Source organism: Oncorhynchus masou, chromosome 11 (genome assembly GCF_036934945.1).
Source record: "Oncorhynchus masou masou isolate Uvic2021 chromosome 11, UVic_Omas_1.1, whole genome shotgun sequence".
NCBI lineage: Eukaryota > Metazoa > Chordata > Actinopteri > Salmoniformes > Salmonidae > Oncorhynchus > Oncorhynchus masou.
This window is the reverse complement of record NC_088222.1, coordinates 33190604-33292997: the sequence shown is the minus strand read 5'-3', so window position 1 is coordinate 33292997 and position 102394 is coordinate 33190604. Positions and strand designations below refer to the sequence as shown.

The 102394-nt window shown below is 41.9% G+C and overlaps 3 protein-coding genes across 5 annotated transcripts; all 3 read right to left on the bottom strand.

Moving 5' to 3' along the window:
- Positions 1 to 24223: 24223 nt before the first annotated feature.
- On the bottom strand, positions 24224 to 44263 carry LOC135548563 (dolichyl-diphosphooligosaccharide--protein glycosyltransferase subunit STT3A-like). Of its 2 annotated transcripts, XM_064978307.1 has the most exons (17): positions 44174 to 44263; positions 41467 to 41586; positions 41263 to 41323; positions 41019 to 41140; positions 40587 to 40732; positions 40344 to 40434; positions 40144 to 40250; positions 35813 to 35977; positions 35374 to 35554; positions 34860 to 35015; positions 34602 to 34693; positions 30964 to 31119; positions 30249 to 30554; positions 25788 to 25890; positions 25351 to 25539; positions 24980 to 25095; positions 24224 to 24542 (listed from the first exon to the last, which is right to left on the bottom strand). In XM_064978307.1, the coding sequence occupies exons 2-17, from the start codon at positions 41552 to 41554 to the stop codon at positions 24504 to 24506; spliced, it is 2118 nt and encodes a 705-aa protein (XP_064834379.1). In that variant the 5' UTR covers positions 41555 to 41586; positions 44174 to 44263; the 3' UTR covers positions 24224 to 24503. The 2 variants fall into 2 exon arrangements, with proteins under 2 accessions (XP_064834379.1, XP_064834378.1); XM_064978306.1 differs by lacking the exon at positions 24224 to 24542 and having other exon boundaries at positions 24551 to 25095.
- Positions 44264 to 45188: 925 nt separating this feature from the next.
- On the bottom strand, positions 45189 to 55330 carry LOC135548562 (etoposide-induced protein 2.4 homolog). 2 transcript variants are annotated; one of them, XM_064978304.1, is made up of 11 exons: positions 55261 to 55330; positions 51625 to 51754; positions 50981 to 51126; positions 50508 to 50568; positions 50302 to 50368; positions 50067 to 50191; positions 48093 to 48212; positions 47792 to 47903; positions 47573 to 47684; positions 47372 to 47446; positions 45189 to 47243 (listed from the first exon to the last, which is right to left on the bottom strand). In XM_064978304.1, exons 2-11 carry the CDS (start codon positions 51664 to 51666, stop codon positions 47078 to 47080), a joined length of 1026 nt encoding a protein of 341 aa, XP_064834376.1. In that variant the 5' UTR covers positions 51667 to 51754; positions 55261 to 55330; the 3' UTR covers positions 45189 to 47077. The 2 variants fall into 2 exon arrangements, with proteins under 2 accessions (XP_064834376.1, XP_064834377.1); XM_064978305.1 differs by lacking the exon at positions 55261 to 55330 and adding an exon at positions 55121 to 55250.
- Positions 55331 to 65344: 10014 nt separating this feature from the next.
- LOC135548561 (spectrin beta chain, non-erythrocytic 4-like) lies at positions 65345 to 96398 on the bottom strand. Its single transcript, XM_064978303.1, has 19 exons — positions 96095 to 96398; positions 83702 to 83965; positions 82850 to 83080; positions 82479 to 82568; positions 81938 to 82216; positions 81588 to 81718; positions 81155 to 81359; positions 80637 to 80882; positions 80142 to 80276; positions 79575 to 79816; positions 78707 to 78845; positions 77789 to 77873; positions 76772 to 77001; positions 73252 to 74873; positions 72987 to 73050; positions 72598 to 72845; positions 72155 to 72325; positions 71947 to 71989; positions 65345 to 71585 (listed from the first exon to the last, which is right to left on the bottom strand). The coding sequence occupies exons 1-19, from the start codon at positions 96221 to 96223 to the stop codon at positions 71229 to 71231; spliced, it is 4911 nt and encodes a 1636-aa protein (XP_064834375.1). The 5' UTR covers positions 96224 to 96398; the 3' UTR covers positions 65345 to 71228.
- Between the last annotated feature and the right edge of the window lie 5996 nt (positions 96399 to 102394).

Genomic DNA, 102394 nt, shown 5'->3' with positions numbered 1-102394 from the left:
TCACTAGAAAGGCCAGAACCTAGAGAGGAACCAGGCTATGAAGGGTGGCCAGTCCTCTTCTGGCTGTGCGGGGTGAAGATTATAACAGAACATGGCCAAGATGTTCAAATATACACTACTGGTCAAAACTTAAACACCTCATTCAAGGATTCATTTATTGTTACTATTTTCTACCTTGTATAATAGTGAAGAACAATTATGAAATAACACACGGAATCATGTAGTAACCAAAAGTGTTAAACAAATCAAAATATATTTGAAATTATTCAAATAGCCACCCCTTGCCTTGACAGTTTTGCACACTCTTGGCATTCATTCAAACAGCTTCATGAGGTAGTCACAAGGAATGTATTTCAATTAACAGGTGTGTCTTGTTAATTTGTGGAATTTCTTTCCTCAATGCGTTTGAGCCAATCTGTTGTGACAAGGTTTGGGTGGAATACAGAAGATAGCCCTATTTGGTAAAAGACCAAGTCCATATTATGGCAAGAACAGCTTGAATAAGCAAAGAGAAACGACAGTCCATCATTACTTTCAGACATGAAGGTCAGTCAATCCAGAAAATTTCAACTACTTTAAAATGTTTCCTCAAGTGCAGTCGCAAAAACCAAGCGCTGTGATGAAACTGGCTCTCATGAGGACCGCCACAGGAATGGAAGACCCAGAGTTACCTTTGCTGCAAAGGAGAAGTTCATTAGAGTTACCAGCCTCAGAAATTGCAGCCCAAATAAATGCTTCACAGAGTTCAAGTAACATACACATTTCAACGTCAACTGTGAATTGCTGCAAAGAAACCACTACTAAAGAACGTTAATAAGGAGAGACTTGCTTGGGCCAAGAAACACGAGAGATGGACATTAGACCGGTGGAAATTTGTCTTTTGGTCTGTAGTCTAAAGTGCCAATTTTCTGTTCCAACCAATGTGTCTTTCTGAGAGGCAGTGTGGGTGAACGGATGATCTCCACATGTGTATTTCCCACCGTGAAGCATGGGGGAAGAGGTTTTAAGTTTGGGGGTGCTTTGCTAGTGACATTGTCTGTGATTCATTTAGAATTCAAGGCACACATAACCAGCATGGATACCACAGCATTCTGCAGCGATATGCAATCCCATTTGGTTTGGGCTTAGTGGAAATATCAATTGTTTTTTGACAGGACAATGACCCAACACACCTCCAGGCTGTGTAAGGGCTATTTTACCAACAAGGAGAGTGATGGAGTGCTGCATCAGATGAACTGGCCTCCACAACCCCCCGATCTCAACCAAATTGAGATGGTTTTGGATGAGTCAAACCACAGAGTGAAGGAAAAGCAGCCAACAAGTGCTCAGCATATGTGTGAACTCATCCAAGACTGTTGGAAAAGCATTCCAGGTGAAGTTGGTTGAGAGAATACCAAGAGTGTGCAAAGCTGTCATCAAGGCAATGGGTGGCTATTTGAATAATCTCACATATAAAATGTATTTTTATTTGTTTAACACTTTTTGCCTACTACATGATTCCATATGTGCATAAATTAGTCATCAAATGTAATCTTATCTTCATTGAAGTCACAACAATAGACAAACATAGTGTGCTTAAACTAATAACACAAACGTTATAGTATTTTTCTTGTCTATATTGAATACATAATTTAAACATTCTGGGGCGGCAGGGTAGCCTAGTGGTTTGAGTGTTGGACTAGTAACCGAAAACAAATCTGTTGTTCTGCCCCTGAACAGGCAGTTACCCACTGTTCCTAGGCCGTCATTGAAAATAAGAATTTGTTCTTAACTGACTTTCCTAGTTAAATAAAGGTTAAAAAAAAAGAAAAATCACAGTGTTGGTTGGAAAAAGTATGTGAACACCTAGGCGAATGACTTCTCCAAAAGCTAATTGGAGTCAGCTAACCTGGAGTCCAATCAATGAGACAAGATTGGAGATGTTGGTTCGAGCTGCCTTGCCCTATAAAAAAATCCTCACAAAATTTGAGTTTGCAATTCACAAGAAGCAGTGCCTGATGTGAACCACAAGAAGCATGCCTAGAACAAAAGAGATCTCAGATTTGGTCATTTTCTGCAAACAAATGCTCTAAATGACAATATCTTTATTTGGGATAAATGTTGTCAGTAGATTATAGAATAAAACAAAAGTTCATTTTTCCCAAATACATACCTATTAATAGTAAAACCAGAGAAACTGATAATTTTGCAGTGGTCTCTTAATTTTTTACAGAGCTATGTGTGTGTGTGTGTGTGTGTTTCCTTATGTTATATCTCTCAGATATAGGACAGACACTTTAGAACAAATTTCCCTTAGATTTTTTTTGTGGACTATGTTGTTCCATGTAGGAAATCTTTTTTTCAATGCGTTTGTAAGCATTAAGGCCAAATTAAAATTTTCATCAAATCAATTTGAAATATTTTTTGATACTTCATTGGGTCTTAAAATTCAAAATTATCCTTGGTATGACCTTAAAACAAGTCCATGTACTATAGCTTAGTAGAACCCAAATTTTAACTACTAAGATGGATAATAATTTTGACTGCATGAATTCATGTATTTTTCAGTGAAATACGGAACCGTTCTAACGGTTATCTAACGGGTGGCATCCATAAGTCTAAATATTCCTGTCACATTGCACAACCTTCAATGTTATGTCGTAATAACGTAAAATTCGGGCAAATTAGTTTGCAACGAGCCAGGCGTCCCGTACTGCTGCATATACCCTGACTCTATTGCAAGAGAAGTGACACAATTTCCCTAGTTAAAATAAATTCATGTTAGCAGGCAATATTAACAAAACATGCAGGTTTAATAATATATACTTGTGTACTGATTTTAAAGGTATTGATGTTTATGGTTAGGTACACGTTGGAGCAACGACAGTCCTTTTTCGCGAATGCGCACCGCATCGATTATATGCAACGCAAGACATGCTAGATAAACTAGTAATATCATCAACCATGTGTAGTTAACTAGGGATTATGATTGATTGATTGTTTTTTATAAGATAAGTTTCATGCTAGCTAGCAACTTACCTTGGCTTCTTACTGCATTCGCGTAACAGGCAGGCTCCTCGTGGAGTGCAATGTAAGGCAGGTGGTTAGAGTGTTGGACTAGTTAACCGTAAGGTTGCAAGATTAAATCCCCGAGCTGACAAGGTAAAAATCTGTCGTTCTGCCCCTGAACAAGGCAGTTAACCCACCGTTCCTAGGCTGTGATTGAAAATAAGCATGTGTTCTTAACTGACTTGCCCAGTTAAATAAAGGTATAACAAAATCGGCCCCAATTAATCGGCCATTCCGATTAATCGGTGGACCTCTAGTATGGAGTCCCATTATCAGCAACCATCACTCCTGTGTTCCAATGGCACGTTGTGTTAGCTAATCCAAGTTGATCATTTTAAAAGGCTAACTGATCATTAGAAAACCCTTTTGCTATTATGTTAGCACAGCTGAAAACTGTTGTCCTGATTTAAAGAAGCAATAAAATGGCGTTTAGACTAGTTGAGTATCTGGAGCATGTTGGGGAAAAATCAGAATTAGTTGGTAACATAGGTAAGATGTTTTATATTCATCATATGTTTATAAGTTACTTCTCATCAGAATGTTTATTTTTGTATAATACTGTGGCGGGGTTGCAGCATCTGTTCTCTGTCAAGACTAAGTTGCTTGGGCCGGAGAGAGGGGAGAGGTCAAGCGTGTATCTCTTGGCTCCACAATGTCTGTGTGCCAGTCAATGTGTCTCTGTGATCTTGTCAAAATAGGATGGATTTGATATATGCCTGTTGATGTGAGGATTTGTTTAGGTTCTGAGTTTGAGAAAAGAGCATAGTTTAGGAGACGAAGCTGAATGATAAATTATGCCAATGCTGTCTGGCTATGTGTGTCTTTGCTATAAAGGATCTCAGTTGCAATGTGTAATGGACTCTCAGAGAATTAATTTATAGATACTGAATTGATCTGAGAGTCACCGGGTTGTGATGGAGCTCATATAATTAAAGATGGACTTTGTGATAACTAACTCTGACTTGTGTGTGGTTTGCTCTCATGATTTGGTAAATACAGGAAATTTCCACGACAAGCATCAGCATTTGTGGGTTCGATTGCAGGCTCAAAATGGCCGGAAACAAAGAACTTTCGAGCCAGTTTGCGCTGTTCTGTGAAGGGAGTAGTACACAGCGTTGTGCGAGATCTTCAGCTTCTTGGCAATTTCTCACATGGAATAGCCTTAATTTCTCAGAACAAGAATAGACTGACGAGTTTCAGAAGAAAGTTCTTTGTTTCAGGCCATTTTAAACTGTAATCGAACCCACAAATTCTGATGCTCCAGATACTCAACTTGTCGAAAGAAGGACAGTTTTATTGTTTCTTTAATCAGAACAATATTTTGCAGCTGTGCTAACAATTGCAAAAGGGTTTTCTAATGATCAATTAGTCTTTTAAAATGATAAACTTGGATTAGCTAACACAATGTGCCATTGGAACACAGGAGTGATGGTTGCTGATAATGGGCCTCTGTACGCCTATGTATATATTCCATTAAAAATCAGCGGTTTGCAGCTACAATAGTCATTTACAACATTAATAATGTCTACACTGTATTTCTGATCAATTTGATGTTATTTTAACTGACAATATTCTTTTGCTTTTCTTTCAAAAACAAGGACATTTCTAAGTAACCCAAACTTTTGAATGGTAGTGTATGTGAGAGTGGATTCTCGGCACCTAGCTAGCATGAAAACCAAATACAGGCATAGTCTGTGTTTGTAAAATTATTTAAGACTGAGACAATACAACCCAACACTGCAGAGTTATGTGTATCCTTTCAAGCACACCGTTCTCATTAACCTTAGGTGAGATATTCACAATTTTCGATGAACAAATAAGGTTTTATATGTAAGATGGTTAAATAAAGAGGCAAAATTATTGATTATTATTATTTGTACACTGGTCCTATAAGAGCTCTTTGTCACTTCCCACGAGCCGGGTTGTGACAACAACTCACTCATTCTTATGTTTAATAAATGTATCGTATAGTGTGTGTGTGTGTGTGGCAGGCTTACAATGATGGCAAAAAAACAACATTTGAGAGTGCGTTGACCCTGGTGCTAGAGGGAGCAGCTGGAGGTTGAATGTTTGAAGGGGTAGGGACTATAAAAAGTTTGGGAACCACTTGGTTAAGTAATTATTAAACCAGTTACAGTACATGCAGCCTGATCTCGGCCAATTGAGGAAAGCCTCCGAATTAGCAGTGAGCGATCAACAGTATCAAAAGCCTTTGACAGGTCGATGAAGGGGGCAGTACAATGTTGATTTTTATCCATACAGTTAACCACATCCTTTATAACTAGGAATTCAGCAGAGATAGTGCTGTGATCTGGTCTACAACCCGACTGACGTAGATTTCAAATACATTTCAAAGATAAGAAAGCTGAGAATGAATCAAGGATTCTAATATTTTAGCTAGGCAAGAAAGTTTAGACATAGGGCAATAATTATTTAGGCCACAAGGGTCACCACCGTTATGAAGGGGGTGTACATGGGCCACCTTCCATATCTTGGGAATAGTACCAGATTCAATAGTCAGGTGGTAAACTATGGAGCGGGTTGTGTGTTCAACGTGACCCCAGTCATATGCATCTTGTCATGCATCGGTGTGTCTCAGGTCCTCACCCCCTAGACTGAGATAAGAGAGGAATGATAATTCAGGGCATGACGATGAGGCAAACCTGGCCCCCAGATGGCACGGTACAATACATGTTTGTTCATAACACCGAAATGAGGCACTGAGAATGTATCTAATGATACTGGATGTCATTCTAACTGATGAAGGTGGGACACATTTGATAAGGGTGAAGCGATCTAGTGAGATCTCCGCCTGGTCCAGTAACAACCCATAGGCACTTGTGTAGGTCTTTTAGTCCACTGATATCCTGTACCATTTTGTCCAACAGGTGGCCAGTGGGATTTTACTGGTTATGACCTTCTTCTTCATCACTTACACCTTTCACTTACACCTTTCACTCCACCTGGGTGACCAGCGAGGCCTACTCCTCCCCCTCCATCGTCCTGTCAGATCGTGGCAGAGACGGCAGCCACGTCATCTTTGACGACTTCATAGAGGCCTACTACTGGCTCAGGCACAACATCCCAGTGGATGCTAAAGTGATGCCATGATGGGATAATGGCTATCAGATAACAGCCATGGCCAATCAAACAATTCTAGTGGACAACAACATGTGGAACAACACGCACATCTCCAGAGTGGGCCAGGTGAAGTGTTATTATTTTTTGTATTGATGACTTAATTAAGTGGGATAACTGGGAAAATCATATCATCTGAACATGTTAAGGAGGCTGCGAATTTTCGCAGCTTTTTGTTAAAAATCGCGCAAAATTTCTACGTCCTACTAGTCATGCCAGGAATATAGTATATGCATATGATTAGTATGTGTGGATAGAAAACACTCTGAAGTTTCTAAAACTGGTTAAATCATGTCTGTGACTATAACAGATCGTGTGTAGGAGGCAAAATCCCAAGGAAAACTGTTCACAAAAAACAAAAACAAATATCAATCCGCCAGTCTCTGTATTGTCTATGGCAAGGGAAAATAGATAGCGTCCAGGTTTACAGTTCCTACAGCTTCCGCACAATGTCCCCAGTGTTGGGAATTGTGTTGAAGTTAATCCTTGGTCAAATGAGAAATAGGCACTTCCTGTCGTCGAGTACACAGGAGGAAGTTATGGAAGGGAGAATATGGACGATGATTTCAAGACTTGCTGCAATTGAATACAGATCGCCCCGTGATCAATTTGATCGATTATTAATGTTTACTAATACCTAAAGTTGGATTACAAAAGTAGTTTGAAGTGTTTTGTCAAAGTTTATAGGCAACGTTTTTAATTTTTAAAAATGACGTTGCGTTTTGAAACTGAGTTTTTTCCTGGATCTGACGGTGTTCATAAATGGACATTTTGGGTATACATGGACCGATTTAATCGAAAAAAAGACCCTAGGAGTGCCAACAAAGAAGCTCGTCAAAGGTAATGAATGTTTTATATTTTATTTCTGCGTTTTGTGTAGCGCCGGCTACGCTAATTATTTTGTTTACGTCCCCTTCGTGTATTTCGGGGGGTTGAATGCTATCAGATAATAGCTTCTCATGCTTTCGCCGAAAAGCATTTTAAAAATCTGACATGTTGGCTAGATTCACAACGAGTTTAGCTTTAATTGAGTACCCTGCATGTGTGTTTTAATGAAAGTTTGAGTTGTATCGAGTACTATTAGTTGGCGCTCTGGAATTTCCGCTGATTTTGATCCCTGTACAGGGACCGCAACCATATAGGAGGGGCTGCTTGGTACCTGTGACTGCTGAGTTTCAATTAAACTGTGTTTCTGTTGACCGGTAGGCCATGGCGTCCACCGAGGAAAAGGCCTATGAGATCATGCGGGAGCTGGATGTCAGCTACGTCCTGGTGATCTTTGGTGGACTAACGGGGTACTCCTCAGACGGTATGTCTACAAAGCCAGTGTAAACTATCAATGCCCATCAACCTATGGATAATCACTTTGTTGAATTATTGCAGCTTCTTATTATTACAGCATTTTAACATATGTATTTCAGATTAAGTTATTGAATTAATGATCATTAGAGTTGTCAATGTCTAATACATAGATTAGATGGAGCACTTTGTGCATGTCCATTAATACATTTCAACTTGAGAATGTTACTAATGCTTTAGATCTGCTAACAATTCCAAGTTCCTGTGGATGGTGCATATCAGGGGCCATATTACAACCTATGTATTGTGATAATTACTTTGTTTGCTCTATAACCTGTTAATTCATATGCCTTGCGACCGTGATATATAGGCCTGAAGGCCGAGACAATAAGAAGTCACAGTGGCAGAATAAATTCAATCATCCTTTTTTATTTAAATCACAACACTGGATAACAACCTCTGTCCAGTGAAGTCCATAAAGCATATTGCATGTACAGTAACAGAGGGTTACATGACCTACAACAAGTAAGTAAGTAAGTTAATGTTTCCAACATTTTCAGACCACAAAACAACTATTGATTTAGAACCACAGAGAGTTAACGCTAGTCGCAAAGATAACAGGAGCTGCCTCCACCATTCCAGCACCATTTCAATTTCAACATCATCAAGCCACCTCTGCTTAGTCTAATACAGTGACAACTAAAAGATACCAAAAACAATTTAGTCCAATCAAAGTAATCTAAATATGATGTGACTGGCCATAGTTCTGATTTGTGTATGTGTGTGTGCGTTCCTGCAAGTAGAAAAACATGTTGACTCACCCTACTTGTAGAGAAACACCAATACCATCCTTCTCTCTTTCATGTTGACGAAACGGTCTATCACTCTGTTAAATAGTACACACTATTATTTTTTGCTGTCCTAGGCTACCTGGCTAAAATGCTTGCTCGCTAGCCTAACTTCCATTCATTGGCAACGTTAGCTAGTTAACGTTAGCCTTCTAGGCCTACATCTAGTTAAATACTGGACTTACATTCTCTCAGGCCAGGGGCAAAACAATGCATGAATTATTGGTTGGATCAGAATTGCCGTTGCAACCATTGGCCTGTACGGAGAATTAAGTATAACCACAAGTCCAAAGCCCTATCTCCATCCATGGCTAATTTAGGAAAAGGCTCATTTTAGCTAGCTGGCTAGCTAGCAACCGGAGGACAACAACACGAGATGTAACAATTCAAGTTTTTCTGTCAATGACGTAATACTCTGAATGGGATGTGATAGGAGTGACGCCAAAATCCAAGCTGGCTTCCCTTGACACTTTTTTTTTGCTGCACCAGGACCATTCACCGTTGAGCCAGTGGCGACCCGTCATTTGTTCTGTGCCTGTTTTGCATGTTATTTTGCCATTAATACATTTCACATATCAGTTTGCAAACAATGTGAAATATATATATATATCATTGAGTTAATTAAACCACATACAAACATGTTCTCTTTTTCACTTTCTTGAGTAAGGCATCTCCAAAATGCATTTGTTTCAGCCTAGCTCAGTGCTTTATGTGGTGGTGGGGCAGCCAGCAAACAATATAGAGCGTATGGGTTGGTAATGTTCTCTAGTTGTGTCGTGATTGGCTCAGTGTTCTTTCTCTCATGGAGACACTACGTCACCACAAAATCTATGGGGAGAGCTCGAACTTTCAAGCCCCTTGTGTGCTGCCATAGAGTTATATTAGAAGTGTCCATCCAAGAAGGCTCAAGGTCATTTGGCCACCGATAAGATGTTGTTAAATCATGTTATATCTACCATAGCTTTGATTGGACTGATCATGTCAGCGTCATCATTTCAAAATCTTAGCTAGCAAACTAGCAGTCATCATCATGAATCAAGTCGACAATCACTGGCAAATCCTTTTGAAAACGTATCGCAGCTCATCCGCTATTGGACATAAACAGTACACAACAAGTTGGAAATTGCAAATTCGACAGTGAATCAGGAATCGGTGGCTAACTGGGTGTGTGGTCCAAGTCTGGGTTTAAGGGTCTCTTTTCCAAGCTTAAAAGGATAAACATTCTACATTGGCCATGCTGTCAATGCAGCATGACTTCTGTCGCGTTCAAAACAACTGGAAACTCAGAACTGGGAAATCTCAGACTTCAGTGGTTCAAGACAACTGGAAACTCCGACTGGGAATTCCAAGTTGGGAACTCTGGCCTCTTTCTAGAGCTCCGACCTGAAGATCACTAACGTCATGATTCAAGCTTGTTTTTTCCCAGTTGTCTTGAAACCACCATAAATCCATAGAATGCCAGACTTTGATGACATAAATAGCCTACTGTTCTGACTTGGTTGTGCACATGTAGCCTATAGCCTGTTTTAGAGAAATGTCATCATCAAATATTGTGAGAGCTTTCATTGTCTGCCTACATATCCCCTTTATTTATCCTACGATTCTGACTTGGTGTACAAGGAGAATACCTTAAGAACGGCCCATGTTCTGAATTCTGTTGCTGTATATTTCAAAAGTGCTGAACAAATAGTTATATTGACTATGTCTGTCCTAGCTCGTTCATTAATGTTTTAATCGAAATTACGGATTCACTCTAATCCGCTCGTCGTTCTTTTTTGCCATAGTTAGTACATCTCAATTATCGGTAGAAACCACATTTGTTTAAGCAAGTCAGCCATACCAGCTATATTTTTTAACCTCTACAGTATTGGTGTCCTGACCTCGGGACAGCTGAGCTAACGTAGGCTAATGCGATTAGCATAAGGTTATAAGTAACAAGCACATATCCCAGGACATAGACATTTCTGATATTGTCAGAAAGTTGAAAAAAAATGAAATATTCACAATGGTATTCAGTTGGTAAGAGACAGACATTCCGTAAATACTTGGAATAGATTGTCCCCCATCTATGCGTTATCCAGACAGAAAAGAGAAATAGGCAAAAGAACATTTCGATTTAGAGCAATAAAGAAATTGAATAAATTAACTGAGCAAACTAGAAACCTTTCAATATATAAATTTAAACATTATTTTAAAACTATTTAAATATAGTATATAGAAATGTTGTGGGACTATAGTAGATGAAGAATCAATATTTTTTAGATTGAGTATTTATTGGGTCATTATGCTAGTAAATTCTGTATGTTTGTAATAGTGTGTTATATGTGAAAGTGTGTTTGTATTATAAATTGTATTTTAATGTTAAGGACTCTTGGAAGATTAGTCCAAATGGGGACTAAAAGAGATCTCAATCAAATCAAATCAAATCAATGATGTCGCTCTTGCTGCTGGTGAGTATCTGATCCACCTCTACGCAGACGACACTATTCTGTATACTTCTGGCCCTTCTTTGGACACTGTGTTAACAACCCTCCAGACGAGCTTCAATGCCATACAACTCTCCTTCCGTGGCTTCCAACTGCTCTTAAATACAAGTAAAACTAAATGCATGCTCTTTAACCAATCGCTGCCTGCACCTGCCCACCCGTCCAGCATCACTACTCTGGATGGTTCTGACTTAGAATTTGTGGACAACTACAAATACCTAGGTGTCTGGTTAGACTGTAAACTCTCCTTACAGACTCACATCAAACATCTCCAATCCAAAGTTAAATCTAGAATTGGCTTCCTATTTCGCAACAAAGCATCCTTCACTCATGCTGCCAAACATACCCTCGTAAAACTGACCATCCTAACGATCCTCGACTTCGGCGATGTCATTTACAAAATAGCCTCCAATACCCTACTCAATAAATTGGATGCAGTCTATCACAGTGCCATCCATTTTTGTCACCAAAGCCCCATATTCTACCCACCACTGCGACCTGTACGCTCTCGTTGGCTGGCCCTCGCCTCATACTCGTCGCCAAACCCACTGGCTCCAGGTCATCTACAAGACCCTGCTAGGTAAAGTCCCCCCTTATCTCAGCTCGCTGGTCACTATAGCAGCACCCACCTGTAGCACGCGCTCCAGCAGGTTTATCGCTCTGGTCACCCCCAAAGCCAATTCCTACTTTGGCCGCCTCTCCTTCCGGTTCTCTGCTGCCAATGACTGGAATGAACTACAAAAATCTCTGAAACTGGAAACACTTGTCTCACTCACTAGCTTTAAGCACCAACTGTCAGAGCAACTCACAGATTACTGCACCTGTACATAGCCCATCTATAATTTAGCTCAAACAACTACCTCTTCCCCTACTGTATTTAATTATTTTGCTCCTTTGCACCCCATTATTTCTATTTCTACTTTGCACATTCTTCCACTGCAAATCTACCATTCCAGTGTTTTACTTGCTATATTGTATTTACTTTGCCACCATGGCCTTTTTTTGCCTTACCTTCCTTATCTCACCTCATTTGCTCAGATTGTATATAGACTTATTTTTCTACTTTATTATTGACTGTATGTTTGTTTTACTCCATGTGTAACTCTGTGTTGTTGTGTGTCGAACAGCTTTGCTTTATCTTGGCCAGGTCGCAATTGTAAATGAGAACTTGTTCTCAACTTGCCTACCTGGTTAAATAAAGGTGAAATAAAATACATTTAAAAAAGGTGAAAGACCTGGATAAACGAGGGCTCTCACGGACGTAAAGCCCTCCAACCCGTCAGTGTTCATGCACCTCTTTTAGCACACAGCACTGAAAATCATTCTCCTGTGGTCTACAGAGGAGTGTGAAATGAAACTTTTTTTCATTTTGTTTGTAGATTATTTGTTTTTGTACTTACCAATGTGGCATCTCATCTGGGAATGGAAGGAGGTGGTGTTTGATCATGTCCAATCAAATGTCAGTGAGTGATTTCTGCAATCAGTGAACCAAAAGGGGGAGTACTATATAGGCAGTGGTATTTAGGGTAACATTTCATAGAAAAGGACCACAAAGGTTTTTCTAAATGGGCCATCAACATATCTGCGGTTACTCAAGATTCTAAAGCCTTGTTCACATTGGCAGTTTGAAGTGACTTAAACCCATTTTTTTTGCATATCTGATAATAATCTGTTATTTTTTCCTGCAGTCTGAACAGCCAAAAAGCACAGTGAATCAGATATTTATAGCTGCAGACGGTTATTTGTCATCTTGTTGCTTGCTAGCTACTCTGTTGACAGTTTGACATTAATATATGGTAGCTAACTAACGTTAGCTTGTTAATGTTTTACAAACAAATTAGTGATGTGCTAGAAAGCTAAACAGATAGCTAGCTAGTTGACTGCTGTGGCTAGCCTAAAAGGACTCGTTTTGAAAGTTGGATCATCTTATCCTTTGAGGCTTTAAGTGTTTTCCCGACACAATGATTTTTAACATTCAAAGCAACTGCCAAACATCCATGGCAGGCATTGTTGTCACATTCGCCTGCTATATAACTTCTGAGTGATGGAAAGCACGAGCACCACAACCAATCAACCTACATCACTGCGCACACACCCGTCGTTAATATGACAACCAGCGTAGCCATATCAGCAAATTATTGCTGTCTTGAACACACACTTATCCGATTTGGTCACTTTAGGCTCCAGGAGTGAGCGTCACATTTTATTCCTCTGCTTGCTCTTGCAAGTTGCACAAATGCAGCAAAGATTTTTATAACTAACCCAAGATGGACCACAGCCTTTAATTTCCAATGGCAGCAAATGTATCATAGTGACCAGAACAAGCAAGGAGGTGGGCAGAACAAAGCACGAGCTAACGAGATCCTATTGGCGCGTACTAGCAGGTATTTGCACATATCTGTTAGGAAACGCCTACTCTGAAGTGCGCGTAGGCAATAACTCAATTCACACCTTGCACTCCTTTAGAAACTTTGGCAAAGGGTAAAGTCTAAAAAAAACCGTAATCCACAATGATCGTAACTGATTGTAGTTTTGAGAACAGAACACTGTGTTGAGATCAAATGTTTCATCGATGAGAAAATTTGCGGAATGTCAGCCAAAATCCATCTGGCTCAATCTTCTCCCAGTGCTGGCCACTGGGCTTCCTCTCATCGCCGTATTTGGTGGTGAGTGGGAATTCCAACAGGATGCTTCAGATTTGTACATATTCTTTATCCCCTTACACTGTGTATAAGACAGTAGTTTAGGAATTGTTAGTTAGATTACTTGTTGGTTATTACTGCATTGTCGGAACTAGAAGCACAAGCATTTCGCTACACTCGCATTAACATCTGCTAACCATGTGTATGTGACAAATAAAATTTGATTTGATTTGATTTGCTTTATACATCTGGTGAAACGTCTCGTTTATTGTTCTATCTGTGTATGTGTAACAGCTGTCCAGCGAAGAACAGAAGACTGGTCACGGTAGCAGTGTAACAGATGTGATTGTACTTCGTAACTCTCTTGCGTTGTGCTTTTAACGAAAGCACTGTCCAGCCAGCAATCCCAGTTGATTTGTGTTTATGCTAACGATAGACACAAGGAAGCACATTAGATGTGCAGGACAACAATATGTTAGTGGCCCTAGATTCGTAATTCGTCGCTTGCATGTCAATATCAGACTGGGAAGAATTGTCAAGTGAAAACATAACCAACCTTGTTACATATCTCTTGATCTCTTTGTCAAACCACATGTTGACTTCATGAATCATTATAAAATGTATGGAAAAGAACTAGCAAGTATAATTGAAAGAGATATGTTTGATGACATGATATTTGAATAATGACACTTGATGTGGTATACACATCCCCCCGGGCCCCCCAAAAATAAATATATGACAACATCAGAATTTGGATATACTTGTTTTACATTTACTATCCTGTCTTTGAGGAAATATAGAAAAAGGAACACTGTATCCCATGCATACCTTGCCCTTCTCAAAATGAAAGCATGAAATCAAGCTTTGCATTTGGTTGTTCTTCTTTTGGTACCACTTTTGTTGCATCATGTAGAAACATGGTGTAACTAAGTTTAACAGGGTTTAACCACACAGTTACTATAGTTATAGAATCCACTTTTACAAGGGCATGCAATATAGTTTGAGACGTGTTCCTTTTCTTTCATAAACTATTCCTTCATAATTTACACATTAATTACTCAATGGTGGCCAGCTGCAGTGCTTTTGACATTTTCAAGGTAAAGTCTAGGAGGATGTTTTACCTATAATTTAGTTTATTCATTTGTACATTAAAAATAAAAACATTTACAAACGATCAGCAGAATATGCAGGATATTGATATATCCATATACTGTACAATGCTTGATTTCATGCTTTAACTTTGAGAGGGAAACGTTTTGCTGAAGAACATGTAAGTTGTCAAATACCATTAGCATACATGCTGCATTGGATTCCATGTCCCCTTTTCCACATTTCTTCAAAGACAGGATAGTAACTGTAAAAGAGGTATATCCAAATGCACACTCCAAAAGTCAGGGCCAACACGTTGAATCCCAAAGAAGTGCCTGATGCTCGCCTTGCACCTTCCACATCTCCTTCAGCCAATTTCTTCTTCACCTGAAATTCCAATGCAATAAAGATGTGTTCGTAACACATACTGAAAGCTCATACATTATGAAGGCTAAAAAAATAGGATTTTATAGAGACTAACATTTATGGATTGATTGCACGCAATTGATCCAAACAGCAAGCAGGAAAAGATCATATTCAGGATGGACCAGCAGTAGTAGCCTGGCACTGATGGCTCTTCAGTGTTGACATATTGGAAGGCTCCTCTTTGCCTTTGGGACTCAACACCATCTTGGGATTGCATGTCAGTTACAGGGGTGTTTGACACACCTCAACAGGCTCTAAAGATGAACGCTTAATACAGCTCATGTCTTACCAAATATACTAAGTAAAACCTTCTTAATATAAAGGTACACCTTCACCAAGGCATGCTACCCACCCGCCGACCACATTTGTGACAGAGCACAAGCCATAACTACGTAGGTAAGGATTCACTTAATTTCTCTGAAACAATCACCAACAACCTAAGTAAACAATTGAACCCTTGCAACAAAGAACCATATTCTGTATGTGCATTTTGAAAAATTCTGATATTGTCAAATATAGTGGTGGAAAAAGTACCCAATTGTCATACTTGAGTAAAAGTCAAGATCCTTAATAGAAAATGACTCAAGCAAATGTGAAAGTCACCCAGTAAAATACTACTTGAGTAAACATTTTAAAGTATTTGGTTTTAAATATACTTAAGTATCAAAAGTAAATGCAATTGCTAAAATATACTTAAGTATCAAAAGTTTGAATAATTTCAAATTCCTTAAATTAAGCAAAGCAGAAGTACAAATTGTCTTTAAAAAAATGTTAACGGATAGCCAGGGGCTCACTCCAACACTCAGACATCATTTAAAAGTGAGTTTAGTGAGTCTGCCATATCAGAGGCAGTAGGGACACCCAGAGATGTTATCTTTATAAGTGCGTGAATTGGACCATTTTCTGTCCTGCTAAGCATTACCCGAGCGCCAAGTCTAGGTCTAAAAGGCTCCTTAACAGCTTCTTCCCCCAGGCAATAAGACTGCTGAACAATTAATCAAATGGCCACCTGGATATAATAGATTTAATTCTATTTTCTTAAAACTGCATTCTTGGTTAAGGGCTTCTAAGCAAGCATTTCACGGTAAGGTCTACTACAGCTTTTGTGTTCGGCTCATATGACAAATACAATTTTATTTGATTAAAATTGTAACAAGTACTTCTGGGTGTCATAGAAATTGTGTGAAGTAAAAGTAAGTTGTTAGAAATATAAATAGTAAAGCACAGATACCCCAAAAAGCTACGTAAGTACTTTACACCACTGGTCAAATATTTATTGGGTGGGGAATGTGTATACCATATCAAGTGTCATTATTGAAAGATCATGTCATCAAACATCCCTCCTTGAATTATACTTGCTAGTTTTCTTATTTCACTCTTTTCCATACATTCCATTCGTAAAGTCACATTTTTTTTCCAAAAGGCACATCTGATTCTTCATCTGCAGGATTCAATAGTCATCATTATGATGGAATTCTAAACACAAGAAATGTGTCTAATGTCTATAAATTGTGTTTTGTGAAGAAGAGTGAAAAGTTCAGTCTGGTTTATCCAGGCTGGTGAGTGGTCAACCTGGTCTCAGAGCATTTCATATATGTATGTAAATCCGAGACAATACATTTATGTTATGTTTCATATGCTATGCATGAATTTAATCACCAATTTTGTATATGTTACGAACAACAATATGTTATGAGTTTTAAAAATGTACAATATGTTACAAATTTGCAAAACTAACTATACGTTATGAATTGGAAAACATATTACATGTTACGAATTCTAGCTAGGTGGCTAACTGTTTCAGTATGATATGTTGGATAAAGGAATAAAGACAGACACCAATGTCAGGTTCAATAGCCTTGTTAGTGCATTGTACAAATCTGTACAATTGGAGTCCGGGGAACAGTCCGACTAGTCGATTACCTATCAACTAGACTCCCCGTAACATCATCCTTTTCAATAGAAAGTGCAAACATAAAGGCATAACATTAAGTTCTTAATGGTCAGGTCATAACAATAGAAAAGGCATTACATGTTCTTTTTACTTTAGTTGTAATCTTCCTTTTTTAATTTTATTTAATTATTTAAGAAAAAATATATATTTTAATTAACTGAGGGCAAGTTAACAGTCCCTTGCTTACAGAGTAAGCCTGTCTGGTGGCTTGCACAGCTGACCCATCCGTGAGTAAGTATTGGCTCTGACAGGGGTAGGATTAGGGGCACGAGCTGGAGAGCTTGGTGGGGTAGAAGCCTCACCTTCAGTTGGCCCATTTCTCAATTCTGCGCCCTTTACCCTTAGGCCTGGACTGTGATCCAGCTCATCTAGGTGAGTGTATGGTGTGTTCTGGTTTGTCTGCTCTGCTACGCGCAGATCCACCCGATTGTGACGATAGAGGGAGCCACCAACATCCACCAGGTAAGAATGTGGTGCAACTCTCTGCAGGCATGTGCCCAGCCTCCAAAGTCCTGTGTGGTCTCCCGGCAGCGGTTTCATCCTTATCGTTTCACCCACCTCCAGCTCCGGTAGGTCTTGAGCAGTCCGGTCGTAGAAGCACTTAGCAAGCTGCTTTCTGTGACGCCGTTTGTCCGTGACGCCAACCATGACGCAGGGCTCAAGTAGCTTGTTAGCTATGGGGATGGTAGTCTTCAGACGTCTGGACAGAAGGCGTTGTGCTGGGCTGCTGTCCATGTTTTCGGTGGGGGTGTTCCTCCACTGTAAGATCACTTTCCATGGGTCGTTGCTGTCGCGCAAGGCCCTGCTTAACAGATTTTTTTGCAATCTTGACAGCTGATTCTGCCTTGCCATTTGCTTTTGGGTGTCTTGGAGAGGAGGTCACGAGGTCAAACTCCCATTCTGAGGCGAAACGCTTGAACTGTGCAGTGAATTGTGAGCCATTGTCCGTGATTACCTTGTCAGGCTGACCTTGCCTTGCAAACTGCGCCTTGCAGCGCTTTATGACCTTCTCTGCAGACAAGTCAGGGAGCAGTTCAAATTCACAAAAGTCAGAGTAGTGATCAACAATTAGAAGATAGGCCTTTTGTCTGTGGCTGAATAAGTCCATGCTGACGATTTTCCAGGCGCTTGTGGGCAGTTCGTGTGACATCATGGTTTCCTTTTGCTGTTCATGAGCGTACTCGTTGCATGTGGTACAGTTGCTGACAAAGTCTTTAATTTCTGCTTGCATGTTTGGCCAGTATAATGTTTCACGAGCCTGGCGGTAGCATGCGTCACCTCCAACGTGACTGGAGTGTATGCGGGTAAGCATCTCTGGACGTAGTGATTTGGGAATAATGACCTTCTGACCTCTGAACAAGACGCCATTTTGCACGCTGATCTCATCTCGAAAGGTCCAGTATTTTCTCACTGTGAAAGGTGTCTCCTCTTTCAGGTATGGCCAGCCTGCGAGAGCCATGGACTTCAGTGACTGTAGGTGTTCGTCCTTGTCAGTTTGTTGCCTTATCTGGGCTAGGCGGTGATCTGTGACATTTAAGTAGTCTGCCTGATTGATCTGTTGAACATCTTGTTGTTCCTGCTGTAGCGAACAGATGGCCTGCCGCTGATAGACAGTGCCTCTGCCTGTACATTGTGTTGTTGCCCTGCTCAGTGTGTCGCTGATGTACATCTCTGGTCCTGGCTTGTAGACGACCTTCAGGCTGTAGATTTGCAGAGTCAGGAGCATGCTTTGAAGCCTATTGGGCGCGTTGAGGAGAGGTTTACTGAATATGGCAATGAGTGGTTTGTGGTCAGTTTCAGCGGTGACCAGGTCTCGCCCATATAAGTAGTGATGGAATCACTGGCAGGAGAAGACGATGCTGAGGCACTCTTTCTCAATTTGTGCATAGTTTTGTTCGGTGGGGGTGAGCGCTCTCGAGGCAAACGCAATGGGCTGGCCTTCCTGCATAAGGCAGCATCCAGGTCCCCTTTGGCTGGAGTCGCTCTGGATTGTGACAGGCTTCATGACGTTGTAGTAGCGCAACACTGGCATGGATGAAGCCAGAGATTTCATCTCCTGCACTGCGGCCTCGTGCTTGGGTAGCCAGTGCCATGGTGTGTCTTTGTCCAGCAACCGGCGCAGAGGCTCACAGACTGCTGATAGGTGTGGCATGAACTTTGCAAGATAGTTTGCAAAGCCGATGAGACGCTGTACTCCTTTTGCATCAGACGGGTTTGGCATGTCGAGGATCGCTCTGACCTTGTTTGGGTCCGGCTTCAGGCCTTTTGCCGAGAGAATGTGGCCATGGAAGTGGACGTCTTTCACCTTGAACTGCAGCTTCTTCAGGCCAAGGCGAAGCTTAACTGATCGTCAGCGCTCCATCAGTGCCAGGAGCTTCACACCGTGGTCCCGTTCTGCTTCTTTGTCTGTGTCACCACAGCCTACGATCAGGACATCATTGGCGATGGGTTCAATGCCCTTAAGCCCAGCCAGTAACTCGTGCTGCTTACGTTGGTATACCTCAGGCTCCACTGAGACACCAAACGGGAGCTTGAGCCAGCTTTTCCGACCCCAGGGAGTCCAGAAGGTAGTCATGAGGCTGCTTTCTTCATCCAGCTTGCATTGAAGGAATGCATCTCGGGCATCCACCAAGGTGAAAATCCTGGCCTTGGGAAGCTTATAGAGGACATCCTGTAGTGTCGGCATGATGTTAGTGTCTAGTGTCTGACACCATGTTTCAGTATGATATGTTGGATAAAGGAATAAAGACAGACACCAATGTCAGGTTCAATAGCCTTGTTAGTGCATTGTACAAATCCGTACAATTGGAGTCCGGGGAACAGTCCGGCTAGTCGATTGCCTATCAACTAGACTCTGTAACACTAACGTTAGCTAGGTTAGGGTCAGGGTTTAGCGTTAAGGTTAAATGTAGGAGTTACGTTAAAAGGTTAGAGTCAGGGGAACTGTAAATCTTACTGCCGTTCATCCACATGGTTGGTTGTGTTACTGCAGTCAGTCATTTTCCTTGGGGTGGAGCTGTGGTTTGACATTTAGTTCAGAGACTGCATACACAGAACAATGAGTCCGATGTTTCAGCAGATGTATAAATATAAAGCAACCGGTTGGCATTCCCATTCATCACCAAATATGTTGAGAGGAAGCCCAGTGGCAGGCAGTGGGAGAAGATGGACCAATATGGATTTTGGCCAACATTCTGCACATTTTCTCATTGATGAAACATTTGCTCTCAATACAGTGTTCTGTTCTCAAAACTAGAATCTAACAAACAGAGTGGATCAAGTTTTGTAGAATAAATATTGCTCAGGTTGTAAATCACAGCTGGCCTGGTAGATTGTTTGCTGCGTCTACCCATTCGGGATGCACTGTTTCTGTTTCAATGACTCAATATTTTGAACAAAAACGGACGACTAAGGCTGGGAATGTCAATACAATCAAACTAGCAAGGGCAATGATCACAACTCAGTCATAACGTGGCGAATAGGCTATCGCACATGCGTCAAACACAAGGACCGCGGGCCGAATAGGACAAACAAGCGAGTATAAATGAGTCGGTGAATTTAACTTCAATTGCACTGCTTTCGTGTGTCCCGTTTACAGACATGCCACAGTATGGCGAGGCTACTAAAATGTTGCAGGTTGGCCTGGGTTTTAAAGTTTGACAATGAATAACCTAAAAACTAAACCTGCACCAAAACACCATGCAAAGGAGAAACATGTAATGTTAGGCCTATTACAGCAACATGTGAGCAGTAGCCTATGCTGGCTACTCAAATACAATATGTTTTAAGTGCATCATACAGCAATGCTGCATTCAACCGCACTGCTGATCCCTGCAGTGTACATAAAAAAAACCATGATGTTATTTGAAGTTGTTAAATACTTTTTGATTAGGGTCTGAAAGCATAACAGCAAAGGCTGTACAAAAAAATCTCTTATTTTGTTTTAATATGTTAAAATGCTATATAGAGCATCCTACGTACATAAGTGGACATGATAAACGAAGCATGTCCAGACACGAAATTCTGAGAACTGACCTGGGACCCGAGTGGGTCTGGGTCCTAAATTCAGACTTTTGTCTCTGATCTGGGTTGAGCCTGATGTAATCGCCACGGATCTCAGGTATGTGTAGGGCTGTGGCGGTCATGACATTTTCACGTAATGTATCCTCTATTATTTCTTACAACCGATAAGAACTCTAGAACATCAGAATGGCAGCTTCTTACCGCAATTCCATGTCCTGCTTAGACTAATCTGTGCTGGGCTCTCTCTGTAATTCCAACGCAATTTTCGGGCTACCCAAGAGGAAACACCGGCGTTACAGAGGCAGGAGAGGGGAGATCCTGGTGAGATTCTCCAATCTCCATTCACGGGCGGACAGGATAGTGGAGGGGGAGGGGGGGGTTGCCTCTTCATCAACTCCAACTGGTTTGCTAATTCCAGCTCAGTGGAGGTTTCGACACACTGTTCACCAGTCTTGGAATACCTGATGGTCAAATGCCGACCCTTCTACCTTCTGAGGGAGTTTTCAGCTGTTATTGTGACTGCTGTATACATTCCACCAAAGGACAATAAAAATGACAAGCTGGCGCTTAACGAACTATACAAAGCTATAAACAAGCAGGAAAACCTACACCCAGAGGCCGCCTTTCTGGTTGTCGGAGATTTTAATTCGGTGTCACTAAGGCACGTGATGCCCAACTTTCACTAGCACGTCTCCAACACCACCAGGGGCATTAAAGTCCTAGACCACTGCTATTCTACCCACAAGCAAACATACAAGCAAACCCTCCGCCATCGGCAAATCTGAAGCTGAAACAGGAAGTATCTGCGATTCACTCCGCTGAGAAATAGTCACCAGAATCAGAGGTTATGCTGCAGGCAGTGTTGTAGTATCTACATATTGAGTGTCTCGTTCTTGTCTCTGTGTTATACTCGGTCTTGATTCGATCTCGGACAGTGAAGACTCATAATTTCTTGCCAAGACCAGCGGAGTAAAAAAATCATAATTATCAGCTTCCATTCAGTCAGCGCATAAAACCGCTTCACCAGGCCAAATATATACACACATTTCTTGAAACAACAGCCTTTATATCTATTGTAGACATGTTTGCACAGTGGTGAACCTATAAGCCTTCAATGTGTGACAGGTTAGTACAGTGGCGAACCTATAGGCCTTCAATGTGTGACAGGTTAGTACAGTGGTGAACCTATAGGTCTTCAATGTGTGACAGGTTAGTACAGTGGCGAACCTATAGGCCTTCAATGTGTGACAGGTTAGTACAGTGACGAACCTATAGGCCTTCAGTATGACAGGTTAGTACAGTGGCGAACCTATAGGTCTTCAGTGTGTGACAGGTTAGTACAGTGGTGAACCTATAGGCCTTCAGTATGACAGGTTAGTACAGTGGCGAACCTATAGGTCTTCAGTGTGTGACAGGTTAGTACAGTGGTGAACCTATAGGCCTTCAGTATGACAGGTTAGTACAGTGGCGAACCTATAGGTCTTCAGTGTGTGACAGGTTAGTACAGTGGTGAACCTATAGGCCTTCAATGTGTGACAGGTTAGTACAGTGGTGAACCTATAGGTCTTCAGTGTGTGACAGGTTAGTACAGTGGTGAACCTATAGGCCTTCAGTGTGTGACAGGTTAGTACAGTGGTGAACCTATAGGTCTTCAGTATGACAGGTTAGTACAGTGGCGAACCTATAGGTCTTCAGTGTGTGACAGGTTAGTACAGTGGTGAACCTATAGGTCTTCAGTGTGTGACAGGTTAGTACAGTGGTGAACCTATAGGTCTTCAGTATGACAGGTTAGTACAGTGGTGAACCTATAGGCCTTCAGTATGACAGGTTAGTACAGTGGTGAACCTATAGGCCTTCAATGTGTGACAGGTTAGTACAGTGGCGAACCTATAAGCCTTCAATGTGTGACAGGTTAGTACAGTGGCGAACCTATAGGCCTTCAGTGTGTGACAGGTTGGTGATTCTGAAAGTAATCCTTCTCACCCCCCCCCCCCCCTTAAATGATTTAGATGCACTATTGTAAAGTGGCTGTTCCACTGGATGTCATAAGGTGAATTCACCAATTTTTAAGTCGCTCTGGATAAGAGCGTCTGCCAAATGACTTAAATGTAAATGATAAAAGGGACATTTTATTCTAGTCCAGCTCAAAGTGAATAATGAAAGGCCCGTGTGGCAAATGGCTTATTTGCATATAGGCTTACCGTGGTTCTGATTGGCGCACGGGTCTGCATAGACTCCAATTCCGGACAAGACAGATGTTTATTAGGTTTTATTTACTGCAGTTTCTATACGCATGGCCGGTTTCCCACTCTATACTGCTCTAGAATTTGGACAAACGTCTTACTATACGCAATTCCAATATTCTATGGATTTATTTAAACGACCATATCCAAGTGCTCACTTGTCAGGGGTACATATGAAAATATTTTAATAAGAGTTCATTTTGCTACAATGCAGTCAGTTCTAGTTTAAGCGTTGTTCACACTGCAGGCCTTATTACTCAAATCCGTTTTGGAATACTGACTGTCCAAACAGTGAGTTACAAATGACCAAATCAGATGTGTGTGTTCAGACAGCAGTATCATTTGCTGACTTGGCTACGCTAGTTGTCATAGTAACGACGTATCTGTGTGCAATGGCATACAGTATGTTGATTGGTTGTAGTGCTCCGTGCTTACCATCACTCAGAAGTTATATAGCAGGTGACAATGCCTGCCATGGACATTTCCCAGTTGCTTTGAATGTTAAAATCATAGTGTAAGAACACTATGCATCAAAAGATAAGATGAACCAACTTTCAAAAATAGTGATTTTTTTGGATAGCTAGTTGACAGCTGTGGCTGTCAGATGTCAATATCAGATGTCATGTGCTTTTGGCTGATCAGACTGCAGGAAAAAGAACAGATTAGAATTGGATATGCATTTCTTTAAAAAGTGTCACTTAAACTGCCAATGTGAACAAGGCTTTTGAACCTTGGAGAATCTGCAGCTATATACAGTGTAGGTGACCCATTTAGAAAAACCTGTGTGTTCCTTTTCTGTGAAATGTGACCACAGTTACCACGGCATATATAGTACTTTTCCCCCCACAGTTCAAATCATACCATTGTCTTGGTATTCAGTAAGCAAAATCATCAAAACAATTTGTGAGTTGAAAAGGTTGCCAAATCTTGACTCCTATAAAGCTTTTGGGGAAAACAAATCTGCCAAAGATTGCATTGTACTGTGCAAAGAAAATTCAAAACAAAAAAAATGACAGACAACATGCCATTTTGTCACATTTATGCCTCCTTTAATTGACCAAATTGTAAAAATTCAAAGCTCGTTCTTTTGGCCACTGATTGCAGAAATCACTCCTTGATATTTGATTGGACATTATGAAACACCACCTCCTTCCATTCCCAGACGAGAGAGACTCCACATTGGTAAGTACAAAAAACAAAAACATTTTTTTTTTCTACAAACAAAATGAAAAAGTTAGACCACAGGGGAAGGCTTTTCAGTGCTGTGTGCTAAAAGAGGTGCATGAACGATGACGGGTTGGAGGGCTTTACGTCCGTGAGAGCCCTCGGTTATCCAGATCTTTCACCTCAAGGGGGTAAACACAGGACAGTGTTAATAATGTATTTAAAATAAGTGTCTACATCAGGGGGTATTCAACTCTTACCCTAAGAGGTCCGTAGCCTGCTGGTTTTCTGTTCTACCTCATAATTAATTACACCCACCTGGTGTTCCTGGTCTAAATCAGTCCCTGATTAGGGGAGGAACAATGAAACAAATGCAGTGCGACTGGCTTCGAGGTCCAGAGTGGCGTTTGAGGGGTTTACATGTAATGGCAGGTAGCCTAGTAGTTAGAGTGTTGGGCCAGTAACGGAGACATCGCTGGCTCGAATACCTGAGCCGATAAGGTGAAAACAACTAGAGACATTTCATATAAATAACCCCCTGGAATGGCCTGTTACTCTACGGGCGGGACTGAATAAATACAGAGGAGAGTAAGACAGTAGTCACAGAAAGAAAGTTTACCTTGTATATCCTGACCAGCCAGTGCTCTGTAGTGTAGGCCTCCTCCAGCACATCCAGCTCAAAGTCCTTGTTGCCGATCTCAGCATTTCGTACTCTGTCATAGCCAGGGGGGCGCTCTGGAACAAGGGTTAGAAAATCAGGACTAGGGCCAAGATGATAAAGAGGAATATAATATTTTCACACACAGTCCTCTGTGGAGACATGTTATGAGGTATAATACCACTCTGATACTTCAGGAAATCATTGAAAAATCAGGAGAAATAGGATATTAGTTTGAAGGGATAGAGGATGATGTCAGACAAGCATACCTGATACTAGATAGTTTGGGAGCAGACCTGCCATATGGATTATAATCATGCAGGTTTACTCACTGGCCTCTGTGTAGACCTGCCCGAAGCGGTAGTAGCACATCTTGTACATGAGGCAGTTGAGCAGGACGGGGGAGCCCTCTCGGTCCACACGGAACTCTCCAGTGGGGGTGTAATAGTCATGCTCCTTGATGTGCTTCCCTGTGTCTGTGCTACCACCTATACGCACCATCCACAGGAACTTGTTAATGTCTGCACAGAGGATAGAGGAAGTGTTAGCAGACCTAAAGCATGACTGACATTCAAGTTTATTTATGGACATACATTAGATGGAGCATCTTTTGTATGTATTAGGCATTGACAACTAATGATCATGAGTTAAATAATGTAATCTGAAATATGTTAAAATGCTGTAATAATAAGAAGCTGTAATAATTCAACAAAGTGATTATCCATAGGGTGATGGGAATTGATAGTTTCCACTGGCTTTGTAGACATACCGTCTGAGGAGTACCCCGTTAGTCCACCAAAGATCACCAGGACGTAGCTGACATCCAGCTCCCGCATGATCTCATAGGCCTTTTCCTCGGTGGACGCCATAGCCTACCGGTCAACAAAAACAGTTTAATTGAAGTTCAGCAGTCACAGGTACCAAGCAGCCATTAACCTCTCTGCGCACCGAACCCGTTAGCGGGATTAAATTCGACAACATACGGTGATCGCTACATAAATAGTCATATTAAAACGTTCATGAAAATACAAGTGTCTCACATGATTCGAAAGCCTAGAATCTTGCTAATCCAACTGCGTTGTCAGATTTAAAAAAGGATTTACTGCGAAAGAATACAATGCGATTATCTGACAGAGCCCCATAAAAAAAAAACTATTTCAACCAGCACAGGCGTAACAAAATCACAAATTGCAATAAAATAAATTGTTTACCTTTGACGATCTTCCTCTGTTTGCAATCCCAATGCTCATTGTTACACAATGGTCTTTTGTTTGATAAAATCAATTTTTATAGCCCAACACAAAACATTCTGTGAACCGCTTGTGTCGTGAATTCCGTCTCATTCAATTTGACGACACATTCGATGTAAATACACACACTAAACGTGACTTTATCCAGTCATGTTTGGTTTCATTGCCATCAACTGGTTGTTTGTAACACAACCAAACTGATGGGTCATTTCGCGGGACATATTGACTGAAAGAGACCGATTTGAAGACAACAAGTAATGACATCATTGTGCACCAATGATATGACCTCTGTTTCGTTGATTGACTGTATTTTAACCCAATGACCACTGATCGTCTTGAACTCTAGCTTGGTCAATAGCCAATGAGCAGAGGTAAACGGCAATATGTAATGGTTGTGTTGGAAGACCAACCCATGTAGTAAACCCTGGCGTAAAGAGGGTCATTCGCCATTGAAGATTCATACTGGAAGAAGCCACGCATGTTACGCACAGCACTATTTTGGTAAAGCGCATCTTCAGCTGTTTATATATCAATCAGTATGGTGACTAAGTCAGGGAAAGCTAAATCTAAGTCGAGATATACAGATGTACACACAGTTTTTGAAGAAATTGATCGGGTAAGTGAGACAGAGATTGTTGGAGGACGATTCATTTAGCTAGCATAGCTTTGATTCCCAAATGGAGGAATATTTTTTGAACGGAGAGGACATCTTTTTGGACTGGTAAATTCTTCTCATGCTAATGCCGTTGTTTGAAATAAATATAAAATATTATTAGATTTAAAAATAAATGTAGTAGCAATATATAAAAATGTAATGAAAATGTGTAAAGTACACGTTGGCTATACATTGTGGGTGGGGGTATGTTTGTATGTATGTGTATGACCCATAGCCTATGTTTGTGTGTGTATATATACATATTTTGGATTAGAGGGAGCATGGCCGAGATGCGTGTGTCTGCCGCTCCACCTCACCTCACCCCCACAGTAGATCTAGCTGGTCTGTTATAATATAAATGAGACAGTAGATCTAGCAGGTCTATAATAATATATTCAACCTTACGTTCCCTGTACTCTATATATCTGTTTATTATACAGGGCTCATATGTGAAACTATACTAACTGAACATTTTCTTTCACAGTGACACTGACTCCGAATGGGAGCCCCCAGTGCCAAGGTGTCCATCCCCCACTGAAGCTGGTTCATCCAGCCGGACACCTGTTGTCTCAGCGCTACTGGGGCATGGACCGCAAAAAATGTCCCCATTCCAACTGCAATAAAGGACAACAACAAGAGCATGGGAGGTGTGGACCTGTCAGATGCGCTGATAGGCTATTACAATGTTCTCCATAAGATGATGAAATTGTACAAGACTTTCTATCATTTCATCGACATTGCTGTGGTGAATGCATTCATCCTACACAAGGAAATGGCTAAGAGCTGTGGAAAGCCCCCCATCTCACAGCTAGCCTTCAGAGAGCTGCTCATCAAGGAGCTTGCTGGCTACAGCACCACGTTCTGGCCCCTCTACCTCTGTCCCTTCTGCTCCCGTCACAAGTGGTGTTCATCTGCCCAAATGTATTTCTGCAGGCATGGATGTGCCTCAGGGCCAAAAGGGCACAGCATGGAGGCGTCGCTGTGTTCTTTGCAAAATTAAGTCCCCCATCACCTGCACCACATGCTTGGTGACCCTCTGCTTTACAGCAGAAAGAGACTGCTATGGCACCTGGCATCAGCAGCACAACATTGTGTAGAGGACTGAGGGTCTTCCAAATATTGAAAGTGTTATTTTGTAAATGTATATACACTGCTCAAAAAAATAAAAGGGAACACTTAAACAACACAATGTAACTCCAAGTCAATCACACTTTTGTGAAATCAAACTGTCCACTTAGGAAGCAACACTGATAGACAAATGTCACATGCTGTTGTGCAAATGGAATAGACAACGGGTGGAAATTATAGGCATTTAGCAAGACACCCCCAATAAAGGAGTGGTCCTGCAGGTGGTGACCACAGACCACTTCTCATTTCCTATGCTTCCTGGCTGATGTTTTGGTCACTTTTGAATACTGGCGGTGCTTTCACTCTAGTGGTAGCATGAGACGGAGTCTACAACCCACACAAGTGGCTCAGGTAGTGCAGCTCATCCAGGATGGCACATCAATGCGAGCTGTGGCAAGAAGGTTTGCTGTGTCTGTCAGCGTAGTGTCCAGAGCATGGAGGCACTACCAGGAGACAGGCCAGTACATCAGGAGACGTGGAGGAGGCCGTAGGAGGGCAACAACCCAGCAGCAGGACCGCTACCTCCGCCTTTGTGCAAGGAGGAGCAGGAGGAGCACTGCCAGAGCCCTGCAAAATGACCTCCAGCAGGCCACAAATGTGCATGTGTCTGCTCAAACGGTCAGAAACAGACTCCATGAGGGTGGTATGAGGGCCCGACGTCCACAGGCAGGGGTTGTGCTTACAGCCCAACACCGCGCAGGACGTTTGGCATTTGCCAGAGAACACCAAGATTGTCAAATTCGCCACTGGCGCCCTGTGCTCTTCACAGATGAAAGCAGTTTCACACTGAGCACATGTGACAGACGTGACCGAGTCTGGAGACGCTGTGGAGAACGTTCTGCTACCTGCAACATCCTCCAGCATGACCGGTTTGGCGGTGGGTCAGTCATGGTGTGGGGTGGCATTTTTTTGGGGAGGCCGCACAACCCTCCATGTGCTCGCCAGAGGTAGCCTGACTGCCATTAGGTACAGAGATGAGATACTCAGACCCCTTGTGAGACCATATGCTGGTGCGGTTGGCCCTGGGTTCCTCCTAATGCAAGACAATGCTAGACCTGGAGTGTGTCAGCAGTTCCTGCAAGAGGAAGGCATTGATGCTATGGACCGCCCGTTCCCCAGACCTGAATCCGATTGAGCACATCTGGGACATCATGTCTCGCTCCATCCACCAACGCCACACCACAGACTGTCCAGGAGTTGGCAGATGCTTTAGTCCAGGTCTGGGAGGAGATCCCTCAGGAGACCATCCGCCACTTCATCAGGAGCATGCCCAGGCGTTGTATGGAAGTCATACAGGCACGTGGAGGCCACACACACTACTGAGCCTCATTTTGACTTGTTTTAAGGACATTACATCAAAGTTGGATCAGCCTGTAGTGTGGTTTTCCACTTTAATTTTGAGTGTGACTCCAAATCCAGACCTCCATGGGTTGATAAATTTGATTTCCATTGATAATTTGTGTGATTTTGTTGTCAGCACATTCAACTATATAAAAGATAAAAAATATTTAATAAGAATATTTCATTAATTCAAATCCTAGGATGTGTTATTTTAGTGTTCCCTTTATTTTTTGAGCAGTGTATATTTTTTTCTCCATTTTTTTTGGTGTGGGGGGGGGGGGGGGGGGTTAGAATACCATTTTGGTATTTTGTATATAGTAATTTCATTCAAAATGTTTAACTTCACCAATTTGGCCACTTGGGTACATTTGAGCTACTTGTGTGGTGGGACACCTGGGTGACTTCATGATAAATGTCATGTAGCACACTCACTTTGGAAGTTATCATTCTGAAACTTTGCACAAGTACTGTAGCCCTCTTATGTTTTTCACTGAAATTGTCCCCATCATCCTATCTGAATGTTTGTTTTGTCTTGTTCATTTTAAAGATAATGATACAACAAAAATAAAACATGTTTTTTTTCATTGTATTATCGAAACCAGATATTTTGTGTTATATTCTCCTACATTCAATTCACATTTACACCAACTTCAGAGTGTTTTCTTTCAAATGAAACCAAGAATATGCATATCCTTGGTTCTGGGCCTGAGCTACAGGCAGTTAGATTTGGGTATGTCTTCAGGCGGAAATTGAAAAAAAGTGAGGGGGTAGCTGTAAGAGGATTTATTAACAGATGATAGGATTTTCCCACTTATCAGTCCCATGTTAAGTCATCAATACAAAAAAAACACCTCACCTGGCCCACTCTGGAGATGTGTGTGTTGTTCCACGTGTTGTTGTCCACTAGAATTGTTCGATTGGCCATGGCCGTTATCTGATAGCCATAATCCCACCATGACATCACTTTAGCATCTACTGGGGTGTTGTGGCGTAGCCAGTAGTAGGCCTCTCTGAAGTCGTCAAAGATGATGCGGCTGCCGTCTCCACCACGGGCTGACAGGACAATAGAGGGAGAGGAGTAGGCCTCGCTGGTCACCCAGGTGGAGTGAAAGGTGTAAGTGATGAGGAAGAAGGTCATGACCAGAATCATCCCACTGGCCACCTGGTAGACAAAATGGTACAGGATATCAGTGGAACAAATACTAGAAAGACTTTCAGATCTATACACTTGTCTAGGGTTTCACGGTTGTTACTGGACCGGGCCTAGATCTCAATAGAGATCCCTTATCAGCCCTTACCAAAAGTTGGAATGACATCCAGTAGCAATTGATACATTCTCAGTGCTGCATTTCAGTAATATAAACAAACATTCACACACACACACACACACACTGCTGCTACTCTGTTTATTATCAATGCATAGTCACTTTACCCCTACCTACATGTACATATTACCTCAGCTACCCCATACCCCTGCACATTGACTTGGTACCGGTAACCCTTGTAGATAGCATGGTTGTTATATTTGGCGCATGTGACAAATACAATTTGAAGTATCCTTCCTCTCTTACCTCGTTCTTGAAGGGGTAGGTGGCGTCCTGCTGCTTCTTGTTCTTCTTGTCTGGCCGGCTGATATCCAGGTTCTTCATGTAAGTTGTGAGGACCTGGGACACACCAATGCCTGACAGGATGCACATGACTGGGGCCAGGACCAGCATCAGACGCACCTGAGGAGAGAAGCAGCTGGATCAGTTAAACACACCTGCTCGGTTTTTCTTTCATTATTTTAGACTATCTGGCATTAGTTCATAAGCTTTAGGGCCTAACTGTACACGCACCAAATAGCCTACACACCAATCGCCAAATGCTTTTAGGAACAGGCAGAAAAAGTTAGTCAATCCATGGATGCCAAAAAGTAGGAGTTTAATTCAATAAGATATGCTGCGAAATGGAGAGTTGAAAATAAAGGGAGGGCCAGAAAAGTAATGTTTGGGAAAATATTTGTCGAAGTGGTAAAATATGATGATAGCATGCTATGTGTGATTGTGAGGCGCTATACAAATTTGAGTCACAAGACAGGGACTTCAAATAGGCCTATGTCACATCAAGGGAACTGTAGCCTATTGTTCAGATGGGTTACTTGGAAACTGATATCCGGACACTGACTATAGGTCTATAACCTCTCACATAGCCTTAATATAACTCCTGCAGAAGTAAGCATTTCTTACAGTAAATGATACACCAAATGTAGGCTACATTTTGACCCTGGAACAGGAGTTGGGAAAGAGGATTTATTTCAGCATCTTGAGATATGCGAATGCACAGTTTGATACCATCTGTAGAGGTGCTATCTTTATTAGTATCATAAAAGCACAAAATATGCATCCAAGCTGAAATTAAATCTTACCAGAAACATGTTAGGTAATTCTCACAGCTTTCTATTTCCTTTCAACCGGTCAAACTGATGTCATTTGGAAATTTTGCACAGAAAATCTTTTCAAATGTTTTTGTTATTACATTTTATACCAAGCCCCTAAATGGCTTTGCTCCGTGAAAGAAGCAGAGTTGAAAGAGAACTTTACCCATATCAACTAGATGGAAGCATTCATTCTACTAATTTATGACATTCTGGTGAGCAAGGGTTTATTTAGTCTTCTCGGGTAACATATAATGACAGAAGAGAAGCTGCATGTATCTAATTATAGACAATCTGACTAACAAATAGCCAAACCAAAATGTTGGAAATTTTAAATCCGGCAAAAATTTGGTTAAAAAAAAATTGCTTCACTAAAATAGAAGTCGGTTCTATTTGTGACGCTGAATGTGGTGCAAGTCCTGCCTCTCCCATCTCCTCATTGGTTTATAGAAGCAGATAACCACGTGCCATCCCCTCATTGGTTATACCCACATGGGTGATTGAAAGATGAACTGAGTTCGGTCGGTCGTCGTGGTAACTATGAAAGTTAGATGCCAATTTCCATATAAAGTCCAAAGAAGAAAAAGCCTGGGAGGAGGAGAGATGACTAGAAACGATTTGGTTGACCGTTTTCTGTGGATTACTTGTAAGAGTAGAGGACCTTATGCATTTCAGGTAAAATGACAATTCAACATTTATATCCCAGGACAAAATAGCTAGCAACTGCAAGCTAGCTAGTTAAATTGCCATAAATATTTAATGCTTTTCGACCTATCCCCAAAATAATACAATTGGTTCAGAGTTTGTTTTGATATTTCAACCTGCGTGTCGTGATCGCGTTTGGTGTGGGGGGACAAAATCAATTTGTAGCCGGTTTTGGTGCGGTGTAAGCATTTGTGATCTGTAAGTCCTTCAGATCAGAGGCAGTAGGGATGACCAGGGATGTTCTCTTGACAAGTGTGTGAATTGGACAATTTTCCTGTCCTGCTAAGCATTGGAAATAACTTTTTCATGTCAAGGAAAATGTATGGCATAAAAAGTACATTATTTTCTTTAGGAATGTAGTGAAGTAAAGGTAGTCAAATATAATTAGTAAAGCACAAATACAAAAAAAACTGACTGAAGTATTTTAACTTAAGTACTTTACACCACTGGGTACCAGTCTTTTTTTTAACCTAATCCACTCCCTGTACTCCATGTGACGTGGCAAAGAAATCACCACCTGCTGGAGAAGATTTTGGGCCATGTTCCCACTCAAGCATCGCCTCTTCCTCTGGTGTGACACAAATTTCAGTTAATTACTATAGCTCCTGACTTGGGCCAAACGGTGTAATTTTGTATCGGATCTCTATGGCGGGGCGGCAGGGTAGCCTAGTGGTTAGAGCGTTGGACTAGTAACCGGAAGGTTGCGAGTTCAAACCCCCGAGCTGACAAGGGACAAATCCCCCGAGCTGACAAGGTACAAATCTGTCGTTCTGCCCCTGAACAGGCAGTTAACCCACTGTTCCCAGGCCGTCATTGAAAATAAGAATTTGTTCTTAACTGACTTGCCTGGTTAAATAAAGGTTAAAAAATAAATAAATAAATAAATAAAAATGGCAAGACAATTCATTCACCCAAGTTCCATCAAAATCAGGCCAGTGCTGTCTGAGATATCGCGTTAGCCTAACGAAAGGACTGAGAACAATCCACGGTCCCCTCTCCGATGTAATCGTGGGGAACGGAAAATATTTTGCTTACAGAGCAGATGAGGGCCAGCACACAGAAACCACTATGCAAAAGGTGTTATAAAGCAGCGCAAGGGAGGTTTAGTTGCAAAATGACAAATGGTTCTACACATGACATTTTGCATTGTAATGTTATTCTACTAGCAACTAAATTCTAATTATTTTTGAGTGGCAATGACATGAACATACAGTATTTTCAGCATGACATTCATGTGAGAATTATAATACGATTACAACCCAAAAGTAATGTGAAATGCACTCATTTAGCTATGACAGCAATATATTTCAATTAAACGACTTTGTTTGTCTTGGCTTGCTAGCAGTAGTCACTAGCCAGCCAGCAAACCTGGGCGGAGCACTGCACCCTGGGAGTTGAAATGCACTCGGAATGGTAGTATGCTGTATAAAATCCATTGTGTATAAACTTAAAATGAGTTTCAAAGTGTTAGTTGTTTTGGAACTAAACTATTCAATTAATACATACAATTATTTAACTGTAATGAATCATAGGTCAAATGAATGTAATTTGATCCAATATTATGGCCATTGTAAAATTATTTTATATGTGCCGAGTCGCATAGTTTTGCATAAGGACATTTTAAGACATTCTTCTGTAATTTAATATGGTTTTATTTTTGAAAGAAATTGAATAGATATTCTATTTGTTATTTCAGTAGTTCAAAATGTAAAAAAAAGAAAAGTTTTGAAAAATAAAGGACAGTCGGTTATTCAGTGACTTTAGCCAATACGCTTTATTTTTCTTGGTGTGGTATCATTTCGACATTGAGTATCATTTTGGTTGAGTATTTTGCAACTAAACCTGGTATCAGTATTGAATTCTGGTATCATGACAATTAGGTACCACCTGCATTGCTTGCTGTTTGGGGTTTTAGCCTGGGTTTCTGTACAGCACTTTGAGATATCATCTGATGTATGAAGGGCTATATAAATACATTTGATTTGATCTGACCATGTGCAAGTACTACTCACAACAGCATAAATATTGGAATATTTTAAATGTATGGTGTCAAATATTCCTCTCATTCTAATCTGCTAGCTGACTTACCATGACAGCTGAGAAGTACATGCTGGTGACGCCATACATGATGATGAAGATCCTTGCATCAGACAGGTTATTGAAGCAGTAATACAGACCCACTGTCAGGAAGAAGCAATGCAGGTTCATTAAAGCAGCGCAATGTTTTTCTTCACAAGTGATTTTTGTACCCCTGTCCCAAAGGTATTCTGATCGATCCATTCATCTAAAAATAATTTCACCAGCAAGATTCTGACATTCGAGACTGATTGAGAATAATCGATGTACCTGGGAACATGAAGACGAGCAGCTGCAGGTCAAAGTAGTAGGAGGACCAGGTGGTGGGCTGGTGCTCAGACACAGAGGCGATGATGGGGATGTTGTTCTTGGCGTAAGATGGGTCCAGCAGTGAGTAGAAACGACCCGTCCAGGGGGAGATCTTCCCTGAGAAATACAACAATCACAACACCAAATCACTTACTGTAGTTCTGATACTTAATGGGTATACTGTTTTGCATTTTCTTAATCTTAACCATATCAGTATGTTCCTAAAAAAAGGCATTTTAAATCTGGAGAAGCTCAAATTTATAGAGGAATTGTGTTGATAGAGAAATGCAATTACAGGATCAACAACAACAAACAAACTTTGAACGACCATACAGGCCTGTAAATAGAAGCCTACATTACTGAGTAGAGTAGAGGCATTGCCCAGGCCTGTCTGAGTGGCAGACCTGAATTCAAATATTTTAACTGGACTTGAATGAGCGTATTTTACTGAGTGGATCCTTGGCGAGCCTCTTACCGGTTAGCATGAGCACAGTGCCCACAGAGAGCAGTACGAAGCCCACCAGGGAGATGACACTCTTGAAGAGGACCTCAAACTGCTGGGCGTTTAGCTTGCTGCGCAGGTAGTCCACAAAGGCATGAATCTGACATAGGCCAAACACCCCGAATGCTGCCATGTGCTCAGACGACTGCACTGGCTTCAAATGGAGATGAGAGGGAGACAAGGAGTTGAATGAACTGTGTGTGTGTGTTCCCCAAAATCTCTCCACCAGCAAAAATGGTTGATCGTACAATATATAATGGCTTAATCATTGTAAATAATCATATTGGGCCATCATATTGACCCATGTTGTCTTTACAAGATAACATGCAATGGACATGCAGTCTATCAACTGACAGGGCAGCTGCTGTGTCTATGCGAATGAAGGGAGAGAATACGCTTTTCTTTTTTTTACTTGGAAGCCGACGAAAGAGATCTGCATGGAGAGGATGGTTCCCAGGCAGTAGACGGTGCAGTAGGCCACGTAGATACGGTGGGAGAAGCGGCCGGTGAGCATGAGGACCAGCACGTGGAGGGGGATGAGGTTGATCAGGAACACATAGCCACCCCAGGAGGACACCTATAGACAAAGACATAAGGGGTGTGTTCAGTTGGTTTAACGTTTTTGCCTCACATTAAATCAAATTTTATTAGTCACTTGCGCCGAATACAACAGGTGTTGTATTACAATGAAATGCTTACTTACGAGGCCCTAACCAACAATGCAGTTAAAATAAAATATGGTTAAGAATATGAAATAAAAGTAACAAGTAATTCAAGATCACCAGTAAAATAACAATAGCGAGACTATATACGGAGGGGGGGGGGGGGGTGTACCGGTACAGAGCCAATGTGCGGGGGCACCGGTTAGTTGAGGTAATATGTACATGTAGGTAAAGTTATTAATAAAGTGACTACGCATAGATGATAACAACAGAGAGTAGCAGCGGGGTGAAAAAAAGAGGGGGGGGGGGGCAATGCAAATAGTCTGGGTAGCCATTTTATTAGGTGTTCAGGAGTCTTATGGCTTGGGGGTAGAAGCTGTTTAGAAGCCGTTTGGACCTAGACTTGGCGCTCTGGTACCTTGCCGTAGCCTGCTGTAGCAGAAAGAACAGTCCATGGCTACGGTGGCTGGAGTCTGACAATTTTTATAGCCTTCCTCTGACACCGCCTGGTATAGAGGTCCTGGATGGCAGGAAGCTTGCCCCCAGTGATGGTAGGGCGAACGGCCCAGTACCTCTGTAGTGCCTTGAGGTCGGAGGCTGAGCAGTTGCCATACCAGGCAGTGATGCAACCAGTCAGGATGCTCTTGATGGTGCAGCTGTAGAACCTTTTGAGGATCCATGCCCCCCTGAGGGGGAATAGGTTTTGTTGTGCCCTCTTCATGATGGTCTTGGTGTGCTTGGGCCATGTTAGTTTGTTGGTGATGTGGATGCCAAGGAACTTGAAGCTCTCAACCTGCTCCACTGCAGCCTGATCGATGAGAATAGGGGAGTGCTCGGTCCTCTTTTCCTTTAGTCCACAATCATATCCTTGGTCTTGATCACATTGAAGGAGAGGTTGTTGTCCTCGCACCACACGGTCAGGTCTCTGTCCTCCTCCCTATAGGCTATATTGTCATTGATCAGGCCTATTACCGTTGTGTCATCGGCAAACTTAATGATGGTGTTGGAGTTCTGCAGTCATGAGTGAACAGGGAGTACAGGTGGGGACTGAGCACGCACCCCTGAGGGGCCCCTGTGTTGAGGATCAGCGTGGCAGATGTGTTGTTATCTACCCTTACCACCTGGGGGCGCATCTGGAAGTCCAGGATCTAGTTGCAGAGGGAGGTGTTTAGTCCCAGGGTCCTTAGCTTATTGATGAGTTGAGGGCACTATGGTGTTGAACGCTGAGCTGTAGTCAATGAACAGCATTCTCACATAGGTGTTCCTTTTGTCCAGGTGGGAAAGGGCAGTGTGGAGTGCAATTGAGATTTCATAATTTGTGGATCTGTTGGGGGGTATACAAATTGGAGTGGGTCTAGGGTTTCTGGGATTATGGTGTTAATGTGAGCCATGACCAGCCTTTCGAAGCACTTCATGGCTACAGATGTGAGTGCTACGGGTCAGATGTTGTTTAGGCAGGTTACCTTCGAGTTCTTGGGCACAGGCAAAATGGTGGTCTGCTTAATACATGTTGGTATTACAGACTCGGACAGGGAGTGGTTGAAAATGTCAGTATAGACACTTGCCAGTTGGTTAGAGCATGCTCGCAGTACACGTCCTGATAATCCATCTGGCACTGCAGCTTTGTGAATGCTGACCTGTTTAACTCCATTGGGATAGGGGGCAGCATTGGGAAGTTTGGATGAAAAGCGTGCCCAGAGTAAATGGCCTGTTACTCAGGCCCAGAAGCTAGGATATGCATATAATTGGTAGACTTGGATAGAAAACACTAAAGTTTCCAAAACTGTTAAAATAATGTCTGTGAGTATAACAGAACTCATATGGCAGGTGAATCCTGAGAAAAATCCAACCAGGAAGTGGGAATTTTGAGGTTTGTCATTTATTAAGTGAATGCCTATCCAGTGTCTGGGGTCAGATTGCACTTCCTAAGGCTTCCAGTAGATGTCAAGTCTTTAGAAGTTGTTTCAGGCTTCTATTGTGAAAGGGGAGAGAATAAGACCACTCAGTAAGTGCCTCAGCTGAAAGCCATGAGTTGTTTATCGTGCGTGGCCGTGAAGCGCGCCGTTCGTTCTCTTTCCTTTCTAATGACAACGGTATTGTTCGGTTGAAATATTATTGAATATTTATGATAAAAAGATCCAAACGATTGATTATAAACATCATTTGACATGTTTCAACGAACTTTAATGAAACTTTTTTTACTTTTCATCTGGATGTTGGGAGCGCGTTTTGTGCCTTTTGATTACTGAACTAAACGCGAACAAAATTGAGGTATTTGGACATAAAGAGGGATTTTATTGAACAAAACAAACATTTGTGTAACATGGAGTCCTGGGAGTGCCACCAGATGAAGTTCATCAAAGGTAAGTGATTAATTTAATCGCTATTTCTGACTTTTGAGAGTCCTCACAAAATGTCTGTATGGTTTTCTGTGGCTAGGTGCTGTGCTAACATTTTCGCATGGTGTGCTGTAAATCGGACACTGTGGTTGGATTAACAATAAGTTTATCTTTAAAATGGTGTATAATACTTGTATGTTTGAGGAATTTTAATTATGAGATTTGTTTGAATTTGGCGCCCTGTAATTTCACTGGCTGTTGGCGAGATGGGATGCTAGCATTCCACAAATCCCAGAGAGGTTAAAAGGTCTTACATTGGCTGTGGAGAGCGTGATCACACAGTCTTCCAGAACAGCTGGGGCTCTCATGCATGTTTCAGTGTTATTTGCCTCAAAGCGAGCATGGAAGTAGTTTAGAGCATCTGGTAGGCTCAGGTCACTGGACGCTTTGCCTGTTCGATGGTTTGTCAGGGGGAATAGCGGGATTTCTCATAAGCTTCCGGGTTGGAGTCCCACTCCTTGAAAGCGGCAGCTCTAGCCTTTAGCTCAGTGCGGATGTTGCCTGTAATCCATGGCTTCTGTACGTACGGTCACTGTGGGGACGACGTCATCGATGCACTTATTGATGACACCAATGACTGATGTGGTGTACTCCTCAATGCCATTGGAAGAACCTGGTTGCACATTTAACATGCTGAAAGAAATTTGGTAAAACAGATTTAAGTTTCCCTGCATTAAAGTCCCCGGCTACTAAGAGTGCCACCTCTGGGTGAGCGTTTTCCTGTTTGCTTATGGTGGAATACAGCTCATTCAATGCTGTCTTCGTGCCAGCCTCTGACTGGGGTGGTATGTAAACAGCTACGAAAAATACAGAAACTCTAGGTAGGTAGTGTGGTCTACAGTTTATCATGAGATACTCTACCTCAGGCGAGCAATAATTTTAGACTTCCTTAGATATCGTGCACCAGCTGTTATTTACAAAAGTACATAGTCCACCGCCCCATGTCTTAACAGAAGCTGCTGTTCTATCCTGCCGGTGCAGCGTATAACCAGCCAGCTGTATGTTGATAGTGCCATCGTTCAGCCACGACGCCGTGAAGCATAAGATATTACAGTTTTGAATGTCCTGTTGGTAGTTTAATCTTCCACGTAGGTCATCTATTTTAATGTCCATAGATTGCATGTTTGCTAGCAGAATGGAAGGAAGTGGGGGTTTATTCAATCGCCTACGAATTCTCAGAAGGCAGCCCACCCTCCGGTCCATTTTTTTCCACCTCCTCTTCATGCAAATCACAGGGATCTGGGCCTGATCCCGAGAAAGCTGTATATCGTTCGTGTCGGGCTCATTAAAGGAAAAAAAGGATTCTGCTAGTCCGTGGTAAGTAATCGCAGTCCTGATGTCCAGAAGTTATTTGTCATAAGAGACTGTAGTGGCAACATGATGTACAAAATTAAAAAAAACAAGTTAAACAACGCAAATAAACAAACAAAAAAAACAAATCGGTTGGGGGCACGTAAAACGTCTGCTATCTTCTCCGGCGCCATCCTATTATAACGATGCACACCGCTTTATATTTTTTCTTCATCTTGAACGCAGTGAAAGAAAGCCTCCTTCAGATTAGCACCATGAGAGGAGTGTCACAACCTTTAGCACGGACTAAGTTACTGTACCTTTCAGTTTGTAAGTTCTCTCGATTGTTAAAGTTCCTCATAATTTCTTTATTTTAGAGGCGTTTGTCTCACCATGTAGAAGTAGGCCAGGGCACACATGGCGGACCAGTATATGGAGCCTGTATTGACTGCCTTGATCCACATGTAGTACGTCAGCAGCATGCAAAAGATGGCAATACCTGGACAGAAAAACAATCAATTATATTAAAGACCACAACATGGGACAAGTCCTTTAAACTGGAATGTTAAGGGGGATGAGGCCATTTCTGTACCTTCATTGTCATAGGAGCCTGCGACAGAACGGGAAATGTAGCCAGGTACCACTGCTATCATGGCAGCAGCCAAGAGCCCAGCACCTGCATCCTACAAGAAATAGACTGTAGATAAGAAAGCCATTGAAACAAGTACATTTCAGAGCTCTTGAGCATTTTCAGGTTGTAGGCTACCTCCCTGCCTTCCTCCATTTCTTTATGTTTTCTACCCCCTGAACAGGACCCAGGTGTGGTGCAACCTACCTTGAGCTCCTTGGTGAAGTGGTAGGTGACGATTGCAGTGAAGGAGGAGAAGAGGGGAGCCAGAAAGACACAGACGTTACGGATGTCGATGGTGATGTGGAAGAAGTTCAGGACGTGGTACAGAGCAGCAGAGGTGATCATCAGGCCTGGGGGAACAGGGCAGAACAGAAAGAGTGAATTAACTAAGGGAATGTATTTTAGCTACTAGCCGTGTCAGCTTGCTGTTGCCAAAAAAATGTGTGGGATAGGCCAAAACAAAATCACAGAAAGGATCTATATAACAGAGGGAAAAAATGGTGACACGAGGACTTTATTACCCAAAGCCACCTTAAAAGGACTTTTTTTAGCTGAACATTTTAATGTCTAGATAATAACCCTATAATGTAAAGTACTGTACAAAGTATTGTGTTGAACAGGTCATCCCATTCCTACCTGGGTAAATAGTGCCACCGATGATTCTCCCCAGAGGGTACCATGCCCGGTCATCAAACCAGTTATGAAAGTTGTAGAACCCCTCTTCTACCAAGAAGCGGGTTGTTCTGTAGTTAAAGTATCTGAGGATGAAGCAGAAAAGCATTCAAGGTCATGCTCCATTTCTGGTTTTAAACAACATTGAGAAAAAAAATTGTAAACCACCATGAATCTGAGTATTAAGAAACCAAGGCAGTGTACTTACGGATCAAACTCATGGATGACACTCTCGAACCTTAACACAGAGAAAAGCCTGGTGGAAAAGGCTAACAAGAAGGGGGAGAAAGAACAAGTCTAAACCATCTCTACACGTTGCATCATCAGAGTCCGCAACAATGGCCCTAATAATAATAGTATGGAATATAAGTGTAGAGTAACAGAAAGGGATGTAAAGTGTATGTGTTCTTACAGAGGATTGCAGCCATAGACAGGATGAGCAGCTTCAGCAACGTGTCCTGTTTTTCATAGGACAGCCGCAGGAAGCCTAACTTCGTCATCTTCACACGGGGAGTGATAACTTGGCTTATCCCTATTGGAAAGAATCTACATTAGCAGTGAAGGTGCAAGGCAGCAAGCTCCATTCTAGAGGGCGACCGATTAATCGGAATGGCCGATTAATTAGGGCCGATTTCAAGTTTTTATAACAATCGGAAATCGGTATTTTTGGACACCGATTTGGCCGTTGTTTTTTCCCCCCACCTTTATTTAACTAGGCAAGTCAGTTAAGAACACATTCTTATTTTCAATAATGGCCTAGGAACGGTGGGTTAACTGCCTTGTTCAGGGGCAGAACGACAGATTTTTCCTTGTCAGCTCGTGGATCTTATAAAAAACACAAACAATCAATCAATCATAATCACTAGTTAACTATACATGGTTGATGATATTACTAGTTTATCTAGCGTGTCCTGCGTTGCATATAATCGATGCGGTGCGCATTCGCGGAAAAAGGACTGCGTTGCTCCAACGTGTACCTAACCATAAACATCAATGCCTTTCTTAAAATCAATACACAGACGTATATATTTTAAAACCTGCATATTTAGCTAAAAGAAATCCAGGTTAGCAGGCAATATTAACTAGGTGAAATTGTCACTTCTCTTGTGTTCATTGTACGCAGAGTGAGGGCATATGAAATAATAATAAACGCTTTTTTTTTTCGAAATGATAGTTTCCGGATTTGACCATATTAATGACCAAAGGCTCGTATTTCTGTGTGTTATGTTATAATTAAGTCTATGATTTGATATTTGATAGAGCAGGCTGACTGAGCGATGGTAGGCAGCAGCAGGCTCGTAAGCATTCATTCAAACAGCACTTTCGTGCATTTTGCCAGCAGCTCTTCGCAATGCTTCAAGCATTGCACTGTTTATGACTTTAAGCCTATCAACTCCCGAGATTAGGCTGTGTAACTGATGTGCAATGGCTAGCTAGTTAGCGGGGTGCGTGCTAATAGCGTTTCAAACGTCACTCGCTCTGAGACTTGGAGTGGTTGTTCCCCTTGCTCTGCAAGGGCCGCTGCTTTTCTGGAGCGATGGGTAACGCTGCTTCGAGGGTGGCTGTTGGTTGTCCTGGTTCGAGCCCAGGTAGGGGTGAGGAGAGGGACGGAAGCTATACGGTTACACTGGCAATACTAAAGTGCCTATAAGAACATCCAATAGTCATATGGTATATGGAATACAAATGGTATAGAGAGAAATAGTCCTATAAAGACTATAAACTACAACCTCTTAACTTGGAATATTGAAGTCTCATGTTAAAAGGAACCACCAGCTTTCATATGTTCTGAGCAAGGAACTTAAACGTTAGCTTTTTTACATGGCACATATTGCACTTTTACTTTCTTCTCCAACACTTTGTTTTTGCATTATTTAAACCAAATTGAACATGTTTCATTATTTGAGGCTAAATTGATTTTTGTTTATTTATGTATTATATTAAGATAAAATATGTGTTCATTCAGTATTGTTGTAATTGTCATTATTACAAATAAGTAAAATATATATATATTTTCTTATTTAAATCGTCCGATTAATCGGTATCTGCTTTTTTTGGTCCTCCAATAAATCAGTATCGGTGTTGAAAAATCATAGTCGGTTGACCTCTACTCCATTCCAAACTTCCACACTTGCATTGCTTGTGCATGAATCAAAGCAGCACAAAAAGTACACTCCCAACAAGTCAGTTTTTACTAGCTTTGTCAGTAGATTGGCCATGAGGCAAATCTATTCCATAAATTATTTTCATAGTAATTCATGGTTTAAAAACATGGCGCTTCAGTCTACAAACTAAACCCCAATTATATTGGAAAACTCACTTGAGTAATGTTAAACACAAAACCGCAATCTATTATTAACAACTTGTCTTACACCAATATTATTTGCCAGATGAAATCACTGACTCGGTTTAAAAGACGTGATTCAGTCTGTTCCAACTAGGTGTGTTAGCATTAGTCCAAGCATTGCAACTAAAATTAAAGTTCATATTGGAAAATTCAGGTAGGTCCCTCCCCGTTTATGACACGTTTTGCAACAGAATCGGCGTAATGAATCGCCCCCGATAAGGACATGCGCACTTCCAGTTTGATGTGGCGAAGAATGAAACCAGGAAATGGTTGCAACTCCGTCGAGACTGCAAACATTAATTGTTATTCATACAGTTCTTTCTAACACATCATTGGTTATTTCTCTGCCTTCATCAACCAAATTATTAAGACATTCGTTTTGTATGCAGAAATGACCAAGAAATAGCAACATAAGAGACAAATCTGGCAGCCAGCCTTTGCTAAATAGGTAAAGTTAACTAGCTAGTTAATGTAGTTAGCAAATATGCATGTATGTATTGACCTAGCTAAACGCAATACGCAGTTATCTGATGGGTTTTCCGTTCCTGTAAATAGACCGTGCAGATTCCATTAGGCTCAAGGAGGGCTGAGCCTTCTTTTTACATGCTAACTTGCTAGCTAACTTTAGCCGTATGAATGAACAGAAAATCTGCTTTCATTTATTCTCAAAGTTACACCTCGTGATTAATTTCAGATAGTCATACAATCAGAGCCATAGAGCAGTTCAATTATATTTCTCGTTGAGGTAGCAGCTATTTTGAGCGGCACTTACCACTCCGTTGCTGTTACACATATACTCACAACTTGTGTTCCCGCCCAACCACACTATGCAACGTGTTCATTGGCCTTGCACCGGTCTTCAGTATACTCTCATTCCTGATTCGTTCATCAGCTATCATTCAAACAGGCTGCGCAGTCGCTGTTCGTTCCAGTGACGTGTCCTTACTGCTGAGAATAAAATAAGAACTTGCAATTCATGTGTAGTGATTTTTATTTCTTGTTTCTGTTTATTTTATGTTTCTTTAGAGAAAATATACGTGTAGTGATGGCCTCTTGTTTTGTTATTGTAAATTGTAATACATATTTTTATTAAGACATTTAAAAAAAGAGCTTGATAAAAATAGTCTGGAAGTATGAACAGAGAAGCTGTTCTCTCTAAATTATCACCCACATTGGGACATGTATAAAACACCAGAATATTTTTTATGAATTCTCTTACAAATGTTGAGATTTTTTTATTAAATATCCAGGTGGGAAAGCCAAAGTAAATTTCCTGCAATTGTACACATTTTGTAATGACTTATGACATGTTAATATGAAATTTGAGTGAGAATGACTTAACAAAATCAATAGGGAACCCCTGGAGGTCAGGGCCTCTTGGCATGTGCCCTGTGTGCCCGGTCGGTATTCGGCCATGATTACTACAAGTGTCGATGGCTGGCTAGACAAACTACCAATTTAAAAATTGTTAGCTGACATGTCTGAGTGACTGACATGAAAAAAACTGCTAATGTCCAACCAAATTTCTATATTGCAACTGGTGTATTCTACTACTTTTACTCTCAATAGTATGTTGATACCACAACGGAGTTCCTAAAAAATGTAAATACAACTTTTTATTTATAATTTTCCTCTTGGTTTTGGTTGGGCCCCCTAAGCAACCACTTTTTTTCAATTATGACTGGAGCTGGCCCTGGGTGGGAAACATTGAGCAACAAAGCAGCTAACCATAGAATAACAATAGAGACAAAATAAATTGGGGTCAATCAAGATTACTTCCAAGTAGATGTAGTGTATATTGACCAATTTTATTTAGGCAATACTTTTACTCCAACCTCACAAATACAATCTGCATACATAAACACTATGCACTTCTTACAATTACTACATACCGTTTAAAAAACACTTCCCCTTCCCCTGCAACCCATGAGATTAATGACTAGGTGAAAGCTAGATGATGGTAATCTCCTTGGTGAGGTTTGGTTGAACATTAGAGCCAAGTGACATCATGTAAAACAAGAAGCCCCTACAGGCTGTTTGTATTTGTCACTGCTCGTGGGGGAACATAAACAGAGAGGGTTTCTCCCCTGTCTGTTACTTCAAGAGAAAATCTGTCAGAAGTTCAGCTCAGTGACATCTTCCTAGTTCCTACACTACAGTCCTTGGTGTGCAATTGATTTGAAGCAGAAGTAAATCAAACAGAGTAGTAAAGAAGTTTGGCAGTTTCATCTGATCTGACCCAGCAGCAGATAGACAGCTTCACCTGTCTGTCTAATGCTGCATTTACACAGGCAGCCCAATTCTGATCTTTTTTCCACTAATTGGGCTTTCAACCAATCACATCAACTCTTTTTCAGAGATGGTCAAAATACCAATTAGTGAAAAAAATATCAGAATTGGGCTGCCTGTGTAAACGCAGCTTAATACACCCCTATAGAAAACCGCTTCCTTAAAACAGCTAACTTCACTTATCACCACACAACAACCAGTGATTTCATATTTGGATTTTTTAGGTAAGGATACTCTTCCTTGGTAGTGTGAGGTTTAGATCAGGGCCTGTATCCACAAAGCTTTGCAGATCTGGAGTGCTGATCTAGCATCCGTTTGGACTTTTAGATCATAATGAATATAAGATTGTATGGACAGATCCTACATCTGCGACACTTTGGCTGTGTTTACACAGGCAACCCAATTCTGATCTTTTTTCCACTAATTGGTATTTTGCAGCCTACATGGATACAGGCCCAGCTCCCATGCTGAAAGCGTAAAAATTAAGATTCCTCTAAATAAAGCCCTTATAGGAATAAATAAAGTGTCCCTTTGTTTTCACCGCACAAGCTTATTCCTGGGGCAGAGGAGTAGCAGTGTCACCCTGGCTTTATAGCGAAACAGCTATTCATGAACAAGACAGCATCCTATCAGGGTAAAAGGAATGTCACTTGCAACACAGACAAAATTACACTTGTGCTTTACTTTTGAACATCGCACACGTCACCACCTTCGATTGAAAAGCCGAACAGGCGTCTTTGGGTCACACACATTTTCTACTGCTCGAGCTCCTGTTTCTCTTATAAAATATTATCTGAGAAGTATTGTGGAGCTCCTGCACCAAAACAGTACCGTCACCCAAAATGAACACAGGCACGGCACGTATTTCAATCCAAGTCAATCATTGATAACATCAGTCCTGGCAAAAATGTAACCTTTTCCTTTTTCTCTTCCATATCCAGTGTTTTATACAAATCAGTCTGGGATCAGTCACTGGGTTATAAACAGATTAAACAAACAATAAGATAGCAAACATTGGAGTTGGAATTGAAAAGAGCAGAAAAAAACATGTATATGACAGCTTGTGCTGTATTTAAAGCTCTCAAATGGCACGTCATACATAAAAAAAACTATTAAACAAAATAAATGAGAAAAATATATAAATAACCTGTGTTTGAGTGTGAGGGATAGGGCAGTCAAATCTCATTCGTCATTCACATTAAAAACACACCTTGCAGGTGCTCCAAAAGAATATGAAGGGCTGTGGTAGAATCATTAAAATCACATAAAAAAACCCTTTAACCAAACAAACATTATTCCTCTTACTGTCCACAGAAAGAATCAACTGCTCCTCCATTTGTTTACTAAGCAGTTGCTGAGCTGATCCTTTGTCGCCCCCTGGTGGCCATCACTGGGAGGGTAGGGGTCTCTGGCGGCCAGGTGAGGCGTGGGGAGAGGGGGGCAGCTTCTCGGTGGAGGTGGACAAAGTCAAGGACGACTGTAGGTGGACCGTTTTGTGGAACAGCTTGTTGCTAATCAGCACAACCAGAGAGAAGAGGCGCAGCTGGAAGTGACTGTGTGGAAAAGTCACGGGAGGAAAGAGAGTGAGTGAGCAGGGAAGAGGATTTCACTGGTTCTTTTTACCCAAGTGAATCTGTTTGATCACTGGTCATTGTTAGGGCTTGCAGTGCACCATACTCACTATAACTTTGTTGGGGTCTTGGCCTCATTAGCGCTGATGATGAACAGAGGGAACAGGATGGAGAACAGACAGCCACTAAAGCAGAAAAATATATAATTTGAGTGGATCATTCAAATGATTTGGTATATCAGTAGAACTGAAAGTCTGCATATTGAAAGAGTCTCGTGTTTGGATTGAAAGAGGGGCTACAAGTGGCGTTACCTTATAATATATGAAGAGGGGAGGGCAGTCAATAGAGCCATGGGGAGACCAAAGCCAAAGTAGTAGGGCCAGTTCCTCTCAATGTTGGACAGCCGTTGGTGCATCTCAATGCCTTGGATGAAATGGTTACAAATGAGTTGAGATTCTGCTCAGTTCCTAGTACCTAAAATGAGCAAAATACTTTGAGATGAAAAACATCTGAGTAGAAAGGAGGCTCACCATGGTTGAACCAGCGATACTCAAAGCAGTAGAGGGAGTACAGCAAAGACATGTGAAGAAGGCTGACCATCTGTCCAATGGCATCGATGGGGAAGAGACTCACAACCATACCCTAGTGGACCACAACAAAGACAAGATGATGAGCTAATAGATTGACTATTAACTTCAACCAATGGATGTGATGAATTAGAGCTCTCAGCGTTGATCCCAAAGACCCCTGTTTGTTTTAATTTCAATATAACCTTAGTGAACCCTTCTTTGTGAACTTGAAGACACATGGGAACGTCAATTGCTGTACTACCTGAATGAGGAAGAGGGCCTGGAGGAGGAGGTTGAAGAGCATGTCAGCGATAATCTTACTGACGCTGGGGAAGGGCTGGGCTTTCCGACCAGACACCTCAAACGCCAGGTCAGCTATGTCCTACAGCAGACAACCAGAGGGCATGTTAACCTCCTGTTTCACTGTGTGACATATGTTATCATCTCAAAAGATCCTCGGGCAATAACAGTGTAAAAACACTGGAAGGGAATATAGATAGCAAAGCAATAACACCTTGGAAATCCGTTACTGCTGTGAGACAAAAAGGAAAGCATAGCCAAGCATTCATTCAACTGTATTAAAGCCACTACTCCATCGCCTTAACATTGCTGGAAAGCTATAAACATCGTCAATAGAGACCGTAATTGGTTTATGATAAAACTATGTATATACAGTGCCTTGCAAAAGTATTCATCCCCCTTGGCGTTTTTCCTATTTTGTTGCATTACAACCTATAATTTAAATTGATTTTTATTTGGATTTCATGTAATGGACATACACAAAATAGTCCAAATTGGTGAAGTGAAAAAAATAAATTGTTTTAAAAAATTATAGAAAATAAAAAACGGAAAATTGGTGCATGCATATGTATTCACCCCCTTTGCTATGAAGCCCCTAAATAAGATCTGGTGCAACCAATTACCTTTAGAAGTCACATAATCAATTATGTGCAATCTGTGTCACATTGTCTGTCACTTGATCTCAGTATATATGCACCTGTTCTGAAAGGCCCCAGAGTCTGCAACACCACTAAGCAAGGGGCACCACCAAGCAAGCGGCACCATGAAGATCAAGGAGCTCTCCAAACAGGTCAGGGACAAAGTTGTGGAGAAGTACAGATAAGCGTTGGGTTATTAAAAAATATCAGAAACTTTGAACATCCCACGGAGCACCATTAAATCCATTATTAAAAAATATAAAAAATATGGCACCACAACAAACCTGCAAAGAGAGGGCCACCCGCCAAAACTCACAGACCAGGCAAGGAGGGCATTAATCAAAAGCAACAATGAGACCAAAGATAACCCTGAAGGAGCTGCAAAGCTCCACATCGGAGATGGGAGTATCTGTCCCTCGGACCACTTTAAACCGTACACGTCACACAGCTGGGCTTTACGGAAGAGTGGCCAGAAAAAAAGCCATTGCTTTTTGGTGAACCTTTTGACTACCCAAACATATGGAAGAAGGTACTCTGGTCAGATGAGACTAAAATTGAGCTTTTTGGCCATCAAGGAAAACGCTATGTCTGGCGCAAACCGAACACCTCTCATCACCCCGAGGACACCATCCATCACTGAAGTATGGTGGTGGCAGCATCATGCTGTGGGATGTTTTTCCATCAGCAAAGACTGGGAAACTGGTCAGAGTTGAAGGAATGATGGATGGCGCTAAATACAGGGAAATTCTTGAGGGAAACCTGTTTCAGTCCTCCAGAGATTTGAGACGGACAGAGGTTCACCTTCCAGCAGGACTACGACCCTAAGCATACTGCTAAAGCAACACTTTAAGGGGAAACATTTAAATGTCAACTTGAAGGAGCTGGAGCAGTTTGCCTTGAAGAATTGGCAAAAATCCCAGTGGCAAGATGTGCCAAGCCTTTGAGACATACAGCTGCAAGTCTCTTGGGGTAATTGATATGCACGCTCAAGTTCAAGTTCTTTTTTTGTCTTATTTCTTGTTTGTTTCACAACAAATATTTTGTATCTTCAAATTTGTAGGCATGTTGTGTACATCAAATGATACAAACCCCAAAGAAATCCATTTTAATTACAGGTTGTAAGGCAACAAAATAGGAAAAATGCCAAAGGGGTGAATACTTTCGCAAGCCACTGTACGACTAGTGCTCTCCTGTGCCAACTGAGCAACAGTTGTCCTTGATCAGCTATATCCCACCCTTGTTACAACGACAACCACAAAACATCTACGTCATCACCTGTGTACTAACAGAGGCCTCACCTGGAACCAAATGGCGTTGACTATCTTGCTGAGCACAAACAGAGGGAGCACCCAGAGAGCACTGAACACGGAAGTCAATATGAACTCCAGCCAGGACCACACGTTACCATGGAGTGAGGGGTCACCTGTCAAGAAATGTCTCTTTGAGTGACAGGTTTTACCACTGTTATTAACAAATCACTATGAAGCATGTGATAATGGAGTGAACCCGCCCCATAGTTCCAGGCAGGCATACCGATAATTCTTGCTGTCAGAGTCTGCAGCAGTGGAATAAACACCCGATAGAAGAGGAACAGACTGAGCTGCAAAAATATTGAGGGATTACTAACATGAACAATGTCGTTGTAGTATTACTTCTCTGCCCCTCTCATAGAAAAATCAGTATTTGCATGATATGCATTTTTCAAACAGTTTTATAATATAGAAAAGTATGTTTCTTACCCAAAACACTCCCCCATTCCACGCACAGCACTGAAAAATCCTACTGGCTAATTTGGGTTCACTGAAAGAGAGAGTATGACTACACATTATCACTCACCATTGTCATTAATAAGCACAAAAAAGGTATAGGCCTAAGCCTACTGTTCACACTGGACAGCACACAACGATCCATGTTAAAGTTTTTTAATATGAACCCGTCACAACTAGAAAGAGCATATCAGGTTAGATAGGGAGGAATGTTAAAAATACCCTTTTATGATATGTATCAAATAGCTCCTCAGGCTGAGAGAGAAAACACGTATTCCCTTTTTGATACCCACAATATTGTGCCAAAACAGAAATGTGCCGTCTCGGATTTTCTTCTTCTACACCACCCATTCCAGCACGGTTCCAAAAAATGGGGGTTTTTGAAACCAGTCCAGCTTGGCTCGGCAGTGTGAATAGTGATTAAAGTCGTAATTGCCAGTTTCTACCTCTCCTGTTTGCGTTCCTCACTCTGGGCCCGTCTCTGAGCCAGGGCCCCGCTGGCTCTCCTCTTTCGCTGCTCCTCCCTTTTCTGCTGGATGCGGGCATCCAACTTGGAGATAGTTCCGATCCCCAAAATGGAGTCCTTAATCCCCTGTAGGACACACAGAAAATTCAAAGTGAGACTGGGGTAAATGCCTTATGAAGAAAATCAACACAGCACATTCTTCTAATGTTGAACACTACACTGTATGTTAGACTTGGTATGTGTATGCGTACAGGGGTGGAAAAGTTCCTTTTAAATCCAAAGCAGTGTTGCAAATACATTTTGTATCTTAATATCATTGAAGTCAGGTAACTTGTGCTTAAATTCACTTGCTTACCTAGTAGCACAGTTGAAATAAAAACACTTGAACTATACCAAAAAAACAAGGCTAATCTTTGTACTGCTTTTGTGGAGGAGATCTTCATCTGGAAGTAAGGTAATGAGGGTCAAGGTAAACAACACAAGGGTAAACATTTGGTTAAGCCATTAAATCTAGGCTGCTATGGTTTTGATTCAGACTCATGATAGCTGTACCCTCCTTTAACCCCATGTGTAGGCCTATCACTTGTGTGTGGACAGACGGGGTGTGTTGGGTTGCTGTCTGACCGTCGCAACATTACGGAGGAAGGCCCTGACACTGTCTGTCATCTCCAGACCAGCTGCAGATCCATCAACTGCAGGAGGGGGTGCTGGGGACCTGGTCAACTCTCATCGCAGGGAGGGCACACCTAGCAACCTGTGACATCACACCACACAGGAGAACAGTTACGGAGAGCAGCAGGTTCACTTTGCTCCAAGTCTCATGTTAAAGAGCGTGTTATTCAGCCTCTATTTAGGGAAGTTTTTATTCATGGCAAGGAGGAGCACACCAAGCAACCAGTGATATCACCAGTCACATCACACAGTTAAATATTTAGAGCAGGGCTCTCCAACCCTTATGCTGCGTTCTCGACAACTGGGAACGCGGAAATCTCGGACTTCCGACTTCAGTGCATTCAAGACAACCTAGGAACATACAAAGATGTATGTTCCTGGAAGACAACTGGGAACTCAGGAAAGAAAAATGACCTTCGACTGGGGAAAATAGTTTTGAACGGTTATTCAACTAAGAAACTCAGGCATATTTCTAGAGCTCCTACTTTCCGACTTGATGATCACCGCAGTCATGATTTGACCTACTTTTTAATTTCTTTTGTCCAGACACAGCAGGGGTTCAAACTGAAGAAACCAGTTCCTACATTTGAATATAGAAATGTATTCTATGCTACATTTTATCTCTGGGACCCTCAGGATGACAAATCAGAGCAAGATTACTGAATGTAAGTACTAGAGGTCGACCGATTAATCGGAATGGCCGACTTAATTAGGGCCGAACAATCGGAAATCGGTATTTGTGTGCGCCAATGTGCCGACTGTTTTTATTTTTTAATACCTTTATTTAACTTGGCAAGTCAGTTAAGAACACATTCTTATTTTCAATGAACAAATACCATGCTATTGTTTGAGAGTGCACAACAAGAAACTTATCATGGCAACTGGTTTGATACATTCACCTCTGAAGTTAAATAATGTACTTACTAGAGGTCGACCGATTATGATTTTTCAACGCCGATACCGATTATTGGAGGACCAAAAAAGCCGATACCGATTAATCGGCCAATTATTTTGTTGTTGTTGTAATAACGACAATTACAACAATACTGAATGAACACTTATTTTAACTTAATATAATACATCAATAAAATCATTTTAGCCTCAAATAAATAATGAAACATGTTCAATTTGGTTTAAATAATGCAAAAACAAAGGGTTGGAGAAGAAAGCAAAAGTACAATATGTGCTATGTAAGAAAGCTATTGTTTCAGTTCCTTGCTCAGAACATGAGAACATATGAAAGCTGGTGGTTCCTTTTAACATGAGTCTTCAATATTCCCAGATAAGAAGTTTTAGGTTGTAGTTATCGGAATTATAGGACTATTTCCCTCTATACCATTTGTATTTCTTTAACCTTTGACTATTGGATGTTGTTATAGGCACTTTAGTATTGCCAGTGTAACAGTATAGCTTCCGTCCCTCTCCTCGCTCCTCCCTGGGCTCGAACCAGCAACACAACAACAGCCACCATCAAAGCAGCGTTACCCAAGCAGAGCAAGGGGAACAACTACTAGAAGGCTCAGAGCGAGTGACGTTTGAAACGCTATTAGCGCGCGCTAACTAGCAAGCCATTTCACTTCGGTTACACCAGCCTCATCTTGGGAGTTGATAGGCTTGAAGTCATAAACAGCACAATGCTTGACGCACATCGAAGAGCTGCTGGCAAAATGCACGAAAGTGCTGTTTGAATGAATGTTTACGCGCCTGCTTCTGCCTACCACCGCTCAGTCAGATACTTAGATACTTGTATGCTCAGTCAGATTATATGCAACGCAGGACACGCTAGATAATATCTAGTAATATCATCAACCATGTGTAGTTAACTAGTGATTATGATTGAATATTTTTTACAAGATAAGTTTAATGCTCGCTAGCAACTTACCTTACTGCATTCGCGTAACAAGCAGTCTCCTTGTGGAGTGCAACGAGAGAGGCAGGTTGTTATTGCGTTGGACTAGTTAACTGTAATGTTGCAAGATTGGATCCCCCGAGCTGACAAGGTGAAAATCTGTCCCTCTGCCCCTGAACAAGGCAGTTAACCCACCGTTTCTAGGCCGTCATTGAAAATAAGAATGTGCTCGTAACTGACTTGCCCATTTAAATATATATATATATATATATTTTTTAAATCGGCGGCCATTCCGATGAATCGGTCGACCTCTAGTCCAAACACACCAAGACAGTCGTGAAGAGGGCACGACAACACCTTTTTCTCCTCAGGAGACTGAAAAGATTTGGCCCCAGATCCTCAAAAACATATACAGCTGCACCACTGAGAGCATCCTGACCGGTTGGCATCACCACCTGGCATAGCAACTGCTCGGTATCTGATCGTCAGGATCTACAGAGGGTAGTGTGTACGGCCCATCACTGGGGCCAAGCTTCTTGCCGTCCAGGACCTATATACCTATATACTAAGCATCACGTTAGCCTGTTACAATCTGCTAGTTATCCAACCCTGTTCCTGGAGAGCTACCCTCCAATCCAATCACAGTTGTAACTAACCTGAGTCAGTTTATCAACCAGCTAATTATTAGAATCAGGCACGCTATATAAAATAGGGTTGGAGTGAGAAACTACTGGACAGTAGCTCTCCAAGAACAGTGTTGGAGAGCATCGGGTTTGCTTTGCTCATAACATTAATGTTAGAAAGAGCATGCCATTGTATATGGCCTATACTATTATTCAAACAATTTTCTAAAATGGTTATAGCATATTTCTGAACAAGTATAGATCTTTCACTCTCACTTTGCAGCTAACAACATCTATATGCAAGCCCAAAATCCATGCCACATTTGAGCATGTGGACACCTCATGTGCAGGCCTAGATCGAGGGACTTGGTGTCTGCAAATCCCTTGTTCACTTTGGCTGTTAAAGGTTTCAGGTTAATGTAACATACACAACTACAGTGGAATGCCTTTCTTGCAAACTCAAAACCCAACAATGTAATACTAGAAAAAAAGAAATAAGAATTAAGCAAGCATACTATACACGGGGTCAGTTCCAATACCATATTTACAATGTGCAGGGATACTGGAGTGATGGAGGTAGATATGTATACGGGTAAGTTGACTAGGCAACAGGATATAAGATAAACAGGGTAGCCTGAACATGTATGTGAGTGTGTGTAGAGTCAGTATAAATGTATGTGCATGGCATTCTTATGTTGAATAGCCAGTTACATTATCAAGTGATGTTAGAGACACATCTAGCCATCTGTTGTTAGCCAGTTATGATTGAAACGTTGTTTTGTCTCAATTCTAGAAACCCCAAGGGTCCCTGTGTCTAGGGGCAGACAACACTGAAACGTTAGCTAGCTGCAAGAACATTATACAACCAACTGTTGTTAATCACATACCTAGCTACTTGCAAAAACGTTAGTACACAGACGTTCAGTAGTAACATTAGCTAGCTACATTATGTGTCAAAACAAACAATTATAGCTACCTAGGCAAATCGTCCAAATGCAAAAAGTGCAACCTAACATGACCGGCAACTGTCACGCTAGCGAACAACGACTTTAGATGATTTAGCTAATTGGATCAAAAACAAGCCAGATAATCGATTATTTAGTCAACATGGCCTACCTCATACGACAGCTTCACTTAAATAATCTCTTCACCTCTTTTTTTCTGCAACAACAAACCAAACCCTGCCCCGTAACTTGTGTAATGCGCAAACTCCAACCTAACGGATTGTGGGAGATGTAGTGTGGTGTCTGGGACGGCTAAAAGTTGTGTCATTTGCTTGCTCTTTTCGGGTTAGGCCCTACGGAAGCACCCGTGACAACTATTTGTGTAAAGGGTTTTGTAAAGACAATTTTCCAGTGAATTATCACTCATGGATTTCATACAATTAAACACTGTAGTAGACCAACATATACTAAAAAGTTGTACACAAAGTTGTTTACATCCCTGTTAGTGAGCATTTCTCATTTGCCAAGATAATCAATTCACTAAACAGATGTGGCATATTAAGAAAATGATTAAACAGCATGATCATTACACAGGTGTATCTTGTGCTGGGGACAATAAAAGGCCATTCTAAAATGTGTTGTTTTGTCACACAACAAAATGCCACAAATTTCTCAAGTTTTGAGGGAGGGGTGGGAAGTGGACATCGCAGGTCCCTGAAAGATTCAGGAAGTGGATGCTGAGTTTGAATTAAGCAGCGCATCGAGTAAATTTGGTGAAGACGAATGTTCTGAATGGACAACAGTAGTATCAAAAACTGGAACAAAAAGGAAATTGTCAAACTTTTTAGTGGAGGATACATGTGTAAATGATTATGAATCACTTCTTTTTGGGATGTGTTTGTTGAGTAAGGATGCATATTTGGGAAACTCGTTTGAGGTGTCGAAAATGGTGAAGTATGCACTTGGAAAAGTGGTCTGTCAGAGTGACCCGGAGTGGCCTTATTTTGATTCATTGTATTTCTGAAGAGCAAATACCTACACATGTGAAGCTTGGTTATATAAGATATACCGTAAGAGCTTTCGCCCCCAAACCACTGCAGTGTAAGAATTGTAAAGGATTTGACCATGTCTCATTCAAGTGTGTGCAGACGAACAGAGTATACTGAAGAACAGTATACTGAAGAACAGTATACTGAAGAAAGGGTGAAGGAAATTGAGGTGGCAAATGTTAGAGCGGTCAATCGAATCTCCTATAAGGAGGCGATTAAAATAATTGAGAAAACAAGTGATGCTCTCAAAGATATGGTAGTGGATACACCACAGCCTGTAGTGACAAAAGATAACCTGTGTGTTAAAAAGGTGGACTTTGTTGTGTTCATTGCCACAGTTATAAACTGTACAGCACAAGTCTAAAAGAAGTGGAAAAACTGGACATTATTCTGGCTGCGGCATAAACGTTTTTGGGACTCAAAAGATGTTACATCTGAAGACTTGCAAGGGGTACTGGAGCTGGAAGACCCCCCCTCCCAGGTTTTCCTTGAACCTGTGTAGGGATCAGATCGGTTTTATTTGTGTATTCTTTTTTTACAGAAACGTTGTTTGATTTATTTAATTTGTACCTTGTCTTCTAGCCATCATTGATCCATTTTTAATTTTCCATTGGTTTTGTCTTGTCTTCCCACACTTATGGAGGTGTAACTTCATTGGAGCTGTCAAATCCACAAGCTCCTCCCAGTGTTATACCTATCGCAGACATTGCCATTGGCTGCACCAAGTTGCATTTTTAGAAATCCAATGCAGCCGCATGGTGGACATTCCTGCGGTCAGCATGACAATTGCACTCTCCCTCAACACTTGAGATATCTGTGGAATTGTGTTGTGTGACAAAAGGTCACATTTTTGAGTGGCCTTATATTGTCCCCAGCACAAGGTGCACCTGTGTAATGACCATGCTGTTTAATCAGCTTCTTGATATGACACACCTGTCAGGTGGATGGATTATCTTGATTTGTTTGGATGGATTATCTTGGATTAACAGATTTGTTCCCCAAATTTGAGAAAAATAAGTTTGTGAGTTTGGAACATTTCTGGGATCTTATTTCAGCTCATGAAACATGGGACCAACACTTTACATTTATTTTTGTTCAGTGTGTATATATAGCCTACACTTTCTCGTTTTGAACTTCTAATGGGGTGGGATATTAGGATGGGTGTGGTTTCAGTGACAATGACCATAAAAGCAGATGATCACTGACTTGACAGCTCCAACTCAGTAACATCTCCAACACTGCCTAAACAAAAGCAATGATAAGCTATGTGTTTATCGGTTAACGTGGGTTACTGCTGAACCTGGCCTTAAAATGTGCAAAAGTGGTAGTACTTAAGTGCTTAACAAAAGTTGCATGCATTTTTATCATCCACATCATCAATTATTCATGTTTCCACTTACGCCATGGGATTGTGGGAGGTGGAATGTGCTATTTTTTCACATTCACGACCAAGCCCTTCTACCCCGATTGCTCAGTTTGTCCGGGCGGCTAGCTCTAGGAAGAGTCTTGGTGGTCCCATACTTCTTCCATTTAAAAATGATGTATGCCATTGTGGGACCATATATAGACAGGTGTGTGGCTTTCCAAACCATGTCCAATCAATTTAATTTACCACAGGGGGACTCAAGTGAAGTTGTAGAAACAGCTCAAAGATAATCAATGGAAGCAAGATGCACCTGAGCTCAATTTCGAGTCTAATAGCAAAGGGTCTGAATACTTATTTAAATAAGGTATTTCAGATTTTTTTATTACATTTTCCAAAAAATCTAAACCTGTTTTTGCTTTGTCATTATGGGGTATTGTGTGTAGATTGATGGTGATTTATTTTATTTATTTTAGAATAAGGCTGTAACGTAACAAAATATGAAAAAAGGGAAGGGGTCTGAATATTTTCAGAATGCACTGTATGTTTGATTATGGGTCCTCTCTAGGTTTCTTCCTTCTAGGGAGTTTCCCTTGCCACTGTGCTTCTGCTTGATATTTTGGGGTCCAGGCCAGGTTAGATCCTACTAAAGCATTTGTGACAACTATTGCTATAAAGGGTTTAATTGTGTAAATACCATCTTCCAATGAATCATCACTCATGGATTTAAAACAATATAACACTGTATTAGCCCAACAATTGTTCTATTCCTGTCTACTACTACTTTGAATGACAGGTTTTTTGACACTTATAATTATCATGCTGGGAAGCAATGGTACCAATAAAGTATAACATCAATGGAGAGGCAATCACTTTTCCAGGATATTGTCACGACTTCTGCCAAAGTTGTTGCCTCTCCTTGTTCGGGCGGTGCTCGGCGTTCGACGTCACCGGTCTTCTAGCCATCATTGATCCATTTTTAATTTTCCATTGGTTTTGTCTTGTCTTCCCACACACCTGTTTTCAATCCCATTCATTACCTGTTGTGTATTTAACCCTCTGTTTCCCCTCATGTCTTTGTCAGAGATTGTTATTTTGGTACGTGACAGGTCCTCGTACCCATGGATTTTCATGTCTGTACTTTTAGTGTTATGGAGCATGTTCTGTTGATATTTATTAAAAGACTCCATTTACACTCCATTTTGACTCTCCTGCACCTGACTTCTCTGCCACCTATACACAAAACACTGACAGATATCAACAAGGTCACTGTATCTTTTCCTCTGGTCCAAAACCACATGAAAACTTTGACAGAAGTTGAGACCTGAAAGGTAGGGCACTATATAGGAGGAAGAATAATGATAAGAAAAACATTTAAATGTTGTCCCTGATATACCAGCTTCCTGTTTTCAATTGGCTTAAATAAGTTCCTCAATCACAGAGCTTGTCCATTGTGGAGAACCACACTGTCACCACGCATACTTCATCACAAAAGATGGAAGACATTGTCAGAGCAGGAAATTCTGAAATCAATGTGAACCATGGAAACATTTCCGAGGATACAAAGGATATACACATGAAGACTGCAGCAAATGATTCAGAGGCAGAAAAAAACAGGTAAGAGAGCTTATCCAAATTGCATTGTACAGGATGTCAGGATGTTGGATTCAAACCAACATCCTAACATCCTGTCAGGCTAAATTCCTCTTCCATGGACAAACGGATGTATAACCTGTTATAATGTGTCATGATAAGGATGCGTTTTGTTTTTAGGGACCACACAAATTAGGTTACTACCTTGCTAGTTGTGCAGTCAATGTCATTGTCAAGAAGTAGACAGGTGTTATTCAGTGCCTTCCTCTGCTGTTTCCTAACCATCCCAGGAGCTGAGAATACAGGGCCAGGGAGAAGAGTCTACAGACTGGTCCATGTGAGCTTTGGTCTGCTGCGCATTGTACAATTAACACTCAATGTCAGGAAAATTATACAAACTACAATCTTAAACTGCATGTTTTTCAAAAGATAAAGGAGTTGTACATATAATGCTGAAAATAACAAACAGCTCATGAATCATTGGGTCTTTCTGCCATCTAAATCCTAGCTTCTCTTCTTAGAGCCAACTCTGCACTGATACACTGGTTACAGACCGAACTGAAGAGACTGACCAGCTACGGACCCTTTTCAATGTCACTTTAAAAGAGAGAAACCAACTAGAGACCAGTTTCACTGCCATGTCTAACGAGAGAGACCAGGCACAGACCAGTTTCAATGCCGTGACTAATGAGAGAGACCCGTATATTAACGAGAGAGACCAGTTAATTAAAGCTATAGACCAGATGAAGACGAATTATGATATCATGACTAAAGTGAGAGATCAGTTTCAACTGCTTGGTGCTAGGTGAGTTGTACTTTATCTGAAAAAGGATAGCGAAAGAGTAAAGTCATTGATTCACCATCTTGGAATCCTTAAACAACCATAATATTTATATATCTAAATGGATAATTCACTAAGAGGTTCTTGTGTCAATATGGACATGAGTGCTACTTTTCTACTGCTCTATTATGCTGCTTTTCAACAGGGATGGTATGACAGGGATGGAGGTTTTGCGGCTCCAGTTGGTATTACATCTCTACTGAAACTAAGTCCTGGGAGGAGAATAGAAAGGACTGCAAGAGGAGAGGAGCAGACCTGGTGATCATAAACAGCAAAGAGGAACAGGTGAGAGAAAGAAAGGAGGGAAACTAAGTATGGGACTGTTGATGCCAGTATGCCAATATATTTTTTTCTGCCAATATGCTAGGAATTTAACAATGGATTCCAAGATATGAGGTACTGGATTGGTCTGTCTGACATAGAAATGGACGACATGGGTGGATGGCACACCACTGACCATAAGGTAAGACAATTATTTTTGTGTCTTTTACAGAATTGGTGCAACATTGACAATCTGATTGTATTGTGTGCTTTTAGGTTTTTAGATGCTTGGAGAGCCTAATAACATGCATGGAACTGAGGACTGTATATAAGCTGATGCACCCTGCTACCTTCAATGATCCCTTACAGAGCTAGAATGATGAAACATGCAGCAATTTGTTCTTCTGGATCTGTGAGACAGTAACATGTCTGTCGGCCTAACTCAAACACCAGAACATGAAATGCATGTCAATTGCTTCGCCATAGATGAGAACTCTAGCATTATTTGCTAGGTAAATGGTAATTCATAGTATGCCTTCACAAAGTTAAATGAATGTTACTGAATGCTAACACAGTGTTACGTGTACTCCCACTCCCCCTCTCCGGCTCTTGACGTCGGCAGATTATTACGCACACCTGCCACCATCGTTACTCGCACCTGGGACTCATGAGATTCACCTGGACTCCATCACCTTCCTGATTACCTCCCCTATATCTGTCACTCCCCTTGGTTCTTTCTTCGGTCGTTATTGATTCTGTTTCTTGTCTGTGTGTTTTTCGTGTTTCTTGTTATGTTCCATGTTTTGTTTATTTATTAAATGATTCACTCTCTGTACTTGCTTCCCGACTCCCAGCGTACATGTTACACACAGCAGATTATGGCCGGATACATTTATTAACAGTACAACATGCTAATACTCCTTTCCCCTCTATCATGTAGACATTTCTTAAAATTGCCATTTAATGTTGAATTAACCATTATTACTTAATTTCATCTCTTACAGACTTTAACAAACTTTTCTGTAGTGCTCTCATGAACCATATTTACATATTTAGTTATGTATATAAACACAGTGCCTTCAGAAAGTGTTAACATCCCTTTTCCACATCCTGTTGTGTTACAGCCTGAATTTAAAACTTATTACATTTAGATTTTTTTTGTACAAATGAATAAAAAATGAAAAGCTCATGTCTTGAGTCAATAAGTATTCAACCCCTTTTATGGCTAGGCTAAAACGTTCAGGAGTAAAATTTGGCTTGGATGACAGCTTTGCACACATTCTCTCACACAGCTTCTCCTGGAATGCTTTTCCAACAGTCTAGAAGGTGTTCCCACATATGCTGAGCCCTTGTTGGCTGCTTTTCCTTCTCTCTGTGGTCCAACTCATCCCAAACCATCTCAATTGGGTTGAGGTTGGGTGATGGTGGAGGCCAGGTCATCTGATGCAGCACTCAATCACTTTCCTTCTTGGTCAAATAGCTGGAGGTGTGTTGGGTCATTGTCCTGTTGAAAAGCAAATGATAGTCCCGCTAAGTGCCACCCAGTTGGGATGGCGTATATCTGCAGAATTCTGTGGTAATTAAGTGTGCCTTGCATTCTAAATAAATCACAGACAGTGTCACCAAAAAAGCACCCCTACACCATCACACCTCCTCATCCATGCTTTATGGTGGGAACCACACATGCGGAGATCATCTTGACCTAGTCTGCGTCTCACAAAGACACGGCGGTTGGAACCAAAAATCGCAAATTTGGACTCATCAGACCAAAGGACAGATTTCCACCAGTCTAATGTCCATTGTTCGTGTTTCTTGACCTAAGCAAGTCTCTTTTATTGGTGTCCTTTAGTAGTGATTTATTTGCAACAATTCGACCATGAAGGCCTGATTCACACAGTCTTCTTTGAACAGTTAATGTTGAGATGTGTCTGTCACTTGAACTCTGTGAAATATATATTTGTGCCGCATTATCTGAGGCTGGTAACTCAAATGAACTTATCCTCTGCAGCAGAGGTAACGCTGGGTATTCCTTTCCTGTAGCGGTCCTCATGAGAGCCAGTTTCATTATAACGCTTGATGGTTTTTGAGACTGCATTTTAAGAAACTTTCAAAGTTCTTTAAATGTTCTTTATTGACTGACCTTCATGTCTTTAAGTAATGATGGACTATAATTTCTCTTTGCTTATTTAAGCTCTTTTTGCCATAATATGGACTTGGTCTTTTACCAAATAAGGCTATCTTCTGTAAACCACTCCTACTTTGTCACAACACAACTGATTGGCTCAAATACATTAAGAAGGAACGAAATTCTACAAATTAACTTTTAACAAGGCACACCTGTTAATTGAAATGCATTCCAGGTGACTACCTCATAAAGCTGGTTAAGAGAATGCCACGAGTATGCAAAGCTGTCATCAAGGCAAAGAGTGGCTACTTTGAAGAATCTCAAATATAACATATATTTTGATTTGTTTAACACTAGTAATACTACCTGATTCCATTCGTGTTATTTCCCAGTGTTGAAGTCTTCACTATTATTCTACCATGTAGAAAATAGTACAAATAAAGAAAAACCCTGGAATGAGTGGGTGTATCCAAACCTCCCACTAGTACTGTATATAATTGACATATTTACAAAAGTATTTGGGGGATTGGAAATGATGCAGACAATTACATTGATGGAAGCTGATCTACCCCCCCCCCCCCCCCACACACACACACAAAAAGCAGACATTGAATATCCCTTTGAACATGGTGAAGTTATTCATTACCCAGTTGCCGGAGAGGAAGGAAACCGCTCAGGGATTTCAACATAAGGCCAATGGTGACTTTAATACAGTTACAGAGTTTCATGGCTCTGTTGGGAGAAAACTGAGGATGGATAAACAACATGGTAGTTACCAGTGATGTAGGAGTCTTGTATCGAGACCACATTTTGAGTGCCTCGGTCTTGTGTCGGATACAGTTGTATTCGGTCTTGACTTGGTCTCGGACAGTGAGGACCTGTAATTTCTTCCAGAGACCAGCCGAGATCAGCGGAGTAAAACACTCATAATTATCAGGTATGTAGGAAAGGCGTTTCAACTTATGATATCTACAAGTAAATGCTAACTAAGGCAACAATGGGTATGCAAACCAGGTATTGAAAAAGTTTAGTCCGAAGTCTTGGTTAGTTATTCGTGATGCACAATTCAGTCATCATGCCCCATTTGCCCACCCTCTGAGGAGCCAGGCCCACCCAATTAGATTGAGCAAAAACAAAAAAAGAATACATTATTATTACAAAAAAACTCCTCAGCACCCCCCACCCCCCAAAAATATATTTTTGTAGATTTTTCCCAGGCCTCCAAAATGGTCTCCTGATGTAGTTTGAGCATTGTTGTGGACTTAGAACATGCCATTTTTATTGTTTTTCTATAAAACAAAAAGTTGAATTTTGAGAATGCAAATCTGAAAAATATATAGGAAAAATAAAAATAACAAACACATAGGAATTTTCACACATGGTGCCTTTCTTTCGTTGTGCAGGCTGTTAGGGAAAATGTTTGCCAAATCAGAGTATACACACTTCTCCAAGCACCACTAAATAGGGCTGATGGAAAGACAGCAGCCACACACAGCGTGATGTTAAAGATAAGCAGACCATTCACTCAGACATAATAAGCCAGTAGGTCCCAATCATAAGAATGCAAAAACACAACCATTAGGCTAATTATTTCCTTATCGGAATATACAATAATTACTTCCCATTGCAGAAAATATTTAATGTTTAGCACAAAGTAACCTGTGACCAAAAGTTTAAATGCATCAATGTTTCACACACAAGTTATTTTCAAAGAGATGGCTATCAGCGAGCTCCAATAAAATAAAATAAAACAGTTCCACTCACCAGATGATGATCATTTATACTTAACTTATTGTTGAAAGTTATTCTTGAAAAGGGAGAAGTTAACAGTTAGCAACAACATCCTCTTCGATAACACCTGCTGCTGCCGCTGCAAACTGTCTTTCAGCAAAAGATAGCTAGCTAGACCATGGGAAATCTTTTGCTCCTGTGACCTGTTGGCCTTTGAGAAGGCTGAAGTTTCCACATTCTTCGTAAAAACGGTCAAAAAAATGTGATTGGTTGATTCCACTGTCACTCCAAAATGTGGACCTAATACAGTTACATTTTAAATTGAATTGAACCTTAATTTAACTAAGCAAGTCAGTTAAAAACAAATTCTTATTTACAATGACGGCCTACCAAAAGGCAAAAGGCCTCCTGCGGGGATGAGGGCTGGGATTAAAATGATTAAAAAAATATATAAATATAGGAGAAAACACACATCACGACGAGACAACCCAACACTACATAAAGAGAGTAGATGGCAGATGCCTTCTATCTAGCTTCTGATGGACTAGCCAATGGCTGATTTAGCTAGTTAGATTTATCGCCGAAGAGACCACCAAACAAAACTCAGTGTTAACCCTTTCCTTTCCAACAAAATTGGCTCTATTTTCCTTCAGCATGCGTATATATGTACATTTATATACATCATTGGTCACACCTCATTGTCAAGTAGAAAGTCTTAATAAACCATTTGCCGTTTCATACCATGCCATTTGCAGATTTGAAATAGATCCATATATCCTTTTCATATCAGTTCACAGATTGGTAGTCTCCTTCACTGCCTGTGTGTCTGAAGCCTGGCATGCGGCGATAACAAACAGGTGGTGCATGGGCATCTTCTTAAACAACAGTTCCCTGTCTGCCTGTGGTTATGTCTAAAACAGCATCATTTACAGAGATGCAGTGACAACGTACAGAAAGAAATCTGCAGGTTGGTGAAGCACAAAGACCAACATAGACCTACAGTATAGCAGTAAATAATGATACAGTATCATCATATAGAAGCCATATAGAATTGGTCTGCTCATTTTACTGTAAATGGACCAATGATCAAAGCCAATAATTAGATTTGAGGTTAACACAACACAATACAGATGAAGTTCTTGCTCATTGTGTCATAAAACATATGATTTTCATGTAAATGAGTGCCATTCAAACAATAATAATAAGTCATAAAAATGACAGTGCCAAGATTAAGGGATGAACAGAGTTTATGAGACAATATGTTTCATATTTCAACAGACAGATATTGGCAGATGTTACTCCAGTCTATTTAATAAACAAATCAGAATTAAAATGTACATTCTTAAAATACTTACATTGAGTTGTGCAGACTTTGTGCAATACTGTATACATGTATATTTCTTATAGACCCTGCGTCACCACTAGCATTTTACACTGTGCAATGGGGCAGTGCTTTAGTGCAAAACAAAAGTTGCATGACATTTCCTCTTCCACATCATCAATTATTCATGTTTCCTCTTGCACATCTTGAAAACTGCGAGTAGCACTGCTGCGTTTCAGCCTTTCACTGATCTGCTATTAGAGGGCTAAAACATTTTTATTTTGTACCAAGCAAAGATTTCAAGCTTAATGATCTGAAGCGTTATTCACTCTAAACAGAAAACCTTTTTTTTTTTAAAGACCAGCCCTTCAGTTGACATCCATCACTGACTTAATCACTTAGGTTATCAGAGCTATGTGGTTCTGTTACTATCCCCAGATGGCATTATGAATACTACAAGGTGTGGAAGACACTGACAGCATTTTTCTTCTTACAAAAAAATAAATCAAATGACTTAGTTAAATACAGGGAATACTTTAGTTGAAAGTGTATGCATAACTGTGTCATTATGCCCATATAAGTGTATCATCATGACACATGACATTTTGCTACAGGGGTTAAATGCACAAAGGCATTAAGACGTGGAGATTGGAGCATGGAGCTCATACCTGGTCATATGGATTAAGTCCATGAATTCTAATAAATGTTTTCCTATGCTAATTGGTGATTATGTCATGAGGTATTATAATGACAGTATGTATACCCCCTCAAAATCATGATAATGGACCTTTATGAAAGCTTATCTCAAAAATGGTACTCTCTTTTTATTTATTTATTTATACTGAGTTTAATCCCTTACACAGGAATCTCTTAACTTTCTCTAGTCAATCAAGTAAATTGACTTTGATTTTTATACACTGTGAATGGCTGCAATGTCAGGAACTTCACTCCCACTACTATATAGAATGCATCATGTGTCTAGTGATCTGTGGAGGATGGTTGATGTTGACTTTTAGAAAGAATCTTGGCTTAACACCTCTGTGTCAAGCATACATCAATGTTCATATCAATTTTGTATCAGCAAGTAAGGAGGTTTACATAGAGAAAATGTCATAGCAGCAAAGTATAGGTATCATTAAGGTACACTGTATCTGAGACAAGAAAAACACAAAATCACAAAAACACTTCTCACCAGCAATGAGGTCAAGAGCTTTGTTTCTGTGGGTTTAGTAGGTTTTGTAGTATTTTTGTTTGTTTGGTAGGTACTGTAGTATCATTAACCTGTTTTATTCATGAAGTGACAGGATTTCTCATTGTCTAACGTCAGATCGTGTCACTCCAAACGCAACGCTCATCAGTGCAGGCGGAATCGATGTGCTAAGACAATGGGGATTTCTCTGATAAGAATGTAGATGGAGGAACCATAGAATTGGAATGAATAGAATTAAAACCATATAATTATCATTCTAATTATATTGGAAGAACTATACATCATGTGCAAAGTAGAGCCTATCTTTCCTTCCACAGAGGAGAATAAAAGAAACAGCTACTAGTGTTTAACTAACTAATATGTATTGCAATGAAAGGCTCAATTCCGGAGGAGTAGGTTACACTAAAAACAACTGGCTATAGGCCTACAAATAGATAACAATTTTAGGTACCATCAGTTTTTAAAGCCTGTAATATAGAATGGTGTGGTACCTATAATAACCACCTACAATAGACAGTTTGTTGTTATACTGTAATTGAAGTTTCTTTCCCACGTTGTGACAGAGGACATAACACATATATTGTGACATTTTCAAGTGTTACCAATAAGTTAACTGCGTCTAATCAACAAGCTGCAGTTAGAGTCCTGACTGTTGCGTGTGTCATAACACTTTAATGCCAAGGTCAATAAGTGCCAGTATTTGCATCCTGAGTCAAATGGTACAGTCTGTATTGTGTCTTTTGTTAAATTAATTCATTTTCAAAATACTGATTTCCATTGTTTTGTGGATAAGGCTTAATAAGGTTGTATTTTTTAAATATTTTTTATATATTTGGTTATAACTAAAACTACATTACACACAAACCAGTTTAAGCAGTAATGTTTGATTTGGCAGGTATGGGGCATTTGGGAATCAGATAAAACATATCTGTAAAAAGTGGCCTATTTGAAACTTGGAAGTTTAGAGTGACATAAAAAATAAACACAGTCGACCAAATGTCAAACTAGGCTGGCTGTTGAAGTTTATGAGTTGTACAGTACTAACTAACCTTACATTTTCTTTGTGTTTATGAATGTTCTTGTCAATATGTTTATAATTAATCATCCAATATGACCGAGGCTTAAGCAACAAAAAACAAAAAATAGTGGGATGTATGGTTGTATTTAGCTTTGAAGTCACAGCCCAAGAGTCACAGCTAAAACGTGTGTAGCCTGGATACCAGACTGATCAGCTCCAGAGTTAACAAATAAACTACAGTAGCATTTAGTCTACCAAGTTCTTTGTTATCATTCAAGCCATTTAACCCGTTCAAGTAAATGGTCTGTAGACCTACCCTTCGCAACAGGACTGTTCTCATAATATTTCACTTGCCTGACTGGATTCAGCTACTAATAGAAAAAACTGTCTGTATCAAGTCCGTATGATCAATTAATTGAAATACACACATTTATAAATACACAACAAATGTACCTGTCCAGCACTCTTTTCCCTTGTAAAGTGTAAAATGTAACTAGATATTGGTGTATATATCCTTTGAAAGATGACTCCTAATCTGCATATTTTCATTTAAATGGAATAAACAGTAATATCGTAATTGACTGATGAGTTTTCCCCATTTCATTTGTGTGGAGTTAAGAGAAATGTTTTAACCTTAACCCACTTCAGTACATAGAACTCTGTTAATTAGAGTATAGAATTTATTGGTTAACATTCAAAGATACACTACATGTCCAAAAGTATGTGGACACTGGACACCCCTTGATAATTAGGGGATTCAGCAACACCTGTTGCTGACAGGTGTATAAAATCCAGCACACAGCTATGCAATCTCCATAGACAAACATTGGCAGTAGAATGGCCCATGCTGAAGAGCTCAGTGACTTTCAAGGTGGCACCGTCATAGGATGCCACCTTTCCAACAAGTCAGTTTGTCTCATTTTTGCCCTGCTAGAGCTGCCCCGGTAAACTGTGAGGGCTGTTATTGTGAATTGGAAACGTCTAGGAGCAACAATGGCTCAGCCGCGAAGTGGTAGGTTACACAAGCTAACAGAATGGGACCGTTGAATGCTGAAGTGTGTAGTGCATAAAAATCGTCTGTCCGTTACCAAGTTCCAAACTGCCTCTGGATGCAGTCAGCACAAAAACTTCATTAAATTAAATAACTTCATTGAGCTTCATTAAATGGGTTTCCATGGCGGAGGAGCCGCACACAAGTCTAAGATCACCATGCGCAATACAAAGCGTCGGCTGGAGTGGTGTAAAGTTCGCCGCCATTGGACTCGCTTCACCATCTGGCAGTCCGACGTACAAATTGCGGTTTGGCGGATGCCAGGAGAACGCTACCTGCCCCAATGCATATTGCCAACTGTAAAGTTTGGTGGAGGAAGAATAACGGTCTGGGGCTGTTTTTCACGGTTCGTGCTTGGCCCTTTCGTTCTAGTGAAGGGAAAACTTAACGCTACAGCATACAATGACGTTGTAGACAAGTCTGTGCTTCCAACTTTGTGGCAATAGTAGGGGGAAGGTCCTTTCCTGTTTCAGCATGACAATGCCCCCGTGCACAAAACAAGGTCCATACAGAAATGGTTTGTTAAGATCATTGTGGAAGAACATGACTGGCCTGCACAGAGAGTGCCCTGACCTCAACCCCATCGAACACCTTTGGGATGAGTTGGAAAGCTGACTGCGAGCCAGGTCTCACAAATGCTCTTGTGGCTGAATAGATGTAAGTAACCTCCGCAATCTACTGAAAAGCCTTCTCAGAAGCGTGGAGGCTGTTATAGCAGCAAAAAGGGGACCAACTCCGTATTAATGCCCATGATTTTGGAATGAGATGTTCAACGAGCAGTTTTATTTATTTAACCTTTTATTTAACTTGGCAAGTCAGTCAAGAACAAATTCTTATTTATAATGATGGCCTACCCCACACAAACCCTAACCCGGACAACGCTGGACCAATTGTGCGCCGCTCTATGGGACTCCCAATCACTGCCAGTTGTAATACAGCCTGGAATTGAACCAGGGTCTGTAGTGACGCCTCTAGCACTGAGATGCAGTGCCTTAGACCACTGCACCACTAAGGAGCCTTTGTCCACATACCTTTGGCCATGTAGCTTATGTACAATTTCATGACTAGATAAATCCCCTCTGACTGACAATTGTTTTCTATTGGTTTCAACTCAGAGTGAAAGAAAACAGAGAGGGAGAAGTAGTTAATAATATACTCTGAGGTTCATCTAATATTGATGTTACTATTGTATTTTCACTAGTGCAACAATTACAACCCTTATGAAAAATATTGCAGTAATATAATAAAAACAGCAATGAGGTTATACTGCTTCTTGTCTCAGATCAAATAGAATTCGAAAGAAGCATGAAGGATGTCTGACTTGGGCTTCTAATGTGGGGAACTTTCTCTGCTCTGTCATTAAAACATATCTTCCTATCACCATACTTCATGTGGGGAGAGTTTAAGATCCCCGAAGAGAAGCCTTTAGAACGTTCTTCAGGATCCCAGAATTATACCATGATGTTAGCATTATACACAGTACTTTCCTTTAGATTAAATTATTGCACAGCCAAATTCATTTCAGAACTGGTCAACTTCAAGACCATGAAGAACATTACTTTTCATTAAAGTAAAAGGTGCACTATACAATGTCATGCCATGGATGGTTAGATTTAATAAGTGAGATGTAGACACAGGCCTGGCACTACAAGTGGGTTAAGTTTGGCATTGCCTCCTCAAATAGACTCTTGGGGGTGATTGAGTTTTGCTTACGTTGGCAACCCTAGTTCACCTTTATTCCTGGCATGCCATGGGCCTGTGCACGATTAATCCAAAAGTTCAGAAGAGAAACACGTGTGTTGATCAATTCCATTATTAACACACATAGGTAATACCAGCATTCCATCATGACAGCATGACTCAGATATAGAGATGAGGTGAGTTTGAAATGTCAATATGCTGAGTATACACAGATGTGTTGAAAGTGTTTAAGGTGCTGCTGACCTGCTGGAAACAAGCTGATGATGAATGTGACCAATCATATAATTAATAATAAGTAACTGTTTCTTGTCTCCTTTCCCTCTCTCTCAAACATAGAGAAGAAATAAAAAAGTATATTGCTTCAGAAAAAAAGCGTTTTCAAAATATTGTGAGACATTTCATTCACCATTGCTTGGGTTTTTCTAGAGCATTACATAGTCAGTCATAGGTATATTATATATATATATATACTGAGAGATGCTGTGAATCCAAGAGATAAATTATCAATGAGTTGTGACTGTGACGAATGCCTGTGACCACACGGTGGCGCTGGTTCATCTCCACCATCCTCCAACCTACCAGCAAGGGCCAAAATGCAATACAAGCATTGATGTATTTTGCCTGGGATAGGGGCTGAAAGATCAGTCTGTCACAGTTAACATTAGGTAGTCCAAGGACACAAGCCTCAGGATGTCACAGGGAGAGAGAGAGACAGAGAGATATAGAGAGAGAGAGAGAAAGAGAGAGAAGATATGCACAAAAATGCACACACTCTCCCTCCGTCTCGCCTGCTCACCACCGTCTGGTGTCTTAGGGTAATGTTAGGATGGAGCGGGCAGATGGTTGGATGCAGTCCACTCCTCCACTTAGCGGGGATCATTTGCTCTTCCCTGACGTGCTGGAGCCCCCTGCCCCTCCCTCTGCCATCTCACCCCTCTCCGACGTGTCTGCCTTCTCGGAGCCCTCGCCTGTCTTCTCGGAGCCCTCGCCTGTCTTCTCGGAGCCCTCGCCTGTCTTCTCGGAGCCCTCTCCCTTCTCAGACCTCTCTTCCTCCTCCACCTCTCCTCCCATCTCAGATCTCTCTGACCTGGCATCTGCGTCACCCTCTGACTTCTCTTTCCTCTCCGAGCGGTCGGGATCTGTGGACGAGGTCGTGGGTTTGTCCCACTTGGCGATCTCCTCGTGTTCAGTTATACTGGTGGTGATGTTAGTGACCCAAGCCTTCAGGTCCTCCTGCAACAGTGCACCCAGAGACATAGGAATGTTAGGGATTCTACAAAACCACGAAGCAAGACTAGTAATTGTATCAATACATTAATCAAAATCAGTTTATTTTATAAAGCCCTTTCTACATCAGCAGAGTTCACAAAGTGCTTTGTAGCTAACCGGTCTAAACCCCAAAGAGCAAGCAAAGCAGAAGCGAAAGCACAGTGGCCATGAAAAACTCCCTAGAAGGAAGGAACCTACTGTAGGAAGAAACTTAGAGAGGAGTTCTGCACAGAGAGGTGGCCTATCTAGCTCTCTCATAGGAGTAAATCATTGATGTTAAGACATTAGATGAAACATGTTCATTTTCCATCACAGGCATTCTCACCTCATCCTTTGCATGGAAAATATAGTCATTGCCATCATTTTTCCTGTTGGAGAAGAAAGGAGAGAGTCATTGTTATGGAATTACCAAGAGTCTATTCTCTAGTCAGGGATTTTAAAGACACTCAAACGTTTTGAGGTGAACAAAATAATGACATGCTATAATAAGGAGTAAGTTGGAGTAAAAAAATATCCTCTTCATCAAGCCATACTTGATAACGAAGACATTTTTCTTCTTCTTGTATCCCATGGTGCTATCACATATACAGACGCTCAGGTCGAGTGGGGTTTCTTCATTGTAAGGTGTGGTGATGCTCTTGGCGTCCTTGTAGAAAATGATCTCTCCTTTTGACAACACGCAATACAAGTTCACCCAGGACTTACTGCAAAACAAGAACAGCTTATTGTGCAACATATACGTGTTTCTCCTTTTTCCCAAAGTTCATTCATAGAGTATGGCAATAGAGTACTGTATATATTCTTTAGTGATCTACAGTAACCGTTTAATTCTGTGCGGTGTGTGGTGGGGTGTGTTGTGTGGTGTTTGGTGGGGTGTGTGGTGGGGTGTGCATTATGGTGTGTGGTGTGTAGTAGGGTGGGTGTGGTAAAGTGTGTGGTGTGGTATGTGGTGTGTGTGAGCCAGTGGATAGCCCACCTGCTGGGACTCTTTTGCTGGCCCTCAAAGTCGTGTTTGCGGTACAGGAAGCCTTCGTTATGGGCAGTGTGTGAGGGCGGCAAGAGTTGAGCCGGACTCTGGGCTGGAGCCGAGCGAGAGCGCCGCTTCTCCTCAAGCTCTTTGGGGCGGGGTCTCCTGCGGGGTTTGGGGCGGTCTCGGGCGCGCGGGCGCTCGTAGGTCACGGGTGCTGAGAGGCTGCTGGTGGGGCGGTACGTCTCCCCTCTGGCCTGGAACAGACAGGAGAGAGGTGTGTCATTCAGAAATCCGGCCTGTGTGGCTTAACAAACTGTATCTTCACTATACAAAAACTAAATATAAAATGTGCACCAAAATAGGAAATATTGTTAAATCCATGTGAAATAACTTACTTGTGCTGCCTCTCTCTCCTGGGCCTGCTCCACAATCTCAGCCATTGTGGTGGCTCTCTTCTCTCTGCAATGAGACAGTTTCTGCCATGAGTCACCCAAACAGGGAATATAATCAAAACCTTCCAAATCAAAGCATTTGGTTCACAGTGGACATTGCTGACAAGACACAACTGTTTTTGTAATGAGCATGTGAAATGAGTTGCCACAAAAACAGACAGCACAGGGAATCACTGCTAAGGCTATGACCAGGCAGTCCTGGACTCACGTTGAGCGTTTGTCAGAGCCTTCCTTGGCTGACTCCATGTCGCTGGAGTCGTCCTGCCTTGGTGTCCTCGCCTTCCCACTGCCCTCCTGCTCGCTGGATGACTGCCTCTCCAGGCGTCGCCTATAGCGCTCTTGACGCACGATCATTGGCAGCTCGTTGAGCCGCGCCTGGATCTCCTGTTCGCTGGAGGTCTGGCGGCCCAGCTTGTACTCCCTCTCCCGCCGCAGGTGGTCCATCTGGGGGTCAGAGCGGCTGCCGCGGGGGTCCCTTTGAAGCCTGCCATGGAGGAGCTCCAGGCCGGACTCTGGTCCGATCATGTCTACCATGGGGATGTCCCCAAACTGTTCCCTCTGCGCCCTGCTGGCCTCCAGGAGGGGGTTGACAGCCTTGTGGATATGGTTGATCCTGGGCTGCATGCAGTCGGCTTTCAGATGCTGCCACGCATATGCCATTTTGGGGTCCATGACCCCACCACTTTGAGGCAGATAGCTAGAACTACCCATACCTCCACTACCTTGGATTTGCGCAAGGTACCCTGAACTACCCATACACCCACTACCTTGGTTTTGTGCAATGTAGCCTGAACTACCCATACCCCCACTACTTAGATTTTGTGCAAGGTAGCCTGAGCTACCCATACCACCACTATTTTGATTTTGCGCAAGGTACCCTGAACTACCCATAATTCCACTACATTGGTTTTGCACAAGGAAGCCTGAACTTCCCATAAACCCACTACCTTGGTTTTGAGCCAGGTAGCCTGAACTACCCATACCACCACTGCTTTGATGGTTTTGAGCCAGGTAGCCTGAACTACCCATACTCCCACTACTTAGATTTTGTGCAAGGTAGCCTGAGCTACCCATACCACCACTGTGTTGATTTTGCGCAAGGTAGCCTGGACTAACCATACCCCCAATACTTTGATTTTGCGGCAGGTAGCCTGAACTACCCAAACCCCCACTACTTTGATTTTGCGGTAGGTAGCCTTGACTACCGATACCCCCACTACTTTGATTTTGAGGTGGGTAGCCTGGACTAACCATACCCCCACTGCTTTGATTTTGCGGCAGGTAACCTGGACTACCCAAACCCCCACTACTTTGATTTTGCGGTAGGTAGCTTTGACTACCAATACCCCCACTACTTTGATTTTGAGGTAGGTAGCCTGGACTAACCATACCCCCACTGCTTTGATGGTTCAGTCCAAGGTAGCCAGAACTATCCACTGGCGGGGGGGCAGTCTGATGGTTCACTCCAAGGTAACTGGAGCTGCTGTCCACACCTCCACAGGCCTGATGGTTTAGCCCAGGGTAGTTAGAACTCTCCAACCCCCCGCTGCTGCTCTGATGGTCCAGTCCATGGTAACTGGAGCCATTCATGACAGGAGTGTAGCTGGCCATGGTAGAACCCAATCTCTGGGCTGCAGTGGAGGCAGAGGCAGCCATCCCCAGACTAGTCTGCTTGGGCCTGGGCTCAATATGCAGCTGCACCGTCTGCCTCAGCAGAGTTGAGGTAGCAAGGGGAAAGGTCGGAGTGAGGCAGGATGATGGGAACATCCTCCGACTGGAGAGTGGCGTTGGGGCAGGCTTGCTGCTCTGTTCTTCTCTCAGCTTCTCTGCCTGAAAGTCAAGATTGCAGTGAAGAGTAATGAAAAACATAACAGCAAAACAATTATCAGGTATAACAGATACAGCACCCGTGACCTACGAGCGCCCGCGCGCCCGAGACCGCCCCAAACCCCGCAGGACTGGACAAACTGTACTTAAAATACCTTTTTTTTGTCTTGTAAGCTATTTAATCAAACGTCTGAATTGAAACCCTTTGACTAAGAAAGAAAACAAAATCCTAACAGATACAGTACCAGTCAAAAGTTTGGACACACCTACTGATTCAAGGGTTTTTCTTTATTTTTTTCTATTTTTTTCTATATTTTAGAATAATAGTGAAGATATCAAAATTATGAAATAACACATATGGAATCATGTAGTAACCAAAAAAGTGTTAAACAAATCAAAATATATTTTATATTTGAGATTCTTCGAAGTAGCCACCCTTTGACTTGATGACAGCTTTGTACACTCTTAGTATTCTCTCAAATAGCGTCATGAGGTAGTCACCTGGAATGCATTTCAATTAACAGATGTGCCTTGTTAAAGGTTAATTTGTGGAATTTCTTTCCTTCTTAATGCGTTTGAGCCAATCAGTTGTGTTGTGACAAGGTAGGGGTTGTATACGGAAGATAGCCCTATTTGGTAAAAGACCAAGTCCATATTATGGCAAGAACATCTGAAATCAGCAGAGAAAGGTCAGTCAATCCGGAAAATATCAAGAACTTTGGAAGTGTAGTCACAAAAACCAGCGCGGTGATGAAACTGTCTCTCACGAGGACAGACACAGGAAAGGAAGACACAGAGTTACCTCTCCTGCAGAGGAGAAGTTCATTAGTTACCAGCCTCAGAAATTACAACCCAAATAAATGCTTCACAAAGTTCAAGTAACAGACACATCTCAGCATCAACTGTTCAGAGGAGACTGTGTGAATCAGGCCTTCATGGTCGAATTGCTGCAAAGAAACCACTACTAAAGGACACCAATAAGAAGAAGAGACTTGCTTGGGCCAAGAAATACAATCAATGGACATTAGACCGGTGGAAATCTGTCCTTTGGTCTGATGACTCCAAATGTGAGATTTTTTTGGTTCCAACCACCCTGTCTTTGTGAGACGCAGAATAGGTGAACGGATGATATCCGCATGTGTAGTTCCCACCGTGAAGCAGCGAGGAGGATCAGTTGGACCACAGAGTGAAGGAAAACCGCCAACAAGTGCTCAGCATATGTGGAAACTCCTTCAAGACTGTTGGAAAATAATTCCAGGTGAAGCTGGTTGAGAGAATAACAAGAGTGTGCAAAGATGTCATCAAGACAAAGGGTGTCTACCTTAAAGAATCTAAAATCTAAAATATATTTTGACACTTTTCCAACAAGTCAGTTTGTCTCCTTTTTGCCCTGCTAGAGCTGCCCCGGTAAACTGTGAGGGCTGTTATTGTGAATTGGAAACGTCTAGGAGCAACAATGGCTCAGCCGCGAAGTGGTAGGTTACACAAGCTAACAGAATGGGACCGTCGAATGCTGAAGCGTGTAGTGCATAAAAATCGTCTGTCCGTTACCAAGTTCCAAACTGCCTCTGGATGCAGTCAGCACAAAAACTTCATTAAATTAAATAACTTCATTAAGCTTCATTAAATGGGTTTCCACTTTTTTGATTACTACATGATTCCATATGTGTTATTGCATAATTTTGATGTCTTCACTATTATTCTACAAATCGAAAGTAGTGAAAATAAAGAACAATGAGTAGGCTTGTCCAAACTTTTGACTGGTACTGTATGTTAGATGTTAGATAACAGACATAAGCAAAGACTTAAGTAAATCTGCTTTGTCACCAGACAGTGCCAACAATGCCGAGCCAGTGGTACATTACAGTAGACTGTCTGTATCTATCTAAAGAAGAGCTTACGTTGGAGAGCTGTCTCAGTGAGCTGAAGCGCTCCTTCCAGGTAGCTGCAGCCTTGCGGAAGGCCTCGTGGCGGAGGATGAGCTGCTCCACCTCGTCAGTCTGAGCCTGGGCCTCTCCTCCAGCACCCCCAGCCTCCCTGGAGTTGGAGCTAGAGTTGATTAGCGGCTCCTTGGCCTTCAGCCAGGCCTCCGCCGTCACCGTCTCCTGGGCATACTGGAACTGATCCTTCTCTGTAGAAAAGAAGAAGAGATGGGCAATTCGATAGTTCTTATTATAACAAAGTCTTTTAACATTAACCAAAGCTCATATACTGTACACATTTATGCTGAATGGGCATGAATTTGTCTCCCACTGACATCCATGAATGATTTACATGAAAGTTACAGGTGGTTATCTCAACTCTAGTGCTAGGTCAGGGTTCCCCAACTGGCGGCCCGGCGGACCAGTGGTTTTATTTGGCTCCCCACGTTTTCTGAGCCAAAAGTAATTATATATATAAAAGTTTATATTATTTATTTTTTTGGGGACATAAAAGACTGTAAAACAACAGGAAATCAGCTCCAAGTGATTTATATTTTGGATTTCTGTTCCCAAGTAATCCCACACATAATAGAGAGAGAGACGTGATCATATACAAATTTAAGCAAGGTTTGAAATTATTATGTTTTAGTCAAATATTATATCTGTTTGGGATTATTGTGACCAATTTGCAGTGTAAATATTATTTGTAATTAAGTCCCCCCCCCCCTCCGCTCAAGAAAAAAATGGCTGTACTGTTTTGTAACGTGTCGTCTAGACTAGTCACGTTGAAATTATTGTTGAAGCCCACACACACACACACACACACACACACACATAAATATTCATAGTGAAAGCCATTCGCTGAGGCACGATCTAAAACCAGTACTTCTCTTGAGCACGAGCCCTTCCTTCCTTCCATATAAAAAATTCTGCAGTGCTGCCTGAGAGCTCTTTGTGCTCCCTCCACAGTGCCTTACAGTGTAGTGAGTCACTCACTGCGCTGTAGCTTTTCCTGGTGTTTGTCCCATCTCTCAGAGAGATCCTTCTGCTTAGCCAGGAGTGTGTCCAACTTATCCTTTATCTGTGGAGAGAGAGAGAGTGAGAGAGAGAGTGAGAGAGAGAGAGAGAGAGAGAGAGAGAGAGAGAGAGAGAGAGAGAGAGAGAGAGAGAGAGAGGAGAGAGAGACGGGGTGCATTCAAGATTACAGGAAATGTAACGTAATGACAATTTATAAAAATATTTTAAGTCAGTCTTGACACAGAATCTCATTCATCATCATATGAGGTTAAGTGATACACCCTTACGCACATCATTGACGACACACTTATACAATATCTATTGTTCTTTTTTAGTTACAATAACACTGCATGATTGAAATATGGTTTTGCTGCATTGTGTGTTGTGTACCCACTGGGCACAGATGTAAGTTCAACGTCTAGTATTGATTTACATTTGGTTGAGTTGTCAAATATTTCAACAAGAAATCAACAAAAGATGTCACGCCATTGGATTTAGGTTAAAAGTTAGGTGACAAAAATACGAAATGCCCTTATGTTGATTATCTCCATGTCATCACATGCATTATTGGGGTTGATATGATGTGGAAACAACGTTTATTCAACCTGTCTTTCTGCACACAGTGTGTTGTATTGCATGTGAGGCTGTGTGGTTTTGCTGCATAGAGTGTTGTGTTGTTTTGCTGCATACAGAGTGTTGTGTTGTATGTGAGTCTGTGTGGTTTTGGTGTATACAGTGTGTTGTGTTGTGTGTGATGCAGACCTCCTCAGCTGCTGGGTTGCCTGCGGCCAACAGAATCTTGTGCTGTTTTGCTGCATACAGAGTGTTGTGTTGTATGTGAGGCTGTGTGGTTTTGGTGCATACAGTGTGTTGTGTTGTGTTGTGTGTGATGCTGACCTCCTCAGCTGCTGGGTTGCCTGCGGCCAACAGGATCTTTCCCAGCTCAACACACTGTTGTAGGGTCTTACTGCGGCCGTCCATCTTGGCTTTCAGCTCACCATGTTGTTTCATCATCATCTCCGCAGAGGACGAATCCCTGGCAGAAGCCACCCCATAGGACCAGGTCAGACAGGAGGGAAGCACACCATGCAAATGTCAGAAAAGTAGAGTCCAGTGAAGAGAGGGACCTATTACCATTATAACACCATATCGTTCCGGTTCGAACCATACTTTCTTGTGCTGGCTTGGATATTTTATTTTCAAGTCGTCCTTTCCAGCATGGTTCTAGTAACTATTTGGTGGATACATACTGTAAACATGCCAGCAAAGTACAGGCTGGTCCGGCTTAGTTCAGTAGTATGTAAAGTGTATGTGTGAAATGTTAGCCAAGTGCCTGGTTATTGTACTGAGAAACTAGCTGTAGAAAGTAGAGTAAATGAGCGATGTGAACATCCTGTCATACATAAATTAAAAGAAGAGTCAGGACTACTTAAATACTGTAAACAAAAATTGAATGGCAGAAGACATTCAGGTCAAGGTGGCTAAGCGTTTTATTTTTAAACTAGGCAGTGAAGAGAGCTTTATTGCATAACATGAATGGGACCATACACCCTACAGTATGTGCAAGCCAAGAAGGAATTAGCTCAACTAGGGGTGCTGAAATGGTAACTAAAATAGAACATTACATATACATTACAGATACAGTTCTTTTTAACCCGTAAATTAAGCAGAGCCTATTTCTCAAGTCAAGTATCAGAGGTATGAGATTAACAAAATGGCTGACAATTAGACTTCAGTTCAGGTAAGGAGACCTTCAATTACTTACCTGGGGTCGTCCCCTCCAATCTGTCCCATGATGCCTTCCATCCACATGAGATGCTCACGCACCACTGAGAAGAACTGGACCTTGTCTGTCACCGAGGTGACCTGCACGCGACTGGCCTCACAGGAAACCAGCAACTCCTTCCATGCTGACATCACTTCCTGTTCCTTGCTCATGATGGCCTCTGCCTTTTCCCCGGCGTAGATGGCCCTCAGCTGGGCCGCGTTCTCCTGCAGCTGCCTTACCTGGAGTACCACACAGGGCATGCCTCTGTCATCTCAAATCATCATCTAATCATAGTTGGTCGTCAGTTTAGTTTACAGCCAAGTTAATCAGGTGTGCCAGCTAAGGTTGAGGCAAAAGTATGACTCGAGTTCGTGCACAATATCTTTCATCTTTGCTACTGTGCGCATAATGCTATTCTGTTTACGGCTCCACTGTGTATCTTGGGGTTAACATCTGTAACAATACTTATGCCCTCCAGGATAATTACTTATGTGACTGATGGGTGTTAGAGGAGATCCAGAGAGCATTGATGTTCCTCAAGGTCATAGAGGAATTTACACTCACCTGTGAGACAAGCAGCTGGAGGGCGTGCTCAAAAGAGCGCATGAGCCTCTGCAGCGTGGCCGGGTTGGCGATGCTGGCTTGGCACGCCCTCACCTCTGGTAGTTGCCTCATCTTCCCCGCAATCTGAACCAAGACCTACAGCACAGCACAGGACAGACAGCATCATCACCATCACAAGACCCTCAGAAATAGTACCTCACACATCAGGATAATGGCAGGACCACAGTGTCTACACTGTCTACGGTCTACCAGCAGCTCGAAACATTACGCTGTCTGATGTTATCTAATATATATCCAGCCGAGCCATACTAGGGTTTATTTCACCATTGTACAGGTAGCTCAGGCCGTTCTGCTTAGCTCTGTTTCCCTCTGCCTACATTTATTTGGATTCAATTGGTTTCAATTAAACATTTTGGTTAAAGAGGACCTTGATGTTGATTTGGGGGCCTATGTGCCCCGCCTAGAAAATAATCTTGTGGAAACACTGAGCTGTACCTCTTTGCAGTCGGTGAAGAACTTGTGCAGCTGGTGTGATGCTGTTAGCATCTGTCCTCGGGTCTCCATGAGCTCCAGTAGGTCGGCCCATGACTCGTTCAGTCCATCCTTCCACTCAGCGATTGTGGCCGCGTCCGTGTGGCCGCAGTCTATCATCTCGTTCACCATCTTATTCACCTGCTCCATCCTCTGTTGGCCTATGCTGTTGGTCTCTGAGCAGAACTTGGTGAATTTTTCTTGTAGCATCTGTGTGAGAGAGAGACCAAAATAAGCTTGGGACCAAAGTTATAGAGGGCATGTATCACATTTCACATTTTCATTTCATTGACGCTATTTTTATTGCATTTTGTTTTGTCTCACTCAGTTCTGTGTTTATGGTGCACTTGAAAACTCAAATACTCAGATAAAATTATGTTTATTGAATAAACACATGACAATGCCATTTGCCAGGGACTGATTGTGAACATGAATCATCAATTGATTGATTGATTGCCTGACTGACTGATTGACAGACTGACCGTGACATCTTCCAGGTCTTGGCCCAGCTCAGTGGAGCTGGCAACAGCCTCCCGCTCAGTGATCCACTTCTCTAACTCCTCCACCTCTCTGTTGAGCTGGTACATCCAATACTGCTGCTCCAGTTTGGTCTTCCTGTGCTCCACCATGTCCTTCAGAGACACGTACAGACGGTCTATGTGGGACTGCTGCTTGGTGATCCCCTCACTGCCACAGAGAGAGGGGATATTGAGGGTGATGTTTACACAGTAGACAGTAAGAGAACTGATCATTCACTGACATTTTGTAGCCTATACAAACTGAGATCATTTTATTTGCTCCATGGTCTATGGTAAAATTCCACTAATAAATTAGCCGTTGTTTGTGGGTATCATTGAAGGATGTGTTTAGATCTAGTCTGAGCCTGAGAGTGACTGTCAGTGTGTCTCCTCGTGCCTGTCTGGGTGTGCCAGTTCCAGCTGCCTCTGACACTGCTGGGAGAGCATGCCCACTGTCTCAGCGTAGTTCTCCACCATCGCCTCCAAGGCCAGGTGCTCCTTCAGCAGCTGCAGGGTGCTTGCTTCGTCCTACACAAGAGGGACCTCATATTAGGGACCAAATCCTTGTTCACAGATACATACATTTTACAAACAAACCATCACTCAGATGTAAATTGTTTGTAAAAGAAAGGCACAGCAGACAAATGATGGTAAAAGTCCTCCTGTAGCACTGTGCACTAACCAATGGGCCAGTCTCATGCCCACCCTGTCAGTTCAGTCTCATGATACCATGCCAGCAATACGTACCATACCCTTCTCCTCGCTGATGAGGTGCAGTTTCTGGCCTGCCAGCCAGGACTCGACTTTGGCCGCCTCGCTGTAATACTGCTGGGCCTGCAGCACCACATCCAGCATCACAGTCCTCCTCTCCGCCTCTAGCCTCAGCACCTCCCAAAGCTGACGCACGTGCCCTGCCCCCTCGCGCACAAAGTCCACCTCGGGGGTCCGCAGAGAGGCGATGATCCCCGCCCGGTCCAACACCTCCTCAACCCGCGCCCGGCGACCCTGCAGATCCCTCTGCAGCGTCTGACGGACCAATAAGAGACAGGGGTCATGTTCAGCTGGAAGAAAATGCCTCCAAGCATAGTGAAATGGGGAGGTAGTATCTGGGGAGGTACTATCGTTTTCCTTCACCAAAAATGTGTGGCGGTGTTCTCTACTGAGCACAACCATGGTTTAGTGTTGTGGGGAGTGTAAGGTCTGAGCTGAGCAAGGCTAGTGATTGAGTTGATAATGTGCTGTGAGCAGATAGTGTTGTGTGCTTGTATAGAGGTAATCTGTCTCTCACCTGGTTGATCTTGACATGCTGCTGAACACTCTGCAGGTTGTTGCCGTAATCCTTAGAGGAAGCCAGAGGAAGCCGCTCCTGGATCCACAGCTATAACATCAGCAAATTGTCATCAGTGACTGTCTGTACATACCTATCTCATTGATAGGAGAGCCTGGTGGTTTAATTGATCAAGGATGGGAGACATATTAAACCTTTGGCCACATAACATAAGAAACATTTAGAAAAACATATTAGAGACCTTATGAGGCTATAGGATATAAACAAACTGAATATATGGATAGATTAAGTTATGCCAGGAAGAGAGGGATAGATAGAGAGTAAGAAAGGCTGGAGGCACCATGGAGTAATGAAGTGTGTCAGTCACTCACTATCTCTTCCTCCAGGTCCTGGGCGACCTGATGCATCTCCTTGGAGGCCAGCAGAATGCGACGTCTCTCCTTCAGGGGCTCGATGAGGCGCACGATGCGGGTCTCCACCACAGCTGGCTGCTCGCCCCCTTCTCCTTCCCTGCCTTTCTCCAGGCTGCCTCGCTTGGGGAGGCACACCCCCTGGAGGGACCCTAGTTCCCCTACGTCCTTGTACAAGTCCCCCATCTGAGACTGAGGACGGCCAGCCCGAGAGAAGGAAAGGTCATGTTAGAGCTAGATGATGAGAGACTGATGCACCAAAACACACAGCACATGGGCTTGAACAGCACTTTCAGCTATTTTCTTATGTGTGTGTTGTGTTTCAACGTTATGTAATGGGTTAGATGGCTTTAAGAACAAAGCATACGGTGCATTCTTTAATGTCAACCAACCTAGTGGCTGGTGGGCGGGAACTTGGCACAGAAAAATCACAACAACGGCTTCTATAGCATTAACAGACAATAGAATGGATTGTAAAGATTACATAAACTCATTAAAAATGTAGTTGAAATCTTAAATGTAGTCTCCATGTTCTGATATAAGTTGTCCAAAGCACAAAGTCTTTGTCACAAAATAACTGCCTTTAAACAAAAAACATAAAAAACAACATATAACAGCAAACAGACACCACAGGAGGTTGGTGGCACCTTAATTGGGGAGGACAGGCTCGTGTTAATGACTGGAGCGGAGTCAGTGGAATGGTATCAAATACATCAAACACATGGTTTCCAGGTGTTTGATGTCATTCCATTTGCTGTGTTCCGGCCATTACTTTGAGCCGTTCTCCCCTCAGCAGCCTCCACAGATAGACACCTGGAATTTATGCAGCTGCTCATTGAAAGTGGGCAGATGGTGAGCCTGCTCCAGCTGAGGGGGCTGTTTCTCCAGGCCAGAGAGCTGGTGGTCCAGGTCTGAGTAGCTCTTCACCACCGGCTCTGGCTTGTTGTTCTCAAACAGAGCCCGGGCCTTGGCCTTGGTGGTGCTCTCCAGGTCCGTCCAGCACTCCCTGATCTCCTCCAGCTTCTGCTGCACCACCGAACGCAGCTCCGGCTTCTCATCGATCAGTTCCTGACCCTCCTGAAGGCACATAGAGGAGAGAGAGAGAACGGTGGTTACATACAGTATCTGCACTACCAAAGTTATTTTCTTAGTTTTAGTTTGTCCTAACTACTGTCATTTACATGGCCAACAATTAATTTCACTGTTTGTATGGTTAAATATAAGGTAGTTCAGTTGATATGCCGTTTTTTAAAAATCATATGCCATTATCGTAACGGTAAAGGCACCCTGCTGTGATAAAATCAAACTCTGATGTTAAATAAAGTAATGAACAGTCGGATTTCTCAACTGAGAGATGTCATGGTTCTCTCCAACATGTACACTAGTATAATGTCAGCTTTCCCTTGGAGGGATGTTACTCACTGGCTGTGCTGATTGTTGCCTCGTTTAGTACAGTATGCTGAAAATCTCTCAGATATAGGCTACAATCTCCATACAGTACTACTCTTTAGTGCATAATGCCAGAAAATATGAAATGATTAAACCCAAGCCTAATATGACCAGATCTGACTAACAAAGCATAGTGTGAAATGTGCAGGATGACTGCAGCAGATGGAAACATAGACAATGTTTCATGTCTCTCTATTGCTGCCTATGCGTAGGTGGATTGATCTTCCGTAATGTCATACTTATGTTCATCGTGGCCATTTAAAGATGCTTGGTTGTAAGGGCAAGCTTTTCAATCAGGTTGATTTTTAGGTTGATTTTACATGAATTCCATGAAAATCAACCTGTGTCTGCATACATGTCTACAGTGTCTCAATAAAAGGCTCCCAGTCATTCAAAGCATAATCCTTTGAAGTCACCACAGAAAAGCACAGCACTGTCTCTGTTTAAAGTAGTGCTGAGCAATTAGTGCTTGTTGAGGTTGGTTCAGTTTTGGTTCGATTACTAAAAAACAATCACGGTTTTCACTTTCGCTTTCAATTATGTGGGTTGAATGCTTTAACAACACATAAATAAAACAATCAAAGTCCCACGATGGTAGTGACTGCCCATTACTGCTGATCACTTATTAACCATCATTTATTCACATTACTTTAATAAAACATTACAGTTGTGTACATTACATTTGTTTATTTGATTACTTTATTATTTAATTCCAAGTCATCCCATTTCTATAGAACTGCTGCCTATGCTGTCTGACAAAATCACTATTTTATAGTTCTTCAAAGTAAAAAGGCATACTTTTATGACTGCTGAATGCCAACTACCAATCACTTAGATCATGCATTTTCAGGTGAGATCGTGAAGCAGCAGCTGCTCTCTATATCCCCTCACTATCCTGGATTCTTCTCTCTTCAGTAGCAGGCCTAAAAGAAATAGACTGGACAAGTAGACGAGCAATGGATTATGGTCATTGTAGTTAATTACCCATTTTATGCACTAAACTATGTAGAATATTGGCCTGTTGGAAACTACAACTCCCTACTACATCGCACAGTTCAGGCTGGATATGAGTTATCTCTAGAGAAACTGCAATGTGCGGATTGAGCTCACACAAAAAAACTGAAATAAATGGAATCCAAATAATCTAACCGACGTCGGTCAATTAGTTGTTTAAAAACAGAGAAATAACCTGATCATCACTAGTTTAAAGGTCATGACCCTAACTAAAAGGTTGTTTAGGAAAAAGAAGACAAATACCTTTTGAATGAACAACCGATGTTATGTCTGGTCAAAAACACCAAGACAACCCCAAATGTCACATCTTTTGTTCAAACTCTGGGCCATAACAAATGTGTGGTTAATTTATAATCTTGGTCCCTGAATCTAAGTCAACACATGAGCAAGGCCACAATGGCCCAAGAAATGTCAAAAGGCGTTTTTTTTTGGACAGTGGAAGCTAGAACTTTAATTTTGCTCTTTGCTCCAGCATTTTAGATTTGAGATCAAATGTTTAGTATGAAGCGACAGTAAAGCATGTCACCTTTTATTTGAGGGTATTTCCATACATACACTTTGTATACAAAAGTATATGGACACCCCTTCAAAGTAGTAGATTTGGCTATTTCCGCCACACCCGCTGCTGACAGCTGTGTAAAATTGAGCACATAGCCATGCAATCGCCATAGACAAACTTTGGCAGTAGAATGGCCTTAATGATGCTCTCAGTGACGTTCAACGTGGCACCGTCATAGGACACCACCTTTCCAACAAGTCAGTTCGTCAGATGTCTTCCCTGCTAGAGCTGCCCCGGTCAACTGTAAGTGCTGTTATTGTGAAGTGGAAATGTCTAGTCTCAGCGCAACAACAGCTCAGCCGCGAAGTGGTAGGCCACACAAGCTCACAGAACGGGCCCGCTGAGTGCTGAAGCGCGTGGATCGTATAAATCATCTGTCCTCGGTTGCAACACTGACAACTGAGTTCCAAACTGCCTATGGAAGCAACATCAGCACAAGAATGGTTTGTCGGGAGCTTCATGGGATGGCCGCACACAAGCCTAAGATCACCATGCACAACGCCAAGCATCGGCTGGAGGGGTGTAAAGCTCGCCACTATTGGACTCTGGTGCAGTGGAAACGCTGCCTCTGGAGTGATGAATCACGCTTCACCATCTGGCAGTCCGATGGGATGAATCTGGGTTTGGCGGATGCCAGGAGAACGCTACCTGCCCCAATGCATAGTGGCAACTGTAAAGTTCGGGCTAGGCCCCTTTGTTCCAATGAAGGGAAATCTTAATGCTACAGCATACAATGACATTCTAGATGATTCAGTGCTTCCAACTTTGTGGTAACAGTTTGGGGAAGGTCCTTTCCTGTTTCAGCATGACAATTCCCCTGTGCACAAAGCGAGGTCCATACAGAAATGGTTTGTCAGTGTGAAAGAACTTGAACACCTTTGGGTGTTGAACACCTTTGGGATAAATTGGAATGCAGACTGCGAGCCAGGCCTAATCGCCCAACATCAGTGCCTGACTTCACTAACGCTCTTGTGTCCCCGCAGCAATGTTCCAACATCTAGTGGAAAGCTTTCACAGAAGAGTGGAGGCAGCAATGTTCCAACATCTAGTGAAAAGCCTTCACAGAAGAGTGGAGGCAGCCATGTTCCAACATCTAGTGGAAAGCCTTCACAGAAGAGTGGAGGCAGCAATGTTCCAACATCTAGTGGAAAGCCTTCACAGAAGAGTGGAGGCAGCAATGTTCCAACATCTAGTGGAAAGCCTTCACAGAAGAGTGGAGGCAGCAGAGGGGGGACCAACTCCATATTAATGCCCATGATTTTGGAATGAGATGTTCACAGAACAGGCGTCCACATACTTTTGGTCATGTAGTGTATCTGTTTACTGTTTGGAGACTTTATGTATCTAGTCTCCCCATTTGAAGTTGCCATAAGTATTTGGACAAATTCACTTACAGTGTATTACATTTAGTTAAAGTTTTGTATTTGGTCCCATATTCCTAGCACGCAATGACTACAAAGCTTGTGACACTGCAAACCTTTTGGATACATGGTACAGATGGTTTTGGTTGTGTTTTGGATTATGTTCTGCCCAATAGAGCTGAGTGGCAAATAATGCATTGTGTCATTTTGGAGTCACTCTTATTGTAAACAAGAATATAACATATTTCTTAATACTTCTAATGTGGATGCAAACGTGATAATCATGAATGAATCTGGAATAACGATGAGTGAGAAAGTTACAGATGCGCAAAGATCATGCCCCCAAAACATGCACCTCTCACCATTACCAATAAGGGGAGCATTTAGCATTTTTTTTTGGGGGGGGGGTATGATATTTATGCCTCTGTAATATTCTCACTCATCATTATTGTCTGTAACTGTTTTAAAGTCGGTGAAATCCCTGAGCGGTGTCCTTCTGCTCCGGCAACTGAATTAGGAAGGACGCCTATATCTTTGTAGTGACTGGGTGTACTTCATCATGCTCAAAGGGACATTCAATGTCTGCTTCTTCTTTAAAAAATGATATACCAATAGGTTCCCTTCTTTGTGAGGTATTGGAAAACCTCCCTTGTCTTTGTGGTTGAATCTGTGTTTGAAATGAACTTCTCGACTGAGGGACCTTACAGATAATCGTATGTACGGGTCACAGAGATGTTAGTGTTTAAAATCATGTCAAAAACTATTATTACACACAGAGTGAGTCCAACTTATTATGTGACTTGTTAAGCACATATTTACTCCTGAACTTGTTAAGGCTTGCCATAACAAAGGGGTTGAATACTTATTGACTCAAGATATTTCAGCTTTTAATTTTTATAAATTTCTAAACATTTCTAAAAACATAATTCCAGTTTGACATTATGGGGTATTGTGTGTAGGCCAGTGACAAAGCATCTCAATTGAATATATTTTTAAGTTCAGGCTTTAACACAACAAAATGAGGAAAAAGTCAAGGGGCGTGAATACTCCCTGAAGGCACTGTAACTTCAAATGGGGGGGGATTAGATACATAAAGTGCTTTAATTTCTAAATGGTATAACAGAGATATATATGAAAATACCCTCAAATAAGGGGTGGCATTCTGTACTGTTGCCCCATATAAAACACTTGATTTTAAATCAACAATGGTGGTATAGAGCCATATTAAACATCTTAGCTTCACTTTCCAAATAAATACGTAGGGGAGTGTAGATGTGGAGAGAGAGAGATCAAAGCTTGTGGCGTTTTCCTTCTCTCTCTGTGTATGTATGTATGTATGTATGTATGTATGTATGTATGTATGTATGTATGTATGTATGTATGTATGTATGTATGTATGTATGTATGTATGTATGTATGTATATGTATGTATGTATATATGTGTGTGTGTGTGTGTGTGTGTTTGTTGATGGAGCTCTCTCTGTGTATGTATGTATGTATGTATGTATGTATGTATGTATGTATGTATGTATGTATGTATGTATGTATGTATGTATGTATGTATGTATGTATGTATGTATGTATGTATGTATGTATGTGTGTGTGTGTGTGTGTGTGTGTGTGTGTATGTGTGTGTTGATGGAGCTCTCTCTGTGGCTCCACTCCAAGTCTCCTGAAATAGAATCCGCATGCACAGTCTCCTCCCATGCTCCGACTGAGAGGAACAGGAGGTGTTTCCTATGACAAGCATTCATATCAGACGTTTCCTCGTCATCTCTATCAAGGACCACTGAATGTCAGTCAGCCATAAGGAAGCAAAGGGAAAATGTGCAGTGAAACTGACAAAGTCCTGTATTGTACACACGCAGCAGGCCTTCAAAACCAAAAGATAAGAGACCTGCCTAGTGCAATGTTTTTTTTGTGTGATTTTAAAATATTTTTTTTTACCCCTTTTTCTCCCCAATTTCGTGGTATCCAATTGTTTTAGTAGCTACTATCTTGTCTCATCGCTACAACTCCCGTATGGGCTCGGGAGAGACGAAGGTTGAAAGTCATGCGTCCTCCGATACACAACCCAACCAGCCGCACTGCTTCTTAACACAGCGCACATCCAACCCGGAAGCCAGCTGCACCAATGTTCCGGAGGAAACGCCGTGCACCTGGCAACCTTGGTTAGCGCCCCGCCACAGGAGTCACTGGTGCGCGATGAGACAAGGAATATGAATACCTTAACTAAATGATAATAACTGGTGTTTCTATCTACTGGACTATTGCAGGGAAATGCATAGTAACCCAGAATACAACATATTTCATCCTGTAAATCTTGGTCTCTCTCTCTCTCTCTCTCTCTCTCTCTTCTTTCCTGTATAGCTCTCTCCTATAGGTTTCTCAGAGCAAGCTGGGCCTATCCTGTGGCTTTCATAATGCAGTGCTGCATTTCTCCTCTTGGCACAGTCTCTCTGCTTAACTGCTGCTAGCGCTCTCTCCCTCTCTCTTTTTCTCTGCCTCTCTCTCCTCCTCTCATAATGCAGAGCCGGCAGAAAGCAGGCTAGGTCTCTTTCTCTCCCCTCTCCCTCGTCTTCACTGACACACAGAGAGAGAGAAGGAAGAAGAGACATCAGTGTGAGGGGAGAGGAAATGGAGAGGAGAGAGAAATGAGAAAGACAGAAAGATAGAACAAGGAGGAGAGGGCGATATGAGAGGAGAGTGAGGAAGAGCAAAGGAGAGGTGGATGTCAGGGCAATACATTAGACATGGGACCAATACATTCCTACAGTACATACACGTATACACCATGTGTATGTGGCACGATTGATAAAGATTAGCAAAAAAATAATGTATAAAACAAATAACAAAAATACTAAGCAATATTGTATGCTAAAAAATATATATATATTATTTTACACTAATACAATTGCTCATATAAAGACATTTTCTTTAATAAGTAATACTTTTGTTCTCAAAAAGAGAGGTGTCCAAATGATTGGCCACCCTAAACATTATTATTAAATGAAATCAAAGTTAAATCTGCATTAACTCAAGACATTGAATTGTGGCTTTACATGGCTTCCTGTTTCACCTAAATCAATTTAAGAAGTGTAAACCAACTGGAACAGACATAAACGTTCCTGATAGAGGATGCATATGTATCTTGTCCCCACACACAGTATGGAAGATGATTCTGGAGGCAAAGAGAAATCCAAGGGCCAAAGTTGGAGAATTGCAATACTCGGTCCCATCTCGGGGTCACCAAATCCCTTAATTTACAATTCGATGCCACCTCCATGCCAATATGCTCTTTGTAAGGGTTGCCAGAATGTTTTATTTATTAAGAGTGACCAACAAATGTTAACACTGGGAGTTTGCTAAACAGCATTGACATCTGGATTGGAAACAGGCGCTATGGTCATATTAGACGAATGTAGAGGTTTTAGCCACACAGCAGTGGCATGTATGTATCAAACGAAGGATGCATATACAGAAAAGAACATCATACCTACTGTAAAATATGGTGGTGGATCTTTGATGTATGGGGCTGCTGGTCCTGGAGCCCTTGTTAAGGTCAACGGCATAATGAACTCGACCAAGTACATAGTAACTAGGACATTTTAGCCAAAAACCTGGTTGGCTCTGCCAGGAGGCTGAAGCTTGTCCACAGGTGGATCTTCCAGCAAGACAAAGACAATAACCCCAAACACACATCAAAACCCACAAAGAAATTGATAATTGACCACAAAATCAACATTTTGCAATGGCCATCTCATATCCAGACTTGAACCCCATTGAAAACCTGTGGTGTGAAAGGAAGAGGGCAGTCCATAAGGGTAGATGAAGGATATCAAGGATCTGGAAAGATTCTGTATGGAGGAATGGTCTAAGATCCCTCCTAATGTGTTCTCCAATCTAATAAAACATTGTAGAAAAGGGCTCAGTGTCGTTATCCTTGCAAGGGGAGGGTGCACAAAGTATTGAAAACAGGGGTGCCAATAATTGTAATGTAAAAAAATTACTTTTTGAAATCCAAATACTACTCATATTACAGAGCAAGCGGTAAAGCTTCATACCACTGGGGAAAAACTGGTTAAATCAATGCTGTTTCCACATCGTTTCAACACCAAAAAACTATGTGATGACATTGAATCAACGTGGGAAATTAATTGGATTTGCAAAAAGTCATCAACGCAAGGGTCATTTAGTCTTTTATTCACCCAACCTTCAACCTAAATCCAATGACATGGTGACATTTTTTGTTGATTTAACATTAAATTCACGTTAGTTGACAACTCAACCAAATGTAAATCCAAACTAGACATTGAACTGATGTCAGTGGGATATGACACTAATGTTTGCTTTGTAGCACCTACAGATGAAACACTATAGAGTATTAAAGGAGGCCTGGGTAAGGCCAAAACATAATTAATATGGCAACTTTAATAAATTATTTATCAATTATGCTTTGAGATACAAATGTCAAATATTTGTCAATAATCCTTTTGTGAAAATCCCCAAAATCATGGTCTTCTTTTGTCTGGGTTTCGTGAGGAATCACTCTAGATGGCTTCTCAAGTGGGTGTGTAGCACTGGAGGCTGCTGAAGGGAGAACGGCTCATAATAATGGCTGGAATGGAGGAAATGGAATGATATCAAAGACATAGTTTTCATGTGTTTGATACCATTCCATTCACTCCATTCCATCCATTATACTCCATTCCAGACAGTATTATGAGCCGTTCTCCCCTCAGCAGCCCCCACTGGTGTGTAGATAGATTCTAGCTACTACTCTGAGAAACCAAAACAACACCATGACTACAATTCAGACTCACAAACCAATATTTTAAAAATAGCTACACCAGACCAAATCAACGGACATGAGATCCTGTCGTCTGCTTATGTTAAACAGTGTAAAATGGAGAGGTATTTTTGTGTTGTCTCTATGTTTACACAGCGTTTGACCCCTGAGCCATTGGCAAAGCATTGCCACAAAGTCAGCCTTAAGTAAAAACCCAGAGTCCTCTCTTTGCTACAGACAAGCTTCCCCAGGGGACTGAAGAGGCCTCCACAGAGAGAGCTCCAGTTCAGAGGTCCGAGCTCAGTCCTAAGCCTCAGATCAGAGCTCCGAGCTCATGCCCAGCCCCAGCTCAGAGCTCCAAGCTGGGGCTCAGGCCCATCTGCTGAGTAAGTACAGTGGGAGAGCAGAGGCATGGGGCTGGGGCGGTAACCCTTCCAAAAGGACACAGAGTTTTCTAATCGCACCAGGTCGCAGCGTAATCTTTTCTCCCCAGTCTCCCAGGTAACGAGAGCGGGAGAGGAAGAAGGAGAGGTGGGGGCCGATTAAGTGATGTTAGTGAGTAGCGAGACATGAGGGTCTCTGTAACACTCTGTGTGGGGGCTATCAGAGACAGAGCCCTTGAGAAACCCCGCTAGTCAGCCTTGTGGATGCAGTCACCACAGACAGAGCCCTTGAGAAACCCCGCTAGTCAGCCTTGTGGATGCAGTCACCACAGACAGAGCCCTTGAGAAACCCCGCTAGTCAGCCTTGTGGATGCAGTCACCACAGACAGAGCCCTTGAGAAACCCCGCTAGTCAGCCTTGTGGATGCAGTCACCACAGACAGAGCCCTTGAGAAACCCCGCTAGTCAGCCTTGTGGATGCAGTCACCACAGACAGAGCCCTTGAGAAACCCCGCTAGTCAGCCTTGTGGATGCAGTCACCACAGACAGAGCCCTTGAGAAACCCCGCTAGTCAGCCTTGTGGATGCAGTCACCACAGACATAGCCCTTGAGAAACCCCGCTAGTCAGCCTTGTGGATGCAGTCACCACAGACAGAGCCCTTGAGAAACCCCGCTAGTCAGCCTTGTGGATGCAGTCACCACAGACAGAGCCCTTGAGAAACCCCGCTAGTCAGCCTTGTGGATGCAGTCACCACAGACAGAGCCCTTGAGAAACCCCGCTAGTCAGCCTTGTGGATGCAGTCACCACAGACAGAGCCCTTGAGAAACCCCGCTAGTCAGCCTTGTGGATGCAGTCACCACAGACAGAGCCCTTGAGAAACCCCGCTAGTCAGCCTTGTGGATGCAGTCACCACAGACAGAGCCCTTGAGAAACCCCGCTAGTCAGCCGTGTGGATGCAGTCACCACAGACAGAGCCCTTGAGAAACGCCGCTAGTCAGCCTTGTGGATGCAGTCACCACAGACAGAGCAGCCATCCTCTGCACTCCATGTCCACTCATTCGATGTACTGTATCTATCTGGTGTCTGGCATGAGAGGTTAAACGAATAGCCTGACGATTCCGAAGCAGAGCTGGTATCCTTTTCACTCCATTTTCACTTTGACCAGAGCTGTTGTTCTAGAGTTAGGGCCTCTCTGTGCCACTAGTAGACGTTTCACAGCCATTTGTAGATGTTTGTAAATAACAAACAATGCATACTCAGTTGTAAGATGCTTTCATCCAAGATAGTAAATCTTACACAGGTATGAAATGTATGTCACTAACATCCGATACTGAATATGAAAGTTTTTTTTTATGCATGTACATATTATAGCTACTCTACAAACAGACACACCAGCACCGAGTACATCCTCACTCCCAAAAATCAACCATTTAAGAACCAGCTCCAATCCCTACTCTTCAAGACAGAGAGGCATGCCTGTTCAGTAGAACGTTATGTCCTAGTGAACATGGCCCTGGCCTTTCCAAAGATTCGTCAGTGTTGGACGGATGGAGACGAACTGTTTGGTACTGCAGCTCCAACTAAGGACATCTCCTCTGACTACTTTTATTCCCCGTTGGATTGATCAGTTATTTCACTGCACCTATTATAATATAATCCAATTTAATTTTACAGCCACATCTAGAATAAACAAAGACGTGCTTATGAAAAGGGCGTCAAACCTGGATCCTCTACAAAGCCCTTTTGCCTTTGGCTGCAGGACAGAATCTTGAGCAGCATCAGGCTCATGAAGGGGGGCCGACTCTTGCATGGTACACTGCATGACACATTTCATGCATGGACAAGCAAGATGTCCATGTGAGCATTCTGATACATATGGTATGGTGAGGGGCTCTCAGTCTCAATCATTCATTCACCACTTCACGTTTAACCTCTGCTATATCATATTAACATCTCAGTGGTAAATCATTTTGATTTCAATGAAATGTGTGATCAATAACTTCTGCATTTGGATATATAGCAACAGAATCATTTTAGTAAATTAGAGATGATCGAGTTTATCATGCCATTACATTCAATGTGATTTTGGAAGTGAAAAGATAAATTCTCTGCTTATGAGCTTGATGAATAAATTATTTCAGTACACCTCTACAATAACAAAACAGATTTACCAGAATGCATTGAAATCCGTTAAATATCAATCTTAAAATGTACGCCAACTGAGGTTAAATCAAGTTCTTGCAAAAAAGCTCAGGACATTTCGTGTTTAACGTCAAGACATCTAACTAACTCATAGAGCTTTTAAAATGGTGTTATCCACAATAACTAGTTAGCTAGATCCTACATACCATGTTGATCAAGTGCTGTTTTCACATCCAATCTATTGTATTTCTCTCTTGATGGCCCTCAATAAATTGACGCAACAGTGGTCAAGAAAGCATTCAAAAGGGTATGTGGGCTAGATAAGCTAATTCTCACAGTATTGCCTAGCCCTCAATCAAATAACTTGCACTAAAAACTTTTACAAACCACACAGACCATTTCCTGGAATGGGTCCATTTATTCTAAATGGACTCTTAACCCTTATAAATCTGAAAGGATTGGGTATGGCAATTGCTTCACCAGGCCTTCTGATTGGCTGTGTGGAATTTGTGTCATATTACTTACACCTATACCATCCTCCAGCTCCACAGCAGTGCTTTAGGGGCTAGGGGTCATTTTGGAATTCTGGGTTAAATCATCTGATTCAAACATGGAGCACCCACATGAGCCTCCCACCAGGCCTCTCTGCAGCAGTGTGGTTCAAGTACGCTTGTTCTTATTGGACAAGTTCAGCTAGTACCTCCCAGTTTCTTCCTGTTTCGAAAAATGTTCTCTCTACTGAACACGACCCAGGTATGGGTTCTATTCACTGTTGACAGCAGTGGAGAACTGGGATGCTGGCATTGGGAGTCCCATAGGGCGTTGCACAATTGGTCCAGCGTCATCCGGGTTAGAGTTTGGCCGGGGAAGGCCGTCATTGTGGCCTATCTAGTTAGCATACAAACAATTTCCTATTGTACAGAACTCCGCTATTAAAGAGACTGGGCGGTATATTCATAAAACAAGGCCATGAATGTTGGCAGTATCACACAGGCTTGAGTGATTGCCCACTTGCTGTCAAGTTGTTCACAGGTTTGAGAGATTGCCCACTTGCTGTCAAGTTGTTCACAGGTTTCATCCAATTCTTAATAAGAAATATTTTGAGGAGGAAACACTGCGCAAATAGAATCCAATGTTACTACGTAGCTGAAAAGGCAATGGAAAAATACCTTTCTTATGATTTACTGCACCATTCATGCAGAAAACAATACGGCTTTCACATTTCTAACCTTGAACTTGAAATTCTGGATGTCCTTAGTAGAAGCATATAACAAAATTTGTTTACAGTTTACTCATGGCTAAGTAATCAAAATGGAGTAATGACACAGCCCCCCCCCCAGCACCCCATCCACCGATGTGTCTTATTCCCTTTTACACGCACATACACACACGCACACACCCACTACCCTCTCTCAATCATGTGCTCACACTACCCTCCCCCAGCACCTTCCATTCACCTGCCCTCTCTGACCTCCTCCCACTATCCTCTCCCCTCCCTTCTCCACTCACCTGCTCTATCTTGGCCAGCCATTCTTTGTTGCGGGCCAGCTCGGTCATGAAGGCCTGGTGCTTCAGCCATTTCCGGTGAAGCTTCTGGGCCTCATCCCGCGCCGTGTCTCGTCCCGCACCCATAAGCATCTTTCCCTTTACCGGCTGTCCCCAATCACTCAGCTAGGGGAGATAAAAATAGCCACCATCAGGGGCCTGAGCCTGAGCCAGCCCTTCTTCTTCTCTTCTCTCCTCCTTTCCCACAGGACGTCCTGCCTCCCTGCCTGGCTCCTCTATGCCAGAGCCACCCACTCCGCTCTGCAGGGTCCTGAGTACCTGCACTGTCACAACCCACCCCAATCAGCCGCCCTTTCTGGAAAAAAAAATCAAGATAAGCACCTCAGCAGCAGCAGGGGCAGCAGCAATGGTAGCTCAAGCCCTTCCGCTGGCTCGCCCCTGGGTCCTCATGCCCTACCCTTCACGGCTCCTGCAGTCCTCCCTGGTGCTGCAGTGCCTGCTAGCCAGTCTCAGAGAAGATAAAAACAATCAAGCAAATAGAAGAAACGAATCAACTACCCAACAGCACCGACAAAGATCGTCACAAACATCTAAGACTCCTTTTTCGTTGTTTCGGGTGGTTTTTCTTCTCCTTGTCTCCTGAGCTAGAATAGAATCCGGTTGTTAATGGAGGTAATGATGATTTAGCATCTCCACCACGACTCCTTCAGAGAGGGCAAACCTGAGCATCCAGTGATTGCCGTTGGTGATCCCGGACGGTCTGTAGTCCTGCCTAATGATGCCGTTGTTGGGAGGATGAGGAAGAGGTGGAGTGGGAGGAACAGAGTGAATGGGATGGATGCAGAGGCAGTGCAGTCAGAGGGGGAAGATAACATAAGCTGTCCGCTCTTGAAATGCACCGTTGCCACTGCTGCAGAGCAGAGACATAGCTACCGTACGCATGGGGGTTGGGTTGTGTAAGACGCTGCTACGCTATATCCTCTTCCCAGTTCTTCTTCCTCATGTCACCACACAGATCAGACGCGGCTGGTGCATGCTGCTGCAGTCCCTGTCTCTCAGCTACACTCTGCTGTGTGAGAGCGTGTGTGTGTGGTGTGTGGCGTGTGTGTGTGCGCGTGTGTGCAATCACAACCAGCACTGCAGTGCCGGGGAAGAGGGAGAGGGAGGAAGAGAGAGTGAGGAGAGAGAGCGAGAGAGAGAGCAAGGAGAAAGGGAGGAGTGAGAGAGAGAGGGAGAACAAGGAGAGAGATATAGAGCTATTGGGAAAGAAGGAGAGAGAGAAAGGAAAAAGAAAGAGAGAAAGAGAGAGCCTGCGTCATCCTTCAGTGTCACCAGGGACATGTCTCTGCACTAGAAATGACTGCACTCGGGGCAGAGCAGAGCAGAGCGGGAGCAGGAGCAGGGTTTAAGAGGGAGGGGGAGGTGTTGTCGTTTGGAAACAGCTGAATGAGAGGGGAGGAGGACGCAGGGACACATGGCCGACAGTGCAGCTGACTGATTCGGATCACTGTTCACTCTCACCCATTTAAAGGGACCAGCATGCATTTTGTTCACCATCAGCAAATTGAGCTATCTCATTGGCTAGCTACAGTAACACCATTTCAAGGGGTAGAAGTGTAGTTATTTTCAACACAGGCATAACCTGTAAGCAATTCTAGACCTCTGAAATAAATATAATCTGTGAATATTTGTTCCATTTGTTCACAAACAGTGATATTTTCATGAGACAAATGTTCAATGACAGTTGATGTCATGTATATGGATTAGATTTGTGTAAATGTACCCAAATTATATTGTAACATCTTTCTGTCGTACAGTATGATAAAGACTATATACAATGAAAGATCAAATGTTACACTTTACTATAAGAACATAAGAACAGGATAAGCAATTTGAGCAACTTTACCCCGAGTACTTTAGGGTATAATTTTTTCATAATGAAATATATTCATAGCGCCTATGAATTAAAGTGCAGTCTAAAGAACATTATGGACCTGTATAATGTTATAACTACATCACAGCTAACATTTTTGCTTTATTATGATGTTCTCTGATGCTGGCAGCATCTACATTATTAGGTGCCATATCTTGGCCACATTGTAACGATCTATAGGTACGTCATAAACATGACATCATGGCTACAAAGAGCATTATTAAAGCTTCATTCATCTTGTTATAGTAGTACCTTGTATGTCAAGGCCAGTTAGCCCTGAAATATGTGATTGCATTATAACATATGATATACTATAGGCCAGGCTCCAGTCCGTCATTGCCGTCACCCTCGTCTGTCTCTGTCTCCCCTGCTGCTAAGCAGTTTTCTTGACAGAGGGACAAACAAATGTTTATATCTGTCCAGATTGCATAAAGGCAGTGGCACCATATAATGCCTCCTCGATGGCATCAGCTGGAACTCTGTGTTCAGTGCATGTGATGGGTTCGATATGACCTGTCTGGCCTGTCTGATGATTGGCTCCTCGAAGATTTCATGGACAAGAGGAAGAAAGTGTCATGCATATAATCTTCCCTGCTGTCTTGGTCAGTGTCAATGGGTTTATCAAAACAATGCTGACACAGGAAGTGCAAGAGCAGTCGGATGCGTGAGAACACATTCTCCATATGGGTGCGCCAGCACAGCCCACTGTCAATGTGGATACCCAGGTATTTGTGTGAGTTCACCTGCTCAATGTTCTCTCCTTGTACCTCTATGGGGCTGTGGTCCCCAATGGACTTAGGGTCAAGGATCATCTCCTTTTGTTTTTTTTCCTCCAAATTCAGTTGTAGGTGATGTTCATCAAACCATCTGTCTAATCCTTCAATCTCTGCCCTGTAGCCGTTGGTGTAAGAGGCTTTGTTTAAGAGCCCGAGGAAACCAATGTCGTCCGTAGCTATAATGCCATGTTGCCATGTTTTTATATGTGTTTATAGTTGTGCAATGTAACCTATGCGTTATAATATAGCCTAGAATACAATACAGTGTGTTATAGAAATCCTTATTCAAGGCTCAGAAACAAGCCTCCATCAGCATTACCGCATTTTGCATTCCTGGTGCCACTAGAGGGCAGTCTTTCTAACGGTTTTAGTAAATTACTAGTAGACAATGCATATTTTGTTATCATTTGTGAAAAATAATAACAATTTGTCCATTGTCAATTTTTGGGGGGTGTTGAATAAAAAGTTGAAAGTAAATTCTAAATGTAGACTCAAGTTGAGTAGATCTTTGGGTTAACTAAATCATTTAACCTTGGCTTCTATTTACTGAGCTCAAAAGTAGCAGGCCACTTAGCCACAATCATGGTTAATGTTTTCCCCCCATATAACTGAAAAACATAAATAAAGAGTCACTTTCTCATCTAGAAATCTCTTCACTGAATGGGAACTTCAACACTTTTAAGTAATGTCACACCGATGTCAACAGCCAAAGGCAACAAAAGGTCATGACCTCCACAGGAGTGACCTGGAAAGTAAAGCTGCAATTATCAATAACTGCCAAGGTTAGTCAGCTAAATACTTGCCTTGGTGTGCTAAAGATATACAAACAAGTTCCTAATCCTTCTTCTGGTGTGTGTGAAGAGGCTGATGACTGCATTGAACTGAACAACTTGCAGCAATAGCAGAATGTGTTCTGTGGTGCTTCTTTTCAAATGATGTTATACAGTTTTATACCATTTGTATATTGGGTGTAGTGGTTTGTGTGGGAACAGAGAACTGGAAACTAGCCTACAGACACCTAACCTTGACCAGTGGTTCTAACACTCCAAATGGACCACTTAATGATAACCCAGCATAATTACTGAGTAGTCCTCACAAGGAATGCACCATGAGCATGCTACCTCTGCCTTTGGAGTTTGTCTTCAGCTAAAATCCTCTCTTCATAAGCTGACAGACATACAGACAATGGGAGTGTTTTACAGGAGCTGTCTATGTATCATAAAGCTTATGTAACGTATCATTGACATGACATGACATGATACTGTACATGGATAAACTGAAAAAACAATATACTTTTTTTTGTCCAAGCAATCAATCAGCAATTCACAGCACATGATTCTGTTTGGAAGATCCTAGTAAATGCTTTATCACATGATTTCTCATGGTTTGTTTTTGTTTTGTATCCCCTTATAACATTTTCACATGTGAAATAGCCGTTTTTAAATGTCGAACTTAAATTTCACACGTGAAACCATATTTTCACATGTATTACATGTTAACTCTAGTTATTCACAAGTGGGGAGAATAACATGTTTTCACCTCAGACGTTGCGGTTTCACATCTTAAAATCTCACATGTGGAATTGCAAGTGCACATGTGAAATTCAAATGTGCAGGTTCACATGGAAGAGAACACTACATGTGAAAATCTCACTTTCAGATGTGGGATTGTATTTTCATTTGTGAAAAACAATCATACGTGAATATCACATATGCAGTATCATATATGAAAAACTTCCACGGGATTGTTTTTCACACGTGAACTTGCAATTCCAAATGTGAAAATTAGATTTTTGCATGTGAAATTTTTTCACATGTGAAACTGCAAATTTGATTTTTAAATGTGATTGTTTTTCACATGTGAAAATCCAATTTCCAGTTTCACATGTTGATAATCTCATTTCACACATGGAATTGCAAGTTCACATGTGGGTTAAATTAATGTTAATCTCCTCACATGTGACAAAATGATGTTAACATGTTGCAGAAGCAATGTTTCCACTGGTGGAATTAGGTTGACCACATCTAAAAAGCCCAAATGCAGGGGAATGATTTTGCAGGACATTTGCGGAACAGTGGACAGACTACATTTCTGGGGGGTTTAGCGGGTTAATGGATCATGTTCAAATGGCGACATAGCTCGACTGTTTGAAGGCCTGTTAAAGTGACAATCCTTAGTTGCTTCATCCATTTTCGACTTCTAAATGAATGGTATGTACCCATTGATTCTTGAAGAATATAACGTATAAATGCCTCATGAGCTCAGTTCAACTGTTGTACTCCATCAGAACCCATAATATAAGCTTGTTTTACTCCCATGTTTGGAAACAAATTAAATGTAAACATGGTTAAAACTATAATTTTGATATCATGGATGGTCAGTCCTTGCATCCATAGCGTAAACTATGGATTTGAGAGTAGTTGCATTTCACCAGCCCCTTTCCTTACATTTACATTTAAGTCATTTAGCAGACGCTCTTATCCAGAGCGACTTACAAATTGGTGAATTCACCTTCTGACATCCAGTGGAACAGCCACTTTACAATAGTGCATCTAACTCATTTAAGGGGGGGGGTGAGAAGGACCACTTTATCCTATCCTAGGTATTCCTTGAAGAGGTGGGGTTTCAGGTGTCTCCGGAAGGTGGTGATTGACTCCGCTGTCCTGGCGTCGTGAGGGAGTTTGTTCCACCATTGGGGGGCCAGAGCTTTTTGCTGAAATTGTGGCGAGGATGATGTTATAATTAATTAAGAATTACAGCTTTAAACACCTTTAATAGAGTACTAGTGTTATATGGTGCATTAAGTGAGTAAGTAACATTTGTGCCATTAATATCAAGCAAAACTTATATATTTTAATTTGTATATATCCTCATACGAAATATTTTATTTCAAATCCAAAATTCTGGAGTGTAGAGCCAAATTGAAAGTTTTAGCTTCACTGTCCAAATAAATACGCAGGGGAGTATACATGCTGTTCCAACGATCATAAAGACACCAGTCACACAACCAGGGGACTCTGCTCTTGCAATGCAACAATAAGCAGGTAGACAAAAATGTTGGGCATCTTTAGTATTGAAAGATGTCTTGAAAATTATTAGATTTTTTTTATGTAGAAGACTAATTAATTCGGCCTACCTGCTACCTGCCCAACCCTAAAGTTTTTCTTTAATACACAATGTGACCGCAAATACTTATGAGATAACACTTATCATTGAGGACTCCAGCACTGTTTTCTGCCTTGCCAGAAAGATCTGGTTACCATGGAGAAAAAAAAACATTGAACACAGCAGTGATATTCAAGTACAGTATTCTTAAAAATTAATCTATGATCAATAGTCAACATTTTGACAAACATCCTGAGTATTATACTTTCAGTGTTGAGTTGTGTGCTGAAGATGCCACCATCTTTATTTCCACTCAACATTTCAGATTTTATGGCCGGCGCGCTATCGGAAAGAGATTACAGCAGCCGAACATGAGTAATTGCCAGTAATTTCAGACAGAATGATTCACAATGTTGCACATCAGAAACCTTCCAAGTTTTAACCTGTTGTTTAGAACATATTTGGAGGGACCTTTGATGTACTCACACT

Coding starts and splice junctions, on each gene's coding strand:
- LOC135548563 (XM_064978306.1), bottom strand. CDS start 41,554: ATGACGAAGTTAGGCTTCCTGCGGCTGTCCTATGAAAAACAGGACACG. Junction 40,435..40,586: donor ACTTCACCAAGGAGCTCAAG/GTAGGTTGCACC, acceptor TATTTCTTGTAG/GATGCAGGTGCTGGGCTCTT. Junction 35,978..40,143: donor CCCTGGCCTACTTCTACATG/GTGAGACAAACG, acceptor CTTTGTCTATAG/GTGTCCTCCTGGGGTGGCTA.
- LOC135548562 (XM_064978304.1), bottom strand. CDS start 51,666: ATGACAGACAGTGTCAGGGCCTTCCTCCGTAATGTTGCGACG. Junction 50,369..50,507: donor GGAATGGGGGAGTGTTTTGG/GTAAGAAACATA, acceptor ATATTTTTGCAG/CTCAGTCTGTTCCTCTTCTA. Junction 47,904..48,092: donor AGGCCCTCTTCCTCATTCAG/GTAGTACAGCAA, acceptor GTGGTCCACTAG/GGTATGGTTGTGAGTCTCTT.
- LOC135548561 (XM_064978303.1), bottom strand. CDS start 96,223: ATGCTTATGGGTGCGGGACGAGACACGGCGCGGGATGAGGCCCAGAAG. Junction 81,719..81,937: donor TCAGCGAGGAGAAGGGTATG/GTACGTATTGCT, acceptor CCTCTTGTGTAG/GACGAAGCAAGCACCCTGCA. Junction 74,874..76,771: donor CACTGAGACAGCTCTCCAAC/GTAAGCTCTTCT, acceptor CTTGACTTTCAG/GCAGAGAAGCTGAGAGAAGA.